This window comes from Trichosurus vulpecula, chromosome 2 (assembly GCF_011100635.1).
Source record: "Trichosurus vulpecula isolate mTriVul1 chromosome 2, mTriVul1.pri, whole genome shotgun sequence".
NCBI lineage: Eukaryota > Metazoa > Chordata > Mammalia > Diprotodontia > Phalangeridae > Trichosurus > Trichosurus vulpecula.
Window position 1 is genome coordinate 334,809,168 of NC_050574.1, and position 144,179 is coordinate 334,953,346.

General features: G+C 38.2%; 2 protein-coding genes and 1 pseudogene across 2 annotated transcripts in view; all 3 read left to right on the plus strand.

Annotated features, from left to right (window-relative positions):
• LOC118836141 (E3 ubiquitin-protein ligase DTX3L-like) overlaps positions 1-11,553 on the plus strand; it is a 16,256-nt gene extending 4,703 nt beyond the window's left edge. Inside the window, exons 2-5 of the mRNA XM_036743494.1 lie at positions 52-272; positions 2,664-4,229; positions 8,437-8,654; positions 10,477-11,553. Coding sequence (XP_036599389.1) covers positions 52-272; positions 2,664-4,229; positions 8,437-8,654; positions 10,477-10,546 — 2,075 coding nt within the window. The 3' untranslated portion in view covers positions 10,547-11,553. The remainder of the gene's footprint in view (positions 1-51; positions 273-2,663; positions 4,230-8,436; positions 8,655-10,476) is intronic.
• An 8,558-nt stretch (positions 11,554-20,111) lies between these two features.
• LOC118836140 (protein mono-ADP-ribosyltransferase PARP14-like) lies at positions 20,112-77,963 on the plus strand. The gene is made up of 14 exons (XM_036743493.1): positions 20,112-20,314; positions 29,260-29,390; positions 30,741-30,774; positions 34,390-34,638; positions 36,768-37,004; positions 47,041-49,334; positions 55,146-55,382; positions 56,759-56,980; positions 62,103-62,193; positions 68,876-69,025; positions 69,342-69,404; positions 72,145-72,312; positions 75,551-75,751; positions 75,833-77,963. The coding sequence occupies exons 1-14, from the start codon at positions 20,131-20,133 to the stop codon at positions 76,174-76,176; spliced, it is 4,605 nt and encodes a 1,534-aa protein (XP_036599388.1). The 5' UTR covers positions 20,112-20,130; the 3' UTR covers positions 76,177-77,963.
• A 9,942-nt stretch (positions 77,964-87,905) lies between these two features.
• Positions 87,906-121,366, plus strand: LOC118837120 (annotated as a pseudogene).
• The last annotated feature ends 22,813 nt before the right edge of the window (positions 121,367-144,179 follow it).

A 144,179-nucleotide genomic window follows, 5' to 3' on the forward strand; every position in this document is an offset into this window, starting at 1 on the left:
GGAGACATCTGAAGCTTTATCATTTACCTTTCATTTTTCTGTTTCTCTAAGCCAAGGAAAGAGTGATAGCAAAGGGAGATCACACTGTGGAAGTCAGTGCTACATCACATGTGAAAGTCTTCATAGAAACAAATGAAACCTCAGGAGAGAAGAATACTTTGGAGATGAGCCAGTATTCCTCCCAGACTCAGTCACTCCCAAAGGAATTTCTAGATGAGAAGCATCCAGAAGAAGGAGGTGCTTCTGGCTCCTCTGATTCCATTATTCAAAAGGTGAGTGGGAAGGGAAGAGGGTGATCAGAGTCTCTTCCCATTCACACACCTAGAAATGTCCTTCCTCCTTTGCAGTGACATTCATATTTTATGAAGTTTGTATTAACTTACCTAATTTCCACAAATTTCTGTCCTTTTTCCTCTCTTCTCTCCTCTTCCCCAAGTTTCTCTCAATCTAGTAACAATGCATATTTTAGGTTGTAGGTTCTCAGAAGTGGGAGATATGAATGTGAATTTTTGGATGCATTTTGCTGAACTATTTTTTTAGACAGATTACTGTCAAAGTAGGACAGAAGGAAGGGAGATATTGGGAAATCAAGGTGATGTTAAAAAAGTTATTAATAAGTTTATTTTTAGTTAAAACAAAATTTGTAGTTACCAGAAGGGCATGGTCAAAGAAAGGCCTTTGGTTCAAATCCTGCCCCTAGTATTTACTACCTCTGGAATTTTAACCTGTCTTTCCCTCAGCTTCGTCATCTATAGAAATGAGAGAGTTGGGCTAGATAACCTGCAAGGTCCTTTCTAGTTCTAAATTTCTGATTCTATGATGTGACAATAATCGCATAATTGTATATTGTATTTGTCTGATTGTATATTGTAATTGTATAATGCCTTTAGGTATTGTAGCAGGGTACTTTTTGCCATGATAAACCTTCACAAAGCTTCCAGTGATCACCACAAAGCATCACTTACCATCTGTACCCTGACACATGTCATAAAGAATCTCGGTAGTGCCAAATGAACTATAACCTCGAAGTGAATAAGTCCGGTGAGAGGCTGTCATTGTTCAATCTGGCTGATTCCCTTTCATGATCCCATAGCAAATCTGGCACACATAAGGCACGCTGTATTCCAAACCTTACAATTTTTCTAGGCGTAGCGCATGGCATATAGAACTTGGTGTCAGTCAAAGCCTGACTCAAGCACTCACTGGCTGTGAGATCACATGATAGCCAGCACTTACATAGCAGTTTGAGGTTTGCACAGCACTCTGCTTATTATCTCATTTTATTTTCAGGACAACACTGTAAGGTCAGTGTTCTTATTACTCCCCTTTTATTTTTTTTAGCATTATAATTTTCATATTTATCTAAGATCCTACTTACATTTAAATCTAAAAACCAATTTATTAAGTCTAAATACAAATAAATGGTTCTCAAAGTGTGGCCCAGGGACCTCTGGTAGGCACCAAAACATTTTTAAAGGGTCCACAAGGTCAAAATATTTTGATAGTATTAATTTCTCATGTGATAAATATCAGTTGGTATAACCTACATAAACAGAAGCTCTGTGTGTGTGTCAATAATTTTTTTTTTGACATTTGAGATGAGGTTTTATTATTGATGCCTTTCTCGAATTTGGTTTCCTGTGATCCTATCTATTATTAATTTATTTATTTTTAGTTTGCAACATTCATTTCCACAAGATTTTGAGTTCCAAGTTTTCTCCCCATCTCTCCCCTTCCCTGTCCCAAAATGGCATGCATTCTGATTACCCCCTCCCCCAATGTGCCCTCCCTTCTATTAACCCTCCCCCTTATCCCCTTTCCCCTTACTTTCTTGTAGGGCAAGATAGATTTCTATACCCCATTGCCTATATATCACATTTCCCAGTTGCATGTAAAAACGATTTTTAACATTCATTTTTAAAACTTTGCATAACTCCCATTTTACAGGTGAGAAAATTGAGGCTGAGGGAGGTTGAGTGTTTGGTCCAGGGTCATCCAGTTCAGTATCTGAGGCTAGGTTTGAACTCACGTCTTTTCTGGCTCCAATTCCCATATTCTATTCATTGTGCCTCAGTTTCCTCAACTTTATCTGCCTCAAATTGGCCAAACTGGCTCTAATTCCCATATTCTTTTCACTGTGCCTCAGTTTCCCCAACATTTATCTCCCTCAAAATGGGTTGCTGTTAGTGTCAAAAGACATAACATGTGCAAAAGTGCCTTGCAAATATTAAAGTCCTAAATAAATGCCATTATTATTGTTATTATCACTGTCATCATCATCATTTAGCAGACGAAGGAACCAAGGTTTAGAGAGTTAAAGTGACTGGTCTAAGGCACATAGCTGCTTGGCAACAGAACCTCGCCTAGTGCTTGCTTAGTGTCTTGATTCCTGGACCAAAGTTTCCTACATTACCAGCACCATTCCCTCCTCCCCCAACCCCCATGCCTTATCTACTGTGCATCATTATTAGTATAGCCATTAAGAAATGTAAACAGAACCCCAAATGAAGCACAAAGTCAAGTCAGCTTCTTTTCAGGGCTGACAATTTGAAGGAGTCAATGATAGCAGTTGTTAAGGCTTTAATGCTATAACACCTAGATATCTTAAAAATAGCAGAACTGTTTGTAGCCTTGTAATTTTATTTGGTCTTTGTAAATTTCAGATATTTCTCCGTGTGGAGGCCTACCTGACCTTCAACCTTTCCAGAGAGCAAAGGGAGAAAATTATTAACCTTTGCCCAAATCTCAGAATAGAGACAGGCTCTGATGGAAAGGAGAAAGTGATTGGTGATTACCAAGATATTCAAAAAATTTATCAATTTTTAAGTGAGAGGATCCTGGGAAATGACCAGAAAGAAGATTTTCCTCACTCAGCCTCATCAAAAGAAATCAAGGAAATTATGCCAAATGACTGGGACAGTCCTGTTCTTCCCTCAAACTCAAAACACAGAACAGAAGAGTTGGACTCCATCTTAGTTCCTTCACATTTGTATGAATATTTTAAATTGTTCTTTCCTGAAATTCTGGACAGAATAGAAAAAGAGCACAAAGTTCATATCAAAAATACTTTGGCATATCCTATAGGAAGTGTCTGTTTAGATTTTGAGACAAATAATCCTAGGGACAGAAAAGCAGCTGAAGAAGCTTTTACCAGAGCATTTCAAAGGGAAATACAGAATGTGACCTCTCAGGAAGTTCATTTCACAGATAATCAGCTGGCACTTGAAGTCCAAAAAACACTGGTTGACAGGTTTAAAATTCTAGCTATGAGAGCCGAGGGAAAAGTCTTGATTCTTCTGGGAAACCCACAGGATATTTTAGAAGCTAAACATTTCATTGAAGCAAACTTCTCCCACAAACAACCTGTGAAAATTATGGTTTCCCAAAACATGATGAGGAATGGAATTGAGGTTGATACTTCTCACTTGTGTCTTCTGTGCCAAGAAATCATAGAAATAGAGAAAAAATATGACACTACAACGGAAATGGTGAACCAACCCCAAACTGGGAAAACCCTCCTTGTATTTAAACCAAAAGACAAAGGCCTAGACCTTTCTGCACATGCTTATGAATATTTCATTGATGTCTTTCAGATGATCTTAGCTCATATTGTTAAGGAGGTAGTTATTCTGAAACCATTAGAACAAGGGAGAAAGAGTTGGTCTGAAAAGACATTCTTTGAAGACTTTAAAACAAAGTACCCTTTTGTAAACTTTGAGTGGAATGAACTACAGTTGACATTGACAAGTTTGCCCAAGTATCTGACAGAGGCAATCAAATATATTAAGAGATATTTTAGTATTGAAAGTCCTGCTCAGCAGAGAGCAGCTCTCTCCTTTGGAGGAAATTGGAATGAAGACCCCAAGTCCCCTTTGGAAAAAAATGGTGATGATTTCAAGGTGCCTTTACCTCTTTGCAAGGGATTGCCTAGCTATGGGGACTTAGAGAAAGAGAAGAAGGAGGAAGAGGAGGAATGTGTCATCTGTATGGAAATTATTCACCACAAAGAAGTCCTCCCAAAGTGCAAACACACATTCTGTGGCCCTTGTATCAGAGAGGCCATGAAACATAAGCCAGTGTGCCCTATATGCCAGACTGCCTATGGCATCGTGAAAGGAAATCAGCCTGATGGAAAAATGACTTACTCTTGCTTGTCTTTTTCACTTCCCGGTTATGATTCATGTGGCACTATTGAGATCCTTTATGACATGAGTGGAGGCATACAGACGGTAAGGAAGAGTTTGTGCTGATTGTTAGAAGCTCTGTGCTGCTTTATCATGACAAAAGAGTACCCAGTTATGTTTACAAAGCATGAATTTGGCACGATCTCTCTGTTAGCAATTTTTGAGGTGTTTCGTATATCCAGATCCAAAATAATATTTAGCATTTCTATTGCACTTTAAGGTTTGCAAACACTTTGCAAATAATGTCTCATTTGATTCTCATAACAATCATGGGAAGTAACTGTTACTAGTATCTCCATTTTACAGACAAGGAAAATGAGACAAATAAACGTTAAGAGCTTTGTCCAGGGTTACACTGCTAGTAAGTGTCTGAGGCATGGCTTGAGCCCAAATCTTCCTGACTCCAGCTTCAGCATTCCATCCGCTGCACCACCTAGCTGCCAATCCAGATGGTCAGAAGGTTCACGAATGTATTTATGTATACACACACACATACACACACACAGGCACATACATACACACACAGATACACATACATAGACATATATAATTTTCAATACCTAAAACATGGATTAGCTGTAGATACAGAGAAGTAGTATGCCGTTATGGACAAAGCCTTGGAGCCGAGAGAACCTGGGTTCAAGCCCCACTCTTATACATACCGGCTGTATGACCCTAGGCAAATCACATCACTTCTGAGTGCTCTAGGAAACTCTTTAAGATTAGAATTTGCAGAGAATGTGCCAGACTACATTAGGAGAGGGCATTTCCTCCTGGGGTAGTTCACTGTAGTGTTGAAATTAGAGACCAGTTCCTATCCCTAGATAAAGATATAGCTAAATTGGTCCAGTCAGCTTTGTGGATGCTCTAGGGAAGCAGTATGATATGGCAAGCAGAAATCAGTACCCAGAGGCAGAAGCCTGGGACTTGAAACTTCATACCTTTAGTCTCTAACAGATCTTCAGTCCACTTTCCCCTCACTTTTTTTGAAGCTTTGCATTGGATTCCAGTATTTTAATAACTAGGGATTTTGGTATCTCTTTTTATCTGTCTTTCGCATTGTGCTATAAATAAGTGAACCACTTTACACAAAATGTTTATGGTACAGGCCCTGCTGATGGCATCAAGACTAGAAGCTGCTTGTGCCCAGTTTTCGTCTCCCCCCTTTCCACATTGTTGAAGGTTGCTCAGGTATCTATCTGCCTCTTCTTCAAATACTGGTCAAAATAGTAAGAAAGTAATGACATGAAAAAATCCAACTCTAATGTTCTACAGGGATAAGTTGGAGTGAAGTTGGGCTTTGAGGTGGAGGTATCAGGATAGGGATATGTTGAAAAAGGAAGAATAAATAGTATATGAGATTTCATTTCAACAAACATGAGTTCATGGATGAAAAAGTGTTTATTAAGCAATCATTGTGTGTCAAGAGTTATGCTAAATTCATTTATTTAGTGCTTTCCTTGCACAATAATGGGACAAGACAAAGACTTTTAACTTGTACCATACGGACAAAGTATATTATGGGCAAAGAAGGAAAGAACCTGTGGCAGCTAGGTGGTACAGTGAGTACAGCATGGGCTCTGGAATCAGGAGGACCTGAGTTCAAATCTGGCATCAGACACTTGATACACTTACTAGCTGTGTGACCTTGGATAAGTCACTTAATCCCAATTGTCCTGCTTTCCCTCCCCCCCCCTGAAAAAAAAAGAAGGAAAGAAGCTGTTAATTCCCTTTCCAATAGCCTAATGTTAGATTTCAATGTCTCAAGTCTCTCTTCTCTACTCTAGTCAATCCTCCATCAGGTACCAAACTGATCTTTCTAAAAAAGTCTGTCATTTCATCTCCTTACTCAATAAACTCCCAGTAATTCTCAATTCCCTCTGGGATAAAATGTACCATCCTCTGTTTGTATTTACAACCTGTCCCTTTACTATCTTTTGAGTCATCTTTCATTTTACTTTCCTCCACAAACTCTTCAATTCAGCAACACTCACCTCCTTGCTATTCCTAGCCCATAACACTCCATCTTTCATCTCCCTGCATTTTCACTGGCTATCCCCAATATCTGGAAAGCTTTCCCTCCTAGTCTCAGCTCCTGGCTTCCCTGGCTTACTTTGAGTCTCAGATAAAATCCTACTTTCTTCAAGAAGCCTTCCCTATCTCCCTATTTCCCTTTGAAATTACCTCCCTTGTATGTCTTGTATGTACACAGTTGTATGCATATGTTGTCTCCACCAGTAGAATTGAAGCTCCTTGTGGGCAAGAACTGTTTTTGCCTTTCTTTGTATCCCCAGGCACAATGTGTATCTCATAGTAAATTCTTAGTAAATCTTGTCCACTTGACTTGTTAAAACCACCTCCTGGGACCTTAAGAGGAGATTCTGAAAAGAAAGATCAGCAATGGTCAATAGCCTAATAAATAAATACCTTTGGAATGGCTTACATTTCTCTCTAATCTCACCTAAAACCTCTCACTTTGAAAGCAGCCAGTGGAGACATTTGCTGCTTCCCAACTGACACTATAGCCTGAGTAACCGAACTCTGCCCCAGGACCTTCTTATGGACAGAAATGACCTCTTTGGTTAACTGAATCAGCTTTAATTGGAGCTGGGTGAAATGGAGATAATGAGTTTGTGAAAATGGGAATGGGAGAAGATGGAGGGGGTTCCACTAATTGTACTGGAGAAAGGGTCTGCTTTGTAGGAACTGGAGCCTGACTCTCAGTCGGGGGTAGATCCCTGCAAAATTAAGTTGCCTGTTCCACTGCACCATGAAGTCTCTTACCTTATCTCTCTTTTCATGTTCACAAATCACTTTGGGCTGAGGAAATATGATATTCTTCCATTTTACTGACAGTGAAAATGAAGCCTGCAAGGGCAATGTTGTTTATCCTAAGGCCCCATCCACTATTGTTCCCCAGAGGGAAACTGGGCAATGTTCATTTGGGATGAAAATGTGAGTTGGCTTTAGGAAGTTTCAGTTTCATTTGTTCAGTCATTAGGAAAGCAGCCTTTCAAACTTAATGAGTCCTGATGAAATCTGTCATTTATAACCTATGACCTATGGAGCATGCACTGAGAAAATATTTAATTTGTTAGATTCCTTCGGACAGAAAATGTTTGTTTATATGCCCTCCATTGTCTTGCACTATGTTTTGTATGTAGCAGGCATTTGGTAAATGTTGAATTTAATTGAATTTTACAGGTCTTTGTGCCATAGGAAGGACTTTCACAATGAAGAACTATCTTAAAGCAAAATGAGTAGTGGAGAGTCAGTCTCTGAGTAAGGAAGACCTGTTTCAAGTCCTGCTGCTGACACAGACTAACTGTGTGACCCTGGCAAGTCACAACCTTTTAGTGGCCCAGGCAACTTTTGTTTTGTTTTGTTTGGAACCAGGCAACTTTTTAAGACAATAACCAGAGTAGGGACCCTGCAGATCTTCTGTTGTAGAGCTAGTTTCCACCTCTCTCCCACATCACCATCATAGAGTTATGTAACAACAATGCTGCTAGCAACTGCTGTGGGGGTGTAAGACCCAACAAGACCAGCGACAAGAGCTGCCAGCACAGGTTCTTTGATCTGCTTTTCTAGGGAAAGCAACTTTAAGGGATTAACAATCTCACTTTAATGAAACATACATATATCATTCTCTTAATTCAGGGGGAAAAGTGAGCACCCTGAACTTCAGAGCAAATACAAATAAAAATTACAAACAGAAAATATCAACAGATCAAATAACACAATTCAACAGACAGACTTTGTCTGATCAAGACATCACATACATAGTTATCAAAAAAGAAGCACCGAATCTGGGTTTTCTTCAAAGCCCGGCAGCTCCAGCCATTAGCCAGAGTCTCCACACCAACACTCTTCCAGTGAGTGAGAGCCCCAAACAAAATGCTAACCTCAGTTTATATACCCTTCTTAAGGCCCGAAGGCTTCATGCCTAATCAGCACAAAAAGTGTGGGCCTCAGACTTTGTACCTAGTTAGCGAAAGGTTGTGGGCCTGGGGCTTTGCACCTAGTAAGACTTAATCAAAGGCATTTGATTACTTTAGCATTCTAAAAGAGAAAACAACAAAAAAAAGTCCCACCTTAGTTAATATTGCAAGCTAATATATCAATGAAGTCACAAACCTATTACTAAAAGAAAATCATGTGTTTTTTTTTTCAAAAACACTATACCTTTGTAAAGAAGTTTATAAATTTTCACATTTTTTCTTCGTGATGTTTGTTTGACTTGTCCATACAGGAAGATCATCCTAACCCAGGAAAATACTATAGTGGAACAAAACGGACGGCATACTTGCCAGATAATGAAGAAGGACGGCAAGTTTTGAACCTCCTCAAAAGAGCTTTTAAGCAAAAGTTGATTTTCACAATAGGCCAGTCTCGAACATCAGGAGTTACGGATGTGATCACATGGAATGATATACACCATAAAACAAAAATATATGGTGGACCAGAAAAGTAAGAGATATTTCCCCTTTTAAAAAATTTAAGATGTATTGATTCTCTTTCTTTTTACATGATATTCACTTACTCTACCTCTTCTCTCACCAAGCAAACCTTCTCTTGAACAAAAATTTCCAAAAATATTGAAGTTAGCAAGTCTAACCTACACATTGACCAGATCTGATAACATATCCAACATTTCATGCTCAAATTACCCCCTCAATCTCCAGAAAATGAAAATAGGTACATTTTTTCATCTCTTCTTTGGCCTTTGCTTGTCAATTAATTGTAATTAATTAATATAATTAATTATACAGAAATTTATACAAAAATTTACTTTCATTTTCTTGGTTTTTTTTTCTGTTTCCCTTATTGCAGTCATTTTGTATATTCTTTTCATATTCTGCTTATTTTAGTCTGCAACACATCATACACATTTCCCTGTATTCCTGTGAATTCTTCCCACTTACTTTTTTCTTACAGGGCAATAATATTCCATTCCAGTTGGAGACATTTCCTTTTGAATTCCACTGGTTTTTAAAGCAAATGTAGAAATTGCAAAACTTGTCAGGATGATGCTCTGTGGTAGAAACCATTATTTACCACAGTGGGGTTTTCTTTCAGAGACAGAAGTACAATCTCAAAGTGATCTTTCAGAGATAAGTACAGTAAAACAATGATTTCATACATTATACAATTAGAGAAAGTATCACTTATTTCTCTGAAAGATTACTGTGCTGAAACCCAAAAAGTAGTATTAAATGGGTCCATGTTGCTGTGGAAAGAGGTATATTAGTGGCATATCATGGAGATGTGTCCTTGGTTCTGTGCTTTTTAATATTTTTACCAATGAACGGGATAAAGCAATAGAAGACATGGTTACAAGATTTTCAGATATCACAAAGCTGAGAGAGATAATTAGTATATTGGATGACAATGTCAGCATGGAATGATGGCACTAACTTTTGAGTCAGGGGATCTGCCTTCAGATCCTACCTTTATCATTTACTATCTGGGTTTCCTTGGGCAAGTCACTTATGCTCCCTAGGCTTTAGTTTCCTCTCTTGTAAATTGAAAAGAATGGACTAGATGCCTTCTAAAGTCCCTTTCAACTCTTCATTTGTTACCAGATAGTAGGCTACCAAATCTTATGGATGGCCTGTAAGATGGGGCCAAATATTTGTGAAGGTGAAATTTAATAGGGATAAATGTAGTCTTAATTTGGTTCCAAGAAACCAACTTAAGAAGTACAAGATGAGATGTATGCCTAGGAAAAGATATGCAGTGACTTACATGGAACTTTGTTTTATGTGATCACACATGCGTAATCTATGTGTCAAATTATTCACCTTCTCAGTGGGATGGGGAGGGGAAGGAGGGAGAAAATTCAGAACTCAAAATTTGAAAAAAAGAATTTTAAAATTTTTACATGTAATGGGGAAAAATCAAAATATTAATTAATGAAAAGATATGCAAGACCAATATCAGTCAGTGATGAAATAAATCTCATTTGATCTTACATTAAGAGATGCAGTGTCCTAGACAAAAGAGACAAGAGAGGCTGTATGGTGACCTCTTCAGACTACTTCTGGTGTATTGTCTTCAATTGTCCATTTTGGGAAGTACATGGATAAGCTATAGCTCATCCATGCAGGGCAATAGGGTTGATTAAAAGCCTTCAGATTGTTGCCATATGTGGATCATTTGAAAGAAAAATATTCTCAACCTAAAAAAAGAGGACTTAGGGAGGAAGGATGAGATAGCTATCTTCAGGTATTTGAAGGACTATCATTGAAAATGGGAGTTTCTGATGCCCAAAATCTTTATCCCTTTGCAGCTTTGCTTACCCTGATCCCGGCTATCTGGAACGAGTCAAGATGGAACTGAAGGCAAAAGGGATTGAGTAAGAGTGTTGACTTCAAGGATGCCTTGAGAGCAGGGCTTGTAAAAGCTGTGGCTGTGGAAAGGCATCCAAGCAGTCATTAACATGTGTGTCTATAGGCACCATTTAGACAAAAAGAAAAGAATTTGAGAAGAAACCAGTTTTGGGCTGAGTGGGATGAACTGCTATCCGCTAACCTGTCTAATTTCTTAGAGATTTTACTTTTTATTAGACAAACTGAGAGCCTGGTAGGAATGTAAAAGTTGTTTTAGTGAGAACCCAAAGTGTATCAGTTGGTCCTTTCCTGCCTGTCTCCATTTTGCTGCCACCAAGGATACTGGCATTAAGGAATCTTCCATTGTACCGTTTGCGCAAGGTGATGACTGCCCTTCAGGTACACTCACATTATTTGTGGTTAAGTTGTAGGTGGCCTCAAAACTCACCAGCGCTAGCTCCCCTTTAACTGGAATGGTAGCCAAGAACATTAAAAGACTGGAAGACGCTTTGGAGAAAATTTTAGTCTCCAAATATTTGTATGAGTCTTTCACTTCAAAAAGAAATCCATTCTTGCGACTCTGGCAAATGTAATACAAATTGAGGAATGGGGAAAAATATTTCTACAGTAAAGTCTAGTGACTTCCAAACACTTTCAATAACAGATATAAAAGCCTCTGGCATTCAAAGCCCTTCATAACTTTGGACCTCACTTTCATCACCTACTATGTCCTCTGTTATTAAGTGATACTGGCTTCCTTGATGTTCCTTGCACAAAAAACCTTCATCTCACCTGATTGTGCATTTTCACCCGATATCCCCCCATACCTTGAATTCTTTCCTCTCTCATTTCTGCCTACAGGCTTCCTTGACTTCTTTCAAATCCTACCTAAAGTCCCCCTTTCTACATGAAGCCTTTCCCAAACCCCCTTAATACCAGTGCCTTTTCTCTGTTGATTATCTCCAATTTATCCTGTATATAACTTGCTTGTACATAGTGTTTGCGTACTGTCTTCCCCATTAGACTATGAGCTATTTGAGGGCAGAGACTGTCTTTTGCCTTCTTTTGTATCCCCAGCATTTAGCATAGTGTCTAGCATATAGTAGGTACTTAATAAATACTTGTTGACTGACTAACTGTGGGCAGACTCATTGACCTGAGAATCAGAGTTTCCAGATTAATAGGCAACTGGCATTGGCTTGTGTGCTGTCCTTGTTCATTGTGTTCTCAGTTCACCTTTTGGGATGCACCTTGTGGCAGTTGCTCTGTTTGTCTAGCCTAGGGACGGAGAACCTGCCACCTGGAGGCCACATGTGGTCTTCTAGGTCCTTGAGTGCAGCCTTTTGACTAAGTCCAAGTTTTACAGAACAAATCCTTTTATTAAGGGGATTTTTTCTGTGAAGTTTGTATTCAGTCAAAGGCTCTGAACTTGAGGACTGAGAGGGCCACATGTGGCCTTGAGGCCACAGGTTCCCCACCTCTGGCTAGCCTTAGTGAGACTATAGTCATACCCAAATATTTTCTGACTTTTAACCTCCACAGCATTTTCTAATCAATTTTCCATTATTCTAAGTTCCTCCTCAAAAGTATAATTGTAGAGCAATAGATAACCTGCCCATTCATCTCCAAATGAATCTATTTTTTCTTCTTGCTACAAAACCTATGCAGAAATACTCCTTAGGAGCTTAAATCCAGGATCCTGTGGCTTGCTTGGAGAATAAAAGAGAACCTATGATACAGAGGGGTTCCTTTCCCAGTTACAAAGAGATTATTGGTGATAATGCAGCACTCCATTGCCCCAGGGCATAAGACTAATGATCTTTAGTTGGTTCTTCTCTAAATAATTAACACATCTGGATCTGGCTCTATGCTTTTGTTGGGGGAGATGTGATTTAATGTCTGTGTCAGTTGTTTTTAATAAAATAAAAACTGTGTAATGATCAGACTGGTGTCTTGCTTTTCAAATAGGGATTGGTTTCATTTATTGGATTTCTGTCTCCAGGCACTCTAAAGACCTGTGATGGAGAAGGCAAAAGACAGAAAAGCCACTGATTAGGGACATCTTTCACCACACTGACCATCCAGTTCCCCGTTGTTATTTTTTTTTAAATCAATTCTGGGGGAGATAGAAGGGTGTTTAGATTAATGGGAATGGGAGGATAAGGGAGGAATCATTGCAGGGGTAGGTTAAGTAATAGGAGAGCTAGGTAGTAAGTAGAAGTAAAGTGGAGGAGTCAGGAAAGAGATACACACAAAAATAAAAACAGATTAGGAGTAGAATCTGTTAGGGAAAGCATATGTCTATGAAAGTATGTGTGTTTATGTATGTATACTTGTATGTATATACCTATATGTCTCTCTAACCATGCTTAATTGTACCTTGGGTGGGGAAGGAAGGGGGAAGAAAAGAACAAACTAAAAAGTGTAAAGCAGGGAACAAAAGAAAACTTACAAGGAAGCAAAGAAAAGACGGACATCTCAACACAATGTGTATTTAATATGTAGACTTTCTTGAAAATGTCTTGCTATGTATTTTGAATGCTCTCATGTTCTGCTATGCACATGACATTTTTCCTTTTCTTATTTTATATTTGTTTTAATAAGTTTATAATGTTTCTTTTTCTTTTCTTATTATGTATTTAAGTTTTAATTTTAAAAAATCAGTTCTGATTGACTGACATTTCCTTTGCCCAATGGTCAGCAGACTTCTGTCTCTCCAGATTCGTAGGATGGGGTCACCATTTGTCAAAATGAAAACCCCTTTGCTGTGCTTTTTTATAGTCTCATCTCCAAATCACTCAATTCTACCAATAACTGTTCCTCGTCACCCTCTATGCTCCCCTTCAGCTGTGTGCTCTGGAACCCCCATTTTATGATTTTGAGACTCCTAGTTGTCCAAAATCTCTACCTGCACACTCTTTTTTATCATCTGTAACTCCCAGAGCTCTGGAATTTGCCTTATCTCTGAAAAGTCTCTCCAATATCGGTTGCTTCTTCACTCAGGGCAGTCAGGATGAAGAGCTGGCATACTCCTTGCTGCTCAGTGATACTTCTATACCTGCTCTGCACTCAGTAACTTTCCTGTCCAGATGGCTGCTGTTGCCACATGCTAGCCTACTGCTCACCAATCTTTCTTTCATTTTTTAGTGATTTCATTAATTTTAACAATACCTTCATTTCTGAATATATCCCTCTCCCCTCCCCGCCCCCAAATAAGTGATAACCCACATCAGTTAAAAAGAAAGGAAAAAAGCAGCAAAAGTAACCAACACAACAATAGGGTCTGAGAGTATGTATTGTGTTCCACACCTGAAGTCTGAAAAGAAGGCAGGGAACTGGACTTGCTGAACTTTTCTTTAAGACGAACAAAAAATTCTAATAACTGTATTCTATTATATAGTCTCAAGTATGCCGGATCCACTGCTGCTGAATTTATCATGAATCTCTATCCAAGCCATCATAGCTAGGAGAGAGAGATGATCCAACTGACATTAGCCTGTACAAGGTCAGCTGTTTGTGCGAAGTCCACCTGAGTGATTCCATCGAGAATTCTAAACTTTGAGTGGTGGCTTTAGTGAATACAGCACTGGGCTGAGAGTCAGAAAGATCTGAGCTCAAATCTGGCTAAAGGCACTTATAGCTATGTGACCCTGGGCAAATCACTTAACCTTTGTTACCACTGCAGAAGGAAATGGCAAACCACTCCAGTGACTGTGCCGAGAAAACGCCCTGGACAGTATGGTCCAGAGGATTATGAAGAGTCAGATAGGACTGAACTACAATAACGGTGGCTAGCCTGCATAAGGTGGCAAACATGCATTCTCCTTAATCCTCTATCCTCATAATTGTATGTGCCAATCAAAATACTTAGGGAGGAGAGGAGGTAACACTAACCCCATCTCCTCATTGAAATGTATGTCTATCAAGATTATCTTTGCCTCCTATGGAAGTTGTTTAATCCTATAGAGCAAAGCAGTTTACAGTTTCAATTCCCCACCATATTCTATACTGCTGTTACCTACAATAAATTCCTTTGTTTTGCAAACAAAGATTTCTATTAAAAGTCTCCTATGTGGGACGTGGGAAAATAGGTTTATTAATGAATTCTTGGTGGAGTAGTGAACTGGTCCAGCCATTCTGGAGAACAATATGGAACAATACCCAAAGGGCTATAAAACTACACATGCCCTTTGAGCCAGCAATACCATTATGAAGTCTGTATCCCAAAGAGATAAAAAAAGGAGGAAAGGACCTATTTGTATAAACATTTATAGCAACTCTTTTTGTGACGGCAAAGACTTGGAAACTGAGGGATGCTTACCAGTTGAGGAATGGCTGAACAAGTTGTGGCACAGGATTGTGATAGAATACTATTGTAGTATAAAAAATGATGAGGGGTGTAGTTTCAGAAAAAGAGAAGTAAAGTGAGGTGAGAAGAACCTGGAGATCACTGTGCACAATGACAGCAATGTTGTAATAATAATCAACTCTGAAAGACTTGGCTAGTCTGATCAACACAGTGATCCAAAGACAATTCCAAAGGACTCGTGATAAAAAAAAACCAATGCTATCAACCTCCGGAGACAGAACTGAAGAACTGAATGCAAATTAAAGTATAATTTCTTTCTTGCTTTTTTTTTTGCTTTGTTTTGCAATATGGCTAATATGGAAATATGTTTTGCAAGATTTCACATGTATTGTATAGTTGCTGTCATATTGTTTGCCTTCTCAGTGGGTAGGGGAAGGGTGAGAGAGAATCTGGAACTCAAAATTTAAAAAGAAAAGAATGCTTAAAATAAATTTTTTCTTCTCCCATATCTGTAATTTTCCTTTTTTGCCAACCTACCCAATATGATGGGTATGAGGTGATACCTTGGAGTTGTTTTAATTTGCATTTTCCTAATTATTAGTGATTTAGAGAATTTTTTACATGGCTATTGAAAGTTTAGACTTTTTTCCTCTGAAAAGTACCTATTCATGTTCTGTGACCATTTAGCAATTGGAAAAGGCCTCTTATTGAAAATTTGAGTCAGTTTCTTTTATATCTTAGAAATGGGACCTTTTGAGACTTGCCACAAAGATTTTTTTCAGTTTCCTGCTTTTCTTCTAATATTAGCCACAGTGGGGTTTTTTTGTGCAAAAGCTTTTTAATTTTATGTAATCAAAATTATCTATCATACCTTCCCTAAAACTTTCTATCTCTTGTTGACCACAAACTCTTCCACTCCATTTCAACTCTTCCCTTATTCCATTTCAAAGGAAAGTCTCTGCTTTTTTTTTCCTCTTTTCCTAAAGGGAAAAATCTTGGGGGAAAGGGAGGAATTTTAGGCTAGAGAAACAGCATTTCTTAATTTTTCTAAGGAAAGCAAAAATGTGTTTTGTAAACTTTCTTCTTCATGTAGAAAAAATGGTTCACATCTTTGACACTGCAAGATGACTGAAGACGTGTCACCATGCTGCTCTTTCTAGGTCTGCTGCCTGCTGGGTGCTCTATTGGACCACACCAGTCCATACTGAGCTTGTGTTAATGGCTGCCTCTATAGTCTAATAAGCTGTTCCAGGCTAACTGCTGTCCAAGTGACTTTTGCTGCTGCAGTACTCTACTGGTCTTATGGTTCCTCTGGTGGTCCTATTTCACCCCGATGGTCCCATTGCTCCAGCTTTGTTTTGGGCCCACACAAACTTATGTTTTGCATTCCCTTTGTTTTCTGGCTTCACCACAAGGTTATTGAATGCTTATATTTACTGATATCCATCTTTATCTTGCTTTCCAGTTACCTTCTCAGCCAAATTACCTAACTGCATACATGTGGCTCCTGTGCATCTACCGTTGTATAAATCCTAAATAATGTAAACCTGCCAGAGCTTGGATGGGAGGGAGCCACTCCTCTTTTCTGGCTCACTCTCCTCTACCAAATAACCTAATAAATTTCTTTCTAAAACTCTTTTAGATTTTTGGATTTATTCTTGTGAAAAACAAGAGTAATATACATGCACATATATGAAACAATCTCCATTTCACAATACTTTTAAAAATACACATAATAAATTTTAGACATGGCTTCATTTTTTTGTTCATTACAAATTTCTCTCTAAACTTCTATCTATTCTATGCATTTTAAAAATGTCTCGGTGTCCCCCCCCCCTTTTTGTCATCCCTAACTACTCTTTTCTTTCTTTTTTTCTTTTTTAAAAAATTATTCTATTTTTAGCTCCAAATTCTGTCCCTTCCTCTACTGTTTCCCCACCCATTGGAAGTAGATAGTATTTTTTTATCATGTGTCCTTTGAAATTGTGGTAGATTACTATATTGGTCAGAGTTACCAAGTCTTTCACCATTGAGTATCTTTATAATATAAGCACTATGTAAATTGTTCTCCTAGTTCTGCAGATTTAATTTCACATCAGTTCATATAAGTCCTTCCAGGTTTTTCTGAAACCATCCCTTTCATCATTTCTTTTTTTAAGTTTTTAAATTTATTTTAAACTTGAACATAAGAAGAGAAAAAATTGCCACGTATACAGCAGGACATAATAGAGGATTCAATATAAAGCAATAAATTTCCATTTCAAGAAAACCTATATAATACATGCCACACATTATTTTCAAAGCTGTCCAGCTTTTCTTTGCTTTCTTGTAGATTTTCTTTTGTTCTCTGCTATGCACTTTTAGCTATTTTTTCCTTCCATTTCCTGCTAAAAAGAAGGCTACAATTAAGTCTGTATATATATGTATATATATACACACACACATGCATATACATATGTATGCATATACACACATGCATGTATATATGTATCTATAAACATAGACATATATAAACATATACACTCATACACATATGTGCAGGACCATACTATGCTTATTTCTGCTTGTCATCTGTTTCTCTGGAGGTAGATAGAATCTTCTTTCATAAGTCCCAGTCTGTATGTTTTTCTAAATCAACCAACTCATCATTTCCTACAGCATAGTAATATTCCACCCGAATCACACTCTATCTGGGAGATTGTCTATGAACATTTCCCCCACCCCCTGATTTTCTGCATTCCTTCTATTCTTGGCTGCATTGGTTTTATTTATACAAGAAAGTTTTAATTTAAAATAATTGAAATTATCCATTTTATACTTCAACAATGCTTTCATGTTATAATATAGTATAAGGTCTGATACTACTGAATATACTTCCTCTACATCTTTTTTCCCCTGGTTTCTTTGAAGTTCCTGACCTTTTGTTCTTCCAAATAAGCTTTGTTATTATTTTTTCTAACTCAGTAAAATAATTTTTAATAATTTAATTGGAATGGCATAACCTAAATAGGTTAGTTAGATAAAATTATCATTTGTTTTATTGTATTGGCTTTGCCTACTCAAGAACAATAAATATTACTTCAATTATCTAGATCTAACTTTATTTGTATAAAACATGTTTTATGTTTATAGTCATATAGTTCCTGTGTCTATTTAGGCAGGTGTAATTTCAGGTATTTTATATTGTCTAGTTATTTGAAATGGTTTAAAACAATATTGAATAATATGGCTGACATATAGTGTAGTTTCCCTATTTTCTCTTTTGGTTAAATCTATTTTAGCTTTAACTTTGTCTGAAATCATGACTACTACTTCTGTTTTTTACATATAATAAATTCTACTCCTGACCTTTATTTATGTTTGTGTATATCTCTCATTTTTATAGGAATTCTTCAAAGACATATATTGTTGAATTCAAATCTTTAATCTATCAATTTCCATTTTATAGGTAAATTTATCCCATTCACATTCTAAGCTATAATTACTTGTTGTATGTTTTCCTCCTTCCTATTTTTCCTTCCCACTCTATTCCTATCCCTTCTCACTCCTCTGCTTTAATTCTAACTGCTACTTTGCTCTCCTACTTCTCCAAGAATCCCTCTCTTGTCCTCTCCCCCACTCTATCTCTTTGCCCTCTTACTTCTTTCTGATATTAGAATATTTTTATACCCTTCTAGATATACATGTTGTTCCCTCTTTAACCCATTCCCTATGAGAGTATGGTTTCAGCACTACTGACCCTCCCCCCACTAGCTTCTTCTGTGTCATTTTTTCCCTTTTTGCCTCATTAGTATGAGATAATTTCTCCTTTTTATGTCTCCCTATACAATTTTTTTAATCACCCCATCATACTCAGCTTAGCTCAAGCCTTTCTTTCAAATTACCCAAATAAAAGTGATAGTTATAAAAGAACTGATAACATTTTCATATATAAGAAGTAAACAATTTAACCTTTTTGTGTCCCTTATAATTGTTCCTTAATGTTTATATTTCTCCTGGAGGTTCTATGTTGAATTTTCCCTTAAGTTCTGCTGTTCCTGTCACAAATATCTGAAAGTCTTTCAGTTCATTAAATAGTTTTTTTTTTCCATTAATGATTATACTTAACTTTTCTGGGCCAGTTATTCTTGGTCCTAACCCCAGCTCTTTTGCTCTACAAAATATAGTGTTCCAAGAGCTATGGTCCTTGAACATAGTAGCTGCTAGATCTTGTGTAATCCTCTGCCTAACCCCTCCCAACTGCAGCTTGGCCATTCCCCTTGCCTTAGTACCCTATATAAACCCTGTTCCCAGCCCCCACCCCCACCTGAGAACCCCAAGCTGCAGCTTATTTGCCCCAACTAAAGACCTCCATTTTGCTATATTGGCTGTTTTCTCTTGAATTCTGGTTGACACTATCATTGTTTTTTAAATGATAGATAAACCATTAGCTAATTTGACTACAACTCCTAGAGGCCTCCTGTGGTTTAGTGGATAGAGCACTATGCCTAGAGTCAGGAAGATATGAGCAGAAATCCGGCCTCAGATATTCCTAGCTGTGTCACCCTGGGCAAGCCATGTAACCTCTGATTGCCTGACAAAATCGATCCACTGGAGAATGAAATGGCAAACCACTCCAGTATCTTTGCCAAGAAAACCCCAAGTAGGGTCACAGAGGGTCAGATAAGACTGAAAGATAAAAGTCTTGTTTATTAATTCAGTGTTGGTTTTGCTTTCAGTTTTGTTAATTTTTTCCTCTGTATCGTCTTTTAAATGTCAGTCTAACAAAAGACTGCTGGTGGAAAAGGAAACGAATCATCTTACACAGAACCCTTAGCCCTGCCTCAGAGCAAGAGTGGGAAGATGGATACAGATTTAATTTAGGGATGTTTAACTCATGGGTTTTTGCCCTAATATTTTGATAACTGCATTTGATAACAATTGCTTTCCTCTGTAATGCTGTGTATTTCATTTAATGTGCTCAAAAATATTATTGGGAGAAGGGGTCCCTAGGCTTTTACAGACTGTGTGAACAAGGGATCCATCACACACACACACACACACACACACACACACACACACACACACAAACTCAAAGTTTCTCAAGTGAGGGAAGGAGAGTCTGTGAAAACCTCAGTCAAAGAATCCAAGGTGGAGCGAGCACTTCTGGTGGAACTTGTATTAAGCTGCTTTAGCATCTGTGAGGGTGGCTGCCCTCTGGAGGTTGGCTAATGTAATCAGTGGAGGTCGGCTTTCCAAGAAAAGGAAACCAAAAGAGTTTTCTAAACTAGCGGGTAGAACCCCAGAGCCAGGACTGGCGTGGAGCATGGAGATCCCAGGCTCTTTCCCTCTGGTGCTGGAGGGACCCTGGGGTCCCAACCCCCCCAAGAAGTTGTGTAACAAGTTGCAGTGCTACTTCCAGAGCCCCCGGAGATCAGGAGGTGGGGAGTGTGCGCTCACACTGCAGAAGGGCCGTTCTGAGATCCTTCTGCTCTTTGAACAGGAAGAAGGTAGGTATTGAATTCAGCTGTGTAGGAAGGATTTGAAACAGGGGCATTACAAGTTAGGGAGGGTGCTAAGAACCCTTAGGATGTCAGAGCTGAAGGGGACCTGAAAGATCATCTAGTTCAACTTTGATTTGACAGAAATGGAAATCAAGACCTAGAAAACGGAAGAGGAGCCGAGGCAGGAATAATACTCATCTTTATTTACAGGCACACAGGGAAATGGAGGTGGGGAGAAGAGCAGGTGGTAGCAGCAGCGGCAGCTGCAGCTGTCAGTTCAGGGAGCTTTGCAGACACATCCCTGGCCACATCCCCCTGGGCAGCAGGAGTAGCACCTTTTCTTGCAGAGATGTAGCAGCACAACTTAGAGGCACCTGCACAGGTACAAGAAGCATTGCTCACAGTGGGGTCCCTGGCTGGTAGAGATCAGGCAGGTAGTTCTCTCAGAAGAAGGACTGACTGGGTGCTGTTGGATTGGGCTACACTCACATTTTCATAGAACCCACAGCCTCTCAGAAGTCTTTTGTGGCTCTCATGGACTGGCATAGATTTCCACACTTTTTGATACTCTATCCTGATCTACTTAAAAAAAAAAAGTTGATCACATGCCTTCAATATATGTATATTTTCTTACAAATTATAATATACATTTATTGTGGTGCTAATAATTAGGTACATTACACAGCTTACACAGAAAAGAGAGATTTTAAATGATGAAATGAAGATGGAATACATTTGATTCTAGTCTCAGTAGGGAGCCCTTGGAGTCTATGGAGCAGGGAAATGACATGGACGCATCTGTGCTTTTAAAAGTCATTGTGTCAGCTGTGTGGGAAAAGGACTGGAGTGAGGAAAGACTTAAGACAGAGAAACCATTTATGGCAAGCTAAATGTCGTCTTAGTCCAGAAATAGGTGATGAGGGCTTGAAACGAGGTATTGGCTTTGTGAGTAGAGAGAAGGGGTCTCATGCAAGAGATGTTGTAAAAGTAGAAATGGCAAGAATAACCAAGCAATTGGATCTGCGGGACAAAGGAGAATGAGAGGTCAAGGGTGATACTGTGGTTGGGAATCTAGGCCACTTGGAAGGATGGTAATGCCTTTGACAGAAAAAAGGAAATTCACAAGAGGGATGGGTTTGAGGAGAAAGATGATATAAAGCAATTTGAGATGTACAGGGTGTCCCTAAAGTCTGGAAATATAGGCAAAAATGCGTATTTTCAAGAAATGAATGAAATTTTCAACAACATTTTACTTACTTGGAATATTAACAAATAACATCTTCAATATGATTTCCATCATTTGTGATGCAAAGGTTGATGTGCTTTGCAAGATTCACGTGAACTCAGTGCAGTAACTCCACATTGCTGTCGATTGCCTATATGTCCAGACTTTAGGGACACCTTGTATATCACAACCCATTCACGCCTACTCATTCTGTGAGACTCGCTCAGCTCCACCGAACAGGAAAAGTGGACTTTGGGCTTTTGCCCACCAATAATAGCCACAGAACATAGCTCCTGCCCTTCAAAGGGTGTTTACCATAGCCAGCAAGTATGATCTAGTGCCAGGCTGGGCCTGGAGTCTGGAAGACCTGAGTTCAAATTTAGTCTCAGATATTTGCTTGTTGTGCATCTTCAGGTAAGTCACTTAGCCTCTGCCTCAGTTTCCTCATCTGTAAAATGAGGATGGTAATAGCACCTACTTCCCAAAGTTGTTATGAGGGTGAAATGGGATAATAATTATAAAGCACTTAGTGTGGTGCCTGGCACATAGTAAGTCCTTTCTAGATGTCGTTAGTTGTCGTTGCTGCTGTTGTTAGGACGGGAGGTGAATCCTCAGGGGTTGTTTTATTGGTTTCTTTCTTCTTCTGGACAGGCAACTTTTCAAGTTGCAATTGCACCATTGCTAGTTGGGTGATCCACAAGTGGTACAGCTATACCTGGCTTGAGGAGCCCACAGCTAGATCAGAAGGGCAAAGGTTGGGAACTCGTCCAGCTGTAGGGACGATTGAAGTAGGGCCGTGTTGGTGTAGGTGTAGAAGTATTGGAGAGAAACCCTATAATTGCCTATCATAGAGAGTGGAATGTGACCCATCATCCCATCCTCTAAGTAGTTAATCACACATCCCTTGGGTTCAGTCTCCTTAAAATCATGGACCCCCATGAAGCCACTTTGAAGAACACTGGACCTAAGAGATAAAATGCAAACTCCTTACCCTGGCATCCAAAGCCTATCATGGTCTGGCTTCAACTACCTTTCCAGCCTTATTTATAGTACTCCCCTTCACTTTATGCTTCAGACAAAATTGTCATCTTATTTTGCTCTGCCCCCCACCACCTTTCTTCTCTATACCTTAGCCTTTCTATAGGATATCCTGACCTCCAGTAGTATAGTAGATTTTCCATACTCCACATTCATCCAAATTTGCCTATTGATATCCTTTCTCTTTTTTTAAGACCCACCTTTTCCATGGAATTTGAAAACCCTGATTCTCCAAGCTAGAAATAATTGGTTCCTCCTTTTTTCTCTGAGGCATTTTGTTTGATCACTCCAGGCACTCAATCATTTTTTGCTTTGCATTATAGTTATTTGTGTACCAGGCTCATCCCCTTACTTGTAAGCCTCTTGAATGTAGGGACTAGGTCTTCGTGTCCCTAGGGCCTCCATATACCTAATAGGTACTTTATAAATGTTGGTCAAATATAATTGAATAGAAAATTGTCAAAAAAGAATTATGAACTATTAACTATCATACGAAAGATTTCAGAATGGCTGACAATAAGAGCAAAGCAAGAAAACATCTATGAGGTTTCTGTGACACCAAGCAAATTGACAAAATGACAAAAGAGATAGTACACTTAATAATTGGAGGACAGTTTAAACAGTGGTTTTCTTCACTTCTACTCTCTAACAAACATTAACATGTCCCTCCTGCACATGAGAAATCTTCTTGGTTTCAGAGCAGGTGAGGTTATCTGCTGAGAGAAGGTCAGAATAGGAATGGAATTAGAATTGGTGGGATTTGAGGAGAAAGATGTTTTGGCAGATAGCCAAAAGGAAGTGTGTGAATCTGTCAGAGGTGGAGGAAAAAAAGGGGTTTGCTTGCAGCTATGAGGGATGGGTTGATATCAGGTAGAATGCATCTGTTGTCAAAGTCAATCAATTTCATCCATTTGGTTTCAGGAACAAGAACACAGAAATATAATAGGACTCATGGATTCAGGTTGTTGACGAGTAAAGGCAACTGGTAGCTCAGTGGATAGAGAGTTTGGCCAGGAGTCTGGAAGACCTGAGGTTAAATCCAGCCTCAGGCACTTAGCAGCTTTGTGACCTTGGGCAAGTCATTTAAGCTCAGCTTCCTCATCTATAAAATGGGAATATTAATAGCACCTACCTCCCAGAGGTATGGTGAGGATCAAACGAGAGAATATTTGAAAAGCTTTAGCGCAGCACCTGGAGCACAGTAAGGGCTATATAAATACTAGCTATTATTCGATCAGCAAGAAATCAAAGGAGAGTAGGAATCACAAGTGTCTTGGGAAGTGTGCTTCACCATCAGTTTTCTGAAAAAAAAAAGGCCATTTTCTTTCTTAAAAATTTGATATCTTTTGTTTTAATTTTAAATTTAATTTGATTTATTATCAATGAACACAAATCTATTTTCTTTCCCTCCCACATTCAAAAAATAATGAAAAAAGAAAAACAAAATCCTTGTAACAAATTTGTATAGTCAAACAAAGTCATTCCCTTACTGACCATGTCCAAAAATTTTATGTTTTAATCTATATCCTGAGTTTATTGTTGCTCTGACAGGAGCTGGGTAGCATGCTTCGGTCACCGTAGGTCCTCTGGTCACTGTGTTGATCAAAGTGCTTACATCTTTCCAAGTTGTTTGAAATTTACAGTGTTGTAGTTATGGTATAAATTGTTCCCCTGCTCACTTCCCTGTATCAGTTCATACAAGTCTTCCCAGGTTTAAGAGAGACCCTTTTTCACAGCTGATCTCTTGAATAGCTTTCTTTACAGAGTAACCGCATATCACAAGAGATCAACAGGAAAGGGTTCATCCTGTGTTACTCCTTTTAGTCCTAACTAGTCCACCTGCCTTTCCTCTCCTGTGAAATCTTCATACAGTTGCCAATGTGATTAAACACAATTCTGGCCATATCACTCCACTGTTTGTGAAGTTTCAGGAACTCCCTGTTGCCTAGAGGATAAAATAGAGCTCTTTTGTTTGGAATTGAAAGCCTTTCATAAACTATCTTTCAGACTGCTTTAACATCGCTTTTGCACTCTATCCTCCAGCCAAATCTTGTAGTTTCTGGTACACACCATGCTGTCTCTTTCTTTTTGGAATGGGAAGGCAGGGCAGTTGGGGTTAAGTGACTTGCCCAAGGTCACACAGCCGGTAAGTGTGTCGAGTGTCTGAGGCCATATTTGAACTCAGGTCCTCCTGACTCCAGGGCCAGTGCTCTCCTCACTGCACCACCTAGCTGCCCCACACCATGCTGCCTCTAATCTTCATGCCTTTGCAGAGGCTGCCCCCATACCTAGAATACTTTTCCTCCTCATTTTGGATTCTTGGATTTCCCACTGCTCTTTAAGGCCCAGGTCAAATGCCACCCCCTACAAAACTTTTCCTCATCCCTCCCTCCCGCTCCATAGTTGTTAGAGAGCCACATCCATATATGAAACTATTAAATATTTATTTGTGTGTGTGTGTAGCTTTTTATTCTGATATTTTAGTTGATGAAAGGCAGAAAAGGACACTGAGAAAAGCAACCTGAGACAATTCTAAGGACCTGAGAGAAAAGAGTCCCCAAGATAAATGTCCTGAGAGGTTCTTTTTGATAGAAGCTCTGAGGTAAAAAAGCAATGACGATGTGGGGATGACTACATTGCATTATTATCTATCAACTATTTTACAAATGACAGTTTTCAGGGTTTTGAAGGGTACAGAAGAGAAACTATAAATCAAAGAAAGACCTGTTTGGGCACTATTGAAAAGTTGTACATTGCTTGTTAGTGTTACACTCGATAGAACTCTTGATTTGGGTTTTTCTGTCTGGGTTAGGATGGGTTACTACTTATGGGGAAGCCTTGATTTGAGGTTTTAATAATCAGTTAAGGAGAGAAGAAGCCAGAGATCAGAATGAGAAGATACAGTAGATGGCCCAAAGAGGGAAGCTGAGGATGGGGAGAAAAGTAAAAGGGAGACTACTTGCTGCTGCTTTAAAGGGGTAGAGCAGAGGAGAATCAGAAGATAAGGGCAGCTGATTGGGATTTGGTCAGAGATGATTGATGCCAGATAGGCTCTTAGCTGTTGGGAGCTCACAGGGAAAGAACAGACTCCTGCTGTATGAAGAGCTGACTTTACTTGTTTGTATTGCTCTTTACTGCCATCTACAGTCTGAAAGCTAATGGAGGCCAGCCTTACCCTACAACTAATGGAAGAGATATTTTCATTGGAGAAGAGTGCATTGGAGGGAACAGAATTCTTGTGTAGAGTTGGCTAGGGTTGTCTCCATAGGTCTTTACCGCCATCTATAGCTTTTGAGAGGGAAAAGCCCTTAGGGGCCCAAATAGTAAGTAACTAGTCTAAAGGGTTTTTGTATTTTGCAGAATTAATTAACAGCCTTTGACTTCTCATTGTTTCATTGGCCAGCCAAGGGAACTGAACAGCTTATCCTAGGCATAGGGCTACTATTTCGCTGGAAGAGTGTAATGCTGCTACAAAGGGTTTAATGCTGCCTTTGAGAACTGAGAGTAGTAAAGAATGGGATCCTTCCTGGTGGACATCCAGGTCTACAATTCATAGTCTTAAGCTGACCCTAACACGTTCCCTCACTACTAGGTTTCTGTAAGCACGAGCCCATTGCTTCCCCAGGTTTGTGGATGTTTTACATTCTGATTATTCCTGTGTTTATTTTCTATTGAGTAAACATCATACTCTTGCTTTTGCCTTTTCTTTAGTAAATGTTTCATTTATATGAGTCTGGTATCCAGATTACACAATAAATCCAACATGGATATTCATCCTATATATTAAAGATCATAGCGTAAAAATGAAATTGTGAGAGGTAAATTGTATACTTTTCACAGCTATGGGTAAAAAAAGTGATAGAGGCAATTTCAAAAGATATAATAGATCATTTAAATTATGTGAAATTGAAAATCTTCCACATGGACAAAATAAATGCACCTAGGCTAAGAAGAGAAATATTCTAATGGGGAAAAGATCTCTGTATCAATTTTCTAGAATAATGGCTTTGTATCTAAGATATCTAGATAACTGACAAATACATAAGACTAGATAAATTACCCAATAGAAAAATGGTCAAAGGACATGAACAAACAATTCTCTTTTTAAAAATCAATTTATTTTCAGTTCATAATTCTCTTCCTTATTGAGAAGGGAAGAAAAATAATAACTGTTACAACTATGTATGGTTAAGCAAAACAAATTCCCATATTATCCATATCAAAGAAAGAAAGAAAAGAAAATATGCTTCAATCTGTGCTCTTCATCCATCCAGCTCTGTATCAGGAATGAGATAGCATCCTTCATCATAAGTACTTTGGACTTATGGTTGATCATCAGTGAACAAACAGTTCTAAAAAAAATGGCAAACTAGTAGACATCTGAATGAAAACATAAAATTTTTAGTAAGAGAAATGCACATCAAAACAATCTTGAGATTTTATCTCATACCCAGAAAACCAGTCAAGTTAACAAAAGATGAGAATAATTAAGATTGGTAGGGTTATAGAAAGATAAGTATACTAATCCATTGTTGGTGGAGCTATGAATTAGTACAACCATTTTGGAAAGCAGTTTGGAACTAAGCAAATAAAGTAACTAAAATGTCCATACCCTTTGATTCCAGTTTTTCACTACTAAGCATATACCCCAAGGAAGTCATTGATAAAAAAAAAGTGTAGATAAATACTTGATAAAAAGTTTGGACAAATACTTGATAAATTCACTGATAAAAAGAAAATATTTATATCAGTACTTTTCATGGTAGCAATGAACTAGAAATAAGGTAGATGCCAATTAATTGATAAGTGGCTAAACAAACTGTTGTACATAAATGTAATGGAATATTTTGTGCCATAAGAAATGAATATAGAAAAATATGAAAACACAGGCACTGACGGATGCAGAGTAAAATAAGCAGAGTCAAGAAATACAGGACTAAAATAATGCAAATTGTAAAGAATAACTAGCAAAAGACAATTGTAAGTGACTGTTGCAAAATTACAAAGAATAATCATGGCTCCTAAGAAGAGATTTGAGAAGACACCTTCTTCTACTACTTTGCAACAGCTGAAAGGTCCACAGCTATGGAACAATATATTTTCAGATTTTTTTAATGTATTGATGTTTTTAATTGTTTCTTCTCTCCTTCATATTTTTATTTTTAAATAATTATTTATTATATGAAATGGCTCTCTGGGAAGTGTGGTGGGTAATTAATAATAACTGAGGAAACAACCCAAGCTATGTGACTTATTAGCAAAAGAAGAATAATGAATGGGTCAGGTGATCACCCAGTTGGTCCAAAGACACTGAATATAGAGTGAGATCGATTTTTATGTGTTCAAAACTATTAATCAAATAAGACCAATTAATTAAGAAAAAAATTAACAGCCTATAAGGTAAGATACAAAATTAGGTAATCTGATTTCTAATTGGAGGAAAGAATAGGGGCGCTCCAAATTGGGAGAGGGTAAGAGTGAGTTTTGCTCAAGTTGGGAGGGGGAGTGAGTAGGTTTTAGGGTCTTTCTTTTCTCAGAATTGAGAGATGCTGATTAATTGCATCTACCTGCATTTATGAAACAATAGATGACTTATACCATCTAGTTTCCCATGAATGATTTGCAGAAAATCAAGATGGAGGATAATAACATGTGACAGCACAAGGTGTAGTTAGTTTTCATGAGATAGAATCTAATTGGTTCTCTTGATTCCCACACCAGACCAACTCTGTTTTGTAACTTGTCTTCACTCCATTTCTTCAGAAGTTGAGGAAAAAGATACAGGGGAAATTTGAGTGATGTAATAACAAAAGGTATTCATAATTTTTTAAAGAGTTCATAGTTTCATTGTGATTTTACATCTGGGAAGTATACTATTGGAAGCTTAGGAACTATAATGGCAAGTAGTCTGAGTTTATTTCCTCCCCTTCCCCCATCATACCAGGATTACCTCTTGGATGATGAATAAGTTGTAACAGCGTAGCCACCTTTCACTGGTCTTTAATCCTGGAAAAAAAACCCAGACCTTCCAATGTGAGGGCATGTTGAGGTGAGTAAGCCACTCCAGCAAGAAAGGGTGTAGATGCCATGCTGGACACAATTCCAAAGGCTACACTGCCAATTTGAATGGGTTTATGGCAATGGTTGTGCCACATATGTATTTTGTAACCCAAATTCCTGATCCTGCTGTCATTAGACTGTCTCCCTTTTTGGTTGATTTGGTATTTCCATTTCTGTGGAAGTGTTATGTTCTTTAAGGAGAATGTAACTTCTTTGAGAGCAAGGACTATATTCATTTTGTACTTGTGGCCCCAGCTCTTGCTAAAATGCCTTGAATATAACAAGGAGTTAATAAATGTTGAACATAAGCAGGAATTTTCAAATTATTATTTGTATTTTCATGTCCATAAATATATCTTGTACCCTCAAAAGTCTGTAAGCTTTTAAGAACATGGCATTATGTACAGTTTTGCCCTGTATCATCCTTAGCATCTTGCCCTATGCTATGCACATAGTCAGAATCTGGGACATAATTATTGAATAAAAGAATTATTTAGTGTCCATTCTCTTTGGATACTTGACTAAATATATTACTTACATAAAAGTGTGTAAATCATGGAGCTATGGGACCGTCCTCACCTGTTTTACAGATCTCAGTGCTACAATCTGTTTTCCCTTTATTTTTCAGTAAGGCAACGGGTTCTGAAGAGAGAGAATCATGAGTTAGAACTGACAAGAGAGGAAAAATTGAAACTCACTGTTAGACTGCCTACAGTAAAGGATGGCAATAAAATAAATGAGAAACCAGTCACCACAGAGGTAAGTTATGTAACAGACTGGGAAGTGGTAGAAAGGCAGCAGAATATACCCTGCACAGAGATGCAGTGTAGTAGGGCTACGAAGGAAGAAAATGTTTGAAAGTAATATGAAGGTATAAATGTGGCAGTAAGTGTGAGCTCTTGGATGTATTGAAAAGAGCAAGTGTTGATTTTAAAAGGAATAGAGAAAGCAATAGACTCGGGAGTCACATGGTGGAGAACACTGAGAGCTAAGCCCAGGGCTTTACACTTAGCCTTTATATTGGTCTGTCCCTCCTCATTTCAGCCTCTTACAATCTGCATCATCCTTCAAAACATAGCTCAAATACTGCCTTCTACATGAGGCCTTTCCTGACCCCCCTTGAATTTTTAGTACTCATCTGGGACCATATGAGCATAGATTTAGAACTGGGAGGGCCCTTAGAGACCATCTAGTCCAACCCAGATAAAGAAGTTGAGGCACAGAGGAGTTAAGTGACTTGCTCAGGGTCCCACATCTTATTATTCAATTCAACAAACATTTATTAGGTGCCTTCTATATACCAGGCACTGTACTAAACACAAGGGATAAAAATAAGAAAAAAGATAATCCCTGCCTTCAGAGAGTTTATAATCCAATGAGGGAAGACAACACACAAAAGGAAGTTTAAAAGTGGGGGGGTGGAGAGGGAGGTACCAGGGGTAACCCAGTGTGAGGGCATTAGGTTTTGTGGAGTTCAAACCAAGAAGAGCTATGGATAGAAAGTGGGGAGTTAGTTGGAAAGTCCAGATTCCAACCTTTATTACAGATAAAGGCAAGCTTTGGGAGTTTTGTGCTCTACTCTCCAGCTGTCCAATCAGAAGGGAGAAGAGACAACATGAAATACTTGGGAGTCACTGCCAAGACAATCCCTCACTGAAAGCTGAGATTAGAATAAATTCCTCAGTGCTGAATAGCACATTTAAAATTAAATTCACCCATAAAAACATAGTGGAATGGAGAGACATCTTGCTTTCCTTCACTCTTTTCTTCCCTGAGCTAAAATTAAAACAGAAACAAAAACTCTTCCTCAGTCCTTCCTGGTATGGTACAAATGATTCACCATTCTAATCATTCTTCAATGATGATGCCTCAGTTAATCAAACTCTTAACTTGAGTGTCCAGGACTGAACATAGTACTCCAGGTGTGGTGCAAGTAATGCATAGAGTCAGCAGGATTATTGTCTCCTTTGTGTTATGAATTTGTGTGGCTTAGGGGAGCTCCAGGATTTGGTTTATTTATTCCAATTGTATATAATCAGGCTGGTTCAAAATATATCTTCTTGGAGTAGAGGAAAGCTTCTTAATATTTGGGTTTTGTTTGATTTTCAGGAATCCAAAATCAAAGATGGAGCCCAAGAACAAGGTAACATCTAATTCTAGATGAGTATGATATATAGCAATTAATCACTTCTTTTCCTCATTAAGGGAGGTCAGCATCCTTGTACCTGATTTTCTATAGTCGTAAGGAGTGCTCAGCTTTGTCATGGTTAAAATTCACTATTTGTGATGGAACATGGTAGAAAGAGGTAGGATGGCTCAGGCTAGGCAACTTATTTGGGCATGCTGCAGAAAGCTGATGGGGTTAAGGGTGATTTGAAGATTGTGAACATGGAGGGATTAGAACAGCAGTAGTCCTCTTGACAAAAATAAGGAAGTTCAGATGATGGATTGGTTTGGGGAAAAGATAATCAGTTCTGTTTTGGGCATGTTGAGTTTGAGATGCTTTCAGGGCATCTGAAGTTCAAAATGCCCAATAGACAATTGGTGGTATAAGCCTGGAAGTCAAGGGAGAGACTAGGGCTGGACAAATAGATCAGGCAGTCATTTGCATAAACATGCTACCTATGTGAATTAGCTTCTTAATATCAACTTTAACAATGGTCTTTATACCTGAGATAGAGAACCCTTGGATAATGTGGCTCTTCTAACACATGCCCTTCCTTGTCTGGGTTGTTATAATGAGAATTCTTGTAACTGGCTGGCAGATTGGCCTAGGTAACTTCTACATCACATTCCAGCACAGATTCCATGGTCATTTTTTTTCATTTTTTTCTCCCTCCCCCATCCCCCAAATAACTCTTATTCCTGACTTCTTATTTTTCTATTAATTGTATTACTATTGTTCCAGTTAGTCAAGCTTAAAACCTCAATGCCAATTCTTTATTCCTTCCATTTCCTCATTGTCCCATATCCCATCGGTTGCTAAGTCCTGTTGGCTCTTGCACACTTTCCATCTTTTCCATGCCCACTGCTGATGTTGAAGGTGAGGACCTTATTACTTCTTATTTGGCTTGCTACAAAGACCTCCTATCTGGTCTCTCTGCCTCCATTCTTTTCCTCTTCCAATCCATTTTATACATCAAAGCCAATAAAATTCTTAAAGTATTACTTGCATCATGTTGTTTCCTCTCCCAAATGCCTTCAGTAGCTCTGCATTGCTAATAAAATAATAGTCAAATACATTGGTCTTTCTTGTCTCTCCACTCAGACTATAAACTCTTTGAAGACAGGAATGATAGACAATTTAGTCCCACAGTGCCCTGCACAGTACCATACAACCAATTAATCAATCAACCGACCAACCAAACACCATCTATTAAGTGCCATCTATGGGCCAGGTACTGTGCTAAGCTCTGGGAATAAAATTACAAAAGCACAACAGTCCTTGTTCTCAAGGAGCTTCCATTATTACAGGAGAACAAATATGAAAGAATGAATAAACAACAAAAAATTCAATTATAAAGAACTATTTTCATTGTATGAATTGTTTTCTTGGTTCTGTTAACTTCACTCTTCATTAGTTCATATAAGTTTCCCAAGGTTTTTCTGAAACCATTTCTCTCAGCATTTGTTATAACATGATAATATTCTATTACATTTATATACCGTAACTTGTTTATCTATTCCCCAATTGATCAGTACACTCCTACAGATTCCCATTTTGGCCACCTCAAAAAGAACTATAAATATTTTTATGCATTCTCAATTTGTATTTGTTTTGCTTAGGACTAATCCCTTCCTTAATATGCCTTCCCTCTAATTTCTCATATCTGTGATTTGTTCTTGGCCCACCCATTGTTTAGGATTGTTATTTAATTTCCAATTACTTTCTAATCTTTGTTTCAAAAAACTTTTTACTAAATGTAATTTTTATTATATTATGTTCAGAAAAAAGATGTATTTAGTATATCTGCTTTTCTGCATTTAATGGGGAGATTTTTATGCCCTAATACATGATCAAATTTTGTGAAGGTGCCATGCCCAGCTGAGAAATAGGTATGAAGCTTTCTATTTCTATTTAATATTTTCTGGAGACCTAGGAATTCTAACTTTTCTAAAATTGTATTCAGTTCCTTCACTTTATTCTTGATTATTTTATGGTTTGATTTACCTAGGCCTGAGTGAGGGTAAATTGAGGTTCCTCACTATTATAGTTTTACTATTTTTGTCTATAAATCATTTAACTTTTCCTTTAAGAGTTTAGATGATGTGCCATGTGGTACACATATGTTCAATATGATAGTAGTTCATTTTCTGTGGTGTCTTTTAGCAAAATGCATTTTCCCTATTCATCTCTTTTAATTAGGTCTATTTTTGCTTTTGTTTTGTCTGAGATTATGATTGCTACTCTTACCTTTTTTACTTCAGCTGAGGCATTATAGATTTTTACCTTATCTTAACTCCATTCATATCTTTCTGTTTTAAGTTTGTTTTTGTGAACAACAAATACTGTGTATATTTTTGGGATTCTGGTTTCTAATCAATTTTGCTATCTTCTATAATTTTATGGGCTAGTGCATCTCCTTCACATTCACAGATAGGATTACTAACTGTACATTTCCATCCATCCTATTCTCTTATTTTTATCCTTTCTTTTACCCTGGCCTCCTCAAGAGTCTGGTTTGCTTTTGACTACTGCCTCCCATACTCTATCCTCTCTCTTATCCCCTCCCTCCTACTTTGCTCTTATCCCCTTTTCTCCCATTTCCCTGTTGGGTAAGATGTATTTCTGTGCACAATTGAGTATATGTGTGTATTCTTCCCTCCTTTAACCAATTCAGGTGAGAGTGAGGTTCAAGTGTCATCTGCTTCTTCTTCCCCACTACTCCCTCCTTTCACTCAGCCATCATATTAATGATAAAAGGGACTTCTCTCTGGTAGGTATGGAAATTTTGCTTCATTATCCTTATGTACTTCTAACAATTGTCTTTGTAAGAAGGATCATCATATAAACTGAATGTTGGATCCAAAAGAAGGTCTGTAACATTAAGCAACGAAAAACATCCAGGAGAAAATAATTCTGTTTGTCCTAGGTCATAATCCCCCAAAATCAATATAGGCAAGGAGCTAGTTCATCTGATATTTGTTAAATATTTGTTTACTAATACACTTAGGTCCACAAGCCAGAATGAGGGGGCAACTATCAACTCCTTTACCCTAAGCACTGATTAACTCTTCAGTGGCTGAACTGCTACTCTTTAAAAGAAAAGCCACTTCCTTTTGCACATTTCTTAATGTGCTTCAAATGGCTTCAACAGAATCCAAGGTTAAATATGAAAGGGTGAAGGATGATGTCTCCCATTTCTCCTGAAGTTTGTAGCCAAGGTCTCCAGATAGTCTAGATATGATAGGAAAAAAATGTTGTATCATACGAGATGCATTAACTGTTAGACAAAGAAAGATATTCTTTGATCATACCTTCATATTCTGCATGGTGTTCAAGTAGCTCACTGCTTCAATTGTTGGAGTGCAGTTGATGCAGAGAGAGTAGAAGTCGTAAACTGGCTGACCTGGGCTGATGATAAAACTAAATAACTGTCCTCAGCCATAAGGAGAAGTCAACAGACACTGCTTAGTGAAGGTTAAAGACTTTGTATTCCCATCAGCACCATGATGTAGGCCTTGCCCTTCAGCATAAGGTACATCTTCCTTTTTCCCTTCTTCCCATTCTCTTTCTCCTCCTCCTTCTTCCAACTAGAGGCATCAGAAGACCGGGACACAAAGCTTCCACTGGAGAGAAGATCAGCCCAGACCAAGGGTATCTCCAAAGGCCCTGGAACTACTTCCTCATTGGTTGTATTTAAAAACATCCAAGACACGGTGACAGAGGATCTATTGACTCTGTTGGTGGAGAATATGAGTGGCTTGTCAGAAGCAAGTGGAGACTTTACAATAGAAATCATACCAGAAGCTGAAGTTGCTGTGGTTACCTTTATGAAAACCATTGGTGAGAATGGGTTGAAAATCTGAAAGTTTTAATTTGACAAACAAATATGTACAAATAAACTATATAAAGGTTAATAGGAAGTAATGAAAAGAGAGAAGGCACTAAAATTAAGAGGAGTTAGGACAAGATTTCTGTAGTAGGTGGGGTTTTACTTTGGACTGAAAAGAAGTCAGGGAAGGCAGTAAGTAAACATGGGGAGACATAGCATTCCAGGCATGGAGGACAACCAGAGGAAAAAAACCAGAGAAAATACCCAAAGCCAACAGGTGGTTGTGGAATAACCAGAATGCCAGTGTCACCAGATCAAAGCATATGTGGCAATTGGTAATATGTAAGGAGACTGGAATGGTAGGAGAGGGTTATGAAGATTACTAATGTCAAACAGAGGATTTTGTATTTGATCTTGGGAGTGAGAGGAAGCCACTGGAGTTTATTGAGTAGAAAGGTGACATGATTGGATTTTCACTTTAGGAAAATCACTTTGGTGGCTGAATGGAGGATGGACTTGAGTGGGAAGAGACCACCATCAGGCTATTGCAGTAGACAGGCATGAGGGAATATGGACCTAGACCAGAATGGTAGCAATGTCACAAGAAAGAAACCTATTTGAAAAATGATGCAAAATGAAATCAATGGGCCTTGGCAATAGATTGGATATGGGCATGAGAGATAGTGAGGAGCTGAGAACTACTCTTAGGTTGCAAGCCTGAAGACTATGAGGATAGTGTTGCCCTCTATAGTAATAGGGAAGTGGCGGGGGCGGGGAGGAGGTTGGGGGAAAGAAAATGAGTTGAGTTTTGGACATATTGAATTTCAGATATCTACTGTACATCTAATTTGGGATATTTGAAAGGTAGTTGGAGATGTGAGATTGGAGGTCATCAGAGATGTTAGGGTAGGATAGGTAGATTTGAGAATCATCATCATGGAGCTGGTAATTAAATCCATAGGAACAGATGAGATTACCAAGTGAAGTAGTACGGAGGGAGAAGAGAAGAGAGCCCAAAACAGAACCCTGTGGGACACCTTCAGTTAGAGAGCATGACCTGGATGAGCATCCAAGAAAGGAGCCTGAGAAGTGTAATAGGTAGGAGGAGAACTAGGAGAGAGTGGTGTCCCAAAAACCTAGATAAAAGGGAGTTTTGAGGAGAAGAGACTGATCAACAGTGTCAAAGATGGCAGAGTAGTCAAGGAGAATGAGGAGAGAGAAAAGGCCTTTGGATTTGGCAACTAAGAGATCACTGGCAACTTTGGAGAGAGCAGTTTCAGTGGAGTGATGAGGTTAGAAGTGAGATTGTTAGGGGTTAAAAAAAGAGCGAGAGGAGAGAAGGTAGAGGAGTCTATTGTAGATGATCTTTTGAAATAATTTAGCTACAAGAGGCAGAAGACAGCACACAAACAACTACGTAGAAACAAAATACATACAAGATAAGCTGGAGGTGGTCTCAGGAAAGCACTAAGAATTAAGGAGGATTAGGAGAGGTTTCTTGGAGAAGGTCATACTTTTGCCTAGGCTTAAAGAAAGCTAGGGAAGCCACTAGGTGGACATGAGAAGGGAGAGAATCTCAGGCATAGGGAATGGCAAGAGAAAATGCTCTGAGTAGAAGTGCCTCAGGGGCCACTTTCTCCATAAATTGTTTTATGATTCAGCCAGCTAAGGGCTCTCTACCTCCTTGTATGACTATATTTCTCATAGCATTTATTCTGCTTTCTCCTGGGTAGTTCTTTGTGTAGGGCTTTTTTCCCAACTTTCTTGAGAGCAGGCACTATGAATTCTTCCAGTTTGTAGCACAGAACCTAGAACACAGGGGACATTTTAATCAACGTTTGTTGAATTTGGAATGATCAAATGTTGTGCAAGAGGTCAATGGATGATCTCTGATGTCAGGAACTACCCCCACTTCTTGAAAAGAAGAAATTCCCCTGACTTAGACCCAAGTGCTGCATGGGCACAGAGACACATATTAATTCCAAAATCACAATTATTTCCTAAAGATTATGTCAAGTATGTAAATTTTCATTTAGAAATTTAGCTTTTACTGCTGAGTTTTAGCTCTGTCTGATTTGTTTTTCTTCCACAACATAAGATTAAGGATGCAATCAGAGTATTTTTTTATTTTTCTTTGCAGATACAGAGACATTTATTACTATTTGTGCTGAGAATGACAAAGTAGGAAAACTTAAGATTTCTGCATCACTTTTAGAAGTGACAAAGACTATTCTGGTAGAAGATCTACCCCCAGGTGTTAATGAACATTATATCACTCTTTTCTTTGAAAACACAAAAAATGGAGGGGGACCAGTAACCAGAGTTGTGTATCTTCCAAAGGAGAATTCCGCTCTGATTCAGTTTGAAGAATGCAAAGGTAATTAACTTTTTTGCTCACTTTATCTTGTTTTTTTTTAAGTGGTTGTTTTTCTGTCATAGGTTCTAGAAGTTCATAGGATTTCGATTTAGAAGTGGACTAGTCCACTGGCACCATCTAGTTTAGCACCTTCATTTTGCAGATAAGGAAACTGTGGCCCAGTGAGAATAAGTGACTTACCCAACAAGGTCTTCTCAGAGAAGTGATTTGAACCCAGACCCTTAAACTACAAAGTCAGTAGCTGACACTGCCATTGCTCTTCTAGCCATTATGGCATTTGTACCTCAGAATAACCCTGTGACTACGTGGAGTTTTTTTTTAAACAAAAAGGTTTTTTTGTTTGTTTTTTGTCTTGGTATATCCCTGTGATATTACTAGATTAGAGAGCATCTGGTGCCTAACACACAGGTAGTGCCTTAGCAAGTGCTAAAGTACTGGAACTGCTCAGTGACTTTATTTTCAATTCCTCTGGCAAGTGTGTAGTAGACATCCATCTATTGGATTTTGCAGATGTATATAGAAAATTGGGTTTTGCTCTCAGAATACATCAATACTGCTTCTCCTGAGGGGAAAGAGAGGACCGATGATAAGATATCCCCTGCACACTCCCAATGTAAGCTTGTATTTATGATTAATTAATGTCCAGCAAGAATACTTCTAGACTCAGTATAAACTATCTTGATGGTCCAAGAACCACTAACGTTGAGCATGTATATTCATAACTTAAATGGTAAAAAAAAAAACTATTGTTCAGGCAAATGATTGAGTGATCATTATAGTAACTCACAAAACTGAGAACACAAAATAAATAGAAAAATCCCTTCAAAAATATAAAAGATCCAAACTATCAGGAGATGACAAAAGAGATATTAAATAACCCAGTCTCAAAAAACCAAATAGAACTAGCTGTAGAAAAGCCACCAAAGGAAAAAAACCTCTTGGTCTTGATAAGATTTGATCCTTATCAGATTCATAGAATTCTATCAAACTTTTAAAAAAATTAATAACCCTACTTCATAAATTATTTTCTTTTTTGAATATTTTATTATTTTTTCCCAATTACAAGTAAAAACAATTTTAACATTCTTTTTAAAAATTTTGAGCTCCAAATTCTCTCCCTCCTTCACCTCCCTACCCCCTCCCTGAGACAGTGAACAATTTGATGTAAGTTATACACGTGCAATCATGCAAAACATTTACATATTAGTCATGTTATAAAAGAAAACACAGACAAAAAATACCACCAAAAATAAAATAAAAAATAGTATGCTTTGATCTGCATTCAGACTCCATCAGTTCTTTTTCTGGAGGTTGATAGCATTTTTCATCTTCACTATTTATTTTCAAAAAATTGAGAAAGTACCCTACTAGAATCATTTTATGTGGCAGTATAGTCTAATACATAAACCAGAGAAAGGTAAAACACAAAAGGAAGACTACATCCATTAATGAATTTTTATTTTTAAAAATTTAGACAAAAATCCCGTCATATAGACTACAGTGATTTTTCAAAGGAGTCTAATAGGAATGTAAAGATGGTTTAACATTAGGAAAATAATCAACATAATCATGTTAAAAAACAAAATATCAAAACTACATAATTATCTCAATAAATATAGAAAGTAAGCCTCTGTCAGAATACAATATATTTTTATGCTAGAAAATCTACAAAGTATAGGCATAGAGAAACCTTTTTTGAATAATCATAAAAAGCAAAAACCTAAAGGAAGCATCATATACAATAGCAATACATGAGAACCTGTTCCAATAAATAGGGGAGTGAAGCAAACATGCCCATTCTCCCAACTATTATTTGATATAGTTCTGGAAATACTAGCCACAACAATAATAAAAGAAGTTAAAAGTCTAAAGATAGGTAGAGAGGAAATAAAACTATCCACATTTGCTGATGATGTGTCATGCTTTGAAAATCTTAGGGAATCAGCAAAGATACTAATCGAGACCATTTAAAGCTTCAGCAAAGGTGCAGGCTACAAAATGAACCCTCAAAAATAAATCCATTCTTATATAATAATAGAAAAATCCAAAAAGCAATAACAGAGGAAAATCTCGTTCCAAATAATTACAAAATGTGTAAAATATCTGGGGACTGATCTACCAAAGTACACACACACACACACACACACCGCCTTCTATAAATTCAATTACAAAATGGCCCCTAAAGAAATAAAGAATAAATTAAATAGCTGGAAGAATATTGAGTGCTCATGACTGGGCCGTGCCAATAAAATAAAAATGACAATGCCACCAAAATAAATTTACACTTTTAGTGCTCTACTGATCAAATTACCAAAGGCTTACTTTATAGAACTAGATAAAATGTTAACAAAATTCATTTGTAAAAAGTAAAAGATCTAGAGGATACCAAGAGAAATGATGAAAAAAAAGTAGGGACAAATGAGGAATAGCACTTCTAGACCTTAAACTATATCATGAAGCAGTAGTCATCAAAACTAGCTGGTTAAAAAAATTGAGAAGTAGATCAATGGAACATACTAGACAAAAGAAAATCAGAAAAAAATGAAATTCAATAGCAGTCTTTGATAAAGCAGAAAACCCATATTATTTAGCAAAGAACTCTCTATTTGATAAAAACAGCTGGGAAAACTAGAAAACAGACTCACAAAAATTATGATTAGAACAACATATTTCAGCAGGCAGGCCTGCAAAACATTCAGCCCATAGGTCACTTACAGCCTGTGCCGCTTGAGGCCCGCCAAAGGATTTTGGGTGACCCTCTAAAAATTTAGAGGATATAACTATGGCTCAGGCCATCCTCAGTCCACAAGTCTATTCTCAGAAAGAACTAATAGGGCTCATTGGCCCTTTAAGAAGAAGTGATTAAGAGGCCTGCCTTGCAACATATTCTACAATATGTTTTAAATGGACATGTGACCGTAATGTTAAAGATAATACTTTAAAAAGAATTAGAAGAGAAGAAGTAGGTCATATGCCTCTCACAGCCATGTGTTGGAGGTGTATTCTTCTTAAAATGTTTTTTTAATTTCTAGGAGACGTATTCTTAACCAAAAAAGGGATAGAGGCAATTACAAAATATAAAATATATAACTTTGATAATATGAAGCTGAAAAGTTTCTACATGGACAAAATTAATGTACATAGAATAAGAAGGGAAGTGGCTCAATAGGAAAAAAAGTATTTGTATTAAATTTCCCTGATAACGGTTTGATATCCAAGATTTGTAAGCAATTAAGCAATGTATAGATCCACATATATGTATATGTGTATATATGTATATAACATGCATATAAATACATATACATATAAAACTAATAACTGAAGTAGAGTCAAGGTAGTACAATAAGAGGAAGCATTAAGATCTAGCACTCCTCTTTGACAAAGATCTAAAGATTGCATTAAATTGAATTCTGATCAGAAAAAAAACAGCAAGAAAAAAGTCACACCATGAGTCACTTTTTTAGCCCAGGGAGACTGAGGGAGATAGAGAGATCTGCAGATACTGGGGAGGGGGTCTAGCCAGGAGTATATGAGTGATGCAGCAGTGGGGAGCATTCCAGTGCCCACAGATGGAGAGAGGACCAAGTGTAATAGTCATTAAGGTGGGACTTACTGCTGTTCTTCTCTTAAATGCCTTTAATGAGTCTGGCCTTTGTTTGAAGGGGGCAAAGTGGGATCTTTTTGTCTTGGAGGATTTCTCAGCACTGAGACAATTGGGAGTCATTGATTTGTATATGATGTGATACTGGGGATGGGTAGCTTTCCCATACCCAGCCTAGGTGAGGTCAAAGCCCTCAGGGAACAGGATATAATTGAGGAGAGCTTGGTGTTTGACTTTTGGGGCACACTCATGGAAGGAGTGTTGACACTCTGGGCAAGCTGTAACTGCCCCCCCCCCAGCTTCGCAACCCAGACATTGGTGTTTCTCTGGTAACTATGAATTGTGTTTTGAATCAGACAAGGTCTGTCTGCTGATGTTTGTAATTTCTGTTTGTATTTGCTCTGAGGTTCAGGGTGCTGGCTTTTTCCCCTGAACTAAGTGAATGATATTTGTATGTTTGATTAAACTGAGATTGTTAACCCCTTAAAGTTACTTTTCCTTAGTAAACCAGATCAAATAACCTGTATTGGAAGCTTTCTGTGTGCTGGTTGTTGGTGGGTCTTACACACCTACAGCAGCTGCTAGCAGATTGTTGCTACACCAAGACAGAGCACCAGAAAGATATCCCAAGATCCCTAAACAAGCACAGGGTACAGGAAAGGGTGCCATCTGGCAGCTCTGACACCTACCACCCAGTGCCAGATCACAGATCCAGGGCAGAGAGGAGCAGTCGTAAGCATTGAAGCTAGCTGTGACTGTGAACAGAACAAGGTCCAGGAAGCAAACTAACTGTGTGGCTCTGATGCCAGGAGCAGAAAGCAACATCCTAGACCAAAGGAAAAGTGGCAGATCAGTTTCTCTGAGCCTGTAGTACCTTCCAACTGGCCAATAGTAGCTGAGTCCAGCAGTAATCTACTGAAACTCCCAACCAGAAACAAGCCAATAGACCCAAACCAGGGTTAGGAACATTCAGGACTGAGACCAGAAACAGAAAGGAAACAGACTCCCCCTTCTCCACCCACCCAGAACACACCTATTTGGGGGCACTGAAAGCTTGCAGGTCCCCAGTCAGAACTGTGAAAGCAGCAGAAGGATATGGGGACAGAAGTTCAGGTCAGATACTGCTTCCAGAAGTACACGAAGCCAAGCACTAAAATAAAGTCCAAAGTCAAGAAGTAATGCTAGAAGAATGTGCAAAGAAAGAAACTAACTACCAAGAGCTATTATGAATACAGAGAAGCTCAAGACACAAACATAGAAGAAAAGAATTACTTGAAAACACCTACAAGCAAAGTTTTTAAGAAAAAATGCAATTGAGACTCATATCTAACAAGAATTTCTAGAACAGCTAAAGTCAGAATTTTAAATGAGGCTAAAAATGATTTTAAAAACTAAATGAGAACAGTAGAAGAAAGAATGGGAAAAGAGGCAAGAGCTAGTGAAGAAAGATATGAAAAGAGAATTAACATCTTGGAAAAAGAGGTGCAAAATGTTGCTGAAGAAAATAATTGCCTGAAAATTAGAATTGGCCAAGTGGAAGCTAATGACTCCATGAGATATTAAGAAATTATAAAATCAAGAAAAAGTCTGAAAAAGAAGATAATGTGAGATATCTCTTAGGAAAAACAACTGACTTGAAAAACAGATTGGAGATAATTTAAAAATCAGTAGACTACCTGAAAGCCATGAGCAAAAAAAGGGGGGGTGGCTTAGACATCATACTTCAAGGTATCATAAAAGAAAACTGCCCAGATGTCTTAGAATGAGTGGGCAAAGTAAAAATGGAAAGAATCCCATGGTCACTTCTTGAAACAAATTCCAAAATGAAAGCTCCTAGGAATATTATAGTCAAAATTCAGGTCTCTCAAATAAAGAAACAATGACATAGGCAGCCAGAAAGAAAGAATTTGTATACTGAAGAATCACAGTCAGGATCACACATGATTTATCAGACACTATGACAAAGCAGTGGAGAGTATAGAATATGATATTTCAGAAGGCAGAGGATCTAGGCTTACAACCAAGAATAACTTACCCAGTAAAACTAAGTATAATCTTACTGGAAGACAAATGTACTTTTAATGAAATAGATTACTTCCAAGCATTCCTGATGAAAATATCAGAACAGAGTAGAAAATTTGACATACAAACAGAGGAGTCAAGAGAAATATGAAAAGGTAAATATGAGTGAAAAATCATAAGACTAAAAAATGTTAAACTGTTTACATTCCTATATGTGGAGATGATACATACAGTCCTATAGAACTTTGTCATCACTAGGAGTCCTAGAGGGAGTCTAATTAGACAAAGTGCCTACATATGATTTTGTTGTGTTTGAACGATCCATCTAAAACCAAGAGCAAACATTATCTGTAATAGGGATAAGCTAGAAGTTTTCCCAATAAGATCAGGTGTGAAGTAAGGATGTGCATTATCACCATTACTATGCAGTATCTAGAAAATTTAAAGACTAAGCACAATGAAGAAACAAAAGTATCACTTTTTGTAAAAGATATAGTGGTGTTCTTTGGGGACTCTGGGCAGCCAACCTTAAAAAATGAGTCAAAAAATCGACAACTTCTACAAAGCTGCAGCATACAAAATAAAGCCACACATATTACACACATTTCCGTACATTCTCAACTAGAAAAGCTAGAAAGAGAAATCTCATTTAAAATAACCATGTATAGTATAAAATACTTGGGAGTCTTCCTGACGTGACTCACAGAAGAACTATATGAATGAAAATTTCAAAATACTCTTCACACAAATAAAGACAGAACTAAATAATGAGAGAAATTTTAATTGTTTATAGGTGAATGACAATACTACCTAAATTAATTAATGTATTCAGTGACATATTACTCAAGCTAATAAGAATTACTTTACAGAGCTAGGAAAAAATAATAACAAAAAGTCATCTGAAAGAACAAAAGGTCAAAAGTATCAAAGGAAGCAATGAAAAAATAACGGAAAGGAAGGGGGCCTAGCAGTACCAGATCTCAAACTATTACTGTAAAGATGTAATTATCAAGATAATTTGCTATTGAGTAAGAAATAGAGAAATTGATAAGTGGAATAGATTAGGTAAATAACATGCAGAAGCTAATGAGTACAGTAAACTTGTGTTTGATAAACCCAAACACAATACTTCACTAGTGGGTAATACTTCACTATTCAACAAAAACCACTGGGAAAATGAAAATAGTCTGGCAGAAACTAGGTATAGACCAAAATGTCACGCTGTATATTAAGATAAGCTCCACCTGGGTACGTGATTTACAAATAAAGGGTGACATAATGAGCAAATTAATGGAACATGGAAGAAATTAGATAAGATCTATGATCAGGGGAAGAGTTCATGACCAAACGAGGAATAGGCAAGTTCACAGCAGGTAAAACAGATAATTTTGATTGCATAAAATTAAAAAGGTTTTGTACAAACAAAACTGATGTAGCTAAAATCAGAAAAAAGTAGGATACTGGAGGAAAGTGTCTTTGCACCAAGTTTCTCTAATAAAGGTCTCATTTCTAAGATATAGAGGGAATAGTCATATTTACAAGAAAAGGAATCATTTCCCATTTGATAAATTGTGGAAGGTTATGAATAGGCAGTTTTTCAGATGAAGGAATCCAATCTATCAATAGGCATGTGAAAAATGTTCTAAATCATTAATAATTAGAAAAATCAAATTAAAATAATTTTAAGGTACCATTTCACACCCATCAGAATGGCTAAGATGACAAAAAAATATGACAAATGTTTGGGGGACTATGAAAAAGCAGGCCCTGTTAATGGAGTTCTGAACTAATTCATAATTTCTGGAAAGTAATTTTGAACTATGGCCCCCAAAGCTGGTAAATTATGCATACTCTTTGACCCAACAATATCCCTACTGGTTCTGTATCATCAAGAGATCAAAGAAAGAGGAAAAGGGTCCATATGTACAAAATATCTATAGCAGCTCTTTTTGTGTTGATAAAGAACTGAAAACTGAGGGTTGCCCATCAATTGTAGAATGGTTGAACAAGTTATGATATCTGAATATGATAGAATATTATTATGCTGCAAGAAATGATAAAGGTGAAAGGTTCAGAAAAGCCTAGGCAATTGCATAAACTGATGCAAAGTGAAGTGTGCAGAACCAGGAGGACAATTTATACAAGAACAGCAATATTGTGATGATAACTTTGAAAGAATTAGTAACTCTGATCAATACAATGACCCACCACAATTCCAAAGAACTCACTATAAAACATGCTATCCACTTCTAGCTATAGAGCTTCCAGACTCGGTGTGCATATTGAAGTGTATTTTCTTCTCTTTCTTCTTTATCTTTTTTTACACCGCCAATGTGGGAATTTGTTTTGCATGATTTGTAATGGGTTTTGTTTTTCTTGCCTTCTTTATGGGTGATGGAGGGAGAGGATGAAGTTAGTGAAATTGGAACTGAAAATGAAATTGAATTCTTTAAAAAGACTAATCATGATTCCTCAATAGATAAGTGGTCAAAGGATATAATTTAAAAGGTCTCAAATGAAGAATTGCAAAGTATTTGCAACCACATGAAAGAGTACTTCAAATTACTAGTAATGAGAGGAATGAAAACAACCTTGATGTTTCATTTTATGCAGCAAAAATTGGCTAAGAACAAAAAATGGCAATAGTTAATGATGGAGGAATTGTGGAATGATAGACATAATAATTTATTGTTAGTTAAATTGTGAAATGGTACAACTGTTTGGGAAAGCAATTTGGAATTATACAAATAAAGTGACTAAAATGTCAATACCCTTTGAACAAGACACTCTGTTCCTGGGCTTATGACCCAAGGATGTCATAATAAGAAGAAAGCCCCCATATAGAACAAAATATTTATGGTAGTACTTTTTCTGATGAGAAAGAATTAGAAACAAAATGGAAGCCCACATATTTTCTAATGTTTAAACAAATTATGATATATCAATGTAATGGAATATAACTATGCTTAAGAAATAATGATTGTGGGGCAGCCAGGTGGCACAATAGATACAGCACTGGCCCTGGAGTCAGGAGGACCTTAGTTAAATCTTGCCTCAGACACTTACTAGCCATGTGACCCTGAACAAGTGACTTAACCCTGATTGCCTCCAAAAATAAAGAAAGAAATGGTGAGCATGATAAATACCTAGAAGCATTGGAAGATATCCATGAAATGATGCAGAGCGAAGTAAGTAGATCCATGAAAATAATATACACAATGACTGTTGCTGTTGCTCAGTTATTTCAGTTGTGTCTGACTCCTTGTGACCTCATTTGGGGTTTTCTTGGCAAAGATACTGGGGTGATTTGCCACTTCCTTCTCCAGCTCATTTTACAGATGAAGAAAGTGAGACAAATAGGGTTAAACTCATGGTCACCCAGACAGTAAGTGTCTGAAGCCACATTTGAACTTAGGTCTTCTTGACTCCAAACCTGGCACTCTGTGTACCATAGCTCCACCTAGCTACCTCACCCCCCAACACAATGATTATCACATTGCTAATGGAAAGAATAGCACATGTGAAAATATCAAAAGTGAATGTAACAAAATTAGAAAGATCTAGCTTGAATCAAATGAAGAAAAATGAGAGGATATCCCCTCCCTACGCCTTTGTGGAGGCAGGAGGTTCACAGATATTGCATATTGTACATGTATTTAGATTTTTTGCAGTATATTTTTTCTGACTTTTCCTCTTTTTTTTCTTTGAAAAATATTATTTGTTCTATAGGATGGCTCACTGAGGAGGGGAAAACTGGGGGAAACTATGGTGATGTTAAAAACAAAGCACATCAATAAAAAATTTAATATCCTCACAATTATGTAATGCTTTAACGTTTTCAAAGAGTACCCCTCATAAAAATTTTGCAAAGTAGGTGATACAAGTATTAGGAGCTCAATTTTACAGATGGGGAGGCTTCTCAAGTCAGAGAAGTTTGTCATAGACACAGCTAGTCATTGTCAGAGTTAGGTTGTACACCCAGGTCTCCTGACTTCATGACTTGTATCCTTCCCCTGCAGTACCTTATGCTATCTACCAATATATTCTAACAAACTTTAAGCTAAGTATCCTTTGCCAAGAACTTATTTTGTACCTAAGAAACAAATATTTCTTAAATTAGATATTTAAGTGTTATTATCAGTTAGTTTTCAATGCTGTTATAATAAACTGGCTATAACTTGGTGAGTGAATATATTTGGAAGGAAAATAGTAAGTTCAAGTGACAGAAAAAATGTAAAGTGAATAGCAATTAACTTTACTTAAAATAGAAGTGAAGGTAAGAACTTCTTTCTATAAAAAGAAGACAACTTTTTAATTAAAACACCTTAATGCAACCAAATTTTTTTAGAGAATGAACCTCTTAATTTAAAGATTTTTCTTTATTTTTAATTTTTATTATATTTTTTTTTTTAGTGCTTGACACCATATTGACAAAGAAGCTTCTCTTCAACAACAGTCCCATCTCACTGTTTCCGTATTACCCTACTCTCGGTATAGCTTTATATGGAAAGGCAAAGCCACCAGTGAAACTGCCAGAGCCCTTAACAGTGCCTGCGGAACCTTATCTGTTGAAGTTCTTACAGAAAGATGATCAAGTAATTAGAGAGATAACCAGCACCATGGAGAGAGCTCACTGTGAGCTAACATGGCCCCAACCTAATTGTAAAGAGCCAGAAAATATACCCAGTGCAAAAATTACACTCAGTCCTTCAGCCACCTTAGTCAGCCAAAGAAGAAGGAGCAATATCCTCAAAACATGGCGTGAAGATGTTTCCAAGAAATTCTCTTGTCTTATGTCTGAATACCAGGTCACTAGGTATAGAGCAGACACAGTGGTGTGGGAAGCTATCAAAAACAGCATAGAAAATGAGAGCATTTTGATTGAGTTTGATAAGCTTCGGGAGACAGTGATTATAGCAGGGAGACTGGAGAATGTGCAAAGAACTGAAGGACAAATAAGGACTCTGATAGAAAGGGCGACCCAAAAAATAGAAAAGGAAAAGCAAAGTATAAGAGAGAACTTGAATGTGTGTCCTAGAAGGTTTTCCATTTTACACAAAAATAAATTAGAAGAGACTCTCCTCAGCGAATACCCAGAGCTGGAAGTCACTTATGATGCTCTCACAAAGAGCATTTGCCTGAGTGGATTGGCTGCAGATGTGTACAAAGCAAAGAGTGAAATTCTGGAGAAGCTACAGAGCTTGGCTCAGAAATCTTTCCATTTTCCTCCTCAGATCATCCAGTTTCTGCAGCAAGTAAATTGTGAGACATTCTCTGAATCTCTTTTTGGAGCTGAGAAACTTCCTGCTGTTTATGAGGTGGATGGTGAAGCAATTGTGCTGGTTGGCTCCTCTGCCCAAGTTCTTTCAGAAGCTGAAAAACATATGAAGAAAGCTTTGGACTTTAAGTGCATCGACATGGTAGACAGTGATATTCTTAATGATTGTCAGTGGAAAACACTCACTGGCAATTTAAACAAGAAATACAACTATTCCTCAAAGTCTGTAATAATAATGGAGCAAAATTCAGACATTGGAGTTAAGATAATAATTGCTGGTTGTGTTAGTCCAGTGTGTGAAAGCTACAAGGAACTTTATGAATTTATAGAAAAAAGCACAAAAATACAGAAGTTTGTCTCTGTGAAATCTCTAGCAGTTATCCAATATATGAAGGAGGAAAATAAGCATATCTGGACAAAACTAAAGAAAGAAAATGTGAAGGTCAGTTTCAAAACTCTGGCCAACCAAAGTGGCATTTCATTGAGTGGTCCAAAAGGAAAAGTAATGAGAGGAGTGGTCATGGTTAAACAAACACTGGATTCAATACATGTTAGAAATTTTAGCATTGACAAACCAGGGGCCAAATCTTTATTCAAAGACAGAGAAGAGTTTTATAAAATGGAAGCAAAGGAGAAGCATAGTTGTTCAATTTGGCTACAAGAAGATGGAGAGGAGAGCAGTGGGAGCAGCATTGAAGGGCAGAAAGTCCACTGCAAGATAACCTTAGAATCTGGCATCTTATTAACAGTTCAGGAAGGTGACTTAACCCAGTTCTCAACAGATGTGATGGTGAATATGGCAAATGAGGACCTAAAGCTCTATGGAGGCCTGGCAGCTGAACTCTCTAAAGCAGCAGGACCAGAGCTACAGAGGGACTGTGACCAGATAATCCAGAAACAGGGTAAGATCCCTCCTGGCTGTGCTGTTGTCTCAGATGCTGGACAGCTCCCATATCAGCAAGTGATTCATGCTGTTGGCCCCCAGTGGAATCAAAAACATGCTCACAGATGCATGCAATCATTAAAAACTGCTATCACAGAGAGTCTTTATCTGGCTGAATCTTATGGGCACACTTCAGTAGCTATCCCAGCTCTTAGCTCTGGGATCTCTGGCTTCCCCTTAAAAGAGTATGCAGAGACCATCATCCTGTCCATCAAAGAAAACTTCCAGGACCCACAAAATAAACATAGCTTGAAAAAGATTCATCTTGTATGTTCATCTGAGGAAACAGTTCAAGCTTATTCCAAAGCTATGAAAAACATCTTTAAAGATCTTTACCCTGATAACAGTTCAATGCCTTATACACAATCAGAAGGCCGGGAAACCAACCTGAGAAAAAAAGCTGAATATGGAAATGTGCTGGCTTCCATCCAAACTAGAGAAGGTCTGAGCATCTTGTTGATGAAGGGAGATATTCAGGATGCTGAGGTGGGTATCACCATTTACCCAACATCCCACAAGGTTATTTGGAAATTGAAATAGTCTAATTCCCATGTAACTAGGATCATGTACACAGCAAGTTATCCCAGTGAGGGTAATGCAGATTTCACCCGAGGTTGGAATTCTACTGTCTTGAGTGTGTGGAAGCTGAGTATATCTCAATCTGTACACATTTATTTATTAATTTATGTGTTTATGTATTTATTTATTTACTTAGATAAGCATTTATTAAAGTCTAACTATGTAATGGACACTTTGCTAAGTGCTGGTGACACAAAGAAAGATTTTCATCTTTGATCTCTAAAAAGGTACCAGTTAACAGGAGAGCCAACTAGGAACACAGAATAGATATACAGAATATACAAAGGTTATCTGAAATGGGAAGGCATTAGCAGTTAGTATGGAGGCAAACGGAAGAAGGGAACAGAAAGACCAATTGCACAAGGTAGGGTTCGATCTCAGTCTTGAAGGAAGCTGTGGAAAGTAAGAAGACAAGGTGATGGGGACAGAGCATTCCAAGCATTTAGGACAGCCTTTGCAAAGACACAGAGATTGGAGATAGCATTATGTCTGAGAAACTACAAATAAACCAGTATAGATGAAGCAAACAGTGTATAATTTGGGGTAAGGTATAAGAAGATTGGAAAGGTAGAAAGGGGCCAGGTTATGAAGAGCTTTAGATGCCAAATAAAGAAGTTCATATTGAGCCTGAAGGTAATAGGTTAGGGTGCCAGTGCGGCTCCTTGAGGATGGGGGTGACATGGTCAGACCTATCCTTTAGAAAAGTTACCTTGACAGCTAAATGGAAGGTATATTGTAGAAGGGAGAGACTCAAGGCAGGAAGATGAGAGTAAAGAGTATTGAAATATGCCAGGCTAGATGTGATGAGGGCCTGAACTAATGTTGTGACTGCGTAAGTGGAGAAAAGGGACTGTATATGAGAGATGGTGTGAAGGAATAGACAACATTTGGAAATGGATTGGATATGAGGAGTCAGGGAGTATGAGGAATTAAGGATGACAGCAAGGTTGCAGACCTGGATGACCGGGATGATGGTGGTACCTTCAACAATTTGAAGGAAGTTTAGAAAGGGAGAGATTTTAGGAGGAAAGTAATGCACTCTATTTTGGACTTGAGTTCGAGATGCCTGTCCAAGAAGCACTTGGAAAAGTGTGACTAGCTCAGCAGAGGGGGGAATCATCTGCATAGAGATGACAACTAAACACTGTGCAGATGCCCTGCTCTCATTAAATCCCAAAGGAATTGCCGATGCATTTGAATTTTCTCCTAGGACCACAGGGATTATCCCTTACATCTCTGATAAATAGTATTTCTCTCTAGTTGCCAGGCAGAAAGGTTTTAGACCAAGAACAATACAAACACCACCAGTCCCACAAGAAAAACTAAGAAGGGAATGTATTTGAAGACACAGATCAAAAATAGAAGCAGTCCTGAAAGGAAGGAGGCAAGAAATTCAAATAATAACCTTTCTGGACTCTACTTTTCTTTACCAGTAGAATGGAGTTAATAACAGTTGAGAACCAACTCAAATGACTGTTATGAGGGGAGTACTTTGTAAACTAATGATAATAATGCCTTATTAATTTACAGAGTCATTTTGCTAATGGAGACTTGAACAATTATGTTTCAGAGGTGAATTTACTCAGAACCAGATGGAACCACTTAATCAATAATGAGAAATGTGAATAATGATAAAGATACTGACATTTATAAAACTTTATGGTTAACCAAGTTCTTTTCACATCTGTTGTCTCACTTGAACTCATAATCACCTTGTAAGACAGCTCTTCCTCTTCCTTTTCTTCTTCCTCTCCTCCTCTTCTTCCTCTCCTCCTGTACTTCCTCCTTCCTCTTCATGACATACTTCATTATAAGTCATTTGAAGACAGAGCTGCTTTCTTTGACCAAAGTCCATAAGGCTTTCAAAGTTGTTTTTATTTATAACATTGACACTGTATAACATGGGGGTCACTGTACTCCTCATTATTTCCTACTTTCTAAGGTTCTCTGAAATATCTTCTTTTCTTATTAAGTAGTAATATTTCAATAATCCACCTACCATAATTGGTTCCACCATTTCCCAATTCATAGATATCCCCTTACTTTCCAATCTTTTGCTTCTCTTTTTCCCCCACTTTTAATCCCACTCTCCTTTTACTTTTAGTATTTACTTTGTTGGTGATTATCATTCACATTTAAGGCACCTAACCCTTCAACTACCTCTGCTTACTGTCCATATAAAGAAATTGGAAACCTAAACAATGAGCTGACACATGGTGGCACACACCCATAATGCACACCAGTAAAAAAGCTGAGACTTTTTTTGGATCTATTATGCTTTAGAGTTCTCAGCTCCAGTGAGCTAAACCAATGAAGTGTCCACACAAAGTCCTGCACCAATATGAAATAAAGGAAAACTGTCCTAGGTCAAAAACTGAACAGGGCAATGCTCCAGTGCAGATGAGGAATGGGATCTTGCTTGTGAGTGATCACTGCTGCACTTTCAACCTGGGCAAGATAGAAAGACCCAGACTCAAAAAATAAAGGAAGAAGAAAGAAAGAAATTAAACAATGGACATTTCTCTCCTCTTCAGAGAAGATTGTTAAAGAGGGGACAAACTGTATCCCAGTCTGAGAGAGTGATTTCTCCTGCAGTCCTGAAAAGGGAGCAAAGAGGAATTGAGGTAGGAGGAAGACAGGGAGAAAGGCTTCTCCTGAGAGGCATATACATATGATTATATTTGATTGTGACATCATAGACACACACACATACATACACACACACACACACACACACACACACACACACACACATTCAAAAGGTATTCCAAAGCCAAATGTGAATGAGTTTTAGATTATCTGGCCTCTGTTCTCCATTGCTATAAACTACGAAAATGTTAATATTATTTAATAACCTACACATTTCTAGGAATTCAAATTTCTTTGAAAGTGGAGGTTTTTGGAAGTGGCCACTCTTTCTAGCACTGGCTGTACCTTCACTCATTTTCTTCTGCTCATTGGCTGAGGCAGGGGAACTGGAACACTTCTTGCTCCTCATTACTACTTTCACATTCTCCTCCTGTCTTCATCACTTAGTAACTTCTCCTCCTTTGATGTTCAGGGTATTCATATATGGTATGTAATCAAAATCCTGGTAATTGTTGTCTACAAACCTCCAGGTTACTCGTCTTCTGAATTTGAAAAGACTCTTACCATTTTTCTGTCCTCCCCAACTCTTGCCTCTGTGGTAGGGATCTTCAGCATACATATTGATTCTCCCTCACCCTAACCACTCAGTTCCCCAACCTACTCACTTCCCATGAGCTCCTCCTCTACCCCACCTCAGCCACACACAATGGTGGCCATACCCTTAATCTTGCCATCACCCACAAATATATCGCCTCCACATTCAATAACTCCAAAATCCCCTTAACCTGCCATAACCTGTTGGCTTTTCACTTCATCCTCTGCCTTCCCTTACAAAACCGTATTCTTCATCCACACCATGACCTCCAACTCCTTGTCTTTTCAATCTTCTTCCAGGCCATCTTTCCTGAACTAGCCATTCTCTCCTCTTTCATCCTCTCATCTTGAACCTTGGCGAACCAATGCAGCTCTACACTCTCTTGAATCCCTATTCCCTTTGTCATTTTGTTGATTATGTCGTGCCAAGGCACAATTTATTGCCTTTGCTCCTACACACATGCTGCTGAACAAAGGTGAAGATAATCATACAACCCTTCTGACTAGATCCACTATAAATTTATTTTGCATAATGTCAACAGGGACCTCACTGCTACTAGGTGATCCTTCTATACCTGCCTTACCAACCCACTAATCTCACTCTCCAAAGCAGGCTCTTCTAAACATTTTCATCCCTCCTCAAACCTTCTATGGCTCTCATTCCCTTATTCTCTCAGCTAAGAATCTTGCTTCATACATTTTAGACAATATTGAAGCCATTCACTATGAGCTCCTTTTACTCACCTCATCCTCATTTCCTATGATTCAGATGCCTTCTGCCACCATCTCCTTCTTCACTGTGTCTTACGACAAAGCCTTGCTCCTTACCAAAGCTGACCCCCCCTACCTGTTCAAGCAATCCCATTCCATCCCATCTCCTCCAAAAGATTGCCCTTTTGGTCATCCCCACTCTATCATTGTTTTCTATCTTTCCCTGTCTACTAGCTCATTCCCTACTGCCTACAAACATGCTCATGTCTTCTCTATCCTGAAAAAAAAACCCCTCACTTGATCCTTCCATTCTTGCTATTGTCTTCTATCTCTTTTGTCCTTTGCAGCTAAACTACTTGAAAAGGCAATCTACAATAGATACCTCCACTTTCTCTCCTCTTACTCTCATAAGCCTTTACAATCTGGATCTCTGTGATCTTACAGTGATCTCTGACTTGTCAAATTCAATGTCTTTTTCTCAGTCCTCGTTCTCTTTGATCTCTCTGTAGCCTTTGATGCTCTCGATCACTTGCTCTTCCTTCACACTCTCTTCTATCTAGGTTTTCAGGACACAACTCTTTTCTGGTTTTCCTCCAACCTATCTAATTGCTTCTTCTCACTCTCCTTTGCTGGATCCTTATCCAAACCATGCCCTCTAACTGTAGGTGTCTTAAACTCTTTTCTCCCTCTGTACTATTTCATTTGGTGATTTCACCAGATCCCATGGATTTAATTATTATCTTTATGCTGATAATTCTCAAATTTACTTATCCTGCCCCAACCTCTCTGCTGACCTCCAATCTCATGTCTCTAACTGCCTTGCAGGCATCCCTAACAAAACTCACTATGTTTATTCAAACTCATTATCTTTCCCCCTAAACCCTCCCCTTCCTACTGTCCCTGTTACTGTAGACGGCAATACCATCCTCCCAGTCTCTCAGGTTCACAACCTCTTAGTTATCCTTGACTTCTCATTGTCTTTCACCCCCATATCCAATCTCTTGCCAAGGCCTATCAATTACACTTTTGCCCCTTTTCCTCCTCTGATACTACCACCCCTATCGTGCAGGCCCTTATCACCTAGACTATTGCATTAGCCAGTTGGTGGTTTTGCCTGCCTCAAGTTTCTCCCTCCTGCAATTCATGCTACATTCAGTCACTAAAGTGATTTTCCTAAAGTACAGATCTGACCACAGCACCCTACCTACTCACTAAACTCCTGTACTCCCTATCACCTCCAGAATCCAGGATTGCTTGAGCAGGTAGTGGGGATCAGCTTTGGTAAAGAGCAAGGCTTTGTTGTGAGCCACTTCCTGCCTTTCCAGTCTTATGACATCTCTCTCCTTGACACGTGCAGGTGGCTGGCCTCCTGGCAGTTCCACAAAAACAATCAATCTCTAGGCTCTGGTCATGTTCTCTGGCTGTCCCCCATTCCTGGAATACTCTCCCTCCGCAACTCTACCTACTAACTTCCTCAACTTCTTTTAAGCCTAAATTAAAATCTCATCTTCTACAAGAAGTCTTTCCCAACCCTTCTTAACTCCAGTGCCATTTCTCTCTTAATTATTTCCTCGTTATCCTGTATATAGCTTCTTGTATATAAGTGGGTCACAAAAAGTCAGATAACGGCTGAAATGTCTCAACAACAACAAAAATATATTTGTTTGCATGTTGTCCTCCCACCCCTTTAGATTGTGAGCTCCTTGAGGGCAGACAGTATTTCTTATACTTCTTTTCGTGGTGCCTCACATTTAGGATAGATGGTCAATAAATGTCTGTTGATATGATTTGATTTTTAACAAATTCTTGATTTTTGTCTTTAAGACTGATATTATTGTCAACTCCATTTCTCCGGATCTTCCCCTTAATGGAGGGGCACTTTTTCAGTCCATATTGAAGAAAGCTGGTCCATTTCTCAAAGAAGAATTAAATGAAGTGAGAAAAAGAATGGAAATGAAAACAGGATCTGTTCTCCTGACCAGTGGCTGTGATCTGAACTGCATCTTTGTTCTCCATGCAGTAATTCCTGTGTGGAACAATGGAAAAGCTCATTCACAAAAGGTAGAGAAATATTTAAATGAAGTCCTCAAGGCCCCCTTAGCCATGGATCTCCAGAAGCTAATCCTGATTCTTGAGACTTTATAGATCAGAATCCTCTCCAAGCCACAGCTGGTGAGCCCCCAACAGTATGATGAGTTTTACTAGCCAGCTAGACAACTCATTCAAAACAAATGCTTTCAATGAAATAAGCCAAGCAATCAGAGAATACTCCCCCTTAAATTTTGAACCCACATTTCCACAAATACACACACCTTCAGTGAAAAGAATAAACATGTATATAGGAATTAGGCCCCACATTAGACATTTGGGGAGCATTTACAATCAGCAAATCTATGTGGAAGATACCTAGAAGAAACACACAGCCTGTGTGTTTTTCATGGATTGGTTTCCTACATGCATTATAGCTCTGCTCTCACTAGTTTTCAAATATACAACTGCTTTTAGAAGCACCTAATACACTGTCAACCTTCCACTGGATATGTTATTCCTCTTGGTAGTTCAATTTTCTCTCTTCTTTCCTTTCACTGTTCTGAATGAATGTGAAGCTCTGTGATGTGCTCCTATATTTTTGTACTCATCTTTTTCTCTTCTTTCTTCCCACTTTCCCCTTTAAAATCCATCATTAACTCCCAAAGGCATAGAAAGCTGATACTCCTCCCATAATGGAAACCCCCTCCCATCATGGTCATTTCTAGTACCCACATTCAGTATCTTACATTGCCATCTTCTCTCTATCCCCCACAACACGTACTTTCTTCCTAAAACACTCTAGGGGGAATTCAGAAAATACCCACTTGAGATAAATGGCATCTCATCACCGCTCTTTTTTGCTGTTATATATTCCATGCTTTATGGAGAGAGGTGTTGGAGAGCAGGGAGGAGATGTTTGGGCAATAGGACCCAGAATCCTTTAAACAGCACCTTTTGGATCAGAGCTTTCATCAAACAAAGATTCAGGTCCATTACACATTGGCCTTAGCACTCTCTTCTGTACACACTGCTTTCTCAATGTGTACAGAGTTCGTTCATATTGAATGGACTCTCATCCATGCCATTGTCCTATCTCTTCATCCACCATCTCATCTATACTCCACATAAATGCTAGTTTTCTTTCTATCCTCAGCCCATTTTCATCCACTCTTAGCACTTAAAGTGAAATGCTGATGTCATAAGCCTGAAGAGTAATTATCAATTGCATGAGTATAGAACTGTTTTTCATTTCCCAAAATCCTCTATTTCTGACAGGAGTCTTATTTTACATATATACAAACATTTTACATATATTTACATACATATGTAAATAGACACATGCACATAAATACACATACACATACATAATATGCATATTTATACACATGTGTATGCATTTTTTTCAGATCATGGAAGATATAGTCAGAGAATGTTTGGACACTCCTGAGATTCTCTCTCTTACATCAATCACATTTCCAGCAATTGGAACAGGAAAGGCAATGTTTCCAAAAGCCATTTTTGCTCAATTAGTCCTTTCACAACTGTTTAAGTTCAGTTGTACAAGACCTTTGAAAACCCTAAAAGAAGTTCACATTCTGTTGCAACCCAATGATATAGAAAACATTAAGGTAAGGTCATTTGTCTCAGCCAAGAATATTTTTGTGGGTAAGTTTTAATTCAATCAAAGTATATTTTGCTTAATGTGGTTCCTTCCTCACATAGGAACTTAATAAACACTTTTTAAAATTATTTTTCTCTATAGCCCTTTAGATCATGACAGAATTCCTTTTATACTTCTTCTGACATTTTAGTCAGTCAATAAAAATATATTAAAGATCTGCTATGTGCCAGGCACTATGCTAAACACTAGGGATGCAAAGAAAGGTAAAAGATAGCCTTTGCTCTTGAGAAGCTCACTATCTAATAGGAGATAGTATAGTTATCTCTTCCACATCTTGGGGGTTATGGGCACAGTGCCCCCTTGATCTTGAAAATTCATGTAAAATTTTTTTGCCCTCCCTTCATTCCAGGGAAGAAGTCTGAATTTGTTTGTTTTTCTTTTGTGTGGTGTTTATAGTATTAAAAGATAAAATATATTGATGTTATACATATTTTATGCATTTCTGAGTTTATAAACTTTATCTGCTGGCCTCACTGTGTTGTCTGAAGCTTCTGCAAAACTCCCCCAAAATTCCCTTTTAATTTCTTATGCCAACCCACAATATATTGAAGCTGTGATGGGAAAAGTCATGATGTGGAAGGGATAACTGTAAATGCAAAACTTATGTACAAACAAGCTATATACAGAATAAATTGGAAATAATCAATAGAGGGAATACACTAGAATTAAGAAGGATTGGGAAAGCCTTCCTGTTGAAGGTAGGATTTTAGCCAAAATTCGAAAGAAGGAGGGGAGGCCAGGGAACAGAAATGAGGAGGAAAAGCATTCAATTCATGTGAGACTGACAATGAAAATGTGGTATAAGAAAATGGATTGTCTCACAAGTAGCACTTGCAGAGTGTGCCTGGTGTGGACCATATACTGTAGTCCCTTGCATGTAATGTAGCCATCTTCTCTCCTTTCTTCTTCTCTTTTCTTCTCTCCTTTTTTCTTCTCCTCTCTTCTTTTCTTCTCCTCTCCTCTCCTCTCTTCTCCCCTCCCTTCCCCTTCCCTTCCCTTCCCCCCTTGTCTCTCTCCTGACTTGCTCACCCCAACTTGCCCTACATTGGAGGGTCAGAAGTTCCCAGAGAAGTGCCACTGCCATGTAGCTATATCTAAGATTCTTAGAATTCACAGCAAAATTTAAGGGTGGCAGCAGAAATCAACTAAGCATTTTTCTCTTAAACTGTACATGGCACTAAAGGGCAATAGGCTGAATTCATCTATCTTCTAACAAGCTTTAACCTTTCTCCAGCCAGTCAACAGCCTTCCAAATACAGCAGCTGAAGCCTTCCTGTTAGTTGCCTCCTCCAGCTAGCATCTTCTCACTCAGCTACTGCTACCTTCTTAAATGTTTCTGCTCCTGTTGGAGGTCCACAGCTCCTGCTGTTTTCTTCACTATTCTCAATTACTTAATTAAATCAGGGTACAGTATATTGGGGAAACTAACACCCTTGAACTATTCTGCAGTTCAAAGACTTGCTTCTTAAAATTTTGTCTTAATAAAATAATTTCTCTCCCTCTTTTCTCTCCAAATGTGTAAGGAAAAAACAAAAATCAAAATGAAACAAAGCCCTTGTAATAAATGTGCATAATTAAGCAAAACAGATTCCCACATTGGCCATATCTAAAAAGTATATGTCAAATTCTGCATCCTGAATCTATCACCTCTCGGTAGGTAAGTAGCACGCCCCCTCATTAGTTCTCTGGAATCTTAGTTGGTCATTGAGTTGATCCGAGTTCTTAAACCCTTCAAAGTTGTTTGGAAAAACCATCATTCAATATAAACGACCTCACGACTCTCCACATATTTTTGTTGACTCCCTCACTAGAACATTGTTAGAAGAAATTATTTCACTCTTTGTATTTGTGTTTTCTTTCCTCGATATAGTGCCTGACCCATAGCAGGGGCTTAATAAATGCATGTTGATCCCCTGACCTCCCCACGTCTCCTTCTGCACCTGTGAGGGTAGCTGATGTAGCCCTTTGTGGGTATAAACAATCAGGTCTGAGGAAACAATAGCTTTCCTGCCACCTTCCCATTATGTCCAAGGGACTGCCAGATGCTACATCAGCCGTGAAAATAATGACTTTGTGGCAAAGTCTCCTTAATTCCCTTGATTCTATCTGTATTATAGCCTAAGGACTTCCCATCGGAAATCCCATTTGATCTAAAGGGTCCTTAATGTATAGGCCTGGCTATACAAAACCTACACCACAAACTAACAGTGCACACAACATTCCTTATCAAATGAGTCTTGTTCTGCTGTCAATAACCTCCTTGTTCTATAATCTTTTGGTGGAATTTCTGGGTTAAACACTTTGCCATACTTAAGGTGGTATATAAATGTTAGTTATAATTATCATTTTAATGTACACATTTTTAAAAATCGCACCGTTTTTCTTACATACATACAAATTATGTTCTGAGATGGTTGATCCAAGAAGCAACTGTGAATTGACATGGTGAAATATTTTGTTTCTAGCTTTTAATTATCACGACTAATGCTGCTGTGAATTTTTTTACGCATATGGGACTTGATGTCAAGAGCACTTCCCTAACCTCCCTCTGGTTCCTGACTTCAATTATGTAACATTATGTATCTTAATGCCAAATATCGTGGATTTTCAGAAACCAAGGTCAATCTTGGGGACTTTATCAAAAATTCTCTCATTGGCTTGCTTTGTCCTCACCTAGAATTCCCTGTAGGAATTTCAGCTTACTGGTTATGTCTTAAAAGATGTGATCTAAAAATGGCCACAGCTCTCAGGCAAGGACTAAGCTCACAATATGAGAAAAAAGACAACCTATATTTGACACCATAGAAAATAGAAAGAACTCCTCTTGAAATTCCCAAACAGAGCGTCCTCTTTCTAGAGAGAATTTGCCAGCCACAAGGGCCTTGGGCACTGGGGTCCAAGAGCTAGGGTCCAAGTGATCCAGTCAGGCCTTCTTAGGTGCTTGAAGTACCTAGAGTACCTAGAGCTAGGAGAAGGGAAAAAGATAGGCTTACCTTGGGATTAGAGGGGGTCAAAATCAGAGACTCTGCTCCACGGGGGTCTACCAAGGGACACCAAAAACTATTTTGGTTTCATGATGTGTCGTTGTAGAACAGTCTCAAAGAATTCAGTCAGACCACCTCTAATCCAAGTACAGGCATTTATTGAGATTGACACCTCTCATGAAGTGGGCTAAGTTCCAAGAGGAACCAGCAACTTCAGAGAAAGCAGGATAGAGTTTTATAGGGTAAAGATGTAATTACATAACAGAAATTACAAATATTAAAAAGACAGGAGGGGTTTGTTAAGGGATTAGGTAATAGGGGAGGGGTCCCAGCCACAATGGAACTTTCCATGCAATTACCCACAATGCATATAGAAAAACACATTTGGGTGGGTATATATGAATGATAATGATATTATAATAAGCCTCTCTGTGTCACAAGTTCACCTAAAAGACAGCTTTTGCTATAACTGTGCAGGTTCCTACTTAGGGAAAGTCTCTTCTATTGTTTTGGGGTCCACATCCTGCTTGGGCATCCTGGTAGTTCTGCTTTCTAATTGGCTGGCTAATGTGGTCTTGTCTGAGGCTAGATGGAAGTTATTGTAGTTGAGTACATGGACACACCTGCTATTTCTATGGGAAATATGAGTAATGGGTCTGGGGGTAGTGACTAGCTGGAGGCAGCACAGTTGCTGTTTCTGCAAGAAATATGAGTTCATGGACACACCTGTTGATTTAGTGAATAGTGAGGCGTATATGAAGAAGTTAGGATATGGGGGTGGGTGGAGTGAGTGGCTAGGTAGAGCCAGTAGGCCTGCTGTTCAGTGGGGCTCATAAGGAAGTTAGAATGTTGCAGCTGGGGGCAGCTTTATTAGGATTCCACTAGAAGAAGAGCTGGATAAGGTGTAATCTGTACAGTTGTCAGTCCTACTGCTTCGCTTGTTCCACAATCTAGGGGCCATGCCTGGGAAGATCTAAACCATACATTCCCTAACACCTTTTGTCCTTGTCTTTGTCTCAGCCATTTTTTTTCCATGCTGCCGTGTGACTGTTTATGGGTATACTTACAGTCTCCCCTCCTTTGCAACTCTATCTCTGAGAACTATAATCAGATCATCACCACCATTCCTTCTAGAAAGTATATGTTAATAGACCACTCTGTTGTTACTCACCATCTTTATGATTTTCTAGACCAAAACTTTCTACCCATCTTCCACTCCCTCATTTGCATTATCTTCTCCATTAGATTTTAAGCTCCTTGAGGGCAAAACTCTAGCTTTTCTATTTGTATTCTCAGTTCTCATTGCATTTTAAAATTGAGGATTATTCATATTAAGCATTCAATAATTATTTAAATAAATTTTGTCATTAAATTTCTGTTAAACCTTTGTTTAACATAAGAAATCCTTCTGTTGGGTAAGTGGCACAGTGAGCAGAGCACCAGCCTCAGAGTCAGGAAAACCTGAGTTCAAATGTGGCCTCAGACACTTGACATACTTACTAGCTGTGTGACCCTGGGCAAGTCACTTAACCCCAATTGCCCTGCCTTCCCCCCTGCAAAAAAAAAAAATCCTTCCATGGCAAAATCCTTGAGGACCCCTGCTTAAGTAAGGACATGTAATTCTACTTAGAAAACAATGCTTCTCAAGTAGTCTTGCTTTAGAATTCAAAATATCTTCTGCAAAATCACAGGAGAACACACATAGAACTGGAAGAGACCCAAGAAGTCACCTAGTCTTATCCCTTTATTTTTGTAAATGAGAAAACTAAGGCTCAGAGAGATTAGATGACTTGCCCAAGGTCACACAGGTATTAACAAATGCCCTCTACGGAATTAGCATAGGTTCCTCTGACTCCAAATGTAGTGTCCCTTTGAATTCTAGTCCTGGCTCTACTACCTAAAGGATTAGCTTCCTTTATTTTTCTCATCCAAGATTTAAGAATAGAGTTTCTACTAGGAACATGCACTGTAATGAATAATCATCTAAATAAATCTTTGTTTACTTGCCGGGTGTATTTGATAAAGAATCTGATTTATATTTCTACCAAGAATTGTTGTACTAAATACTTGTGTTTCTATTTCTAGGCATTTTCAGATGAATTCACTAGATGGGGTGGTGGAAATGGAAATGGAAATCCTACCAGTTACAGAGTTGCCGAGACTATTGATAGACAAGGTCTAGTAAAATTATTCTGTTGAAGAATTTACTGTTACTTACTAACCACTTAGTAGTAGTTAAAATTCTAAGCAAAGTAATGATGATCTAAATAAAGAATAAAACATCAGTGAGAAGATGGCAGAGCACATACACTATTCATGCTGTATTCTTCATTTGATCTGAAAGCTCTGGATTTTGGTGATGACGTCCATGGGAGTTTTCATTTTGGCATTTCTTGCTGTAGGTGATAGATGAATTTTCAATTTTCTTTCTGGTCCTAACAGTTCTGAGCAGTTTTTATTCATAATTTCTTGAAATATCACTCAAAAATTTTCAGAAAGTATGGTAGTTCTTGGATCATCTCTCTGACCTGTTTTCCTTTTCGTATCTTTGATATATACACACACACACACACATATATATATATACACATATATATATATATATTTCTTACATTTACTTCTGTTTTTCAATATTTTGTTATATATGTACATGTATGCTTATATACGTGTGTATATAGTGTGTTTATATGAAGTATGTATATATAGTTATCTTATTGTATATAGTATATATTGTGTGTAGTATATACATAGTATATATATATTATATGTATATATATGTGTGTGTGTGTATATATATATATATATATATTAGATAGATAGATATATGTAATGATCTTATTGGTCACTATTTTCTGTCCATTCTAATTTTGAAGGCTTTGAGTTCTTCAGTGAGGTTTTCTGTTATCTGTTCTAATGTGCCAATTTTCCATGCTGTTCTTTCCTCCTTAGCGTTTTCATTCTATATCTTTCATTTCATTCCATTTCCTTCCAGCCACTCTTGCATTTTCTGTGACCATGACATGTTTTTCTTTAATCATGCCCCTGGACTTATTAAGGAGTTGCTGTTATCCTTGGGGTAGCCAAGGTATTTCTCATGTTATTCAGTTTTCCTTGTTTCACATATCTCTATCATCTACCTCACTATCTGGGGTGGGGTCCTGTACTGGGATTAAGCTCCACAATTTAAGGTCAGGAATAGGGACTGCCTGGTTCTGAGTATAGTGGCCCAGAGAAAGCTCTATTTCAAGAGACTCCAGGTCTGGGCTCTGCCTAGCAGTTCCTTCTTGCCACAAAGCTCTGGGACCTTATCCTGCTGAAGTCTCTGCCTACAGATGCCAGGGTCTTTTCCCAATGTTTCTGATATCAGGTCAGGAATGTTATGATGGACCCCCTGGGAATCTACAAGGTCTGCCTGCCCTCCATCTTCTATCTACCCTGGCTTTTCTATCCCAGAGTTTCCACAGGGCTCCAGGGCTGGATCCGTCAGTTGGATGGGGGAGTCTACAGGTGATTTTTCTTTTTTCTTTCCAGACTGATTTCTTTTTTTAATATTTTATTTTTCCCATTAACATGTAAAAACAATTTTTAACATTCATTTAAAATTTTTTGAGTTCCAAATTTCCTCCCTTCCTCCATTACCCACCCCCTCCTATTCAGAAGACAAGCAATTTGATATAATATACATGTGCAGCCATGCAAAACATTTCCATAGTAGTCATGTTGTGAAAGAAAACACAGATTTAAAAAAACAAGAAAAATAAAGAAAGTAAATAAAAATATGCTTCAATCTTCACTTGAACCCCATCAGTTCTTTCTCTGGAGGTGGAGAGCATTTTTCATTAAAAGTCCTTCAGAATTTTCTTGGATTGTTGTATTGCTGAGAACAGCTAAGTCACATTCACAGTTGATCGTCATACAATGTTGCTGTTATTGTATACAATATTCTCCTGGCTCATTTCACTTTGCATCAGTTCATGTAAGTTTTTTCAGGTTTTTTCTGAGAGCATCCTGCCTGTCATTTCTTATAGTATTCCATTACAATCGTATACCACAACTTGTTCAGCCATTCCCCAATTGATGGCTATTCCCTTAATTTCCAATTCTTTGCCACCACATAAAAAGCCGCTATAAATATTTTTGCACTTGTAGGTCCTTTTCCCTTTCTTAAAAAGTTTCTTTGTGATACAAACCTTGTAGTGGTATTGCTTGGACAAATGTTATGCATGGTTTTATAGCCTTTTGGGCATATTTCCAAATTGCTCTACAGAATGGTTGGATCAGTATACAACTTCACCAAGAGTGCATTCGTGTCTCAATTTTCCCACATCCCCTCCAACATTTGTCATATTCCTTTTCTGTCATATTAGCCAATTTGATAGATGTGGAGTGGTAGCTCAGAGTTGTTTTAAATTTGCATTTCTGTAAACAATAATGATTTAGAGCATTTTTTCATATGACTATAGATAGCTTTGATTACTTCATCTGAAAACTGCCTGTTCATATCCTTCGACCACTTATCGATTGAGAAATGGTTCTTATTTCTGTAAATTTGACTTATTTCTATACATATTTTGAGAAATGAGGTCTTTATCAGATAAACTTGCTATAAATTTTTTTTTCATAGTTATGATTACTAACTCTATATTTTCCTTTATCCTGTTTCCTATTTCCCTCCTGTTTATCCTGTTTATCCTACTCTTTCCTTTCACCCTGTCCACTCTCAAAAGTGTTTTACCTTCCCTAACCCTTCCTTCTATCAACACACCCCCTCCCCTTATCCTTTTTCCTTCATACTTTCCTGTAAAATAAGATAGATTTCTATATCTAACTGAGTATGTATATCATTCCCTCTGTTTGAGTCAATTCCAGTGAGAATAAGGTTCACACTCTCCCCCCCACCCCTACTTCCCCCTCCACTGTAAAAGCTTTTTCATGCTTCTTTTATGATAGATAATTTACCCCCTTCTACCTCTCCCTTTCTCCTTCTCCAGTGCATTACTTTTCTCACCTTTTAATTTTTTAGATAATTATCCCATTTCATTTTAGATAAATTTCCCATTTCATACATGAATAATAATTCATTTGGACCCCTACTCTATTCCAATCAATAGTAATCAATTTGATATGAGTCTATAGGAGTAATACTATAAGTTCTGTATATTAGGCCCCAAAGCTACGAGCTGCAGATTGTAAGTTCACATGCTTAATCATGGGAAGCTAACTAGAATCCCTCTACCCTCATTTTTCCTTGTCATAGTGACCAATCCCAGTGTAGCAGAGGAAACTTAACTACATGGAAAGTCCTCCAATTTATTTTTGTCCCTCTGGACCATTCCCTCTTGTCCAACATGAACAGGTGACCATCTTATAACTACTTAGTCAATGGAGATGCCCCACGCTTCACCCAACCTATGACTTCCCCCTGGTGATATGTCATTTTTGGCCCTCAAGAGCAAGCCTATCAACTAATGAGATTCTGTATTTCACCATGCCTCTTTTGCATATTTTGGTATCAAACTTTACAAATCAAAGGCCCTGGAAGAAGGGGGTATCTCAGATCATGAGGAAGATCTGAGGTCCACTTCATTAGAGAGGACCATGGACCCTTTAATAAAGTGCCATTGGATCAGAGCTCTGCCTCAGTTTTTTTATTGTAGGCTGGACAATTTTAATCCCCACAATAATTAGTTTACAACATTTCCTCTGTCTATGTATACTCCTTCGAATTGCCCTAATAATAAGAAAGATTTTAGGACTTACAAGTATCATTTTTCCATGTTGGAATGTAAACAGTTTAACCTTATTTAATCCCTTATGATTTGCCGTCCTACTTACCTTTTCATGTTTCTCTCGAGTCTTGTATTTAAAAGTCAGTCCTTCTATTCAGCTCTGGTCTTTTCATCAGGAATGCTTGAAAGTCCTCTATTTCATTTAATTTCTATTTTTCCCTCGAAGGGTTATACTCAATTTTTCTGGGTAGGTGATTCTTGGTTGTAATGCTAGCTCTTTTGCCCTCTGAAATATTGTATTCCTAGCCCTCCAATCCTTTCACGTAGAAATTGCTGACTTTTGTGTTATCCTGACTATGGCTCCATGATACTTGAATTGTTTCTTTTTGGCTGCTTACAATGTTTTTTCCTTGACCTAGGAGCTCTGGAATTTGGTTATAATATTCCTGGGAGTTTTCATTTTGGGATCTCTTTCAAGAGGTGATTGATGGATTCTTCCTTTTTTTTTTTTACCCTCTGGTTCTAGAATATCAGGGCAGTTTTCCTTGATAATTCCTTGAAAGAAGATATCTAGGACCTTTTTATTAGCATGGCTTTCAGGTAGTCCGATAATTCTAAAATTAGCTTTCCTGGCTATGTCTTCCAAGTCAGTTGTTTTTCTAATGAGCTATTTCATATTTTCTTCTATTTTTTCATTATTTTGATTTTTTTATTGTTTCTTGATGTCTCCTAAAGTCACTAGCTTCCACTTGCTCAATCTTAATTTTTAAGGAATAATTTTCTTCATTGAGCTTTAGTAATCCTTTTTTCCACTTGGCCACTTCTACTTTATAAGGAGTTCTTTTCTTCAGTGAATTTTTGTATATCTTTTTTTGATTTGGCCACTCTGCTTTTCAAGGTGTCTTTCTCTTCATTGGATTTTTTTATTTCTTTTACCATTTGGCCTATTCTATTTTTTAAAATGTTACTTCCTTCAGTATTTTTTGTGCTTCCTTTACCAAGCTGTTGACTCCTTTTTTCCCATGATTTTCTTGCACCACTCATTTCTCTTTCCAATTTTTCCTCTACCTCACTTATTTGATTTTAAAAATCCAGCCTATTTCTTCACTTTTAACTCTATGCTAAAGTGGGGCTCTGCTTCTGGAGTAGAAAGGGTAGTATTTTAAGCTTTAGGTTTTTGTGCAGCCGTTTTCAGAGATAATTTTAGAGACTTGTAAGTTTTCAATTGTTCCAAGATGGTATGATCTAGGGAAAGGTGTGTTTACTACTCTCCTGGACTGTACTCTAATCTATGAGCAAGCACAAGCACTCTTTTCTACCCTTGAACTGTGACCAGAGTCCCAGTTCCCCTGTGTGTAGTGCTCCTCCTTACTCTGGGGCTGAGACCCAGGACTATGACCCAGATTCAAGTATGGGCAATGCAGCAGTCTTGTCCCCAGTGCCAGCGAAGCAACTCCTGTAATCTCCTTCCAAGTAATTATCTGATTAATGAGGTTTGGGGTTGAGGGGTGCTCGAGACCCCAAAATACCGACATGCCGGTTCCTGCAGATTGAATTTGACTCAAGCCTTCTCAACCAGAGAAAAACAGTTTATTAAAGATTCTCCATATTGAATAGACTCTTAGGGAGCCTGAGCATTTGTGACACTAATGCCAGCGAGCCAGATTAATCTGAGCTGAGCTAGATTGAATCTGAGCACCTTCATGGAGGCAAGATGGAACTTATGTACAGAAAGATTGTGGGAGGGATCTAGGGTGGTCTGGTAGTCTGGGGTGATGGGAGGAGGGGTTTAGGGCAGACTGGGGTGGCTGCAGTGAGGTCAGATTCCAGGGTGGGAAATAGATGAAGGCTACCTGAAGCTGACAGACCAGGGAGAACTAGGGTAACAGAGTTAGGGTAGAGATATTTTGATCAGGATCAAGAGTGGGAAATAGCCAGAAGGCAATCCAGAGGTAACCAGACAATGGAAGGCTGGACAAGGCTATTTGGGCCTGAAAAGCCAGATCAAGTGGGAAGATTCAGGTTGGGGTTCAAGGGAGTTCCCACAGTCTAAACCCCATCATGACCACTTTACTGTCTGTGGGCTGAGAGGTCTGGAAACTGCCACTGCTGCCAGTGATTCAGTCAAGTCCAAAGCCTACTGCTGGTTTGCTGGGACAAAGACTGCACTGGACTGTTCTTTAGTCTCACCCCAGTGCAACAGACCTTTCCTGACAACCTTCCAAGCTGCCTTGGGCTGGAAAATTGTTTCACTGCATCCTTTTGTGCATTCTGCTACTCCAGAGTTTGTTTTGAGGCATTATTTAAAATTTTATGGTGGGGTTTGGGGGAGAGCTGAGGGGATCCTGCCTTTTCTCCACTATCTTGGCTGTGCCTGAGACTGATAGCTTTCTAAGCCTCACTGAATAGTTTTCAAGGGATCTATGCTCCTTTTTGTCCTAGCATGCCACCACCTTCCTGAAATCTTTGCAACTACAATATTCTTAGGCTTTTAGACATTAGTCACATTTATCTGGCATGAGTCAATCAGATACACGACCAACTTGCCTGGTAAATTAGATTGTCTAAGCTCTTTTATCAACCCCATAATGGCTGAGACTAGTATTTTCTCAGCTGAGGACATATGATTTCTATATAGATGAACTTAAACTTAATTAACCAAGTATTTCTGTCTCATCAAATTTCACTGTGCTGATTCATAGGAGAAAGGGAATTGCACAGTGGATGGAGGACCAGTTTTAGAATCAGAAGACTTGTATTTAAGTTCTACCTCTGATACATACTAACTCTGTGGCCATGATCAATCATTTAACCTCTAAACGCTCCAAGAATTCTCAGTTACATTGTCAGTCTACATTGGTAAATAGGATCTCTGTGTTAAAAGTTCCTGACTTATGTATAATCATAGGTTGGGGGCTAGAGACACAAAGAGATTGAGGGGAGGGGGAACACCTATCCAATTCCCTAAATCTTTTCAACCAAAAGATAATCCGTTGAGTCTTGGAAATTAAAGGCAAGAAATTTCTTGAAGGGATAAAGGAAGGAATAAAAGAGAAACATACAGCAAAGCCTTATAATACTAGTCACAGGATCCATCTTGGTGTCTTATTTTTCTTCTTTTCTCTTTAGATTTCTTTGGGACTATTTCTAATACTGCACCTGGAGTTTATGTAACAACAATTGGTTTCATTTCCTTTATTGTTGCCTCTGGAGACATTTCTGAGGAACAAGAAGATGTTATTGTAAATTCTACAAATGAAACATTTAGCCACAAAGGAGGTATTATATGAATTGGTATTGTTACATAAGCTATATCAATGGCTTAAGACACTTGCTATGATTGAAGTAAACTAGACTGAATTTTGATTCAGTAAAACATGGAATGAGAAGACCAGAATTTAACTTCCAGATTTGCCACTTACTAGCTGTGTGCTTTGCATGTGCCTTATTTCTCCTCTCTGGGCCTCAATTTCCTTACGTGTAAAATTAAGTGGGGATGGGTGAGTACAATACATGGTCTTTAAGGTTCCTTATATCTCCAATATTTTATTATTCTGTGATTCATGCTCATTCTTATTATGATTTTCTTGTCTAGGGGTTTCCAAAGCCATTTTAGAAGCTGCTGGACCAACTGTGGAATCGGAATGTGCACGATTAGGTATGGTATCAATGTTTATATTTTAGCCTTAATCTAGTCAAAGTAAAAGGATTGGGTGTGTGACAGGAGGATGTGGGAGATGATCAGAACAAATGAGAAGTCTTTTAGGAGCCAGTGTTCCATACCAAAGTGTCATTGTGATAATTTCGCTTTAAATTTAAGGTTGACTATATGCATGACTATGTGAAAAGTAACCACACATTATGTGGCTTGAGACCCTTTTATTGGCTCCTATATCTATTTTTTACCAACTTACCACAATATCTAAAACTTTCACAATGAAAAGAACCCCCAGGGGTTGACACTAGACTGTTAGAAGAGTTCTGGAATTACAATACATGCAACAACTACAACTCTAGCCTTGAAAAACTATTTGACTGAGCCCAGAGGGAAAATTCATCCTTGCTCCCTGTCAGCTTTGGTGTCTGGCATGCTTATTTAGCCCATGTTTGTCTTAGGGAGCTTGCCTCTGCCAAAAGGACTCCCTCGTGTCACATTTGTTGGCTCATGGCCAGAAGCTGCCCACTTAACTTGGGGGGTACTGACTAGATTTTTTCTCTTTCTTTTTCTTTCTTTCTTTCTTTCTTTCTTTCTTTCTTTCTTTCTTTCTTTCTTTCTTTCTTTCTTCCTTCCTTCCTTCCTTCCTTCCTTCCTTCCTTCCTTCCTCCCTCCCTTCCTTCCTTTTTCTTTCTTTCTTTCTTTCTTTCTTTCTTTCTTTCTTTCTTTCTTTCTTTCTTTCTTTTTCTTTCTTTCTCTTCAACCCAGTTCACTCTGAAGCTCATAGATTGGACCACAATATGTCCCTGTCCAAACTCCACTTAATGGCTGTATTTTGGGCCCTCCTGCTTTAGAGTGAATGTCAATGGTAACTTTTTCCCTTTGGAACAGCAACCCTGAGGGGCTTCGCCTTCCACCCGAATTTTTTTTCTTTTTTTCTAATTAAAGGGGCCATCCCTTGACTCATCTCTTAAAGAGACCTATTCACTGAATGGGCATTGCCTCATGCTAATTGAGTACCTGAAAAGGCCTTAACCTAAAAGGGCCAGGGTCTCCCATTGCATGGGCTGTCTCCAATCATCCTGATGAATATCTGGTCACTGGATCCAGATGACTCTGGAGGAGAAAGTGAGGCTGGTGACCTTGCACAGCCCTCCTTCACTCAGATCATGCACTCAAATCTGCAAGTCATGTCATCATTTCCCTGATACCAATTGTTCGAGCCCCTTACCATCTGTGGGCTGTGAGAGCTGCAGAAGCAGCCACTGCCCTTACTGCTGTTGATTCAGTCACTCCCAAGGCCTGATCCTGGTTTTCTGTGGCCAGGGCTGTGCTGGCACAGCCCGCACCAGACCATGCTCCACTTTCACCCAGGCGCAGCAGACATTTCCTGCTGACCTTCCTAGTTGTCTTTGGCTTCTGTGAACTGAGAGGTCTGGAAAGGTACACTAATAAACTGTTTGGTGTGTTGTGTAGTAGTCTCAACATTCTGTAAAACATTTTGGAGTTATGCCCAAAGGGCTATAAAGCTCTGTATACCCTTTGAGCAATATCTGTATTAGATCTGTATCCCAAAGAGAGCAAAGGAAAAGGAAAAGGACTTGCATGTGCAAAAATGTTTATAGCAACTTTTTTTGTGGTGGCAAAGAATTGGAAATTGAGGTGATGCTCGTCATTTGCGGAATGGCCAAATAGGGTGTAGCATATGATTGTGATGAAGTACTATTGTGGTATAAGAAATGAAGAGTTGGGTAGTTTCAGGGGGAAGAAAAACCACAGCAAGACCCATATGAACTGAAGCAAAATAAAGTGATAAGAACTCTCATTGTATACAGTAACAGTAATATTGTAATGATGATCAACTATGAAAGACTTGACTATTCTGATCAATTTAATGATCCAATACAACTCAAAGGACTCATGATGAAACAATGTCATTCATGTCCAGAGAGAGAAGTGATGAACTCTGAGTGCAAATTGAAGTACAATTTTCTCATTTTGTTTATTATTTTTTCCTTTTTGTGATATGACTAATATGGGAATATGTTTGGCATGATTTTACGTGTTTAATTGATGCCATTTGCTTGCATTCTCAGTGGATGAGGGAAGGGTGGGGGAGGTTTGGAATTCAATTGAAAAAAGAAAAGAACAATGAAAAATATTTTTATTTAAAAGGTAAAAAAATAATCGTTTAGGGCTTTAAGGGAGTTGTTTCTCCAGGTACTGTCATATGCAACAGACTTTCATTAGCCTCAAAAAGAGACCACAGAACAGTGGTAGGAGATGGAGTAAAGTTCATTATTTTCAAAGGCCCAAAGCCTTGGCATATGGAAAGGGGACTGGACCTCTTCTATGAAGCTCTGGAGGGCAAAACATGAATTACAATGAGGCAGTTTTTAAGCCTGATTTAAAGAAGACCTTAATATTATAGTTGCCCCCAAATGGAATGGGCTTGCTATCACTGGAGGTGTTTACATAGAAAGTGGATAATTACTCATCAGTAATGTTTTAGGAGTTCATGTATGGGAGACAATTGTACTTGGGTGACTCATAAAGTCCTTTTTGTCTTTGAGGGTCTATAAAAACATAAACAGAGAAAATCAATAAGCATTGTGTCATTCAGAACTCATTTTTTCATGTACTGTTTTCCTTTGCCTAAATACAATATTTTATATTCCTAATAACCAAGGGATTTGAATAGTTCATGTTTTATGTCCTTTACTTTTCTTCTCCCTTTCTCCAGCTGAACGGCCTCATGGCAATTTTATAATTACACAAGGGGGAAATCTGAAGTGCCAAAAAATAATTCATGTAATTGGTCACAAGGATGTTAAAGAAACAGTTTCCAGTGTCCTACAAGAGTGTGAACGGATGAAGAGCAAATCCATTGCCCTCCCACTCATTGGAACAGGTATGTAGCTTCTTGGCAGAATTAGTTTCTAAATCATCAGGGTCCCTTAACCTCTGTACTCACCAATAAATTAAGAATAAAACTTGATAAGGCAAATAACTATGAGGTTAGTCTGTCTTGATAATCCTTTTAACTCTTGCCTTTGTGAGAATTAATGAGTCTCACTGAATGCTCAAACCCTGATTGAGCTAGGTGAAAAAGCAAATCAAAAGACTAGCCCGGGAGGAGGAACTTGCCTGAGACCTTCTAGGTCTTCAGGTTTGGCCTTTGAGTCCGAGTTTTACAGTACAAATCTTTTTATTAAGGGGATTTGTTCTGTGAAATTTGGATTCAGTCAAAGGGCTGCACTTGAGGACTTAGAGGGCCACATGTGGCCTCGAGGCTGCAGATTCCCCACCCCCAGAACTAGAATGATAAAGAGCAAGAAAGGAGTACAGAAGAATAGAGAGAGGAATAAATGGAAAGGAAAAAATAAATTCAGTGTTCAGTTTCTTTCAGTGGCTCTTCTTCCTCCTCTTTTTCCTCCAAGGCTTAATCCTTCCCTTATCTCTCTCTCTCCTGGAAGAATAATTGCACCTACCTCACATGGTTGTTGTAGGTACAAAATGAGATAATATTTATGAAGCACTTTGCAAACTTCAAAGTGCTACACAAATGTTAGCTATTGTCATTACCTCCACTTTCTAGATGAGGAAAGTAAGTTAAGTGACTTGTCCAGAGTCACAAAACTAGTAAGTTTCTGAAGCAGGATTTGAACTCAGAACATTCTAATTCCAAGTCTAGCACTCTACGCACCATGCCACCTACCTGCCTTACTACCTCCATTTCAAGTTCTAGCTGCTGCCTAAAAGCTACCACATCAAACTCATTACAGAAATGGAATTATCAGATTTTTGGAGCTAAAGAGGGCCTTAGATAGAATACTACATTTTTAGGTCACTCCCTCCTTTTTCAGATGAGGAAATTGAAATCTAGAAAAGTTAAGTGACTTGCCAAGATCAACACGGTGAGTTAGTACAAAGACATAATTAGAACACAATTGACTTTCCAGTGCTCTTTTCACTATCTTCTACAAATTGGAGTCATTTTCCATTCTCATCTTATGACTAATGGCATTGTTATCTTGCTTTCTCCAAAGACTTACAACCTCCAAAGCCAGGCTTTGGCCTCTTCTTTGTGCCACCCCAATCCCTTATCCAGATATACTATATTTGTTGATTATCTTTTTTGGTTTGTTTATTAAATAGTATTTTATTTTTTCTAATTACATGTAAAGACAATTTAAAACATTCATTTAAAAATTTTTTGAGCTCTAAATTTTTTCCCTCTCCCCTCCCTAAGAGGCAAGCAATTTTATATAGGTTATATATATATATAAATATGTATATATATATGTATATATATAAATATGTATATATATATATATATATACAATCATATAAAACATTTCTGTATTAGTCATATTGTGAAATAAATTTGTTGATTATTTTTGCCGTGATTATTCCACCATGATAATTTCTCAGACTCAGTTCTTCCTTTTCATTACTACCATCAACAGCACCCCGAGCCCAGATCATTATCACTCTATACTTATACTACTACAATAGTCTCCTGGCTGTCAAGCCTCTTTGTCTTAGCTCCACCCTATACATAGCTTCTGAGACAACTTTTATTTTAAACACATATGTGCATACATACATATATGTATATACAGTTAGCACTGTTAATTTGTACTTATTCTTTTAAAAATATATACTTTTTTGACCCAACAGATATTGCTCAACAAGCACTCCTCAAAACTCCTTTATAACATATATTCCTCCCCAAACAGTTTGTCAGTTATTAAGAGAAAAGAGGGATGTGTCCTTTACTTTGGACAGTATGACACTAAATTTGGCCATAATCACTCGCCAGAGTTTTGTTCCTTTTCCATTTTGACTTCTTTTTACATCATTGTAGTCATTACATATTTTTTTCTTTTGGCTTTGTTTCCTTCGTCCATCATCACTTCATATAAGTCTTACAGTGATATTTATTAAATATTTCATATTCACATAACAATTTAATTCTTCATCCTGGATTTAGAGTCTAGAACCTCGATTAAAATTCTGACCCTCTGTTATGTTACACAAGTCACTTCCCCTCTCTTGGCTTCAGGTTCTTCATCTTTAAAATGAGAGGGTTGGATGATTTCTCTAAGGTCTCTTTCAGCTTGGAATTCTATGATCCTGTGTAAAGATGCTGCTGCTAACCCACTTTGGACAGGTTCTGAGTTTAGAGAGTGGTGATGGGGTTACCCTGTTTACCCTAAGTCTTTTGTTTAATTACCCTTTTGACCAGTGATAGAAAGTTTTGGTACTGATAGTCACACTTAAGGGTGCAGGCTAGATTCATCAGCTAGAACCAATGATAAGAATTACATCCCTTACGTTATAAACTCCCTGTGGGAAAAAGGTATTTTGTTTGGGTTTTTTAAAAAATCTTCCTTGTTATCCAGAGATATACAAAATAGTATAGATAGTGAATAAATGACCTTTGCAATGAGATAACTCAAAGGGGTGTTATGTTCTTCTACTTTTAAAGAAAATGCAGCGTATGAACCCACATTAGACATCATCTCTTCATATAACTGTCCTTCAGAGTTTAGAAGATAGGATCAGTTACTTACCATAAAAGACAACCTGCCTGAACAAAAGAAAAATAGGGACCTGAATAGGGGAATTCAAAGTCTTAATCAATCAGATGCAAGGGTCCATTGCTCTAGGGACTGTAGTTTCCTAATAGGAGGGACTACCGTCTGCCAAAGCACATAGATAGAGTTCATGTTGAGAGCGGGGGGTGGGGGGGAGGGAGGAGGGAGAGGGAGAGAGGAGGAGGAAAGAAAAAGAGAGAGAAAGGGAGGGAGGGAGAGAGTACAATTCAGGATAGATTAGGATGAATGAGTATTTATCCATTAAGACAGGACATACCAAACCCTAGGCACATCATACATATCATGGTATTGTGGAAAGGATGCTGGAGCTGGAATCAGGAAGACCTGGGCTCAAATCCCATGCCAGGCACTTCACTAACTGTGTGTGCATGGGAAAAACCACTTAACTTCTCTAAGCTTTAGTTTTCTCATCTGTAAAAGGAAAAATTTGGACTAGGTGACCTCTAAGGTCCTTTCTAGCTACAAATATTTCAATCTACAAGTTAATTGCTTGTTGGTATCTTTTTTATTGTTATATTCTTATAGGTAATGCCAAACAAGACCCACATATTGTTATTAAAAAAATAATCGATGCTATTGAAGACTTTGCATGGAAAGGGTCTGTCCAATCAGTGAGCAAAGTAAAAGTAGTCATCTTCCGGCCAGAGCTACTGAAAGTGTTTTATGACATTATGAAAAAAAGGGAAGGCTCTGTGGTGCCAACCTCAATGTTCTCCAAATTAAAAGGTAAGTTGTATATTTGTTTCTGGTTGGCATTATTTAGAAAATGTTCTTGGGTATATTCTCACAGTATCAATTATGTTTTAGTACTTTTAGGTCTTGCAAAACATAATTTGATTTTTGGAAAGAAAATAGAATCAACCATGTTTCAGATATGTGGTGAAAGTAAGGAGAACGTTGATAGCACTGTCTCTTGGATACAAGACTTAATTTTAAAAGAACAAAAGAGTTACCTCTACTCAGATGAAGCCATCCAAAACTTTGGTGAAGAAGAATTCAAGGAACTGAATAAGCTGCAGAGAAATCTGAATATCATAATTTCCCCCCTAAATAACTTTTGTCTTCAGGTTATAGGATTTGCCAGAGATGTGTTAAAGGCTTCCCAGACAATTGAGGACATGATCCAGAGAGTTCACTTACATAAAGAATAGGAGTCTGAGGCTGAACTGTTCAGTGAGATCATTGAAGGGCAGTATAACAACAATGGCGTTAAATTTTGATTTCTTTTTTCCCTTCCCTTCCCTTCCTTTCTCCATTCCTTGTCTTTCCTTTCCCTGCCCCTCAACCCTTTCTTGACGTCTATTCATCCCCTGGCAAAGTGTACAGCTATCATCCTTGTATAACCTTGTATATTAGTGCAAAGACAGTGCTTATTTAGTACAACATAATTTAACCCACCACCACCAAGAGCTTTTTTTACAGCCTGTCCTCCATTTGTAAATCACTTCTTTAGCTTAAAACTTTAATTTTTATTGCAATGCAAAAACCCTAGAGGAATAAAATTAAGGTTCTGTCTTTAATCTGTCATTTATACCTAAGAAAACTGATTCATATGTTCCCCCATTAAAATGAGTAAAGTAGTAACTTTCTCATTTGCAAACCAGTCTCTTCTCAGTTTTCCTTAGCATAAATTAATACTCCCAAATACCTGCAGGGATTGATTACTTTTTTGGGTAAACAGATAAAAACAATCTTCTGAATCTGCCAAACTTATTATACAATAAGCAATGGTGAAAGCATGAATGAGTCCACTAGATTTTTCCAGAAATCAGACTATAATGGAGGAGCAGGAAGATGAAGAGGAATAATAGCAGGATACTCGAGACCTTATTTTCTTTTTATTTTTTAGAAAGCTAATTAGCCCATTGGTGGAGCCAACATGAACATTCACAAGCACATCTGAATGTGACTCAGGCTCAATTTTCTTATCCAATTGCTTTCCCAACTCCACTCTTCACTGATCACAGTTGCTGACATCCTAGATGATACCCTGAACAATGTTCCTGGGTGCGTATGTAACAATTTAGGGCTCTAAGAACAAATGGAATGAGCTTTGTGGGGATGATTTCCCTCAGAGACCCCATGGGGCAGGTTTTCCAGGTCATTCCTGGAGCTTCTTGAGTTCCTCTGCTATCTTCCCCTTCATCAGAACCTCAGTCTGAGCTGGGAAGTTAGCTCAGTGGATCTTGTAATAACAGTCATTAAAGATTGGAAGCTGTGCCTAGATGGGGTTGGGAAAATCACAAGGAATTATCAAGTACTGTGGTGAATTACCTGGCATAAAGCATAGTGGCTATTGGTCCTTGGCTCCCCCCAAGCAATGGGACCATTTGACCTGGTGATATATTTCCCATTTTACTCTATGTTGCCTTACTGCAAGCAAGCAGCAAAATGGTGCATGGGGCAGTGTACTGGTCATTATAGGGCAGCAGGGACTGAATCTAGCTCCAAAAAGAGTTAATGTACCATATGGTTGATATGGCAAACACCACAAGGGCATTCTTCTGTGGTGGGATCATGTGGAAGTGATCAACATCCAGTGAGCCCTGACAGTAGCTACTCAAGGTTGTCAAAATCAACATGAAAGGTGATTGAAAGAGAGTTAATCATAGTGAATTTATCCCAACAATCAGGCCCAGAATTCAAACATTTTAAGTGTCAATTCCAAATTCTAACTTTTGGTGCATTGGTAGACAAGGCCACAAAGTGTTTTGCCACAGCTGGGGGATCTCATTGGGACCCAAAGTATTCCTTGGTTGTATCATCATTTCCAGGGTGGTGAAGATCTTCAAAACAATGATGAAGCATATAATCTATGGCTTCAGGGCAGCAAGGGTCTTGGCAATAAAGGTGCCATAACACTGGAGGCATGATAGCCTCCTTGGGAATAGGACTTCAATGTTTCTGTCACCATCAGAGAACCGAAATAAAAATTTGCAATACCAAAGGTGATTGTGTCTGTCAGCATCTTTCTAATGTAACCCTTTCTTTCCCCACCATCAACATACTGACAGAATGCCTTCATTTGGTTTACTTCAGATATCACATCCTTGACCTCCACCAGAAAGGGTGTATTGGAGCAATTTCAGATCCAATGTATAGTATGAGCTAGTTGTCAATGAAATTGATTTCCTTGAACAACTATTTGTTACTGAACTTTCTCTGCTCCTCTGGACTTGGAAGGCCTGGTGTAGATCTTTATCACATCTTTGTGATAAGGTTGTTAAAACAATCTATAGCAATGTGTCCATTGTTGGTTTAGAGATACTTAACCCTGAAAATACCAAAAAGCTTACCAAGGTTGTGCACCAAGTGTCAACTTTGAAAAATAAATGACTAAAGAACCACAAAAGTTACAGCAAAAAGCTTTATACCAACTGTCAACTCTGAAAAATAAAATAAAATACAATAGAGCTCACAGAGGTTGTAGGCAAAAGCCTTCTTTATTACACTGGAGGAGGAAAACTAAACACTCATGCCAGACTAAAGAGACCCAAGGCAAGAGGCTAAGTCATGATACATATAGTTGTGGCTAGATAAAGAACCAAGCAGTGAGGTGTAGCAACAGCAGGGAGGTATAACAGCAACAATGAGGCAAGATTGCCTAGGGATAAAAAGTCTATTCATAGCAGGGCTTCATGCCCAAGACATGGTTTCTGCTGGTGTTTGCCCAAGCTCAGCAGCTGTCAGTTCTGTGATTTAGCTGCATCAGAGTTCATCCAGAGCATGAGCACAAAGGATTGTTGTTATGCCAAGCTCAGGGCACAGCTTGCTTGGTGGGCCTTAGACCTGGAAAACAAGGTATCTTCTAATAATAAGAAAAGGGAGGAGCAAAAAGAGGGATGATTTTGGAATAAAGGCCCTGACATTTCCCCCTTTTGGCCAAGGAGGAGCCCCTCCCACTCTGCCCAAGAAAGGAGAGGCAGCTATAAGCCAAGATGCCATGAGAGGAATTGCAGAGGAAGACATGATAGAGAGGGAGACAGACAGTAATGTGTTGTGACATCAAAGGCAGTGGCTAGAAGAAGCAGATAACTGGGAAGTTGGAAGAGAAGGGTAACAGTGAGCCCACCTAGAGATGGGAAACTTGTAGGTAGCTTTGACAAGGGAGATCATGGTTGCAGCTGTAACTATAAGGAAAGTCTTATTTGTCACAGTATCTTCAGTAAGGTTAAAGCCCTGAACTGCTAGTGCTAAAAGGAGAGTCTTAGCAGAAGAGATGTTCCCAGAGACAGTGATACTAAGCAGGGACTTGTCAGTAGCAATTTGAGAAGAGGCAGGCTCAGGATGACCTGAGAGACAGGAGAGGTCCTTAAAATCACTGTGGAACTCAGTAGAAATGGGGTCCAGCCATCGAGATACAAGATGTTGAGTTGAGGGACAGATGTAAGGTTAGGTTGGTGAGCTTGGGGGATTACGGTGGCAAATCCAACGATTTGTTAGCCTTTCCCCTTTAACAATGATGGAGGATAGCTGAAGAATGACATTTTTGTCCCAGGAGGTTAGTTCCCTGAGGGGACCTATTGGGGAAGTGTGTAATAGGTAACAGTGTGAAACTCCCAATAGGGTGAAGAGTGTAAGCAGATAAAGTATTAGGTCTTGCCTAGCCATTGTCTGTACAAGTAGAAAAAGAAGAGCAAGTCAAGAAAGTAAAGGGAGAAAATGCCAACACATGCTTAACTCAAGGCCTTGGTGCTTAGACACATAACAAAAGGGAAGAGGAAAAAACTAGGATAGTACAGTCAGCCCTTGTCCAGAATCTTGGGATAGCTCTCTCATCTGGCTGTCAGCTGCTTCTGGGTCCATGATAGACAAACCTTGAGGTCCCTAGAGGGCTCTGCTATCCACTCAGGAGTCAGAGCTTTCTTCAGATGATCCATACCCACAAATTTGGCAAATGTGGGAGTATTCAGAAGGACCTGGTAGGGGCCTTTAGATTCAGGAGGGGAGGGAACAGGTGCAATTTCCTGAATTCAGAAAAGGGGGTGTCCCATTCCCCAAGTATCTGTAACATGGAAACAACCACTGATTGATGAGTATAGGGCCAGTTTTAAGACAAGGCTATGGGTTGCTTGAAATGTGCAATTGTGAGAAAACTCTGTTCATCAATCTTTGGATCTGCGTTTATGGTCAGCATAACATAGGTCCTTATTTAAGAGTCTCTAAACAGCATGTAGAGATGGTCCAGTTTCCCAGCAAGGCTAGGTTCAAACAATGCAATAAGGTTTTCTCTCAATTCCCACAACTGAATAAAGCTTTCTCACAAGATAGAAGTTGTGCTAGACCCAAAATTGAATAGATACTAAGCTGGTTCCAGGATTGACTCACAAGACAGAATCAGGGCGGTTCATTCAATTCCCACTACTAAACACTTGCTTTCTTAGTCCCTTCAATTCACTCAATTTCCCCCTTTTCGCCTTATGAGGGAGTGGGCAACCCACTAGTCTATAAGCCAAATCTATAAGGTTTTTCATAAATTCATAATCAAAATTGCATTAAGTCAGGTTACAGATCAAACTACTTAGAAGTCTCACAGTAGACTAGTTTTGAGAAAGGAGATTTGCATGTCACCAAGGTAACTAAGAAAACTTAAACACAAACACTATGAAACAAAAGACCAAAACAATACAATGATTATCATCAATATTAACTAACACCAAGTCTCTTTACATCCTAGTGATCCATCCTCAGTGTCCATTTAATCGGACAAGTTTTGAGCCACAGATGTCTTGTGTAGTCGTCTGCTCCCTAGATATTTTCTCTTGGACAATAGGTTTCATTTTCAGGGCACCTCTGAAGAGGGCTCTGCTTATTTGGTTCCAAATCTAGAGATTCCTAGGTAATTCTACTAATAGCAAGACTTAATACAATTTAGTAAAATCACTTAAATTTGGTTTTCCAATCTTAAAACTTGAGATAATTTCAGTTTATGTTGTTTTTCTCCTTACTTAAATTCTCTGCCTGACCAAGATGGTGGCTGGAAAGCAGGGACTTACGGAAGCTCCCAGCCAGGTCCCTCCAAAAACCTATAAAAGATGGCTCTGAACAAATTCTAGAACTGCAGAACCCACAAAATAGCAGAGGGAAGCAGGGATCCTGCCCAGGACAGCCTGGATCGGCACTGGATGAGGTCCATCTGCACGGAGCTGGGGGTGGAGAAGAGCAGAGCCCAGCATGGGCGGCAGCAGAACCAACCAGACCAGGAGCAGAACAGGACCTGGCACCCTGAATCAATGGGCTATGGCAGTTACCAGACTTCTCAACCCACAAACACCAAAGACAACAGAGAAGGTTAGTGGGAAAAGCTGTGGGAGTGGAAGGAGTTCACAGTTTGGCAGCGGCCCGGGGGCTGCAGGGGAGGTGCAGCTACAAAACTACAGCTGCATTGCTTCTGGCCCCAGGCCCACCTGGTGGGAGGAATTAAGTGGTGGATCAGAGCAGGAGTGAAGAGCCTGCTTAAGATCCCAGTCAGGTCCTGGCTGGTGGTTCTTGGGGGGAGGAGTGCTGGTATGGCAGAGCTGGCTGTATAGAAATAGCTCTGAAAACAACAGTGCATCCCCCCAAGCTTGGAACATAGCACTCTTTACAAGCAGTCATATCCTGACAAAAAACTCAAGGGTCAAGTAAGTTGGCTGGGAACATGACCAGGCAGCGAAAATGCTCTCAGATTCAGACTGAGACTTTGGAATCTTTCTTTGGTGACAAAGAAAACCAAAATATACAGCCTGAAGAAGTCAACAAAGTCAAAGAGCCTACATCAAAAGCCTCCAAGAAAAACATGAACTGGTCTCAGGCCATGGAAAAGCTCAAAAAGGATTTGGAAAAGCAAGTTAGAGACGTAGAGGAAAAATTGGGAAGAGAAATGAGAATGATGTGAGAAAATCATGAAAACAAGTCAATGACTTGCTAAAGGAGAACCAAAAAAATACAGAAAAAAGTATTGAAGAAAACATCTTAAAAAATAGACTAACTCAAATGGCAAAAGAGCTCCAAAAAGCCAATAAGGAGAAGAATGCCTTGAAAGGCAGAATTAGCCAAATGGAAAAGGAGGTCCAAAAGACCACTGAAGAAAATACTGCCTTAAAAATTAGATTGGAGCAAATGGAAGCTAGTGACTTTATGAGAAATCAAGATATTGTAAAACAGAACCAAAGGAATGAAAAAGTGGAAGACAATGTGAAATATCTCATTGGAAAAACCGCTGACCAGGAAAATAGATCCAGGAGAGATAATTTAAAAATTATTGGACTACCTGAAAGCCATGATCAAAAAAAGAGCCTAGATATCATCTTTCAAGAAAGTATCAAGGAGAACTGCCCTAATGTTCTAGAGCCAGAGGGTAAAATAGAAATTAAAAGAATCCACCAATTGCCTCCTCAAAAAGATCCCAAAAAGAAAACTCCTAAGAATATTGTCGCCAAATTCCAGAAATCCCAGATCAAGGAGAAAATAGTGCAAGCAGCCAGAAAGAAACAATTTGAGTATTGTGGAAAAACAATCAGGATAACACAGGATCTAGCAGCTTCTACATTAAGGGACTGAAGGGCTTGGAATACGATATTCTGGAGGTCAATGGAGCTAGGATTAAAACCAAGAATCACCTACTTAGCAAAAGCGAGTATAATGCTCCAAGGCAAAATATGGACTTTCAATAAAATAGAAGACTTTCAAGCTTTCTCAGTGAAAAGACCAGAGCTGAATAGAAAATTTGACTTTCAAACACAAGAATCAAGAGAAGCATGAAAAGGTAAACAAGAAAGAGAAATCACAAGGGACTTACTAAAGTTGAACTGTTTTGTTTGCATTCCCACATGGAAACATGATGTATATGATTCATGAGACCTCAGTATTAGAGTAGCTGAAAGGAATATGCATATATATGTGTGTATGTAAGTATATACATATGTGTGTATGTATGTATATATGTAGGTGTATATGAGCATATATATATATAGAGAGAGAGAGAGAGAGAGAGAGAGACAGAGAGACAGAGAGACAGAGAGACAGAGAGACAGAGGGCACAGGGTGAGTTGAATATGAAGGTATGATATCTAAAAAAATAAAATCAATTTAAGGGATAAGAGAGGAATATATTGAGAGAGGGAGAAAGGGAGAGATAGAATGGGGTAAATTATCTCACATAAAAGTGGCGAGAAAAAGCAGTTCTGTAGGAAGGGAAGAGGGGGCAGGTGAGGAGGAATGAGTAAATCTTGCTCTCATTGGATTTGACCTGAGGAAGGAATACCATACACACTCAGTTGGGTATCTTACCCCACAGAAAAGAAAGAGGAAGAAGATAAAAAAGAGGGGACAAGAGAAGGGAGGGAAGATAGGGGGATGAGGTAATCAAAAACAAACACTTTCAAAAAGGGACAGGGTCAAGGGAGAAAATTCAATAAAGGTGGATAGGTTAGGAAGGAGCAAAACATAGTTAGTCTTTCACAACATGAGTATTGTGGAAGGGTTTTACATAATGATCCACATATGGCCTGTGTTGAATTGCTTGCCTTCTTAGGGAGGATGGGTGGGGAGGGAAGAGGGGAGAGAATTTGGAACTCAAAGTTTTAAAAATAGACTTTCAAAAACAAACAAAAAAAAGGTTTTTGCATGCAACTAGGAAATAAGATACACAGGCAATGGGGCGTAGAAATTTATCTTGCCCTGCAAGAGAAAGGAAAGGGGGATGGGAGGGGAGTGGGGTGACAGAAGGGAGGGCTGACTGGGGAACAGGGCAACCAGAATATATACCATCTTGGAGTGGCCAGGGGGGTAGAAATGGGGAGAAAATTTGTAATTCAAACTCTTGTGAAAATCAATGCCGAAAACTAAATATATTAAATAAATTAAATTTAAAAGAATTCTATGCCTAATACATGAATCTTTTAAAAATTCATGAGGGTCCAATCATAAAATGAACTCTTTTGCCTTTTAAAATTATCAGACATGGGGCAGCTAGGTGGTGCGGTGAGTAGAGCACCGGCCCTGAAGTCAGGAGAACCTGAGTTCAAATGCAGCCTCAGACACTTGACATACTTACTAGCTGTGTGACCTTGGGCAAGTCACTTAACCCCAATTGCCCTGCCTTCCCCCTTCCAAAGAAAAAAACCAAATAAAATTATCAGACAGATACTTTATAAATAGGAAAATAATTTCACTTTCCTTACTATCATCAATACAGCTTTATAAGTAAAATCTTTAATCCAATTTTGAGAACTTTTTATGAAAACATACTCAAAGCCTGAATTTCCATGACAGATAAATTTGGAAACCAATCGTATACACGTATATACTTTTAAAAGAAAACAGTTTTATCTTGTTGCTTCCTCAAATTTTACTATTCCATTTAATTAGAAAATTATTACATTATATCTTTGTCTTATGACTTTTTCTAATCATTCCTTCTCTTTAGGAGGACATCATCCTCAAATACAGGTTGAAATTGTAAGATTTTCATACTTCCATCCTATTATACCACCCCTGAAAAAGTGGTATTTCACAGTCTTGTTCATAAGGCTTGTAGTAGGATAATGTCTGCAGTAGTTGGTGAAAAAAAGAGACATAGTTCTAAAAGAAAAATGGACACCAGGATCTATGAAAAGAGGAGACAGAGTATCGGTCCCAGTATCCCTTCAATTGAGCCTTAGCCATGAGGACTGATCTCTGAACTAAATCTTATCACCATAATCCTAAAATGTTAAAAAATAAAGTATGTACAAATAGTTGTTTGGACTCATTAGATCTTTTTACAAGCCAGAGATACATCACATTTTCTGTAAGTTTTCGTGAATATCTGTAATGAACCTTCCTACATAAACTTTATACTAAGCCTGCCTGTTTGAACTTAATAGATTCAATTTTCACAAAAAAAGGCTTATTATACCATGTTTCTAATATGGAATAGTAAAAGATTTGATGCTTTGTATGGATATCACTGCAAAGATCCTTCAAAAAACATGATGGATGAAGAGTCTAATCCAGGAACACACATAAATTATGTCAGACTTAGACCTGGAGTGAGTCCTAGTTCTGACATTTACTAATAGCTCTCAGGTTTGCTTGTTTTTCATCTAAAAGCAAGCTACTGGGTGACTTTTTTTATTCTATGGGAACATATCTCTGACTATACAGTGGGAGTAAGAGGAAAAATAGGATTATCTTTTTAGAAATTTGTTTTATTAATAATAACTCAGAATCCTTTGTTATAAGAAATAGCTCTCTAAAGAGGAAGTGGAGTGGATGGGGAAGAGAGAATCTAGACTATAGAAAACAAAAAATAAATAAATGTGTATTTAAAAAACAAGAAAAAGAGGGGAGTGAGGTATTAGGGTATAGTCACAGATGATGAAGTATTAACATGCTAACACTTGCTGGTTCTTTTACAAAGTGTGAATACCTATCTCTGATGAAATTAGAAGAGTATTTTGCTAAATACTAAAAATTATATCTGTAATTAAGAGGTCTCACAGTGGACTAGTTTAGAGAAGGGAGATTTACATTTCACCAAGGTCACTAAGAAAACTTAAACACAAACACTATGAAATGAAAGACCAAAACAATACAATAATTATCATCAATATTAACTCACATCAAGTCTCTTTGTATTCTAGCGATCCATTCTCACTGTCCATTTAATCAGACTAGTTTTGAGTCACAGATGTCTTGTGTAGTCATCTGCTCCCTAGATATTTTCTCTTGGACAATAGGCTTCATTGTCAGGGCAGCTCTGCTAAAAAATGCTAAAAATTAACCATATCTTCCCAGAGGGAGGAATGCAGTCCCTGAGGGAGAATTGCTCATTAGAATGAGGATTTTTCTCTCCCACCCACATACCCTCTATTGGTCACTTTGAAGCAGAGCTACTCTATCAGAAGGAGTCACTGGATTCCACAAGAAGCATATAAAAAAAGATTCCAGGCAGATAGGAATAAAGAGAGGTAGCCAGTTAAGGCTGGAAGTGAAATGTTACCTGAAAAAAAAGAATTCCAGAAAAAAAAAGAATTCTTCTTATTAATAGGCCTACATTACCCAAAAAAAATATTCTCATTATCATCATTACAATTCAAATTTTACCAATATAGATTTATGGAAATTTATTTTCTTTTTTGTTATATAGAAACCTCCACAATATTCTGAATTTTGCCTCTTGGCCTATAAAACCTAAAATATTTATTATCTGTCCTTTTACAGAAAAAGTTTGTCAGCCCCTTCTTTATCATATAGTTATTTGTGTAGGGTTTTTCACACCTATTAGATGGTCAATTCCTTGAGAGTAGGGCCTATTTTCTATCTTTCTTTGAATCCTTCCAGTCCAGTGTCTAGCACATGGCCTGGAATATGGGAGTCATTTAACTGGTGTTTGTTGAATTTTGAATTAAACTATCAGGTATTGGGTAAGAAGTCAATGGATGATCTGTAAGGTCAGAAACCAACATCTCACCTGCCTTAAGAAAAAGATATTTCTCAGTCCAATTAGCCAAAGTGCAGCATGGGCATAGAAACATACAGATCCCAAATTCAGTATTATTTCCTAAAGGTAATTTTAGATATTTGAATTTTCATTTAAAAATCTACCATATACAACTGAGTTTTAGGGTTTAGCTTTGGCCCCTTGGTGTAACTGCTTTTCATTTTTTCTCCAACAACATAAGGCTTAGGATGTAATCGTAATTGTTTCATTTTTTCCTTGCAGATCTAAAGGAGTTTATTATTATCTGTGCCCAGAACCACAGAATGGGAAAACTTTATATTTCTACAGCACCTCTAGATATGACAAGAACCATTCTGGTAGAAGATCTACCCCCAGGTTTCAATGAATATGACATCACTATTTTCTTTGAGAACCCAAACAATGCCACCCTCTAGTTTAATGCCTTCATTTTACGTATTAGGAAAGTGTGGCTCAGAGAGGTTAAGTGACTTACCCAAGGTCACCAAGTCAGTGCATGTCAGAGGTAGGATTTGAATTGAGACCTTTAAACTACAGAGCCAGTGCTCTTTTCACTTGATCATAATAGCTGACATTAATATTGTCTTTTATGGTTATGACATTGGTACCTCACAATAATCCCATAAGGTGACTATATGGATTTTTAAAGCATATTTCTATGATTTCACTAGCATAGAGAACATCTGGGACCTAACATACAAGAAATGCCTTAGCAAGACCAAAGGTACTGAATCTGCTCTTTGGTTGGTTTATATCAATTTCCCTGGCATCTATCTAGGAGATATCCATTTATTGGATGTTGCAGAAACATGTAGAAAATTGGCATTTGCTCTCAGACTACATCAACACTACTTCCCCTGAGAGGAAGAGGAGAACCAACAATAATACATTCCCTGCATGCCCACCCCGTAAGCCTATATTAATGACAGCTAGGTGGCTCAGCAGATAGAATGCCGGGCCTGAAGTCTTCAGGAAGACTCATCTTTCTGAGTGCAAATCTGGCCTCAGAGACTTCCTAGCTGTGTGACCTTAGGCAAGTCACCTAACTCTGTTTACCTCAGTTTCCTCATCTATAAAATGACCTGGAGAAAGAAATTTCAAACAACTCCAGTGTCTTTAGGCCAAGAAAACCTCAAATGAGGTCACAAAAAGTTGGACACAACTGAAATGACTGAACAACAGCAACAGCAAATGTACAACAGTGAATTCATGAATAAATGAATAAAGTATTTATTAAGCTTTAGTATAAGCAAAGCACTGTGCTAAGTGCTGGGCATACAAATATAAACAGGTCCCTGTTCAAGAAGCTCACAATCAAATGGGAGAGACAACACATAAAGAAAATTTCAGCTCCAAGTCAAATGGAAAAGTCTCACAGTCCTTAATGTGCAGCCACAAAATAGATATTAATTTCTCTTCTTTAATATCATTTCAATGACAAAAAAATCAGCTTCTGATATCAAACCATTTGACAATACTAAGGACTTCAGGGGTAAGAACTTTCTTTTCTAGGTCTTCAGTAGTTGTGACTGTCACAACTGCAGAAACAGTTGCCAGGCAGCATCTTCACAAATTGGTTCCCAGGATGATGATTGAGGGGCACAGAACTGGTCTAGAGGCATGGCCAATCCCAAGGCTGTTGGGTTTGGGGGTCCTAGGTTTTCTCCATCAGGGTCTGAAGAGAGAGTGTTGGTGGTGGTTTGGCTTGCCTGGCACATACTGCCTCCTGTTTCTCCCTCAGGGTGCTTTGTGTAACATGAACAGTCATCAACTTGTATTTAAAGTAGAAGTGAAGGCAAGACTCCCTTTCTGTAGAGAAAACAACTTCTTTAATAGTTCATCTTGCTCCTGGCCTGGCCTGGCCTGGCCTGCTTACCTTCAGGGAAAAGAGAGAAACATGATTTCATTCTATCAGTTTCCTCTTTAGTCCTCTCATATGAGGTACCTAACACCTTGAGAGGAAACTGCCCTCATGCCAGACCCCTAGGGTTGTTAATAAACTATCTGAGCTCATTCCTCAACAATCAATAAACTCCTGTCCGGTTATACTTTCCCCCTCTCAGTGATATTGTACCCATGGTTGTTATTATTCCAACCCATTCTCCACCCTCCACTGTCCACTAGCTTCTTGACATTCCCTTCAAACCACCCTCACCAATGTTTGACTCTAAAGCTACCCACCCCTTCTGCTGGGATGGCTGCTCCATAGGTAAGGTACTAGTTTTCATCTTAAGCCTTTTCCTTTTTCACATCTTCTCTCACCCGGAGAAAATAATCTCCTCCCTGGTGTCACAGCCTCCCTGGTCACCCTTTCTGGCACTGATTACAATTTTGCTCATTCTCCCTGAAATGGAGATACTCCTTGCTCCCCATTGCCATTTCTAGGGTCTCTCTACCACATCATTCTCCTCCTTTGAAGTTCACCCAGTCTACAACTATCACTCAATCAATATCCTGGTAGCTTCTGTCTAACAGCCTCCAGGACACTCCCCTCAATGAGTTCAGGGCCTGGATAAAAATCTTTGTCTTCTCACCACCTCTTGGTTTCATACTAGGGGATAGCAATATGCATATTGATACTCTTTCAAACACGCTAATCTCCCAGATCCTCAACCTACCCATTTCCCATGATTGACTCCTCTACCTCACCTCAGCTACAAACAGAGATGGACATACTTACCCATAAATGTACCACTTCCATGTTCATGAACTGTCATATTACCTTATCTGATCACAATCTGTTCTCCTTCCACCTCTCCTTCTGCCTTGCAATCCCAAACCTTATTATTCATCCTTGCTATAACCTCCAATCCTTTGACCCTTCAGTTGTTTCCCTGGCCATCACCCCTGCACCGGCTCCCTTCCCCATCTTGATGTCTTAGTGAACCAGTGCAACTCTACACTGTTCTCTTGAGTCCCTTCACACCGTATCCTATCACCAGTTTTGCCTTGCCAAACATCAGCTTTAGATTACTCCCACCATACACTGCCTTTACTCCTACTTACATGCAATTGAATAAAATCGTGAACCATAGTGTCCACTCCATATCTATGTTAAATAAGATCAACTGGACTCTCACTATAGCAAGGCAATCCATTTATATCTCACTAATAAAATCAGTATTCCACATGCTACAATGACTTTTCCGAACCTTCTCATTCCTCTTTAAACCTCCCATAGATTTTTCTCCCCCTAAACTCTCAGCTGAGCACCTAGCTTCACATTTTACTGAAAAAAAATGAAGCCAGTCATGAAGAGCTTTCTCTTTTTCTCCTCCCTTCATCTCACATCATGGAGGTGCCTTTTCCAACTATATCCTCCTTCACCCTTGTCTAATTTGAAGAGATGGCACTTCTCCTTACCAAAGCAATCTTCTTTACACGCACCGGTGATCCAATTCTTTCCCATCTTCTCCAACATATTGCCTCCTCTATCATTCACATGTTCTAACTTACTTTCAATCTTTCCCTGTCTACTACCTACAAACATGCCCACATCTTCTAATTCCTCAAAAAAACCCTCACTTATCAGTCTTTCCCATTCTGCTATCAACTCCTATTATTTTTCTTTTTTTTTTTGACTAAACTCATCTATCAATGCCTCCAATTCCTTTCCTTTCACTCTCCTTTTTTACTCTACAGTAGTTCAGCTTCTGGCCTCATTTTTCAACTGAAACTGCTTTCTCCAAAGTTACCAGTAATCACTTTCTTGCCAAATCTAATGGTCTTTTCTCATTCCTCTAACTTCTTGACATTTCTGCAGTCATTGGTACAGTTTATCATCCTCTCCATGATACTTTTTTATAGCTTTTTGTGATTCTGCTCTATCCTGATTCTCCTGCTACTTGTCTGACTGGTCGTTCTCAGTCTCCTTAGATGTATCTTCATCTAGATCACTCCCACTCACAGTGGTATCACCCAAGGCTGTGCCCTGGGCCCTCTTCTCTCTCTCTAACTTTTCATTTGATGATTTAACCAATTCCTGCAGATTCAATTATCATCTCCATGCAGATGATTCTCAGATCTATTTGTCCAACCCTAACCTCTCTCCTGTTCTCAAGTCTCTCAACTCCAACTGCCTATTGGACATTCGAAACTGGATTCCCCGAGGCATCACAAATTTAAAGTGTCTAAAACTGAACTCATTCTCTTTTTACCTTAAGTAGTCCCCTTTTCCAAACTTCCCTATTACTATTGAGGATATAACAATTATCCTCAACTCCTTACTCTCTCATGACCCCATATCCAATCATTTGTAAAGTACTGTCATTTCTCCCTTTGGAACAACTCTCATATAGTCTCCTTTATCTCCTCTGACACTACAACAACCCTGGTGTATTGTAATAATCACCTTAGGCCTGGATTATTACAATAGACTGCTAATTGGTTTACTTACCACAAATCTTTTCCCATTCTTGTCTTTCTTCCATTTACTCATCAAATTCATCTTCTTAAAGTGCACATTTGAAGATGTCACTCCCTGCCCCATTCAATTAACTCCAGTGATTTCCTGTCACCCCACGATAAAATATAAGATCTTCTGTTTGCTTCTGAAAGCCCTTCACAACCTGACTCTCTCCAACTTTTCCAGTCATCTTATAGCTTACTCACCCACAAGTACTCTGCGATCCAGTGACACTGGCCACTTTACTGTTCCTAAAATAAGATACTCTATCTCCAGATTCTGAGCATTTTCAATGGCTGTCTCTTAAGCCTAGAATTCTGGCTTCCTTCATTTCCTTCAAGTCACAGATAATATCCTACATTCTATAGGAAGCCTTTCCCAATCTCCCTTAATGCAAGTAAATGTCTTCAATCTATTGATTATCTTCAATATGTCCTATATGTAGCTTGTTTGTACATAGCGGTTTTCATGCTGTCTCCCTATCAGTCTATGAATTGCTTGAGGGCAGGAACTGGTTTTTTTATGTGTATCCCCGGGGGTTATTATAATGTCTGGCATTTGGTAGGTGCTTAATAATTGCTTGTTGACCTAGTGACTTAATTGATTAAAATACTTCAATTCAATGAGATTTTTTTTAATTTTTGGTTAATAAAATTTTACTTTAAAGATTTTTTTCAATATTTTTAATTTTATGACTTCTTCCCCCCCCTTTTAGTGCTTGACATCACACTAACAAAGAAACTTCTCTTCAACAACAGTTTCATTTCAATGTTTTCATACTAACCTACTTTGGGTACTACTTTATGTGGAAAGCAAAACCACCAGTGAAGCTTCCAGAGCCCTTAACAATACCAATGGAACCTTATCGAAGTTTTTACAGAAAAATGATCAAGTAACTGGAGAGATAACCAGCACTATGGAGAGTTGTCATTGTGACCTAACATGGCCAAGACCCAGTTGTAAAGAGCCAGAAATTATACTCAGTCCTTCAGCCACCTTAGTCAGTCAAAGAAGAACAAAGAGCAACATAATCAAGACATGAAATGAGGATGTTTCCATGAGATTCTCTTGCCTCATATCTGAATACCAGGTCAGAAAGTATAATGTGGACCCAATGGTATGGGAAGGCATTACAGACAGCATAGAAAATGAAAGCATTTTGACTGAGTTTTATAAGCTTCAAGAGACAGTGGTCAGAGTGGGGAGACTGGAGGGTGTGCAAAAACCTGAACCACAAATAAGGACTGATAGAAAGGGCTGCCCAAAAAATAGAAAGGGAAAAACAAAGCATGAAAGAGAACTTAAATGTGTATCCTGGAAGGTTTTCCATTTTACACAACAGGTTAGAAGAGACTCTCCAGAAGGCATACCCAGAGCTGGAAGTCACTTACAATGCCCTCACAGAGAGTATTTGCCTGAGTGGATTGGCTGCAGACGTGTACAAAGCAAAGAGTGAAATTCTGGAGAAGCTGCAGAGCATGGTACAGAACTCTTTCCATGTTCCCCCTCAGATTGTTCAGTTTCTACAGCAGGTAAACTGTGAGACATTCTCTGAATCTGTCTTTGGAGCTGAGAATATTCCTGCTGTTTATGAGGTGGAGGGTGATGTAGTTGTGCTGGTTGGCTCCTCTCCCCAAATTCTTTCAGAAGCTAAAAACCATATGAAGAAAGCCTTGGACTTTAGTGCATCAACATGGTAGATGGTGGAACTCATAATGATTGTCAGTGGAAAACATTCACTGGCAATTTAAATAAGAAATACAACTGCTCCTCAAAGACAGAATAATAGAACAGCAAAATTCAGACACTGGAGTTAAGATAGTGATTGCTGGTTGTATTAGTCCAGTATGTGAAAGCTACCAGCTGTTTTGTGAATTCCTAGAAAAACCTCCAAAGTACAAAAATTTGTTACTATGATTTCTTTAGCAATCATCCAGTACATGAAGATAGAAAATAATCTGGCATGGGCTGAGGATGAAAAATGTGAAGGTCAGTTTTGAAATTCAGGCTAACCAAACAGGCATTTTATTGAGTGGTCCCAAAGAAGTGATGAGAGCAGTGGCCATGGTTGAACAAACACTGGATTTGATATTTGTAAAAAAATGTTAGCATTGATCAGCCAGGAGCCAAAATCTTCTTCAAAGACAGAAAAGATTATTATACTTTGGAAGCAAAACAGAAGTATAATTATTTAAATTGGCTACAAGAAGATGGAGAGGAGAGCACTGGGGACAGTATTGATAGATGGAAGGTTCATTGCAAGATAACCTTAGAATCTGACATCTTATTAACTGTTCAGAAAGGTGACTTGACCCAGTTCTCAGCAGATATGGTGGTGAATGCAGCACTAAAGCCGTATGGAGGCCTGGCAGCTGCACTCTCTGAAGCAGCAGGCCCAGTTACAGAGTCACTGGAATAGATAATACTTCAACTGGGTAAGATCTCTCCTCGCTGTGCTATGTCTCAGATGTCAGACAGCTCCCATATCAGCAGTGATTCATTCCGTCAGCCCTCAGTGGAAGTAAGAACATGCTCACAGATGTCCGCAGTTATTAAAAACTGCTATCACAGAGTGTCTTCATCTGACTGGATTTTATGGGCACATTTCAATAGCTATCCAAGCTCTTAGCTCTGGGATCTCTGGCTTTCCCTTAAAAGAGTGTGCAGAAAACACCATCCTGTCCAGTCAAAGAAAACTTCCAGGACTCACAAAATAAATATAGCTTGAAAAAGATTCATCTTGTAGTTTCATCTGAAGAAACAGTTCAAGCTGTTTCCAAAGCCATGAAAAAGATCTTTAAAGATCTTTTCCCTGATAACAATTCAATGCCTTATACACAATTAGAAGGCCAGGAAACCAACCTGAGAAAAAAAAAAAAGCTGAATATGGAAATGTGCTGGCTTCCATCCAAACTAGAGAAGGTCTGAGTATCTTGTTGATGAAGGGAAATAGCTGGGATGCTGAGGTAGGTATCACCATTATCCAACATCCCTCGATTTTGAAATTGAAGTAGTTTGACTTCCCTGGAATCATACACACCTCCTGCTTTGGCCTTACCTTAATAAAGCTAATGAAAGCTTAGCCCGAGGTCAGAATTCTACAGTCCTGAGTCTGTGGAAGCTGAATATATCTATGCAGATGTCCCATGCTCATTATTTCCAGAATCACACAGGAGTTGTTAGTTCATCTGGGTGTTCTGCTGGGGTCACAGTGATTATCCCTCAGCATTCATTATAATACTTATTTCTAGCTGCTAGGTAGAAGTCTTCAGAACTAGAAGCAACACAGAACCTGCCCACCCCACAAGAAAAAATGAGGAACATACTGGTAGGAATAGGTCAGAAAGCCATGAACAAGTCTATTCCTACAAGGATAGAGGCAAGAAATTTAAGTCACTTAAACTTCTATTAATTTAATAATCCTTGCTTATAAAATAGGGATACTAGGACTTGAAGTACCTACGCCCAAGTAATTATTTTCAATAAAGTGTTTTGTAAACTATAGATTATATTTGTGCAATTATAATAAAATAAACAATTAATATGGCATATTAATAATTTGCTAAGTCATTTTGCTAATGGAGAATTAGTCAATTACATTTTAGAGGCATATAACCTACACTTGAATGGGACCACTGGATGTATAGTCAATAATATCAGGAGTATCTGACAAATAGTTTTCTTTTTTAATTTTATTTTTAATTTGTGGAATAAAACAAGCATTTTCTAACAGCATAATAAAAAAGAAGATTGTATATGAAACTGCAAATCTACTATGCACAATTTGCTATGCCTTTAAAATATACAACAAAATCATTATATAATTTTTTTTTCTTTTTCTCTTCCCTCTCCACTGCCCTACCCTAGAGATGGCAACCATTAGACACAAATACACACACACACGTATGTAAAATTATTCTATTCATACTTCTATTTATCAGTTATTTCTCTGATTGCAGATGGCATCTTTCTTCATGTGTCGTTTATAGTTAATTTGGGTATTTATAATAGATAAAAATAACTTATTGACTCAAAATTATTCTCAAAACAATATTGCTGTTACCATATGCAGTGCTCACTTGGTTCTGCTCATTTCACTCTTCATTATTCAGTGCAAGTCTTTCCATGATTTTCTAAAATTGTTGAGCTCATCACTTCTTACAGCACAGTTGTATTCCTTCACAATCATATACCACATCTTGTTCAGCCATTCCCTAATTGATGGGCATCCCTGCAATTTCCAATTCTTTGCCACCACAAAGAGAGATGCTATGAACATTTTAGAAGGTATAGGTTCTTTTCCTTTTTCCTTAATCATCTTTGGAAATAGACTAAGTAGTGATACTGCTGGGTCAAAGGGTATAGGTAATTTAGTAACTCTTTGGGCATAATTTCAGATTGCTCTCCAAAATAGTTGGATCATTTTACAATTCCACAAACAATGAATTAGTGTCCCAATTTTTCTACATCCTCTCCAACATTTGTCACTTTCCCTTTCTATCATTTTAGCCAATGTGGTGGGTGTGAAATGATATCCCGAGATTATTTTAATCTGCATTTCTCTAATCAATAATGATTTAGAACATTTTATATGACCATAAGTTATTTATATTTTCTGTAGTTTTCAAAACACATGGCATATGTTATTTCCTTTGGCCTTCACAGCAATCTTGTGAAGTATTGTACCAAACGGGCTCCACTCGCACTGAGGCCAATCAGTCTGTAACTTGGTGATTTAGTCAACTTGAAAATTCTATAAGTATCTTACATTTTAATCCTTTCCCAAGGATTTTGCATCAAGGTTTCACCAAAGTAAAGCTTAAATGTATTGACTCCTGCTTCACTTGAATAATCACTTTGTTGGGGATTGCCATTCATTGTTAGATTAGCTTAGCACTTACATAAAGCTTTTAGGTTTGCAAAGCATTTTACAAATGTGCCTCATTTTGTCCTCACAACAACCCTGAGAGAAGATGCTACTATTATCCCCATTTTATGGTTGAGGAAACTGAGGCAGACAGAACTTAAGAGACTTTTCCAAGGTCACAGCTAGTTAGTATATGAGGCTAGATTTGAACTCAGGTCTCTGACTCCAGGACCAATGCTCCATCCACTGTCACCTATCTATCATCACTTATCTCTCTCTAGACAGATAAATATGGATACATAGATATACATGCACACACACACATCTATGTGTGTATGTATATATATATAATATATGTGTGTGTATACATGCACACGTGTATATAATATACATTTGTACATATATTCTAATATTACATTCTACCTATCCTAAATGTGTTTATTCTACTACATTCTTTTACATACCTAGTTATTTACCTGTTTTTTCCTCCTTTGGAATGTAAACATCTTAAGGCAAGGGATGGTTTTTTCACCTTTCTTTCTATCCTTAGCGCTTAGCATAGTGCCTGACACATAGTAGGCATTTAATAAATGGTTATTGATAGATTACTTGATTAAGTAATTATGTACAACCTGAGCCCTCTTATTTTAAGGCAGGGGAAAGATAAGTATATTTCTTAAATATACTTCATATTTCACACTTTATAATTATTGTCCTGGTGCTATTAATGCAGAAGTAAGTGGCTTGGCACATAAAACTGTATAACATTACTGTACACTAAAGGAACCATCTTCTCCATATGTCCAGCAGTCTCTCTATCTCCCTCTACCTCCTCTTCCCTGGCTTTACTCTCCACTTTCATACTGTCTGCTTGTTTTTTCTCCTTTTCTGCTTGTTTTTCTTCCTTTTCCTCCTTTCCTCCTAATTCTCATCACTGCTCCTCATTCCTGCTTCTGAATCTTCCACTCTGACTACTCTTTTCTCCATTCTCTCTGCTTCTTATCTTTCCCTTCATTCTTCTCTCTTCTACAAGCAGGAACTTCTCAGATTTTGTAAGGAAAGGCTGCCCTTCCTTCCAGCTTGTTTTCTTTTTTGCTTTTACATTTCTGAAAAGACTGTAGTTGTATCAACTTTTATTTAAAAGCCGCAAAATACGTGTGGAGGACTTATGCAGTATTTGGAAGATAATTATGAAAGTACATTACTCAGAAAGCATAAATAGCATAATCCTCCAACGTGTATGGGTGCCCCAGCCAGAGACTGAGACAAGCAGAGACAATTTCTGGTGGTGATCTGGGTTTTGTCTTTGTTTTTTATATTTTGTTTTAGATTGTGTTGGGGGGGCATTTTAAAAATTTTTTCCCTTAGGGTCCCCAAATTTGAGCTCACTCATTAATGGGAGGCTAGCCTCCTTTCTTTAAAAGAAAAATTTATTAACTTCTTTTTTCCTCACTGTTGCTTCAAATGTTGCAATATCTTCTTATAGATTAGACAACAAATTTATTTCCAGAAGGCGTTCAATAAGAATTTGTCAAGTGAAACTCCTCCTGCTGACCACCCTATTAAAATCTTACCTTATAACAAAGAAGTACAGGTAAGTAAAGCTAACCAACACATTGACCTTGTATAGCAGTTTTATATTCTCCTACCTTGCTGCTGAATGGAGGGGAGTATATCTTACCATAAACCATCAGAATGGATCTAGAGATACCTCCCTGCCTCCCTTCACCCCAAACAACCTTGTAGTTCCAAGTCTTTAAGCCTGTGATTCTGTGATTTCCTCTCTTTTGACTAAATACAGGAAGCAATGTCCATATTTTCCTGGCTGTCACCTAATTGCCAAGCACCTCCTGTCTCTTCTGCCATAATCAGTGTGGCAGGAAGGGACAAAGGTAGATCAGCTGATTGATCTCCTTTCTTCCACAAGTAATACTGCAACATCACCACCATTACCCCAGTCACTCCTAAGAGACAGATATAGAACAAGAAGAACTGGAAGCAAATAAACCCCTAGTATGGGTGTAGGTGTTGAAATCTCTTCCTGGTTCCTGCTTGTAAGTCTCTCTAGTCTCTTTCTTTCCTCTTTTTCATTTATACCTGTTACTTAGTAAAGGAGACAAGTTACTTCCACCACCACTTCCTTCCAACATTGTTTGGATGCTTCTATATCTTCCTATTGACTGATAGTTTTAGCACTTGATATTTTCTTAAAGATGACTACCATCCTCTCCTTAGCATTCATCAGCGGTTGGAACAGGGAATTGGGGTTTCCTTAAATCCTTTTTGCTGAATTAATCCTATCTCAAGTGTTCATATGTAGTAGCAGAAGACCTTTGGAGACTCTAAAGGAAGTTCACTTTCTGTTGTATCCCAACGATACCGACAACATTAGGGTGAAGTCAATTTGTATTATTTTTTGTCATTATGGTTAACAAAGTGCCTTCCTCATATAGAAATTTAATAAATGTTGCTTTGATTTTTAAAAAATGTTCTCAATAGTCTCATAGATAGCAATATTTGCAGTTTCTTGCATTTCTCACATGTTTTAGTTCTTGTAAGGCTTTTTTTTTGGACTGCAGGTATAGTAACACTGACAAACTCAATAACAGGATTTTCTTTTATGAAAAGATCTGCTGTTTTGTAACAAAAGCAAGTTTTTTGAGAGAAAGACAGAAAAAATATATAGTACTGGTGGTCATCTAAAGTGTTCCTGCTGAAGATCAACTAAGTTTAAAATGGATCAGTTCCTAAGCAGTCAAGTGACCATTAGGTCTTGTATTCTTTTACCATGGTAAACCATAAAGCAACACAAAAAAAATTGAGTGGCTTTCAGAATTATGAGACTCTCTTCTTCCACAAAATGGTACTGGAGTGGCTGAATGGGAGTGGAGAGGGATAAGAATCATACCATTTCTAGGTTGACTACAAACATTAACCATATAACGTGAGGTAGATATTCTAAATAAGATAAATGCTCTAAATGAGAGTTACTCATAATCACAGATACTCTAAATGTCTCATGATCTGTGAATTGACATTCTATTTGAAGAACTGAAACACAGCAGTTTGTGTACAGTCAGACTAATGACTCTGAGAAAGATTTAAAATCAATATTAAGCCAGAAGGACCTAAGATAGGAAGACACTGAGCGATTCCAACAGCCTTTTCCTGACTTATTTGAATGAAATCAATGCCAAAAGGTGAGAAATGTACAAAAGATAAACATATTAATGATGGTTAATGTTATTTCCTTCAACAGTTTATCCAATGTAAAGCATTCAGCATAATGAGGAAGTCAGTAGGCCTAGAAATTGCCTTAGCTGGAAAACACATAAAGTCCTTGTCAAGAGGATAGAGAAAGCAGCTAAGGGAAATAATAACTTAAAATATAAACTCACTTGTAAAACACAAAGGTCAACTTATAATGCACTATAACTTTGTGTAACACTTCCTTCACCATCTCCAGGAGAGGTTCACTCTCAGCAGTCTCTACAATTGTAAGCCCTGGAGATCGGGAGCAGGATGGTGCCAGTTTCCCATACATGTACAGGGTTCCAAGGACTCCAGTGAGTTTATATTTTAAATCCTTATTTCCCTCAGTTGTGTGATCCTGGGCTAGTCACTTAACTTGTGTTCATCTCAACTTCCTCGAGTATAAAATAAGGATGCCAGAGAAGGAGATGGCAAACCATTCCAATATCTTTTCCAAGAAAACCCCGCTGGACCCATGAAGAGTTGGACATGACTAAAAAATGATTTAACAAAATGACTCCTTTAAATCTGAGAGAGGCCTTCTTTTATTAAGCATCTCTCAAAGCAAATGAGTGATGATGTCCATTAGCAATACAAAGACACCCAGTCCCAGCAAGGAGAGAACACTTCTAATCCTCCAGTATTTGTCCCTCACAGTGAAGGCGAAACCATTGTTTTCAGTCCCCTTAAAATTAAATTCTTCTTAGATGCTTTAAAGGCAAAGTTACTGAATTTTAAGTAAATCCCCCACTAGAACTTGGAGTAGGCTGAAATTACCAGGAACAATACAACCGATGGGCCTAAAAGACATTTTCTTTTACCATAATTATCTTCAAGGTATAGTTGTTAAGGACACAGATCATGTTCATACCAGTCTCTCCTTACTGAATGGCCACAGGCATTTTACTCTCCAACCTCCCAGAAGCAGGGAACACCTCACAGTAGGTAACCACCATCTCACTAGACATCACTAGAAGCATGAAGGCCAAGGTAAACTTGACATACTCTTCGTTGCCCATCCCTCACTTCAAAGAGATCATGACACGCCAATCTTGTATAACTACAGCATGTATTCTGGGCTGGGCATGGCTCAGATATTTTAGACTGGATAACAAAACAAAATGAGGCGCTCATAGATCATTTGACAGTTAACGAAAGTTGTACCAGGAAAAAGATATTCAATAAGGAAAGGCATGAGGTTACCTTTTGCTGACTGAGCTTGGTGAGTCGCCCATTATTTTCTGTTGGTCACTCTTCATAAAGGGTGCTACTTTGTTATTGTTTAGTCATTTCAGTCATGTCCCATTCTTTGTAACCCCATTTGGGGTTTTCTTGGCAAAGATACTGAAATGGTTTGCCATTTCCTTCTCCAGCTCATTTTATAGATGAGGAAAATGAGGCAAAAGAGTTAAGTGACTTGCCCCGGGTCACACAGCTAGTAAGTGTCTGAGGCTGGATTTGAACTCAGGTCTTCCTGACTCTAATGTACCACCTAGTTATTTACTAATGGCTGTTTTGTACTTTGGTGACTAGGAAGTGATGTCAACAGTCTGAGTTAAATAAATTTCAAGGATAGTCTCAATACCTTTTAGAACTGTTCCTCCTAAGGAAAAACTTGAATAAGGACAGGAATCAGGCTATTGTTCCTACCAAAAGCCAGTATCTGTCAGAGACAGGACTCGAACCCAGTTTTCTATCCACTATGCTGTGATGACTTCAACTGATTATGATGTTCAATTGGAGAGCCATCCTGAAAGTTTAATAGATCAAAGAGAGTAGAAGGGACTGCATTTTGGAAATTGTCTGGTGTTTTTAATGATCCCAAACTACTCTAAGTTATAGATAAATTACTGATCTGTATCCATGGAGGGAGTTTCCACATTTGAAAGAAATCATGAGGATAGTCCCAACATAAACACAAAAAAGGACGCCATTCTCCAATGAAAAAATCCATACTTCAAACAGAAATGTTTTCTTGGCTGTGTTCTAAAGTTGCAAATCCTGTATTGTTGTAGTCTCTGAGAAACTAACATTACAGGTAACCCAAAGAACAATAGAGAAACATATGGCCAACATGTCAGTGACAATGTATTTCCAAAGGTGACTGGAACTCCAAAACTGTCCAAGGGATGTCATTTAAAAAATCAAGTGTTGGAGAAGGAAAGAGATTGTTTATGTTTTGAGGACAAGGAATAATAGGTCTGAATATTCTACTGGCACCCTTGAAACACAAAAGGACCTTAAAAAACCCTCAAGCATGTTGGGTGGATCATTTCTGAAGGTTCTATGGAAGAACATCAACAAGAAATCACATGGAATAAGAGGATATGGATGGGTTTCAATCTGTACCGAGAGAGGGAATAACCCACATCAGTGATATCATAGATTCACTGAAATTTTGAAGTATGGACATATAAATCACGCCTGAAAATGCAAGCACAGAACACATGCGTAACACTGGATTTCCAACTGCCTCATCTTTTCTCAAGACTCTTTTCCCCTCAACCTATGACCATCCTAGCAGGGTGGGGTGCCCAAGAGGGGACTGTTAATACTATTACTCTCAAGGTTTTAGGTATAACCCTTGTAGGTACCTTTTCCTGCTAACGCTATAGCTCTTGAACCCTTATTCATGGGTTTTCTTTTAACAAACAGGTTAATATTACCCAAATAACATTAAACAAAATATTTATTGAAAATTCTAGGTAAAAATAAACGGGAATTGCATAACATTCCACCCATAAACCAAGGATGTATTCTTCTCCCAAACATATAGTAACCATGGGGAGAGTGGGCATTTAAAGAACTAATGCGGTAAGGCATACATATAGGCAACACATGGTCAGCACAACTCTAGAACTCTAGAGCCTTGACACCCTCAAAAACCATCCATATATGTTTACTTAATGGATATAACTTGAAAAAGTATCTTTGCTACAAACCTAGCCTACTTTTGGGGTACACAGAACTAACCCCTTTGGGGCACTTAGTCTCATCTGAACAGATTTTTTATTATTTAATCAATTTGTTCTCAATTACATGTAAAAAACAATTTTAACCTTTTTTTCTCAAATTTTGAGTGCCAGATTCAGTCCTTCCTTCCCTTTCCCCTCATTGAGAAGGCAAGCAACTTGACATAGGTTTAAGATGTGTAGTCATGCAAAACACATTTCTATGTAAATCATTCTGTGAAAGAAAACACAGACAAAAAAGCCAGAAAAAATAAAGAGAACAGAGAAAAAGTATCTTGATCTGCAAGAACTCTACCAGTTCTTTCTCTGGAGATGGAGAGCACCTTTCATCATAAGTCCTACAAAATTATCTTGGATCATTGTATTGCTGAGAATAGCTAAGTTATTCATAGTAGATCATCGTATGAAATTGCTGTTACTATGCACAATGTTCTCCTGGTTCTGCTCATTTCACTTTGCGTCAATCAGTTCATGCAGTTTTTCCATGTTTTTTTCTGAAAGCATCTTGATCATCATTTCTTAAAGCACAATAATATTCCATCATAATCATATACAACAACTTGTATGTCTAAGTGATGGACATCCCCTCAATTTTAAATTCTTTGCCACCACTAAAAGAGATGCTATAAATATTTTTGTATACATAGGTCCTTTTCCTTTTACATTTGGATAAATTGATCTGCTAGATGGCTTAATGGTTGATCTACTTCTAGCCTGGGCTGTTCCTCCACTCAGTTGGAGTTGTTCTTCAAGAGTACCTGTAGTAAACAACATTTTCAGCTTCACTCTTTAATTAATTTATTTTTAGTTTTCAACATTCACTTCCACAAGATTTTGAGTTCCAAATTTTCTCCCCATTTCTCTCCTCCTCCCACCCTAAGACAATATGCATTTTGACTATCTTTTCCCTCAATCTGCCCTCCCTTCTATCACACCCCCCCCTTTCTCTTATCCCCTTCCCTTCTATTTTCCTATAGGGCAAGATAGTTTTCTATATCTCATTGCCTGTATATCTTATTTCCCAGTTGCATATGAAAACAATTTTTAACATTCATTTTTAAAACTTTGAGTTCCACATTCTCTCCCTTCCTCCCTCCCCATGCACTCTCATTAAGAAGGCAAGCAATTCAATACAGGTTACACATGGGTAGTCATGCAAAACACTTCCACAACAGTCTTGTTGTGAAAGACTAACTATATTTTCCTCTATCCTATCCCACCCTCCATTTATTCTATTCTTTCCTTTGACCTTGTCCCTCCTTAAAAGTGTTTGCTTCTGATTACCACCTGCTCCCATTTGGCCTCCCTTCTACCATGCCCCCCTCTATTATGCCCTTCCTCCTTACTTTCCTGTAGGTAAGTAAGATTTTCGTACCCATTTGAGGGTGTATGTTATTCCCTCCTTAAACCAAATTAAATGAGAGTAAGGTTCATTCATTCCCCCTCACCTCTCCATCTTCCCCTCCATTGCAAAAGCTTGTTCTTGCCTTTTATGTGAGATAATTTATCCCATTCTACCTCTCCCTTTCTCCTTTTCCCAGTACATTCCTCTCTCATCCCTTAATTTTATTTTTTAGATATCATCCCTTCATAATCAACTCACCCTGTGCCCTCTGTATGTATACACACACACACGCATGCACACATATGTATGTATGTGTATATGCATGTGTATGTATATGTATGTGTATGCGTGTGTGTATATGTATAGAATATGTGTATGTATATATGTATGTATGTGTATATACATACATACATACATACATATATATATATATTCTTCAACTACCCTAATATTGGGAAAGGTCTCATGAGTAACAAATATCATCTTTCCAGGTAAGAATGTAAACAATTCAACTTAATAAGTCCCTTATGATTTCTCTTTCCTGTTTACCTTTTCATGCTTCTCTTTATTCTTGTATTTGAAAGTCAAATTTTCTATTCAGCTCTGGTCTTTTCATCAACAATTCTTGAAAGTCCTCTGTTTCATTGAATATCAATGTTTTCCCCTGAAGTATTATACTCAGTTTTGCTGGATAGGTGATTCTTTGAAGCCGACCAGCAGCTTCACACTCTCCGTGGAGGAATGAAATGACATGAGTCAGGTGGAGCCTGAATCAGAACTCAACTTTATTCAGGCAAGCAACAGACTTTTATACTGTTTCTGAGCCATTACTTCATGCATTGCTTTGTTACTATACTGGAACTGCTTTGATACTTTAATGGGACATCCTGCCACGTATCTTACATGTAGCTCTGATACATTGATGCTGGCTATATTGCAACATTCCCGATCATTCCCATGCAGATACCCATACTGAAACATTTCTGTTCTTTCCTATGCAGATCACAGCTGCAAGGGTGGTTCCTTGCCACATCCCCTTAACTTTATACGGTCTTGCCTTGCAAAAGACCTTGCCTCAAATGGCCTTGCCTTGCACAGGCCTAGGAGGCTTAGCAAGATATAACTGGATCTCCACATGCTGTTCTGCACGTTTTCAAGGATAGCTAGAACAGGCTCAGGCTTAAAGGAAAACCTGTCATTTACCTTTACTATCTCAGAGCTGTCCCCTACAATTCTTGTTTTTAATCCTAGCCCTTTGACCTCCACACTATCGTATTCCAAGCCTTCCTATCCCTTAAGGTAGAACCTGCTAAATCTTGTGTTATTCTGGTTGTGTTTCCACAATACTTGAACTGTTTCTTTCTGACAGCTAGCAATATTTTCTCCTTGACCTGGGAACTCTGGAATTTGGCTACAGCATTCCTAGGAGTTTTCCTTTCGGGATCTCTTTCAGGAGGTGATTGGTGGATTCTTTCAATATCTATTTTCCCCTCCAGTTCTAGAATATCAGGGCAATTTTCTTTAATAATTTTTTGAAAGATGATGTCTAGGCTGTTTTTTGATCACAGCTTTCAGGTAGTCCAGTAATTTTTAAATGATCTCTCTTGGATCTCTTTTCCTGGTCAGTTGTTTTTCCAATAAGGTATTTTACATTGTCTCCTATTTTTTCATTCTTTTGGCTTTGTTTTATAATTTCTTGATTTCTCATAAAGTCATTCGCTTCTATTTGCTCCATTCTAATTTTTAAGGAATTATTTTCTTCAGTGAGCTTTTGGACTGCCTTTTCCATTTGGCCAATTCTGCTTTTTAAGGCATTCTTCTCTTTTTGGACCTCTTTTGCCATTTGGATTAGTCTATTTTTAAGGTATTATTTTCTTCAGTATTTTTTTGGGTCTCCTTTAGCAAACTGTTGGCTTGTTTTTCACGATTTTCTTACATCATTCTAATTTCTCTTCCCAATTTTTCCTCCACCTCTCTTACTTGATTTTCAAAATCCTTTTTGAGCTCTTCCATGTCCTGTGACTAATTCATATTTTTTCTTGGAGTCTTTGGGTGTAGGAACTTTGACTTTGTGTTCTTCTGGTTGTGTTTTGATCTTCCTTGTTACCCAAGTAAGATTCTATAGTCTGATTTTTCCCATTGTTTGCTCATTTTCCCAGCCAATTACTTGACTTTTCAGCTCTTTTGTTAAGGTAGAATTCTGCTTCCAGTGTGGGGGGTGTACTGTCCCATGCTTCAGGGGTTTTGTGCAGCTGTTTTCAGAAATATTTCTAGGGACCTACAAATTTTCAGCTCTTCCAAGGTAGTATGATCAAAGAAGAAGTGTTTACTCCTCTCTTGGTCTGTGCTCTGGTCTGTGAGTGACCACAAGCACTATTTTCTGCCTTGGAACTGTGAGGATTCCCTCTCCACTGCTGCCACAAGCTCCACCAAGCCAGCAGTCCTCCTCACACCAGGACTGCCACCCAGCACTAAAACCCAGATTGAAGTATAGGCAAAGCAGGAGAATCCTACCTCAGAGTCCCCCCGCCATCTGTGGGCCAAGAGCTCTGGAAGCAGTCACTGCTGCTACTGCTATTGCTGCCACCCTGGGGCTAGGGCCTGGCCAGACCATGCTCCTCTCTCATCCAGGTCCAACAGACCTTTCTTACTGACCTTCTAAGTTGTCTTTGGCATTGTGGGTTGAGAAGTCTGGAAACCGCCACAGTTGCCAGTGATTCAGTGCCCTGCAGCCTGCTCTGGGTTGGCTGGGGCCCCATCTGTGCTGACCCATGCTCGACTGTGCTCTTCTCTCAGACTGGTACAACAGACCTTTCTGTCGACCTTCCAGGTTGTCTTGGGCTGGAAATTTGTTTCACTCTGTCATTTGGTGGGTTCTGCTGCTCTAGAATTTGTTTATAGTCATTTTTACAGGTGTTTTATGGGGCTTGGGGGAGAGCTCAAGCAAATCCCTGCTTTTACTCCACCATCTTGGCTCCACCCCTCAGCTTTATTCTTAATGATATCTTCAACTGAAAGTGTTTTGCTCTTTTAAAAGTGCAGCAATCCTTACCCTAAAATTGTCAAAAAGACTCCAGTTCTACTGCTTCCATGGGATTCTTGACATGGTTCTTCCCCACCTTGATGGATGGAGGTGGTGGTACAGAGAGATGTTTAGCCTTTCTTACCAACCTGGTCTTCCTAGCAATAGATAACAGTGCAGAGAACTATAGCATCTCTTCCAAACTATTTGGGACAGAGTGATCCAACAATCTTAGTTCAATAAAGCTTAAACTGCACTGGACACCCTATATTTTCATTTGATCCAAATTCCTAATTCATTGGAGGGTCCTCTTAGCCAGAGACTTAATTTTAGGTTATAACTAACAAAATTCTCTGTCACTACATCATAATTAGGCAATGAACATTTTTCTAGTAATCACAAAATAGTTCTGAGATTTAAAGTTCCCTAGTTTTTAACTCCCAAGTTCTCCCTGTCCTATGCAAATGTATAACTGTAACTCAGAACAGCCGACTTTGCTCCAGATGAGTGAATCATCTCTGCAGCTGTTTTATTAGTATTGTTCATATGTAAATTTCATATTTATTTTTATCTTTGACTCATTTCAATCATCAAAATTGTAAGAATCTAAAAGCGTCACCCTTTTCCATGTGTAACCTTTGTTTCAAATATTTATGTTACAGAATCTATAGAAAATGTTACTGTCTCTAAGATTATAAGAGCCAGAAAGAATTTAAATAGAATCTTTGGGAAAATTGTTTTGTCTTGGCAGTTGAAAATATCAATTGAGAAAATAGCTTAAAATAAAGTCTTTTTCTCCTTGGAGTCAGGAAGAAGGTATATGTTTTATCTATGCTCTACAAGGATATATGATTAATACATGAAGTACCAAAAGAATATGAAAGTGACAGCTGATTGTGTTATTTTATGAGGAAATTCTGAGAAAGAGAATTCTGTGAAGAGTTTGAGAGAAGCTAAAAGGCTATTCTCTGTGATTACAGAAGAGAAGACAATAAGATTAAGGACTAACCTTGAGGAGAAATATCAAGAAAATGCTTATGAGGCTTTAATCATCATCTGGAACCAGTTAAATCATTTGAGACTAAGTTAGTAGACTAGTGAAGAGGACTCAACTACTGATATATAGAGGTTGTGAGGTGGCTCAGGCCATATATATTACCTTTGTCATATAGTTATATATTTTTATGTTTATTATCAATTCAATTTGCTAATAAATTGCGTATGCAGTAACTTTTATATTCACTTAATTATAAGTAAATTACTATTGGGAAAGGAGGTTTCAATGGTTCAGTAAATTATTAACATATAAAAATGGATTTGAAGATCAAGATAATTAATTAGAAAGGTTAATATTTGATTATAAAAAAGAAGTTATCCAACATGCTAGATCACTATGGCTCTCAGGAAGATAACAATGTGATTTCATCAGTGTAGAGAACTCCCAGATGAGGAAATGCTTCCTTCCTATGCAGGTCTGCACCTTCTCATTTCAGAGAATTGCCCAGAGCACCCAGAGGTTAAGTAACTTACCTTAGAGTCACATAGTTGTATTAGAGCTGGGACTGGAACTCAGGTCGATAGCCAGCTCTCCATCTATTACGCTATGATATCTCTCAGGAGAATAAAATAAAATATATATCAATCTGAGGCTGGGTAACTTACAAGGGAGTATTATCAGACCCTATACTCTTTTTAACCTTTATATTTATACCTGTTAACTCATGATAGCAAGGTTATGACCAAGATATCTAGGGTCAGAAATGGGAATCCTCTTTACAGCATTCTAGCAAGTAGTCACTGAATCTGTTATTCTTTTAAACTTTATTTTATTTTTAATTTGTGGAATAAACTAAAAATATTTCTTTGAAATATACAACAAAATTATTATGTAAATTTCTTTTTTCCCCTTTTTTCTCCCCCCCCCCAGATGGCTACTATTAGATGAAAATATATGTATGTACATAAAATATATGTAAAATTATTCCATAAATACTTCTATTTATCAGTTCTTTCTCTGGATGAAGATAGTATCTTTTGCTATGATATGTTCTTAGATGTTGCTTAGATATGTTCTTTATAGTTAATTTGGGTATTTATGATAGACAAAATAACTTATTCACTCAAAGTTGTTCTTAAAATAATATTACTGTTACTCTTGGTTCTGCTCATTTTGCCCTTCATTATTTCATGCAAGTCCTTCCCTTTTTTCTGTTCTTAAAGACTCTGCATTACAAAGAGTTCTGAACTTGAAGTCCCTGGGCCTCTGTTCTAATTCTTACTCTTCTGTTTGACTTTGGACAAGTCATAGCCCTCTAGGCTTTGATATCCCCACCTCTAAAATGAGGATGATCTCTAAGGTCTCTTCTAACTCTAGAACTGATTTTATGTGCCTAAGAGATTGGATTCGTGACTTCTGAGGCAGTTCCTTCCATTTTGAGATAACTAATAGTCAGGGAGTATTCTTTACCTTAAGCCAAAAGTTCCTTCTCTATACCTTTTATCCATGGTTCTCCTTATGCCTCTAGGGTAAACCTTCCATATGACAGCTCTTCAAACATACTTTAAAGGTAACAGTTGCATCTCATATAAGTTTTCTTTATCCACCTTTTGTTCAACTAGTCTTCATATGGCATGTCTTCAAGTGTCCTTATTTCATTTACCCTTCTACTTGATATAGTCCAGCTGATCTATGTCTTTGCTAAAATGTAGCCAGTCAATCAACATATAAGCACCTATTACGTTCCAGGTACTGTGCTAAGTGATGGAGATACAAAAGAGGCAAAAGATAGTTAGTCCTTGCCCTCAAGGAGCTTAGAGTCTAATGGGGGAGACCATAAGCAAATAAATATGTACAAAAACTATGTACAAGATAAATAGGAAATAACCGAGAGGGAAGGCACTAGAATTAAGAGTAGTTAGCCCTCAGAAATGAACATAATATTCCAGGTGTGATCCGCTAAAGGAACAATACAGTGGACATACTGCTTCCCTGATTGTAGACATTATAACTCTCTTTATTGCCCAAGTCTGTATTAACTTTTTTGTTGTTGTGATATCTGTGACGTATATTGAGCTTGACATACATTAAAACCAATGAATCTTTTCCAAACGTCTAGCTCTACCACTCTCGGGTTATGTTGCTGAAATTTGTTTTTTGAATTTAAGAGTAAGACTTTACAATTATTCCTGCAAAATTTTGCTGTTTTAAATTCAACCCAAAAATTTTCCACATTTTTAAATGTTGTTACATTTTGGCATTCCAATCACTAGGGGGAGTGTGAGCAAAATCAGGCCTCTCCAGCGGTCAACAGCTTCAGCCCCTTATATCATTATGATAACCTTACATGCATAACTGAAGCTCACTTGCTAGGTGGCATAGGAGGGAAGTACTTGCCCCTTAGATCCCATGTTTTTCTTTCAATCTGCAAAGCAGAAATGGGCAAGGTGACTAAGATCCTACAATACAACTTTCTTACCTTCTGGGTAACTATCCTGTAGGAGTAACTCTATTCTCCTAGAAAGCTCATATGTACCTCTCATGTGGGGGAAAACATCAACATTCTACTTTTTATGGGTTACTGGTTCTGCCTCCTACATAGCTTTGCTGAGCAAAATAAATCTTCCAGCTTTGAAATGGAACTTCCCCATCCATTCATTTGTTGTTCTCTGAGTGTGACCGGCAATCACAGTAGACAACTCAGTTTGTTGTATAGCCCACAAGTAATTTTTTTAAAAAAAATAAATAACAACCAGCCTAAATGACATGAACATAAAATTATATAGGTAAATCAACAGTCTTGCATCTTGCCACTGTAGCAAGAAAGAAACAATGGGAAATCAGAAAGTTAAAAGTTTTGATTAATAAACAGAGAAATTAATATTTTCCTTAAATGAAGAAAGGGAGGAAGAAAAAGAGTCACCATTTCATCCTACCAGCTCAAGTTTGGTCATCAATGCAGATTCAGTACAAATCATAGTAATGCTCGGAATATCTTCTTTATATCTTGTCTCCCACCATCCTTCTGCTCATGTTGGCACAATTTCCATCAGCTCTAATGGCTTCTATTCTTTGGCCACCTAGAATGGCTTCTCCTCACTATACACTATATACACTACAGCTTCCAGATAGCCTCTTCTCATAAACCCAAATTCAAAGTCAGGGGCAAGACCATCAAAACTTGAGGAATGCTGAGTAAACTATCTAGCCAGCAGTAAGCTCCCTTTCCCCAAGGCTTCTAAGTGTTCACTGTGGGTTGAGTCAAAAGATAGGTTCATTTTGATACAATGGACACTTCTTAACAAACATCCAAATAAGCCCCCACTCCAAAGTATACTTGGGTATTTTGCAGGATTTTTATGATTTTTTTTCATATTAGCCATTTCAGGATAAATGATGCCCACCCCTGGAATCTAACATATTCTTTTAAAAAGGAAAACCAAGGGGCATCTAAGTGGCTGAGTGGATAGAGCACCAGCCCTGGAGTCTGGAGGATGTGAGTTCAAATCCAGGTTCAGATACTTTCTAGCTGTGTGACCCTGGGCAATTCACTTAACCCTGATCACGTCACCAAATTTTTTTTTAAAAATGAAAAACAATTAATATATAGATATAATTTTTTCTTACAAAGATGAGCATCCAAATGTGTTCTGAATTATAGGACAGCAAAAAGTTACACCACTCTCTTTAATTAGGTTCTTTGTAATGTTAGATTTGGAATTATAGTTTTGAACAAGAAGATTTTTAAAAACCTTTTATTATTTAGTACTATTAGCACTAAACATTTAAAATCATTTTAAAAGTTCATAGGCTAATGGATTAAGAACTAAAAAGATAATCTAGTCCACCTCTCAGTTTGCTAACAAGGAAACTAACATCCAGAGGTGTTCAGTAGCTTGCCCAAGATCACGTAGGCAGGAGCCACAAAGTTGACTTCAAATGCAGCACCCTTTGGGTTCAAAGTCCACTTCATTTATTTAACATACTAATGTCCTTTAACACTTTCTTGTACATTCTTCATTACCCATGATCCAGAAATGGAATTCTCAATGGGGATAACCAGCAGCTATAGAAATAAGTCCTAGTTTATTCATCAGTATATTTCCCTAATGAATTTGATTCATGTTTCTGTCAAAATTGCACTCAGTAGCCGTGTTCCTATTTCTAGGCATTTTCAAAACAATTCACCAGATAGATTAATGGAAATTCTACTAGTGACAGAGTTGCTGTAACTAATGATATTCAAGGTCTAGTGAAGTTATTTACTAACTATTTAGCAGTAGTTGAAATCCAGAAGAAAACCATCATGATTTGTTTGCAGAATAACTCAGTAAGAGAAAAGATCTCAAAGCACTATCATACTATGAACCATTACAAGAAGCTAATTATTTTCATGTAGTATGTGTCATTCAGGACCAATCAAATGACTTATCCACTTTTGCCTGAGGCTGTTTTATTGATCCATGAGAGTTGAAACCTTCTTTCATGTTACTTCCACATGAACTTAGACACAACCAATCAAATGCTTCCATCTTAACAAATTTGGTTATGCTACTATGAATACTATATATGGCACATGTCCTAATGCTTTTGCACCCAAAGGATGACCTCTTGAACCTGATGGAAAAGTAATCCAAGAGATTACTTAACTAAAGGAGTAAGAAAGAGACAGAGCAAAGCCTAATTACAATAGACCCAGTATCTGTCTTGGTCTCTCATTTCGTTTTTTGTCTCTTTAGGTCTCCCTAGGACTATTTCTAGCCTTGATTTGGAAGAAACGAAGATTGATTCCATTACCTTCAAGTTTGCCTCTGGAGATATCACCAAGGAAAATTCAGAAGTGATTATAAACTCAACAAATTCCACATTTGTCCTCAAAAAGGGTATTTTGTTTGAAGAAGTTTAATTAATATAATGATTAATGAAGTAATAACATAGGAAGATGTCATGAATCTATCTCACAATTATGCGTGCTCCATACCCTAGAGCATCCCATTCCCTGTGGAACCTCTCTTTCAAAACTGGGTAAGAGGAATTCAGAATGGCTGATTTAGATAATTGTTAGAAAACAAATCTAATCAACTCTCATTACTATTATATTTTATAAATATATCTTTGATGTTATCAATAAGCCCTAGCATCTAGATTTCTCAAATCCACCTATCTTTCCCCAGCCTCTCTGCTGACTTCCAATCTCACATTCCCACTGCCTTTCAGACACCTCAAACTGGAAATACAGTAGACATCTGAAACTCAACATGTCCAAAATGGAACTCATTATCTTTCCCCCTTACCCTTCCCTTCTTGTTACCTTCTCTATTAATCTTCAGGGCACCACCATCCTCCCAGTCCCTAGTGTCATCCTTGATTCCACCCTCCTTCTCTCTCATCCCCCCTCCCATAGCCAGTCTGTTGCCAAGGCCTGTCCATTTCTCAAATACACCCCCTTCTCACCTCTGACACTGCCACCACTCTAGTGCAAGCCCTTATCACCTCACACCTGGGCTATTATAATAGCCCACTTGTGGGTCAGCCTGCCTCAAGTCTCTCTCCACTACAATCCTTCATTTAGCCACCAAAGTGATTTTCCTAAAGCACAGTCTGACCATGTCATACATACCCCTCCCCTCCATTGCCCCCACCCATTAAACTCTAATGGCTCTCTTTTATCTCTGCAAAGATATGGCATGGTTTCCCATTTCCTTCTCCAGCTCATTTTACAGATGAGGAAACTGACGTGCACAGGGTGAAGTGACTTGCCCAGGGTCACATAGCTAGTAAGTGTCTGAGGCTGGATTTGAACTCAGGACCTCCTGACTCCAGGACCAGCACTCCACCCACTTTGCCACCTAAATGTACAATAGTAAGGAGTCAAACAAACCACCCTAGTATCTTTGCTAAGAGAACCCCAAATGGAGTCACCAAGAATTAGACACAAATGAAACGACTGAATAACAACAACAAAGGGGGATATGACAGGTGAATGAATAAATGAATATATGACAATTTGAGAGAGATAGCAACAATAACTGGGGATATTAAGAAAACTTTTCTAGCTCAAGATATGATTCTAAGACAGAAATGAGAAAGGAGTACATTGCAGCTATGGAGGACAGCCTGTGCAAAGGGTTTTTGATATGGTAGAAAGAACTTGGGCTTTGGAGTCAGAGGATCTGAGTTCAAATTCAGTCTCAGCCTAGCAGGGGCAGTGGATGGAATGTGGGGAACTGGACTGAGGAGGAACTGAATTCAAATCAAGCCTTAGACATTTCTTAGCTGAGTGACCTGGAGCTAGGCACCAACCTTTGTCTGCCTCAGCTTCCTCCATTGTAAAATGAGGATATCAATGGCACCTACCCCACAAAGTTGTAGTAAGAATTAAATGAGATAATATTTGAAAAGCTCTTAGCGCTTAGCCTGAAGTGTGATACTAGCTTAATAAATGCTTATTTCCTTCATTCCTCCATCATTTATCTATATGACCAAATCATTCAATTTCTCTGGGTCTCAGTTTCCTCATCTACAAAATGAGGGAGTTGAACTAGATGACCTCAGTTTCTTTCAATCTCTAAATCAGAAATCCATGATAGGGATGAAAATTACATCTATTATTTCCACTTTTAACTAAAACTTGGCATTTCTTTCAACTATGAGTTAGAAAAAAAGAATTCTAAGGAATGCAAAGGCTTCCCCAGACTGCCCAAGAGGTCCATGCCAAAAAAGAAGGATAAGAACCCTGACTCTAAATCTTTGCCTTCATGTTAGAACCTCACTGTGAAAGTTAAAGGACACAACACTCCTTTAAGTCAAATAGATAGATGATAGATAGATAGATAGATAGATAGATAGATAGATAGATAGATAGATAGATGATACACACATACACACATACTCTTTTTTAGGAATGTACATTACAATGGGACTTAATTGGATCTTGAATGTGAAATGTCTTGGGTTTTATTAAGTTAATAATTGTTTTAAAAAAGTATAAATGCAAAATACAGCTGCTAATAGGAATGAAAAGTATACTAGAAGCTGCATACAGCACCTAGGCTTTTTATGACTCTCTAGCATCCTTCCTCAGGTAGCATTCTCTGTACCAAAAGTTCTGTCTTAAGCTTTTGGTCAAGGAAGGGGGTAAGTGAGGACATGTTCTCAGTTGTCAAATGTTGACAATTTATTATATGGAAGAGAGATTATTATCCTTGTTTCTTTTTCCACTTCACATAAAAAAGCATTTCCTATTACAACCTCTCAAAAATGGAATGGGCTACTTTGTAAGTTTCCTATTACTGTAAGTATTTAAGTGGGGACAGGGTGACTATTTGTCAATAATGTTTTAAGATGTATTCACAAGTGGGAGAGATCTGTGATAGAGAGCCCTGAAAGATCTTATTCATCTTTGAAAATTTATAAAAATTTGAGCAGATGAAACAAACAAGTATCATGTCCTTCATGACTCTCTTTTTCATGTTCAGCTTTCTTTTGCCTAAACAGAACACTTTGTATTCGCAGGCATCTAGCAGTTTTAGTAACTAATGTCCCATGCCTTTTTTTTCCTTTTTCCATTCTCAAGCTAAACAACCTCACAATAAATTCATAGTTACACAAGGTGGAAATCTGAAGTGCAAGAAGATAATTCACAAACTTGGGGCAAATGTTGTAAAAGAAAGTGTGTCTAAGGTTCTGCAGGAATGTGAATGGAGGGAATACTCATCCATTTCCCTCCCAGCCATTGGAACAGGTTTGTAATCCATCAGTGATTAGAATTAGTTCAGTGTCCCTTAGATTATGTATTCCCTAGTAAGGATATGTATGTAGGACATGTAAACTGTATGAGGATGATAAAAACTATATTATTCTGGGTTCAGGTGATCTTTTAAACCCTGAACACCACAGTGCTCATGTGTACTATTGGATTTCACTGCTGAAATTAAGATATGGGAAAGCAAGAGGAAAAACAGAGATGGAAAAATGGATAGGTAAGGAATAAGGATGTGGGTTGGGAAAGAAGGAAGAGGGAGAAGAGAGATGGGGGAAATGGAAAGAAGAAATTGCTCCATTCAGCAATCATTAACAAATACAAAAATTCCAATATACAAAGAACAAACGAGGGAATTGCATAAGAGACCAAGTTTCTCTTCTTTTTTAGCTCTCTTGTAAGGGATATTTCTTGACTCCAGACTCCTCTCCCTCTATATTTAACCCTTTTGGGAAATTCATTTATTCTCATAACTTCTGCAACCATCTCTATGCATATGATTCCAAAAATCAATACCTCTAGCACTGACGTCAGCATCCTTCTTTCTTGTATCTGTCTAGAGGACAACTTCACTCAGATGACTCATTGTCGTGTCAGATTTAACATGTCAATGACTGAATTTATCATGAAATTGTAGAATTTTTTGAATTGAAAAGTCTTTTAGTGCAATTCTAGCCACACTTTTTGTCTTTTAGAAGAAAAAATGAAATCCGAGAGTTTAAGTGACTTTCCCAAAATTTGCAAAACTACTTTAGTGGCTAACCTCAATTAAAGTTCAATTAAACCAACTATTTTTTCAATGATCTTTCCACCATCTTTCCCTACAAAATGGGAAACATTTGACATTTTCCGTTTCCCTTTTTACTGCAAATGGCATTTTTATCATTGTTTCCATCAAGGCTTCTTTTCCTTAATCTCAGACTCTAGAATTTGATATTTACTTTTTTCTACCTATCTTCCCTTTTTAGTCTTACTACATTGTGCTAATTATTCCTTCACAATGTTTCTTAAATTAAGGGGTTTTTTTACTGTTCAATGTAATTTTTTTCATTATTTTGATTTTAGTTTAATATTTCTTGTCTCATAGAGTCCTTGCTCTATGTGTGGACCATTCTAATTTTCAGGAGTTTATTTCTTGGCTAAGGTTTGCCACTTTCTGTTCTAAGCTATTGATTTTCTTTTCCACTCTCATTTTGAAATTTTGTACCTCGTTCTTCATTCCTTCCCATTACTATTCTTTTCTCTGAGGCTTTGCTTGTTATAGAGGGACTTTCTTTTCCTAGATTCATGTCTTGGGTTTCTCTAAATCTGTAGTATTCCTTCATTGTTATATTTTCTTCTGTTTACTCATATCCCCAGCCTTCATTTACAGATTAAGCCTTTATGTTCATGTCAGACTCTTCTCCCTCTTATCCTCTTGGATACAGTGGTGAGCTCCTCCTTGGTCCTGACTGTGGTAGCTAAAACTTGGGCCTACCCTCAGCAGGAATCCCTAGGTTTAGGCTTAATTCCTAGATGTTTTGATTTAAGTTTTGACCTCAGCCCTTTCTGTTTCCTTCTTATTGCATAGTTCCAAATTCAGAGATGGCTCCATCCCTTGCTGTGACCCTGACAGCCACTAACCAGATGTTGTCAATTGTACTGGTTTTCAAGCTTCCTGCAAGACCCCAGGTGCTGCCCTTGTCTCTTGCTGTGGCCCGAGTGTGCACTGCTTGGATACTTGGCTGACTGGTTACTGGGCTGTCCTTGTCACTTTCTGTGGCTCAGTCATGGTATGCCAGAATCCTGCATAACCTGTTCAGTGGGTCTGACATTGTCTTTTGCGACCTGTACCCTCTGCCTACTCCAATTTGTTTCTGCTTAGAGTATCTGCAGGTTTCTAGCAGTGCTAGACTTGGCAGAGGTGTTTATAACTCCTTCTCTTTGATTCTGTTTATCATTGTTCCTTCTCATGCATTTTTAGAATTTTCATGGAGTGTTTGTGGATAATCTGGGCTCCTTTTGGTCCTATTGTGTCTTCATCTTAGTTAGAAGTTTGGACCATGGGCTTCTGAATGGTGAGCCTTCACTATTTCTAGTCTCTTCCACACTACACATATACCATAATACTTCCTGTTCTCTAGCCCCTTGCTTCCCCCTGTAAACTTCCATCCAGAGACCCTGGGTTCTAATTAGTAAGCATTCACTATATCTATCCTGCAGTCACACCAATCATGCTGTATTCCCTAGTTATCTTCATACTACATTGCTATGCATGTACCCTTTATCATCACTCCCTTCCAACTCTTTTTCTGAAAATGGTAATTAAATCTCTACTACCAAAATACCCTTTCATTCAATGCTTCCTTATATGCGATATCTTCCCTGTCAGAATGTAAGCCCCTTTAGGACAGGATCTGTCTTGCTTTCTTGTACATAATATCCCCTGTAACGCCTATATTTAGCATACAGTCAGCACTAAATAAATGCTTTTTCATTCATTTATTATTCCCCTCAAGATTCTTGTGGTTTTGTTTATCCAGATAAATTTTGTTTATATTTTTCCTAGTCCTCCAGGCATTGGAAATGTAAATTGATTTGGGCAATTTTATCATTTTTACTCTACTGGTACAGCCCAAACATGAGTAATTATTATCTTTCCAATTATTTAGATACATCTTTTTGTTCTGTAAAGAGTGATTTGGCTGAAAATAGTATTGCACGCTTGTAATCCCTGCTGCTGGAAGAGGCTGAGTCTAGCGGAGTGCTTTAATTTGGGAGTCCTGAGATCTAGCACAGCTAATGCCAGTTAGATGTCTTTACTAAGTCTAGAACTGCTATGTTGAACCCCAGAGAGGAGAGGGCCATCAGGCAGCTGAAAAAGGACCAAATTGATCCGGGTCAGAAAATGGAGCAAGTTAAAGCTTCCAGACCAATCAGTAGGAAGATCAGGCCATGAGTGGCTGCTGTACTTCTAATGTTGGAGCAATAGAGGAACCTCTTTTTTTAAGCATTTTGTGGTTTTATTCATATAATACCTGTTTGTCTCAGATGGGTGTTTGGACACCCAGATATTTTATATATTTTGTAATTGTTTTGAATGACATTTCTTTCTCTATCTCTTCCTGCTAAGGTTTGTTGGCAATACAGAAAAGTTAATGATTCTTGTTGGTTTGTTTCATGCCCTCATAAGACTTTTCCAGATTTTTCTAAGTACATCATCATGTTATCTGCCAAAAAGCAATCACTTTGTTTGCCTATGTATATTCTTTCAATATCTTTATCTTTTCTTATTGCTATAGATAGAATCTCTAAAACTACATTTGCCCTGTAATTCTAATAAGTTTGGGGAGAGTTATGATTTTTCAAAACATGGTGCCCAGGTTTTTTGTTTGCTTATGGTATTCAAGGAGATCAGTGATTCTTAAATTATGTCTTCTCAACCTGTTTTCCAGGTGAGTTGTTTTTTATAGTAGATACATTATAATTTCTTTTATTTTTTTTTTGACCTTATTCTTAGATTTTTTGTCTCAGTCATTGAGTTCTGTTGTAGAATTTTATTTTACAGGGAGTCTATTACTTAGGTAAGGTTTTCTACTTCCTATTTTAAGCTATTTATTCTTCCTTCAATTTTTTTCAAATGAAACCCTAATCTTACTTCGAATTTCATCTTTTGTCTCTTACTTAATTCTGTAGACACTCTTGTACCTCTTGTGATCAAGTCTTTTTTTTCTCTGAAAATCTTCTTGCAGTTATTGTGGGTTTACTCTCTTCTTCTGGGTTTATCTCTTACACTTCTCTTAAGCTGCATTATTTATTCTTTATGTTTGGTGTTTTCCTTTATTCACTTCTTGTTTGGGGATTTTGTACTCTAGCACTCTTGGATGGGTTGTGTAGGCCTTACTTATTCTGTCCCCTATGAGGTCTGGATGCTGCTGCCACTGCCAATCTACACAGAATGACTGTTATTGGGCCCTACTCTGTTCCTAGATCCCTAGCATTGGTCTCAGTCTCTTGATGGTCCACTGAAAATTCTGATCTCAGCCAGACTCTGTCTTCTTCCCCTTGAAGCTTCTTGGCATTTCTCACACGAGTGCTTCTATCTTAGGTGGTTTGGGCATGAATCTTATTACACTTGTAACCAATATCAATTCATTTATATCACTCAAATAAAGGATGGCATTTGGTGTCGCAAAATTTCTAGAAAAAACCATGTCCTGATACAAAATATAAAAGAAGGTTCATAGAAACTACAAACCAGACACTATGGGATGAATTGTGGTAGCAATAGTTTGAGGAACCCTATATGACCCTTCAAATAATTTGGAATATCTATCATTTATCTCTTCCTCTAAGTGTTCTCTTCTCCAGAATAAAAATCACCATTTCCTTCCAATGATCTTCATTAGAAGATTGGAGACCATGTCATAAAACCTGATTGTCCTCATCTGTACCTGCTCTGGTTTATTCTTTCCAAAATGTGGTACCAAGAACTGAACATGGCACTCTGAGTGTGATGAGATCAGAACATGTCATCAGTGGGACCATTGCTTGCCTCATTCTGAACACTATGCCTGTATTAATGCATTCTTAGATGGCATATCTATCTATCAATCTATTGCCTGATCTATCTTTGTATTTGTTGTGTTCATCCTACCTTCACAGCTTTCTTGCAACGTGCCCTTCTCTCTACTCACAAAGCTACCACCCTAGATCAAGTTCTCATTACCTTCCTCTTGGGCTATTGCAACAGCATAAAAAATAGTCTCCCTACCTCTTGTCTCCCCCCTTTCCAATATGTCCACATACCACTGTAAAACCTAAGTAGCTCCCTATCGTTTCAATGGTAAAATACAAACTCCTCTCTTTAGTGCTTATATAACCTTTGATAATCATGCTACTACCCACCTATCTTTGTAGATGGATAGAACAATTTGTAGAATACTAGTAGAATAGTCATTGTAGAATAATTTTACATTATTCCCCCTCATGCATCTGACATTCTAGTCCAGATGGTCAACTCACTGCTCCCCATATCCAGCCTTTCATCACTCATCTTTGTGCCATTGCCCAGGTCCCTTCTGGCCAGACTGTTCTCCATCTTACCTCTGCCTTTTAGAATCCTCGTTTCCCTTCAAGATTCAGGTCAAGTGGTAACACTCCACAAAGTGTTGAGAGAGAGAGAGAACATTCTCTATGGCACATAAAGCAGAAGGGAGCTTGGTCTATGTCCCTGAAAAGACTGATTGCAAAGTAATGACAAAAATAACATAGGAGGAAGGAGTACTTATCCATTAAGAATCAAAACCTAACAACTTTTAGTCATGTTTTTTCATAGTTTGTGCCTTGGAGGACTTTATTTTTCATTGCTTTGTTCTTGTCATTTATTATTTTGTTCTTTCAGAAAATGCTGGATAAAACCCAGCTAAAGTTGCTAAAGACATAATGAATGCTATTGAAGTCTTTTCATGCAAAGGGTCTGCTCAATTCATGAAAAAAGTAAAAATAGTCATCTTTCTGTCACAGCTACTGGAAGTGTTTTATGGAAGTACGAAAAAAAGAGGAGGCTTTGTACCATCAACCCCCATGTTCTCTGAATTAAAAAGCAAGTTGTTCATTTCATATAAATGCATTTGCCTGTGATCAGTATTATTAGAAAGTGTTTATTCATAAATTTTCATAGCATTAAATTATTTTTTAAACATTTTAGGCCTTGCAAGTAACTCTTCTAGGAAGCAAGATAATTTGGTTTTAGAAAAGAAGAAGGAGTCAACCATTTTTCAGGCGTGTGGTGAAAAGGAGAATGATGAAAGCACAGTCTCTTGGATACAAGATTTAATTTTAAAGGAACAAAACAGTTATACCTTTTCAGATGAATCTATCCTAAATTTTGGTGAAGAAGAATACAAAGAACTGAATGGACTGCAGAGAAGTCTGAATATCACCATTACTCTAGAACATGAAAGCTCTTGTCTCTAGGTTTTAGGGATTGCCAGAGGTGTGTTAAAGGCTTCCCAGATGATTGAGGACGTGATCAAAAGAGTTCATTTGCAAAAAGATGAAGAGTCTAAGGCTGAACTGCTCAGTGGCATCACTGAATGGCAGCATAATGTCCATGGTCTTTTTAAGTCTTGTGACAAAATAACTAATATGCATTTAGAGGATTCAAGGACAGAAAGAAAAATAGTATTGATGTTAAGACTGAGAATGAAAACTACACGGTACATAGTGGACTTTCACAACAAGACTGTTACAGGTGAAATGGAACAGTTTTCCAGGAGAGTGATACACTGAATCTGAAGGTTGATTCATTTTTTCTCTTCTTCCTTTCCTTTCCCACTGCTTGAGCACCTGCCCTATACCTCATGCTATTTTAGGCACTGGAGAGATTAAAAAAGGGGTAGAAGACATGGCTTTTCACCATTGCTTGTATCCCATTTGTATGTAATTCTTAGCACAGTGCCTGGCATCTAGCTTTCGAAATGATAATTGACTCATCTCTGTTCCCAGCTCTGTGTTACCTTGGGTAAAGTCACTTACCCTTTTCTCAGCCATAGATCATCATTTGTAAAAATGTAAAGCATTGTAAACCTTTCTATAAATGAATAGTACTAATTTAGTGTAGTTGAGTGTTCCGCATCTCCCAAAAAAGAATCATCCCATAGTTTGTTCCCTATTAGCAATTCATTCCTTTGGTTTAAGGCTTAAGAAAAAAATCTTATTAAAGTATAAATATCCACCCTATTCTATAAAACTGTGAGCTTCATCAAGCATTCAGACTTTTGTAAATTGATTTGTCATATATTATATATGAATAAATCAGCTTTCTGATTTGTGAATCAGTCTTTCTTTGGGTCCCCCTTCACCTGGAATCAGCTCTACAAAGACTAATTCCTTCTGGGCAAAGCTACAAACCTTGCCAAGCTAAATACAGAATCATCCTGGGATTAGAGGAAAGAGTGAAATGTGAGAAATGTCTCTACAGTTGTTCTCCTACCTAGCACCCAATGTTTATTGAATCGCAGAAAGCCAGGGATACTTGTAGCAGCAGAAACCCAACAGATGACATTAGCTGACATTAGTCAAGGAAGAGCTAGTGTGAATGAGAGGTTAGACCACAGAGCTAAGCTGATGGAGGAAGCTCACATAGGATGCTGACTTCCAACCTTAAGCTTTGGTACTTTAGCTTATCTTAGAGAGATGCAAGCTTGGTGCAATGAATACATAGCCAGCATCCAAACCAGGAATCCATGGGTTCAAGTCTCACTTCTTGCATATACAAGTTGTAGGACCCTTGGTAAGTTACTCCACCTTGTGGTACCTAAGCCCTTCTCTAAGACTAGAAGTTGCAAAAAAATTGACTATATATGAAAAGAGAAAGAATTTACAAATCTAGTCCTTATGCTAGATGCCAGGATTCTTAATGTATTATTATAGCTACCCATTATAAATTCATAAATTTGTTTTGTGATCTTAAATCAGGTTCTTAAGAGCTTTCTTTACTCTGAATCTGTTCTGCAGAGAATGATCCCTTCTGGGTGAAGTGACAAAACTGGGATTCTGAATGTCTAGGCCAAGTACAGGACCCTGACAGAAATGGAAGGTACATCCTACCAGATTTGCCTATTGCTTTACTGTACCTGCTTTTTATTTAAATCTTAAGAATCTTGCAAGGATGAATGAATGAAAAAAGGAGCTATTAACCATTCCATAAAAAAGTTCACACCTGTTAATATTTAGAAATGAAATAGGAAACCTCATTTTAGTACAGTTCCTTAAATATAGTAAGGATTTAATGAAAGTTTGTTGAATTGAATTGAAGCAATTGCTTAAAGACTTAGTGGCACTGGAAAGATAAAAAAGAAGAACATAGGCTCAGATTCAGTCTAGCTCAGTAGATTGAATCTGGCCTGCTTGTGGAAACAGGCGTCACAAAGAGTGGGATTTCTTAAGACAAGCCATTATGGTGAATCCCTAATAAACTTTCTCTTTTCCCTTGGCTGAGAAGGCTTGAGTTGAATTCTTTCGGCAGGACCTGGCATGTTGGTATTTTGGGGTCACGAGCACCCCTAGAAACCTATGGTTCAATAACAATCATCATTTTTACTTTAAACCTCTTCATTTTTGATTCCCTGAGACTGGGAATACTGCTCATCTCAAGTTCTTCTCCAGCCAAGACTGGAAGGTTTGTCTCCTCCAGCTCTAAGACATCAACTTCCAGCTTACTACTCAGATTATATACTCCCTGAACTGGACCCATCAAGGCAGGGACAGCTCTACGCCCCTTGCCAGCAGGAAGCAGTTTCAGAAGCTGAGACCTTCATCCCTGACCCCAAAAGAATTTGGGTCCTATTTGTTTGAGGGGGGAAATGATGAGGGCACAGTCTCTGGGAACCCCCTTTAACCTGGAATACAGTCTCTGGGAGCCCCCCTGAACTGCCCTTGAATCTTCCAACTAGATCTGGCCTTTCCCTAAGGCCATAAGCCTTACATTATCATTAGGCCCAGATCTCTACCTAGCCTTGCCCCCTGTTGTCCAGCTACTTCCCACCCTTGATACTATCAGTATCCATGCCTTCAGCTACTTTCAACCCTTAATTCCATTTTCTTGGTTCTTGGACTCTGACCTCATCTCACCCTCCTTAGACTCCTGCTCAAGACCCTCCCTTCTCTAGTCACCCCAGACCACCCCTCGAATCCTCCCACAATCTTTGTGTATATAATCTCCATCTTGCCTCCATGAAGGTGCTCAGATTCAATCTAGCTCAGTAGATTGAATCTGGCACGCTTGTGGAAACAGGCGTCACAAAGGGTGGGATTTCTTAAGACAACCCATTATGGTGAATCCCTAATAAACTTTGTCTTTTCCCTTTAAAAAAAAAAGAACATAGGTAATATTATCGTTTTAAAGAGCCCTGGGAATTCAGATGATGTAACCAGGTACATCCATATGGGAAAGAATTAGTTACTAAATGTTTATCTTCCAGGTGAGCTCCCCCAAAACTGGAATGACATGGAAAAGTAGAACTTCCTCTTTGTGAAGTTACATCCAGGAAAGCCAGGGAACATGGCCATAGAGAAGCATTTTCACGAGACCTGGACTAATTATGGAATAGAGAAGGTAAGCCTGCTGGGAGAGAATCAGCTTTTTTAGTGGGGGTGTAAGTAATATCATTGGCCACTAGATGGCAGAGTGGATAGAGTGCTGGGCCTGTAATCAAGAAGACTCTTCTTGTTGAGTGTAAATCTGGCCTCAGACACTTCCTAGTTGGGTGATCTTGGGCAAGTCATTTAACTCTGTTTGCCTCAGTTTCCTAATCTTTAAATGAGTTGGAGAAATGGTAAACCACTCTAGTATCCCTGACAATAAATTCCCAAATGGGGTCATGAAGAGTTGGACACAACTGAACAACAAAAACAACAACAAAGTAGTCACATAGTTGAGTCTTCTCATAATGCCTGGCCTTCTGTGGTGTTAATATGATTAAAGATCTTCCATGCCCATTCAATAGGACCTTTACTCACACCCTTTACTTACTAGGTATGAAACCCTGGGCCCACACACTTTCACTAACTAGGAGTGAGCCCTGAGGGCCCTGAGGAGAGGTGCTAAGATCAGAGTCAATTGTATGTGCACTGAGTTCTAACCAATCAGATGTGCACGAATTCAGCCAATCAGAAAACTGGGTTCTAGCTGGCTAGGACTGTATATAAAGAGAGCCCAGAGTGTGAGAGAAGCAGAATTGAGAAGCAGACATCAAGAAAACATTGAGGCAGCAGACATTGAGAGGGTGTTGAAGAGAAGACATCGAGATAGACTGCAGAGCTAAGAGTACAGACCAGAGAGTTGCAGAGATCAAAGAGCTGAGAATATACAGCATTGAGAGAATGGAGAACTGAGAATCCAGAGAATCCAGGAGACTGCAAGGACTCTGAAAACTGCAAGGGCTTTCGGAACTGCAGGAGACAATTTCATGAAAAGCAGACAGTTAGGATTTGTGAGTGATTGTTTATGGGAAGGCCCTATCAGGGGAGAAGTTTACAGGATGACTTGGTTCCTTGCGATAATACTGTGTTATTATTTCCTTGTGCTACGTTGAGGTGGGCTTACTGGTTTTAGAATATAATTACTGCTATATCAAATTGGGGTTATTAGTCTTGGGACTGGATCCTCTGGTGTCTAAATAAATGTTATATTTCCTCTGCTTTCTACCTAGAGAGCTTTTCATACTTTGCGATTCTGAACCATGCAGGCATGTTCATGGTCATCCTTGAGGTCATGAATCTTGCCTTACTGATACACCTTCATTCTCTTAAAACCTATACTCATTTTCCCTGGAATTAGAATCATCAAACCAGATTCACCTCATAGCTGCATTAAGTGGGACTAAATAAAGGAGATGAATTTCCAAAAGCTGTGCAGAGTCAGAATGTTAACTACAGACTACCTAAAACAATGCAGCAAGGCAGAATACCCAGAGTGTCAGACTTGAAGTCAAGAGGACTTGGGTTCAAATCCTACCTCTTAATGACACTTAATGGCTGTGTTACCATGGCCAGGTCATTTAACCTCTTAAAGCCTCAAGCTCCTCTTTTAAGACTCTGAATTACAAAGAGGTCAAAATCCAAATTGGTAGGTTGACTTCCTACACAAACAAAATCAAAGATTCTTAACGTATTGACCACATGTAAGGCTGAGGCATAATTCATAATGCAGTGAGCAAAGTACTAAACAGGAAATGAGGGGATCTGGTTTTAAATAGATTCTCTGGTTCTAGACTCACCTGAGCTACTGTATGATACTAGGTAAATCACATCACCTGTCTGGTCCTCAGTTTCCTCATCTGTAAAATTAAAGGGCTAAGACAGATGATCTCCAAGGTTCCTTCCAACTCTTACATCCCACGTTTCTGTAACTCATGAGACAGGCTATGAATTTAGTTTGAGGTTAACAATTTTTTGAAAAATCTACCTTCAGACAGAACACAAGCAAATCTTTAAACTTTCAAAATCTGATTTTCACACCCCGCCCCCACTACTGAAATATCTCTCTTAAACAGTAGCAGAGACTTTCTCCTGGACAAATCTAATATTTACAGCCTCCTCCATTTATGACCTTTTTGCGTGGCTTGCCACTTTTGACTCCTACTACTTTCATGAAATTCACCCTTTCTTAGCTTCTGACACTTGTCAGACACAAACATAATTGATTCCAAAGTTCTTCCAAGAGACCTTGAGAGTGTGCTTGTTTCTCTTTTTCTGACCACCATGTGGGTTCCTTCCTTGCTTGAGTTCTCTGTAAAATAATCTTTTAGGCAAACATATGTTTGGCATTCAAAAAATGTGGCCAGCCCATAAGAATTGTGCTTTCTGCAACAGAGTTTGAATGCTTGGTAGTTTAGCTAAAGAAACTCAGTATCTGGTACCTTATCTTGCCAGGTGATAGTCAGAATCTTTCCAAGACAATTCAAATGCAAGCGATTAAGTTTCCTGGTGTGGCACTTACATACTGTCCAGGTTTCACAGGTATACAATAATGAAGTCAGCACAATGACTCCATAGACTTTCAGTTTAATAGGCAATCTAATACTTCTTCTCTCCCACACTTTCCTTCTAAGCCTCCCAAACACTGAGCTAGCTCTGACAATGCATGCATCAACCTCATTATCAATGTGTATATCCCTGGAAAGTATACTGCCAATGTAAGTGAACCTATACACAGTATTCAAAATTTTCCATTTGCTGTAACCAATGGTTAAACACATGGATGGTGTGATGCTGGTTGGTGGAGCACTTGTGTTTTCTTGGTGTTAATTGTTATGCCAAAATTAACACAAACAGCAGAGAATCAATTCATATTTTGTTGTATCTCAGCTTCAGAGGCTGCATTGAGTGCACAATCATTTGTGAACAAAAAAAAGCTTGCAGTAACTCTACGAAGAAGAAATAGAAGAGCCAATCCATCAGTTGCCTCCTGTAAGAAACCCCAAAATGAAAACTTCCAAGAACCTTATAACCAAAATCCAAACCAAAATAAAAATACTGCAAGTGGGCAGAAAGGAAGAATTCAAGTACCAAGGAGCCACAGTTAGGATCACACACAGTTTAGCAGTCACAACCATGAAGAGGTAGATATCTTGGAAAATGAGATTCCAAAAGACAAAGGATGTAGCATTACACTAAAAAAAACTTAGCAGCAAAATTGAGTATAATCTTACAAGAGTAAAAAATACCCAGATCTTTGATGAAAAAGAAGACTTCCAAGCACTCCTGATGAAAAGTCCAGAGTTAGATGGAAACTTTGAAGTGCAAACATACAGGAATTAAGAGAAATTTAAAAGTTTCAACAATCATAAGGGACCATACAAGAGTAAATTGCTTACTTCAAATATGAGGAGGTGATACATGTCCCCTCTGAACCTTATCATCATCAGGGTCATAGTGTCTAACTAGACAGAAATATTTTTGTGTTTACATACATATATATATATGTATATATATATACGTATGTATATATATACACATATATACACATTATATATACATATATAATCTTAAGAAAAGAATGGAAAGAGAGGGAAAGAAGAATACATACTGAGAAGGAAAAGGAAGGCTAAGAAAAATTATTTCACAAAATCATAGTGTACAAGTAGATATCTATACAAACAAGAAGGAGGAGGTGATGGAATGGCTGATGCTTGAAACTTACTCTAATCTGCACTGGTCATAGAAGAAAAGAAGGCACACACACACACACACACACATATACACACAGAATTCAGAAATACATTTTATTCAATGGGGAAATAGTAGAGAAAGGGGAGGATGGAGAATCAGAAGGAGGGTATATAAGGAAAGGATTAGTACCAGACAAAACAAGTTCTAAGGATATACAAATACATTTATAGTTTTTTTTTTGAGGTAGCAAAGATAGGGAATCTGATGTGATGCCCATAAATTGGGGAAGGGCTGAACAAGTTATGCTATATAAATATGATGAGAAACTATTGTATTGTAAAATATGATGGTACAGACAGTTTCATAGAAACCCAGGAAGACTTGTATGAACTGATACAAAGTGAAGTGAACAGAACCAAGCAAACAACTTATACAATGATAAACAACATGGTAAAGACAAACAACTGAAAAAAATAGGAACTCCAGTTAGCATAATGACCAACCATGATTCCAGAAGACTAATAATGAAATATGCTACCCATCTCCTGAAAGAGAAGTAAAGGACTCAGAGTGAAGAATGAGACATTTTTAATATGATCAATGCAGAAATAATCTGACTAAACATGTTTATAACTTTTTTTTTCATTTTCAATGACAGATTTTTGCTGATTAAAAATTATATGTATATATATATATATATATATATATATATATATAAAATAAAACAGTAAGTACAGATTGTAAACAACACTAGGCTAAAGTCTATGAATAAAAAAGATAAAGTAAGTCAGAGATCTTATTTTAAGGAGTCTAGTAACCAGGCAAAATATGATGAAGGGAAAGGAGAATTGGAAAGTAGAAAGTGAGGAGAAATTGTATGAATGCTATGTCCATGTGTCCAGAAGCCATTATAATTGGTGTAATCTCATACATTGTATAACTTTTAGTTCATAAAAGCTTTTGTATTTTATAATAGCTATAAAATGGGAAAAGGAACCTACTTTGCCATCTGTGACAATTATTCAGCTAATAATATATGCTCCAAAACAGACATAAATGGGAAGAAGTATATATGTATACATATATAATATACATATATATATATATAATTATGCACAAGTACTTACTAGTGATTATACTCACAGAAATTCATCATTCATTGTCCCTCCACAAAAGGACACTCAAAACTCTGATATTCTGTATGATGATGTCATTGACAACCTTCAAAATCCAAATGTATTTGTCATATTTGATGACATTCGGTCTTATCCAGACTATCTCATTACTTTGACAAAGTAATGTTTTGATTTTGCATCTAAGAGAGATTGTTTGTACATACTTATAAGCACTATATTGCCTTCAATGTATTTTCCTAGGTCAGAATATCCATCCCTTGCTGCTGAAATTAGACCTTCCTCACTACATTTCTATGATTTTTTAAAAGTCTATGTCTCTCGTGAGTCAATCAATGGCAGGAGCCTTGGGGATTTCAACTAGACATTGTGCCTGTATTGATCTATGGATACCAGAGCATAAGAAGGATGAAGGGTAGATTCCACTTTTCTTTAATAAGTGATGAGAAATAAAATTGATTTCTTTGAAAGGCAGAAGATGTAGCTCCAGGAGTCCCACTTGCCCACTAAAGGTGCCCTACTCCATCCCCTACAGTTTCATAATATAATAGATAGGATAATGAATGGAAAAAGAGGACACAGGACTGATATGGCTGATATAGTGAAGTAAGCTATTTATTAGAGAACATGGTAGCATAACATTGGGGTGGGGAGAGTAGTACTTAAATGGAAGGGGCTTCTCAGGTGTACCTTGGTCAGTGAGGAATTTGCTTGTTGTGAGAACAAAAAACCTACAGAAGTTGTCTCATTTAACCTTGACCTCATGGTGGAATTCTATTACAACATCCTGGACCTCCAACTTCTGCAGAGAAACTCACTATTTACAAGACAGCCTGTTCTACTTTTGGATAGCTCCAATTGTTAGAAGTTCCACCTTTTATAATATTAAGGCTAAATATTCCCCCTTGTGATGTCACATCCACTTGTTAGCACTAATGGTGTCCTCTGGAATTACTCAGAATAATTCTAATGCCTCTTCCATATGGCAGCATTTCAAACACTTAAGACACCTATCTATCACTTCCTTTGCCATCCTGACTTATGAGAGTTGGCCCTCTGGGCAGTCACAAAGGGTACGTCTTCACAAAAGGTCAAGAATATCAAGGGAATTAATGAAAAAAATACAAAGGAAGGTGGCCTAGCCATAGAAAATCTAAAAATATATTATAAAGTGGCAATTATTAAAACTATTTGGTACTGGCTAAGAAATAGAGTGGTGAATCAGTGGAATAGATTAGGTACACAAGACACAGTAGTCAATGACTATATTAATCTGCTGTTTGATAAACCCAAAGACTGCAGCTTCTGGGATTAGGACTCACTATTTGACAAAAACTGGGAAAACTGGAAAATAGTATGGTAGAAACTAGGCATAGACCAACATCTCACACTGTATACCAAGATAAGGACAAAATGGGTACATGATTTAGACATAAAGGATGACACATAAGCAAATTGGAATTGCTTACTTGTCAGACCTATGGAGAAGGGAAGAATTTATGACCAAACAAGAGATAGAGAACATTATGAAACGCAAAAGGGATAATTTTTGATTAGATTAAATTTTAAAGTTTTTGCACAAACAAAGCCAATGCAACCAAGATTAGAAGGAAAGTAGAAAGCTGGAAAACAATTTTTACGGCCAGTGTTTCTGATGAAGGCCTCATTTCTAAAATACATAGAGAACTGGGTCAAATTTTATAGGAATAAAAGTCATTGCCCAATTGATAAATAGTCAAAGGATATAAACAGGCAGTGTTGAGATGAAATTAAAGTTATCTATAATCATATAACAATGCTCTAAATCACTATTGACTAGAGAAATGCAAATTAAAAAACTCTGAGGTATCACATCACATCTATCAGATTGGCTAATATGACAGAAAAGGAAAATGATAAATGCTGGAGAAGAGGTGGGAAAATTGGAACATTAATGCATTGTTGGTAGAGTTGTAAACTGATCCAACCATTCTGGAGAGAAATTTGGAACTATGACCAAAGGACTATAAAAACATGAATACTGAAAACACCCATAAAAATGGCTCTGAACAAATTCTAGAATTGCAGAAGTCACGGAATAGCAGAGGGAAGCAGGGCTCCAGCCCAGGACAGCCTGGATGGTCGCTGGGTAAGGTCTATTGCACAGATGTCTATGCCCCATTACCTGTATATCTTATTTCCTAGTTGCATGCAAAAACTTTTTTTAATATCTGCTTTTAAAACTTTGAGTTCCAAATTCTCTCCCCTCTTCCCTCCCCACCCACCTTCCCTAAGAAGGCAAGCAATTCAACATAGGCCACATGTGTATCATTACGGAAAACCCTTCCACAGTACTCATGTTGTGAAAGACTAACTATATTTTGCTCTTTCCTATATTATTCCCCTTTATTCAGTTTTCTTCCTTGACCCTGGCCCTTTTCAAAAGTGTTTGCTTTTGATTACTTCCTCCCCTATCTGCCCTCCCTTCCATTGTCCCCCCCTTTTTTCTTTCTTTTGGCTTTTCCTTTTTGTTTTGATTCTTCTTTCATGGCATGACTAATGTGGAAATATGTCTAACATGATTGTACATCTATAACCTATATCAGATTACTTTCTGTCTTGGGGAGGGAGGGAGAAAAATTCAAACTCAAAATCTTACAAAAACGTGTGCTGATATCTTCACATGTTACTGGAAAAAAAAACCACTATTAAATGCAAAGCATACATCTTCAATTCTGTGACTTTCTCAGCTAACATGCCTTAGGGTCAGAGAATTGCAAATCAAGAGTTAGAAGGAACTTTAGAAGCTAGTACAATACCTTCATTTTTCAGATCAGAAAACCAAGGCCCATGGAAGTTAAATCACTTAGTCTAAGGTTACACAGGTAGTAAAAGTTAAAGAACATATTTGAACTCAAATTCCCTGGACTCCAGAGCTAATGCTCTTTCCACTATGTTATGGATAGCATAGCCAGTTTAAGTGTAATTCAGGACCTTTGCAAAGTCTTATCCCTCCTATATTACTCAGGCTAGAAGCAATGCCACTATAAAGTGGGCAGGCAAAGAAAAAAAAAAGATTTAACTAAATCCAACAAATATCAATGAAAATAAGAGGATATAACATGCACACTCAATTGGGTATCTTACCCCACAGGAAAGAAAGAGGAAGGGGACAAAAAAGGGGGGACAATAGAAGGGAGGGCAGATGGGGGGGGAGGTAATCAAAAGCAAACACTTTTGAGAAGGGACAGGGTCAAGGGAGAAAATTGAGTAAATGGGAACAGGATAGGAGGGAGCAAAATATAGTTAGTCTTTCACAACATGAGTATTGTGGAAGGGTTTCACATAATGATGCACATGTGGCCTATGTTGAATTGCTTGCCTTCTTAGGAAGGGTGGGTGGGGAGGCAAGAGGGGAGAGAATTTGGAACTCAAGGCTTTAAAAGCAGATGTTCAAAAAAAAAGTTGTTTTGCATGCAACTGGGAAATAAGATATACAGGCAATGGGGCATAGAAATCTATCTTGCCTTACAAGAAAGTAAGGGAAAAGGGGATGGGGAGGAGTGGGGTGACAGAAGGGAGGGCTGACTGGGGAATGGGGCAATCAGAATACATGCCATCTTGGAGTGGGGGGGAAGTGTAGAAATGGGGAGAAAATTTTTAATTCAAAATCTTGTGGAAATCAATGCTGAAAACTAAAAATATTAAATAAACAATAAATTTTTTTTAAAAAAGAAAATAAGAGGACTCTTCCACATTGATAATCTTCAGGGATAATATACAAATTTCTAGAAAATACCAGGAAAAAGAGCTGCAGTGGCTTAAATCCTTGCAAATTCCTCTGCCCATGCCAGTGTAATGTCCCAATAGTTTGTGATTGTGGTGATCTGCTTGACCTATATCAAATATATGTGCTCCAAAAAAAAATATGTGCTCTTAGATCCTAGAACATGGAAAATCAGAAATGGAAGTGTCCTTAATCTAACCTCCTCTCTGACAACTGATGAAACACTTCTGGGTTGCTTAAAGCATACCTTTGTCAGGTGTGTTTATAATATACAGTAAAATGTCTATTTGGGCTAGATTTTTTTGTCTAGACCTGTCATTTCACTGGCATAAGGATTTTCCAATGAGGAGATTTTCTCTATCAGTGTAGCTGTTCTATAACTTGGAGCTACAGGCAGTTTTTTGGGGTGCCAAGAGCTAGAGTGACTTGTCCAGGATCACAAAATTACTATGTGTGAGAAGCAGGCCTTCAGCCCAAATTCTTTTTTACTCCAGGACCAGCTCTTTATCCATGACAACATGTTGCCTCTGAATATGTGCTATATAGTACTTGAAACCACCCAAAGTTGACTAGTCTGGGGTACTACTTAGTTGTTAGTATTGAATAAGATATGTATTTACCAGAGTCAGAACAATGACAACAACAAAGATCAAAAGGACATATTTTAGAAAATAAAAATTTTAGAATAACATCAAACATTCAAGTTAAGAGGAAAACAGATTAAAATAAAGACATTCATAATTAATTAATCATCACTTCTAAAATGATGTTGATTTCATTCTTCACTGATCTCTATCCAAACCTGCATTAGTCACATAGATAAGGCTTACCAATCATCAGATTGTATTTTTGTTCCAGGGGAATAAAGTATAACAGTGAAAGTACAAAGAGCAGTGGAGGAGGGGGGAGGGGAATAGATCATTTGTATAGGAAGAAGTAAATGGTTTGTACTATGGAGTCAGAATCAGCTTCTCACTCTGACTCTTTCACTTTCCCAGGAGGGAGGAGAGACAGAACTCAGATGTATTGGGCATTTAATGGAGTGTTGATTCTTTACTCAGAACAGAGATGAGGGGAAGGTAGGTGTGTGCATTGTCTCATCAGCCAACATTCTCATCTCTTACAACAACCACCTGCTAAAATCTAGGAGGGAGAGGAAGGGAAAACAATGGGTATTCATTTGGTGTAGTGGATGAACCATTCAGTCCTGTCCACTGCTCTTCCTCTTGTGCAACCCAGTAAGGACAAACTTCCAGCTCCCTCTTCCCAAAACTCCCCGAAAGCCAAGTTCAGCAAACCAACACCAAATAATTGCACTCTGAGATCTCCATAGCAATGCTCTCTAGGCAGATCAGGATCTCATTTACAAACACTTGTATAAATTTCATGTGACTTGGATAACAAATGTTGATAAGATAAATTTGCTCCAAAGATTTTTTAAGCTGCTCTCTTCTTATTCTAGCCTCACTTATAGTCTTCAGGTGATACCTCCTTTAGGATCAACTGCTACTATGTTCTGCATCCACTAGGGAGGGGGCAGGGGAAGCTCTCATCTTGTGGTTAATAAACCTCTCTCCCTTCAGAGGAGAATAGCAAATCTAATTCTTCCCTTTAGTAATGGTCCTTAATTACAGAAGATTGTTAAATGCGGGGGCTAATAACTGATCTCTTTTTTAAACCGCTCTTCTTGTAACTAACTTCTATGAAGTTGCCTATAGAGCTTAATATATCTTCATTTTTAATTTTTATTGCTATCTTTTGTTTTGGAATTACCTTCATTTTCAAAAATATATCTCCTCTTCTCTCTACCTCACACAGTAAACCATCCTTTGGAGCAAAAGATAAAAAAGAAAGAAGAGGAAAAATGCAGTATAGCAAATCTAACCAATACATGAACTGAATCAGACAGTATGATCAATGAAGAACATAATTCCTAACAAGTTGTTCATGCATTGATGAAAATAAAAGGAAGAAAGAGTGGCAAAGATGGCAGAGTAAGATGACACGGTACAGTCTAGCTTTCTCCTACAACTATTCCAACAGAGATAGAAGAAAAGGACTATACCCAGTGGTGACCAGGAAAGCCAAGCTTTTTTCTAGCTCCATATAAGGAGAAGAGCTAAAGAATGGCGGGTACTAGGGAGGAGATTTAACTATAAAAGTCCCATACAGAGGTGTCCAGCATGGGACCTGGGCTGGGCCTGCTGCTGAGTGACATATCAAGAAACCTTGGATCCAGCAGGCACTAGGCCTGAAGCTGTATACCATGTGGGAGAGCAGGTGCAAGGGTGAGATTGCAGTTCTATCTAACACAGACTAAGACTGAGACTTGCAGAGGCAAGGAGCCACAACCTGAGTATAGATATCAGGCAGGGAGTAAGAACAGAAATAGGGCTGAAACTCTCAATTTGACCACAGAGCAGAATGGTAGTTGTAATTCAGCCAACAAACCCAGGCTGAGGTCTATAGCTAAGTGGACAGAGCAGGGAGCTTGGACCAACTACAATCTTGAAGTTCTGTTGCTGAACCTACAAAGCCTTCAAATTAGTCAACAGGGGTAAGGGCCAGCAGCTTTCTACTGGTGCTCCAAACAGGAGCAAGTTCACAGTTGTGTCACACATTCCTAAACTGGGGGCTAAGAACCCGAAAAGCTCAGAACAGGAGGACAGCAATAAGACTTCACCTTAGATCACCTAGATCACCCTAGATTAGGGCACACTGAAAGTTTGCAGCTCCCTGGCTTGAGCTGTTGCTGACATAATTGAAGTACAGAGCAATCAATACCCAGGCAAAGAATAATCACAATGCTATAAAATTTTGATCAGGACAAAACAAGACTTCAACATTCTCTTCAGACGTGAACACAATCTGGCACTAACACAAAGTCTCAATACAGGAGATAAGGCTGGAAGAATGAAAAAACAAACAAACAACACATTTTAGAAAAAGTTATTATGGAGCTAGCAACATGTAAGGCACAAATGCAGAAGAGAGTAACTCTACTATATCTATAAGCAAAGCCTCAAAGAATAACAGAGATGGGCACAAGGTTATCTAGAATAGCTAGAAAAGGTGAAGCAAGTATTTTTTTAAAAAAAAACTATATTATAGAAAAGGCAGAGCCAAGATGATGGAGTGGCAGGAGGAAATGAAGTCCAGCTCCCTTACCACATTTCCTCCAAAAGATCTATAAAACACACCAGACACAGTTGTAATCAGAAAATCCAAGGAAAAATGGTCACAATGAGTCATTTTTCCAGCCCAGGTCAATGTTGAGAGACAGACAGAGACTTGCAGACACAAGGAACAGGAAATGGTCAAGAGTGAGCAGTGCAGAGTATCCTAACATCTAGGGACTAAAAGAAGACTAAAGCGTTTTTATAAAAATTTATTTATTTTTGGTTTTCAACATTTGCTTCCACAAGATTTTGAGTTCCAAATTTTCTCCTCATTTCTCCCCTCCCCCCAACCTAAGACAGCATAAATCCCCCAATCTGCCCTTCTTTCTCTTATTCCCTTCCCCTTTATTTTCTCATAAGGCAAGATAGATTTCTATATCCCATTGCCTGTATACCTTATTTCCCAGTTGCATGTAAAAACAATTTTTAACATTCATTTTTAAAACTTTGAGTTCTAAATTTTCTTCCTTCCTCCCTCCCTATCCACCCTCATTGAGAAGACAAGCAATTCAATATAGGTTATACATGTGTAGTCATGCAAAACACTTCCATAATAGTCATGTGGTGAAAGATTGTATTTCCTTCCAGCCTATCCTACACCCTGTTTATTCTATTCTCTTTTTTGACCCTGTCCCTCCTCAAAAGTGTTTCCTTCTGATTACCCCCTCCCTTAATCTGCTCTCCCTTTTGTTATCCCACCTCCCTTATCCCCTTCTTCCCTACTTTCCTGTAGAGGAAGATAGGTTTCCACACTCAATTGAGTGTGTATGTTATTCCATCCTTAAGCCAAATCCAATGAGAGTAAGGTTCAGTCATTCCCTCTCCCTTCCCCCTCTTCCCCTCCACTGTAAAAGCTTTTTCTTGCCTCTTTCATGTAAGATAATTTATCCTATTCTCCTTCTCCCTTTCTCCATCTCCCAGTACATCCCTCTCTTACCCCTTGATTTTAGTTTTTAGATATCATCCCTTCTCATTCAACTCATCTGTGCTCTCTGTCTACACACACACACACACACACACACACACACACACACACACACACACTCACACACCCTCCTAATACTGAGAAAGGTCTCATGAGTTACAAATATCACCTTCTAATTAGAAGAGGTCTTGAGTAATGTCACCACTCTCACTTGAATATGCTTGAGAAAAGGATACTTTATTTGAACTCTAACTGGAGGGTTGGCTGAATCCCAAGTTAAATTTCCAAGTACCCCATATATGAAGTTGAAGAAGAATATGAAAGCTATCTTCCTAGCAAATGTCAAGGGTATGTGATACTAACCTGAGGTCATCTATATACTGTACCAAAGGGGATACCTTGAAGGTATTGGAAGCTAAATCCTATTGTAATTGAAAAAACAAGGTGGGGTTTTCTACATACTTTTGAGATAGAAAAATCAAAGTCTTCTGTGTATTCCTACAGGTGAAAACAAATAAATATTGGAAATCTGGGTGAATGGGCATACTAAAGAAAGTGAACACAAATCAATCATGGTAAAAAAAAAAAGAGTGGCAGGAGGAAATGAAGAAGAGACAATTGCATCAGGGTTAGGTACTACTTGATATCTACCTATAACATAAGCATTAACAGCACATAAATCTTCTACAAAGAGATAAACATGTCTGCCCTCTGGGCATGACTTGGGTTACTTAACAGGTAGACTAGGAGCAGTACAAGGAGACTTGCACGGCACAATAACATCTTGCTTCCTAAGAGAATCAATAATAGGCAAGACTCCAATAATTTCTCAAGACAAGAGGTAATGAGGTATAGAGAGTAGGGGTTCCTTTTTGGTAGTAATTATAACTGAGACAGTGGATTTTAGAAGTTTCACATTGGAAGATGAATTAGCCCATAAGGAGTCAGAAATGTATGGTGGGACCAGGATTCTTGTTTGTCTTTATCAGGACAATACAGGGAATAACAGAACAATCTATTCCTCATCATCATCAGTGAGGTCTATAAATACAAAGATCATAGAATGGAAATCATATGGGAGATATGACAAAGAATTACTGGGAAGACATGAGATGGTAGCCTGTAGTTTGCACAAAAGGTCCCTTTCTATTAGATTACCTGGTACCTCAGACATTCAAAGGAAGGAATGCTGTACCCAAAGAAAGCCTATAATAACAGTTTAGGGTGACAAAATGAGCACATCTTGGGGTTCTCTTGTTCTAACAATTCTTTGGAATACAGTGGAAATACACTTAGGACTTGGTTTCTTTTGAATAGAGGCAGCAGTGTCTATCAAACAATTATAAGAAGCATCAAGATGGGCATGACAGGGGCAAGGCCACCTAGTTCAGGAAAAATGAAATTTTCACCAGAGTCCATAATCTCTGTATCTCCCATGCATCTTCATGCCAAAGGACAAATCATTTGTTGTTTGGAAACTGAGATCCTGGAAAGCCATCTCAATTCTTAGAATGTAGATCTCACTTTCTCTTCATGATTCCCTCCTTAAATGCCCTTTTATGACAATAAAAGCATATTGGTGTCTCACAGCTTGGAGCCAGGGCCACTTGGGCAGTGGCAAAATTGAGGGAATTTCCTTTTTAGCCTTTTCTCTTAGGCTTTTTACATTTCTGTCACTTCCTTAACATACTGGGCAATTGCTTTGAGTTCACCTATAGTCTTCTCATGCCACCCTGGACAATTCTTTTGGCACTGATTGGTTGACAAAAGCAGAACTAAGAATTCTGGTATCTCTTGGGTCTTATAGGATCTTTTACAAAAACTATTGTAAAAATGTTTGGAGGCTTTACCTTTCTCTTTCTGGGTCTCCTGAAATTTATTCCAGTTATCAGAGCATACTTCACACACTCCCATTCCCCCAAGTAAAGCCTGTCTAGCATGAAGTAGCCTAATATAACCAGGTGGATTACTAGGGTCTCATTGAGGGTATTGTAATGGACAATTTGGGAAACCCCCTTGACCAGCAGAGGCTACTGCCAGTGGTAGTCAGTTTTGTGTTTTTATTATAGCAGTCTTTCCTCCAAGGAAGAATAAGGTTTCCACTAAATCCATAACATCTCCCCCAGTTAGATTATAACCTCTGAATATAACCCGAAATTGGACTACAACATCAATTGAATTTTCATCAAATTTCAGGGTGTCCCTTTACTATACAGAAAAGTCAGAGGGACCAAAAGTTTGATAATGCCTTACAGAAATTAAATTTTCTGCAGCATTATCATAGGTTGATTTATTTTTCTTGAAAAGGAAAAAGGTCAGTAGTCCTTCCCCTAGTTTCAGAGGAGCCTGGGTTCTCTGCATTAGAGTATTAGAGGAATAAGTCAGAGAAGCAGATGGAGAGAAACAGTAGAAGACTTAATAGAATGAATAGAGGATATAGTAGAAGAAAGAGAGAGAAAGGGGTATAATTCATCACTGAGAGATGCCCAACAAAACCAGTAATGTATTTGATATGGGTGAAAATTTTCGATAGCCAATCTTAATTTGTCTAAGATGCAGTAATCAAAAGTGCCAAACTTAGGCCAAAATAGTCCATCAGCTGAATCTCTAGCTGTCTTGGACCAACAGTCACTCAGTTTAATAGTGCATGCTTTCATTGTTCCTAGCTGAACTGGCACTTTGCCTTGACTCCAAGATTTAAGCAATTTTCCCAAGAGTGTCCCCAAGGAATACTACTACCTGTTCCCATTGTCACCCTTTAAAGGAATACTAAATGGAAAACTACCAGCAGTGATAACAAGTGTCTCAGGGAGGGTAATTATTAGGAAGTTGGCACAGGTGACCCTATAGTGGCATCCTCATGGAAGAGGACAGTGACTAGTGGGACATCCCCCACTCATGAAAGTCAAGGCATGGAGTTCTGGGATTTTTCCTTTCAGACAGCTATAGGTTTCTCATGCCAATTATACAGAGCATGGTCTTTAGGGTTACCTTAGGAGGCAAAACCACCTGTTAAGGATTTATTCCTCAGGAGTTACCTTCCAAGGGGTCATGTGATTCAGCTGAGTTCCTTAGCCATTCCTCTCTTTCAAGATGGAGTTTACCTGGCCAAGTAGATGTGGCTTCCTCAGGAACTTATTCACAGACCTGGTCTTTGGTTCATGGATCCAGTGGCCCATGGTGTTCTAATTAGTAGCTCTTGCTTTCAAGACTGTTATCATAGCACCATGCTCAAAATAGCCTCAGGGCATCTACTATTAACCATTGTGCCAGGGTGGGTGCCCAAGTGGCTGGTTTATGAAAAATGGTTTTCAAAGGAGGTTCCAGGGATTGATTTTCAATTCTGAATTTGATGGTTGTAAAGGAGCTAAATAACCATTAAGAACTTAAGTGATGCCAATTGTCTTATTAGCTGAATGCTATTGTTAGAAATATGCTTGACACTGAAATTCAGGTATCAAGGGAAATTTATTATTATTGAGGAATTCAAAGGAATTGGCAAACATTCCTGGCCAGGAGCAGACTCCACCCTTCTTTAGGAAGGCAGGGAGTGGAGAGTACAGGAGCGAGACCAACTTTATTCTGTTAGACTGACATAGATTGATGCACTGTCAGCTCAATACCTCCCTTCAAAGAATGGACTGGTCCGCTCCCTTCTAGGTCACAATCTTCCCTATACGCCCCCAACATGCAACTCCTTGGCATGTTCACCCCTCCTCAACATGTGTCCCATGTTCAAATATGGTGGAAAACTCCTCCCTGTGGGTGTGTGAAGTAATATTCAATTAACCAATTAAGCATACATGATAGCCCTTTGACCCAGTTCTCTCTTCAACCCTGACCATTATCTGGCCAGTTTAGACCAGTTTTGCCTATATCCTGAAACTGAAGTTTCTGCAAAACCACAAACTCTATTCTCATTGGTTGAGGGCTCTCATTTTGGTTAATCTTTACTCCTTCTTTGTTCAAGCTGACACTTAATTAATTGTTCTGTGGAACTCAATTAACTCTTCTGTGGAAACCTAACTTTTACCCTAACTTTACTCAATTAACTCTTCTGTGGAAACCTAACTTCTACCCATTTCTCACACTATTCTGCCACAATGAACTGCCCCTTGTAAAGAGAGAGATATTGGTGTTACAAATTTTTTCTTCAACCCTCCCCATTAAGTTTTTACTTTCTCTTTTGAAATCTTGCTAAAAGGGGAGGCAGAGCCAAGATGGTGGAGTAAAGGCAGGGACTCGCCTGAGCTCTCCCCCAAAACCCCTTCACATACTTTAAATAATGACTCTAAACAAATTCTAGAGTAGTAGAACCCACAAAAAGACTGAGTGAAACACTTTTCCAGCTCTAGACAATTTGGAAGGTTGCCAGGAAAGGTCTGTTTCACTAGAGTGAGAGAGGAGCATAATCCAATGCAGGCCACAACAACTCCAGCCCAGCAAACCAGGAGCAGGCCTTGGGAGTCACTGAATCAAGAGCAGCAGCAACTGCTTCTGGAGCTCTCAGCCCACAGATGGTAAGGGGGCCAAATAACTGGTCAAAAGGAGATGATAGAAGTCTCTTTGCTAGCACTAAGGGAGGATTCTGTTGCTTTGCCCGCACTCGGATCTGAGTAGCAGTCCTAGGCGGCAGTCCCAAGGCGAGGAGGAGCACTACCACACCAGAGCATGCAGCCACAGTGGAGGGGGACCTGCCTCACAGTTCCAGGGCAGAAAACAGTGTTTGTTGTCACTCACGGACCAGAGCACAAGCCAGGAGAGTAGTAAACATGCCTCTCCTTAGGTCATACCACCATGGAAAACTGAAGTCTTGCTAAAAGCCTAGTATACACAATCAATTTTGAAGTCTTTTTATGTTTTTAAATTCTGATTGTATAATAACTAAGTGCCTCAAAGCTTTGCTTAGGCACAAGAGATACTATTCTATCTGCGGTTTGTTGGAGAAATAAATCTCTTTCCCTTCTTGCATAAGAGAAATTGATCTATCCACAATAGAGGTTATTATTTTCTTATCACAGACTGCCCTATACAAGAAAGAGGACCTTTTGGCTAGTTTACAAAATCTCCCATTCAGTAGCTTATCTTGGCTTGAAGAAAATTTGGGATTGAGGCCAAGGGGAGAAATCTTATCCATGGGGCAATCCTCTTCAGTGAAGTTTCACAGTGAAAAAATGTTATCAGAGCACTCTTAGAGGTTTCCTGGACAAGGGGCTAGGGTCCCACACTCTACCTCCCAGTTGGCTCACCAACTGTCACAATAAGAATCAGCAATAAACTGAGGCACAAAGGTCAAAGCACAATCAATTTATTAGCAAGACTAGCAATTGCCAGTAAATGGATTCTGAGACTCCAGAGGTCAAGGTTGCATCTGATAGTCAGCAGCCTTTTATAACATTGGTTACATAAGGTGCAAAACATATTCCAGGGATGCAAACTAAACTAAGAATGAGATTGCTCCAACATAAAGATGAATGTGGGTTTATATTTGACTTAACTCAAAGGGGATTTCCAGGGTCTGTGGCAATGGGAAAAACAGAGTTGACCAGCATCCTCTGGAAAGTGCCATAGCAGGCACTACCTAACACAAGAGTGGTCCATAGCTAGACAAATCAGCTTATGACCAGATTGGCTCATCTTCCATTTTTGCACTCCTCTCTTCTATGGTGAACAAAAAATATAAAGATTTGAGTCTTTGTGGTCAGGCTGTACCCTTCGAAATAGGGAAGTTTAACTCTTACAAACTCTACCACTGAAGCCTATGTAATCAAGTCTAAGTCTAATCCATAAATATTGATTCCAGTGATTACCTACAACTCTTAATCATTAAACAATCTATTCTATTCTGTAATCTAAATTTCAAGGAAAGAGCCCTTTATTAGTGAAACTGTCTGTAGAATTTTTTATATTACTTCATTATCTATGGTACCATTTAGTATAGAGTAATTTTCCTGATTATTTCTTTTATCTAAGTCTATTTTTTTTGCTTTGTCTGAGATAATAATTGCTATGACTGCCTTTTTTACTAAAGCTGAAGTATAATAGATTCTGCTCCAGCCCTTTAAGTGTGTGTGTGTGTGTGTGTGTGTGTGTGTGTGTGTCTCTGTTTCATGTCTCTTATAAACAACATATTGTTGAATTCTGGTTTCTAATCTGTTCTGCTATCTTTTTCCATTTTCTGGGTGAGCTCATCTCATTCACATTTACAGTTATGATTGCCAACTGTATTTCTCTCTATCCCAATTACTACTTCTTTTTCTTCTTCTTCTTCTTCTTCTTCTTCTTCTTCTTCTTCTTCTTCTTCTTCTTCTTCTTCTTCTTCTTCTTCTTCTTCTTCTTCTTCTTTTTCTTCTTCTTCTTCTTCTTCTTCTTCTTCTTCTTCTTCTTCTTCTTCTTCTTCTTCTTCTTCTTCTTCTTCTTCTTCTTCTTCTCCTCCTCCTCCTCCTCCTCCTCTTCTCTTCTCTTCTCTCTCTCCTTCCCTCTCTCTCTCTCTCTCTCTCTCTCTCTGCCTCTCATCCTACCCCTCCTAAAAATTCTATTTTACTTCTAACCACTGCTTCCTTTCCCCTTCCCTACCTTCCTTGCATGCTTCTTTTATGTGAAAAAAAATTTTCCTCATTCTACCTCTCCCTTCCCCCTTCTCTCACTGCATCTCTATTTCTCACCCCTTCATTTTTTTGGAGATAATTCCAACATCATCTATTCACACTTCTATGTAAACTCCTTTTAATTGCCCTAATAATGATAAAGTTTGCAGGAATTACATGTTTCATCTTCCCATATAGAAATGCAAACAATTTAACTTTGCTCAGTCCCTTATGATTGATTACTCTTTGATGTTTACCTTTTTATACTTCTCTTTTTTAATACTGGAAAACTTTTATTGTAGTTGGAGTGGGATAGCTAGACACAGTTTAGATGATTCCAATTTTGTTGGCAACATCTAAAGCATCATAATCTGGAGCAAGTTGGACACAGGCCTTCTTCTCTCCATCGAGCTGGATCAGCATGTTGACCTTGGCCACACTGATGTCATACAGCTTCTTTACCATCTGCTTGATCTGATACTTTTTGGCCTTGAAATCCACAATGAAGACCAGGGTGTTGTTGTCCTCAATCTTCTTCATAGCAGACTCAGTGTCTTGGGTCATCAAAAGGTGGGGGGATGTTCAGATCTTTTTCTCTTTGTGGCTATGGACATCCTTCAACACCACCTTCTTAGCCTCCAAGGCTTTGGACTTGGCTTCTATCTTGGGGGGACAACTGTTTCCTTCTTCGCCTTCGCTGCCATCTTGGGGGAAAGGCCTTTTTATACTTCTCTTGAGTCTCATGTTTGAATGTCAAATTTTCTATTCAGCTCTGTGCTTTTCAACAAAAATGCTTGAAAGTCCTCTATTTCATTAAATATCTATTTTTCCCCTGAAGG

What these genes read in the sequence shown, in the direction of transcription:
- LOC118836140 (XM_036743493.1), top strand. Translation starts at nt 20,131, where the DNA reads ATGGAGATCCCAGGCTCTTTCCCTCTGGTGCTGGAGGGACCCTGGGGT. An exon ending in AACATTTAGCCACAAAGGAG is followed by an intron (nt 69,026 to 69,341) that starts GTATTATATGAA and finishes TTTCTTGTCTAG; the next exon opens with GGGTTTCCAAAGCCATTTTA. An exon ending in AATGTTCTCCAAATTAAAAG is followed by an intron (nt 75,752 to 75,832) that starts GTAAGTTGTATA and finishes ATTATGTTTTAG; the next exon opens with TACTTTTAGGTCTTGCAAAA.